At 40.1% G+C, this 103,733-nt stretch overlaps 1 protein-coding gene and 1 long non-coding RNA gene across 3 annotated transcripts; one reads left to right on the top strand and one right to left on the bottom strand.

The window, feature by feature from the left end:
- Positions 1 to 232: 232 nt before the first annotated feature.
- Positions 233 to 101,460, bottom strand: ARHGAP18 (Rho GTPase activating protein 18). Of its 2 annotated transcripts, none has more exons than XM_080390433.1 (15): positions 100,896 to 101,460; positions 39,798 to 39,997; positions 37,239 to 37,474; positions 34,415 to 34,487; positions 28,753 to 28,922; positions 26,409 to 26,574; positions 23,530 to 23,621; positions 20,888 to 20,965; positions 17,933 to 18,092; positions 15,317 to 15,399; positions 13,149 to 13,355; positions 12,189 to 12,335; positions 6,454 to 6,578; positions 5,195 to 5,256; positions 233 to 2,584 (listed from the first exon to the last, which is right to left on the bottom strand). In XM_080390433.1, the coding sequence occupies exons 1-15, from the start codon at positions 100,937 to 100,939 to the stop codon at positions 2,493 to 2,495; spliced, it is 1,935 nt and encodes a 644-aa protein (XP_080246559.1). In that variant the 5' UTR covers positions 100,940 to 101,460; the 3' UTR covers positions 233 to 2,492. The 2 variants fall into 2 exon arrangements, with proteins under 2 accessions (XP_080246559.1, XP_080246558.1); XM_080390432.1 differs by lacking the exon at positions 100,896 to 101,460 and adding an exon at positions 68,869 to 69,075.
- On the top strand, positions 69,159 to 80,227 carry LOC308065024. Its single transcript, XR_013928627.1, has 2 exons — positions 69,159 to 69,407; positions 69,498 to 80,227. It is a non-coding gene; the product is annotated as an uncharacterized lncRNA (long non-coding RNA).
- Positions 101,461 to 103,733: the final 2,273 nt, after the last annotated feature.

The following is a 103,733-nucleotide window of genomic DNA, read 5'->3' as shown; positions in this document are numbered from 1 at the left end:
AGCTAAAGTGCACTGTGATTGCAGTGAAATTTTAAACTTTGAGCCAATATTTCTTTTTCCAGCAAGCATTCATGTTGCCAAGACCCTTTCTAACTTATCAATGTCTCTCTTCATGTGCAAAACTACAAACTACCTACAAAGATATAAAGTGTGAAATTAAAAAAAAATCACCACTTAGTATCAATTGTGTATGCTTTACATACAAATACAAGAATTCAAATGAGAAAAGAAGTCAGAAAAAACATTTAATTATAAAAGAGCTTTTTAAATTAAAAAAAGATAATGGCACTAAACCAGAAACAAAGTTATTTAAGAGATCATAGCCACAGGGTGGTTGTAATTTTATACTGAAACTGTACAGCTGTTACTATCATCTGCACTTCGCTCCTGATGAGAATAACATCTAGAGTTCCAGTAACAAGTAATCTTTTACAGAACTATAATGTATTATGAAAACACACATCATTTTTGTATTACATGACAAAAAAATCCTTATATTTATTCCATTACATTCATAAATATTCACCTAAGCATTGTACTGGTTTTCTACGCTACTCCTTACACTTAAAGAACAGGGAGTGTGGTTTGTTCTACTGACAAAAGTGATTTGCCTTACAGGGTTCACCCACAGCGGCACAGTGCTATACCATGTCGGGGTACCCAGCTAGATGGAGCATCAAGGGCAGTACAGTCACATTTCATCCTGCTTCTGAGAATCTTTCAGTGCTTCCTTTCCATATGAAGACAGCCTTTGACTTTAAAAAACAATAAATATGTATGCCCACAAAATTGTTCGTATGCTGTGGATAACTAATCAGTAGATGTCTAATTTTTCTATGACCTTTCAGAGTTCTGTTTCACTGCTTGTATATGAAAGGGAGAGTTCCAGTGGTTACTTTGGGAACAACACAGTCAGGGCCTGTATTCAAAGCTCAGCAGAAAGGCCCTTTATTCTTTTAATCAGCTTTGATCATGTAAAAAAAAAATGTAATTCAGTCCTTGATTGTATGTAGAATACTCCCTATGAGGTCAATATAATTCTGTGTGTGCACTGAAAGAAAGTATTTCATTCCAAGGATATAATTTCACAGTAGTTATTTCAGGTAGTCAGCAGGTGTGAGAACTTAGGAATGGCTGAGCTAGTTTACAAATAAATTGTAAAGTGGTACATAAGTTAGTGAGCCCAAAGCATCGCTGTGGGACTGGGGCTCTGCAGCTACAGCCCACAGCTCTTTGCGATGCAACAAGCCACAGCAGTCTATAATTCATTATTAGTGAATTCCACAGGGAGTTTTCAGTCCTTCCCTGCAAAGTGAAGGACTTGCAATAGTTCACCATTGCACTATTAGTTTTTGAAGTGGTGTAGACAGCATCTATCAACGTCAGGGAAATCGGAACTTGATTTCTAGCCTTGTCCAGGACAGACAAGACATACAGCTGATGGTAGATAATCTCCTAAAAGCCTATGTGAACTCCACAGTAGACCTTTACACTGATTTTGAGTGAAAGGTTTGGTGGTTTGCTACCTACAAAATTTAGGCTACAGTTTTCCTCCACAGTTATTTTAAACTTCCTAAAAGTTTTGACTGTGCTAGTAATTGGCAGGCTTTGGCATTCACAAAATGCAGTCTATCAGATGTCCAAAACCAGTGTATGTAATATGGCTGCACATCATTGCTGAAAAACCTAAAGGTCTTTCTAGTGCATGACAATTTTCCATAAAGGACACTGCCAAGAGTGCTGAGCTTTAAAAATGACTCACCTTTTCACATGGTCCTTTCTTTTTTTTTCTCTCTTTTTTTTTTTTTTTTTTTTTAATAATCTCAAGAATACAATCAACTGGAATAGGAATAAAAAATATTTAAAAGATCTAAAATAAAAGCTCCATAGAAAGCATTTTCATAGTTGTTTTTAAATAGTTTTCAGCAAACTACTAGAAAGTGAACAAAATTAGGACTTTCAAACACAAAATATATTGCATTGCAGTTTTTTCCCGTGAATTTCACACTTACTTGGGAAATTCATATAACTGGTTTTAGGTATTTTTAATACCATACCATTCAGAAGTGCTGATCAGGATTTGGTTCTCTAGTCTACTAGCACTGTAAAGACCTATATGAACATACAATTCTACACAAACAGATTGTAGAACTCTTAATATAAAGAGGTTAAACATCTGTTTGAAAAATAAATTCTTCTGAAACAAGACCTACCAGATGGGAGGTAGATTAGTGCCATTGAAATATTTAAGGTACTTACTCTCATTTCAAATACGAGTAGGAAACTGTGCTATCTCCAGAACTTTTCTGCAAGCAAAACTGAAAAATTACTGGTAATTATTGCTGGGTTTCCATCACTTTTTTTTTTTTTAACTGGATAAGGGACTATTAATATAGATAACAGTTGAACGTTGAAAGGACACACTATCCCTTTGAAACATTCACTCTTACAAAGTAAGTCCACAGGTTGTTCTGGTGCCATTATTTGTGAGTTTAGCTCTGCTTAGATTTTATAACCCACTCAGCATTTGGGTTGAGCTGGTATAGGTCCTTCATGTAGGTATCATCATCAAGGCAGCGTTCTCCTAGAAACACAAGAGAGATGTGGTTACATCAGTACCAAAAAAAGAAAGGAAACAACTTTCAAAGTTCTTGTCACTGTCTTATTCTATTTAGGTTTTTCTTCAAGCCCTCTCTGTAGTATTAAACAAAGGACGATGCAGCTAAAATGCTCTTAGCCTTCCTATCTGTCCTGGGGAGGAAGGGGGACAGAGGAAGAGGTAAGGAGAGTAGGGGCTCTGCCACACACATCTGTGGCACATTCTAGATCACACTTTTCACACAGACCATGTACATGGGAGCTCCCCTCTGTGAAGGTTTAGGAAAAAAGGAGCAATGCCCTGGTCCTCTCGTGGTTCAACATAAACACTAGGTTTGCACAGAAGCCCACTAAAATTTCAGATGATTTTCCCCTTCTTAAACGGAAAGCTTGAGTAAGGTTTGTCCTTGCTAAGGTGTTCTCCCTATCCTGCTCCTCTTGGTCAGCAGTTCTGCATAGCACTTGTAATGATTGCTGTCCTAGGAAGGAAAAGCAGTACAGCGTTCTCGGTGCATTACAAGCAATTCATTTATGTCTAGTAGCTATGATGAAAATAGCATATGCTGATGCATCAAGATCTGCATCTCCTGCCACTTCCCTATAGGGAAAGCACTATCTCATGCATTTGCAGCTATACATCACAGCCCCTCTCATACTCCACTGTGCATGTGGCTGGGGTAGATGGCCCATGTGCCAGCCAGACATTTCCAGCACATGTGCTCCTGAAGCAGGAGGCAAGCAAAGGTGTGACACTGCAGCTGGGTTTGTCTGCCAGCCCTTTGGACTCCTTGCAGGGCAGGCAAGAAGGCAAGAAACCCTGCTCGACCAGGCTTGGTCTCCATCTGCTCCCTCTCCATTTGCTCTCCTTGACAGGTGGCAGCCTGTCTTCCCTCTAGGATTTTTATCCCGACCTACATGACCTGTACTGCCCACGCTGCTGAATTAGGCCCTCTCCCTCACACAGTGCAGCATGTTCAGGCAGAGAGAGCACAGGGACAGTGGTTTGCCATGTCCCTATCCAGTCCCATGCACAAAGCAATGGCAGAAGTCCTGTTCAGTATCCTGAAGCCCTACGACGTACTGAGTACTCAAAAAATATCTGAAGGCTTCAGCACCTCCATCTGCAGGGGACAGGATTGCAGCACTGTGCATGGTACACTCATATGCTTACGCTTATAATTGTACCATGAGCCTGTCGAGGCTTCTCACTTTGGGGCTCCCTCTACATGGGTCAGTCACTTTGGGCAGGGAGAGAGAAATGGCAGAGATCATGACAGCTTGTTTACTTAAACCTGTACAGCAGGTTAAAGTCAGGAAGTTTCTCTTAACTCAACTGAGAGAATAAGGACCAGCATTTGTAAGGGCTGATTAAAGTTGCAATTGTCTGGAAAGATCCTATTTCATAACAAAACAAATCTGCAACTATCCATGTATTTTCACTGACAGACATACAATTTCTGTCACGTCTAAAGTAATAGTAGGTTGTTCCAGTTTCATTGGAATTCTGTTACAAAAACTTTTTTCTACAATGATTACACCTCTGTACAATAAATCAGACACTCCTTCAAAAAAATCTTACAGCTGGGATCACAACCTGCTTTAACAGCAAATGTATGTACATACTGGATATGCAAGAGAGCATACACTATATTGATCTGCCATCCAGCTATCTTAGTAACTTCTTTTTTGCCATCAGACTTAGTAAAAACACTAGAACATATCTGGTTTAGGGAGCTTAGGGAAGTGTTATTTTTAGCTTACTTTACATCTTTTGGTTTAGACACACACAAAAAAATTGATTTAAAATAGTGATTAGATAAAACAAAAATGCTAGAAGTAGCTATTTACACACAGGATTTAAACATGCAGAGTACAGAAGTACTGGGTATTCATGAAATTTTATAACTTGAAATAAAGTTTAACAGGTAACAGTTAAAAAGAAAAAAGTAAATGTAAGCCCAATCCAATACTGCTTTTTAGTTCTTTTTTTTTCCCCCTGAGCCTATGAAAAATACTGTGATTAGAACTGACTCCCAATGTGAAAATACTTTTGCATTCATTGAAGAAAATTTCAGACCCGTGTTCAAAATTATCCTTTGGCAATAACCTTGCTGATCTGCTATTTTCTTCAATCAAGAGGGTGTGGAAGATAAAGAGCAGGAAAAACTAACTACTGGAAAATTTCATCGCTAGGTCATCTTTCTGGCTGAGTATTTTTTTCCCCAAAGGAACCTGCAAGCAATGCTCAAATGCTGAGCATGAAGGGCTATGAGTTCACTTATTATGCTTTGATACGAACTGATGAGCAAGATGAACTCCCAAACACCTTCCTATCCAACCTTTCTGTGCTTCTTCACTGTACATATCTATCAGGAACATCTGTTACAGCTGCCATCTTCTTCTGGGAGAAATAGTAAGATACTACTAATATGATGATCACACCGACAGCTCTGCTTCCTTCTCCCCAAGGTTAACTGTCTGCCTTAGTGTCAGGGAGAACTAGGGACATGAATAAAACTGCAACCACAGTGAAGCCCACGGACAACATGCCAAGGAATCCTATTCTAGCAAAATGTTGTTCAGAAGCCATTCTTACCAATATTTCCTCCTATTTCATAAAGAAAGACCTCTTCTTTCTTGAGTGTTTGGACATTTCCACTGTCAGGAACAAAACACAATGAATAACTATATTGTGAAAGAGCTTGTACATTGGCCACTTAGATGTGTCTGGGAGAAATTATGCTAATGAAGATCAGCAGTGTACCTGTCATAAATCCTTTGTGTTTATACTCATTTACTGATACAGTAAGTAAACAAGAACACCCTTGCATGCTAGTGCAAATGATAAGTCCTGCAAGTGAGCAATACACTATAGAAAAGGTAAAATAAGATAGATGTGAGGAAACTGTGGGGTTTAGAAAAGAATTGCATTGTTATTAGCAAGTAGCTTGATATTTACCCTCTGATTTCTCTTTCACTGCTGCTGCAGAAACAAGTATTTCCCCCAAATACTTCCTACTTCTGGAAAAACCTTATGGTTGGGTGGGAGAAAACACATTCTCTCTGGTTTTAATTTTGCTGCAACTAATAGTAGTAAAAAAGACAGTGGAAGAATGAAGTCCCTGTATTACAAGGGGATTATATTATTCTCACTGTTTAATTGTAATAATATATGCTCCAGCACAGCCAGAAAATAACTTTCTGTTAAAAGTATAAACCTCTAAAAAGAGCATTTAGGAAAAAGCATTTCTTAATCTCAACTACCATATTATTGCTTTTGTATGAATAGTTGTATATGCAAATGTGTTAAGTATTGGGGGTTTGCTAAGTCTGTTCTGATTGATTTCTTACTTTGCTCATATATGTAAAAAAATAGATGTAAAAGCTTGATTAAAACTTCTCCCTTTGTAAATGGATTTGGATGACTCAGATGTAGCTTTTCTTTTAAATCACTGTACATGCATGACATTTGCACATACTTATATCCCAATACCTATACTGTTGCTATATTTATATATATTATATATATTATATATTTACAAAATATTTTCTCTTTTCCTTATTTCTTTGCTTTCTAGACTTATTTTCTTGGAGTTCCCTTCTGTCTTGTCCACAGAAATTTACAAAACTGTTCCCAACCCATCAGATTAAACAGCAGTTGATTTTTTACTAACAGCACTCATGTTCCTGAAGGCTTTGTGAGCTTTAATGACATTAGAAGCATTATGTTAATTCCTCAAGCATGTATTCTAATGGCCAAATTTGGCCAAAAAGTTCATGAACTCAAAGTATGTAAAAACTTTTTTTATAAGCCACTTTTCCCAAAATGATAGCAAAACAAAAATGTGATTGTACCTTTTCTGGCTGAGAAACCTGGCTACTACATCACCAGCTTTCAGTTCTTCTGTCAGCTGTATTGCCATGGAAACTTTCGAAAGATGAGGCGCTTGCACCCGTATCACTCCCTGAGGAACATCAGCCTGCAAAGCAATAACACTGCTGGAACAAAGCGGCTAGCAGCTGTCTTTGATAAGCTTCTCAAAATACAGTATGGAATAAGTAACTTAGTACAGTGCTCTGTACTTTACTGTACACTTTGCTGCAGAAATATGTAACTACACAGTAATTCATTAAATTACATCAGACCTTCAAATCTCTTTTTAGTAACAGGGAGAACTTTGGAACTAAAGAACAGTATTGTTTAATTATTTTTCAAAGATGTTAAAAATAACAATAAAAATTACTGCTATATTAAGAACACACTTCGGTATGATAAGAAGCATATGAGATTGATACAGAAGACTTGCTAGAGGCATGAAAGCCAGGCAACCCCCCTGCACCACCACCCCACTAAAACTTCCAGAAGAAACCTTTCCAGTTTCATTTAATCTGAATTCCATGCCAAAAAAAGAAATCACAAAGTATTCATGGGTCAGTCTACTTTAAGTGATTCCTCTTTTCAAATACAATTTCCTTTTAAAACATATTCTCTACTGCAGTTTTTTCTCCCTATTTTTTATTCTCCAGAACATATTCAGCAAGTCAACCTGCAGGTCTGATTACATAATGGATTTGTATTTTATTTCAACCCCAAAATCCTTGATGCTGAATATCAATCATATTAGTTACAGAGAAGGAGGACTCCAAAGGACAGTTTTTCTGTTCAACTTGCAGCACATGAGATTTGAAGTTATAAAAGGCATCATTTATTTGTGAATAAGGTCCTAATTTCTGTTCCTGGAAATCTTGAAGTAATTTTTCTATTCGTATTACATTACCATTTACCCAAATGTACTCATTTTGACAGGAGAAGAAATGTGTCTCAATAGTCAAGGTTGATTAAGACAGTTCATTCTCTTCCCCCCCTCTATTTACTCCAACTGTAAGGCTGAACATTTCTTCTTCCATAATCAATGAAAAAATCTGGGCATCTGTGAATCTAGAATAGGTTCTCTGAAACCATCAGAGTTAAACGAATATAGAACAAGTACAAATGTGAGCAGAATCAGAAGCACAGCTTCCTGGGAAAGCTAAAGGCTCATTATTATACAAGTGATGAGCTATGGTATTAAAAAAACTAAACAATCTTTCTATATTCAATCTTATTATTTACTGATTTAAAAATACTCAACACAATTATTTTATGTCTAAAGCATTAAGAATCACCAAATTGAGAATTTGCTTTGTAGTAATCATGGAATCAAAGATTCCTAAGATTGCAATGGATTTCAAAGAGCAACTCCCTATATTTACCCCTGAATTTGTCAAATCTCTTCTTTAAGGCTTCCACCTATGGAAACAGTGGCTGTAGCCATCTGCTAGGAAGTTAACTCTTGCTTAAAAAGCTTTTGCCTCTTTTCAAACTGTTGGGATCCTCACAAAAGGAAAGGAAACTTTTAAGGATGAGAGGGTTATTTACAGATGTCCCTAACTGGTCTTCCATCAAATTCAGCACAGTACATTTAAATTGGTTTTCATTTTTTTAATACAATTACGTATGATTGTCTCAGATGATTTTAATGGAGTTTTTCCAGCCTTCAGCTGGATAACAGGTTTGGGATTTTTTTCTATACAGCAGACACATGAAAAATTATTTACAAACCTGCCTGCTTTGAGTATATGAAAGAAAGAACAAGAAACGGCCACAGACCTGTAACATTACAGTCACAGATCAAACAGAATAATTACTTTGTTTATTCAGACAGAATCATTATCAGCTCAGCTAATTAATGCATTTTGCCACTTTCACCACCTGCATTTACAGAAGAACTCATGCTCATCTGCACAATCTGCTCGTGGTGCCTAACTATAGAGAGAACAGATACTGAGCATTCCCCTAGCCCATTCACCGTGTGAGTTGGTGGGAAAGAAAACATGGCCATCAAGCACCCAGGAGGAGAGTCACAGAAGGAACTGTTCTCTGCACAGCACAGTTCAAAACATCCAAGTTAGGGCTTCGTATCGTAACATATAAGCCAGATACCTGTAAGGTGATTGACAACATGCTGAAGCGCGAGTCAACTATACCATTCAGTTTGTGAGTCCCCTCTCCTACCTCACAGGCTCTCTCAGGGTGAAGATTACAACACTGAAACCTCTGGCTGAGTTAGGTACTTGCACACTTTAAAAACCTGAAGAGAGATACATCCTTAGTTGGTGGAAAATACACTGGCCTACAACATTTAGTCTGTAGAGCAGGCACAGCAGTCACCTGTGAGGTACCCTTCTTTCAAACCCTTTCTTTTCAGAGGGACTTCAATATATCTCTCACAAAAGAACCACAGCTGCTTGGCTATGGGGTCTGGGGTGGGTCTCTTAGAGACTCTCTGTTCCATTTTGCATGACACACTTAAATATACATCAGGCTAAATGTAGAGAGGAACGAGGTGACTATGCAGTATTTTCACTAATGACTCAGATGATGGAATACAATAAATACTTACTAAACGTGAGAATACCAAGCAGGAAAGAAGCATAAGCATTATGAAGAACAAAACTGGAATTCAAAAGGATCTTGCCACATAGGAGACCTAGTCTGAAAGAAACGTGATGCACTTTTTCTCTTTGAACTGCAAAGTGTTGCACCTAGTCTGGGACAAAAAAACTATAAAACTATATAAAGAGAAATGATTTAGCAGATAGCAATTTTTTTAGTAAATAATCTGGCACTGCAGTGGATAATAAATTCAGCCAGTCAGTAATGTTAGAGTGTGAAAATCCAAACAGGTTATGCAAACAGAACAGCTACGGGATACAATGGTTATTCTAACCTGTACTAGATAAGGCCAGTAGCATTGTGTTGTGCTGCTAACATAACTGCTCCTTTTTTTGGAACGCTTGCAACATACAGAGAAATAAAACGACAGATGGAATAAACCTGACTAATGCTAGTAAGTAAATTTCCTGAGGGCATCTTTCTTTGCCTGGCTAGAGCATTATGCACCCCAACTGCAACATAAAGACTTGATCCCTAATGCTGACCCGGGGCCACAGGTATGTGTAGATATCCTGAAAAGCAATTAATACTCACGAGCCCTCTAGTATTAACCATTCTCAATTAACCCTCATGAGCCCTCTAATATTAACCATTCTCAGCACTGTACAGAGATCTTGCCCCAAGTTTGCAGTCAATGCTATTTAGCCTGTCTTAAAAGGGGAAATGTGATTGCTAGAGAGACCTCATCAGAGTGAAGACGAAATTTTATCCAGATGAGCTGACTGCCAATAAGAACGCAGATATTGCGATAGTTCTGGAGGCTATGGAAACGACTCAAGCTCTGTCCAGCTATGTTTAATCGCGTGTTGTGCCACAGCATGTGGTAGACTAGAGCAATTTTTACTTAGTTTTTATTCAGCTGCTTGCAAGATAATTAGCTCTTAAAAGTTTCAAACATTTTTCACTGGAGTGGGGATTCACCACAGTCTGGGTGCCTCACTTGCCATCTAATAGTGAATGCAGTTCAGGAACTGCACAGGAAAATCACCTCAGTATCAAGTTAAGGCAGTATAAATTGAAAATTTGGGGCGCGGGGGGGGAACACAAGAAATTTTCCTTAGAGAATGAGACAATTTTTTACTTGGAAAAATGTATCAAATTGGCATTCACAATGAAGCCTTATGAATTTGTGAATATGATTTTAAGACTAATATGTTCTTCAGGCACCTAAATTACTGAATGCTTCAAATAAGCATGAAGGATTTGTGAAAAACTCTAGCATTTAATTTTGAAGAAAATCCCCACAGAATTCTAAGGCTTAAAGAAAATTATTGAATAGAAACTTTACATTTACATTTGAGTAAGAATGTATTACATGAGACTTCAGCCCTAACTCCCCAGAGGATTAAAAAGGCATATTTTACTCTAAAAGACCAAGAGCACTGAATTATATAAAAAAAAATCCAATACCTGAAGTTGTAACAGCATTTGCTTATTCAGTGTATGTGCTGTTATGTCTATGTTGACCAGGGGATGGCAGCAGTATCAGCTCATCATAACTCAGCTGAATTGTATTCAAAGAATTCTTTTCTTATTACACAGTGTAAAACAAATGTCAGTGTTTAATTAGCTGTATTTTAAAATTGTATGTAAGTCCTCATTCTGTGTACAGATTCTTTCATATAGATAGATATGAAAGTAAGGCAAAGTGATGCCTTGGGAATTAATCAATTTCGGACATTAAGAGATGTGTCAAATATTCTGTACAAAATGAGGTAGGAACACTCAAGTATAAGTCTCCAGTAGATACTGGATGCAGTTGTTCAAAGGATCCAGCTATCTGCACATTTAAAAACATAAAAAAGGTACACTTGCAAGATCAAACCAGGCAGATTCAAGGGATATTGTAACATATTAATTTTCCATATTCTATTTTTTGGCTTAATAGCTTAAAAAAATGCCTTTATTAGAACATGACAACCCTCTTCTGTAACAGTTTGCCGTACACATACTCGACAAGAAAAAGACCATCCAGACCGATGCATTTTCACAAGCTGCCACAAGATGTCTCTAATTCACCAGAATCTTCAATATGACTTCAACCCCCAAGGTGGTCTTTTCATACCACCTAAACCCGATATGTAATCATCATGTTCTCAAGATACACGTATTTGGTGTTACCTGCTTATGTATTTAAAATAACTTTTGAATCATCTGTTTCAAATCAATTATAATTAAGATACTAAACTGTATAGGCTAATGAGCTTCAAAAAATAGTAATTACTAACATCAAGGTACATGAGATACATTTTTTTAGTGTTTCAATGTCAGTAGGAACAGCTCAATTAAAATATTTCTGGAGTACAGCAAAAATTAACACTATAATGCCACAAGATTCTTTCTTTTCTTCATTGTAAAGAATGTGTGAGGAGTGTTACGCTGAAACTTATGCCTTGGCATCATTGACAGGTCTGGCAAAAGTCAATTACCCAATGGAGAGATACTGAACTGTAGATTATACATACAGGGGTAAGTTGGGAGTGGACACTTGGCCAATAGTTGCATAAGAAGCAGTTTACTAGTTTTTTACATTTGTTTCATCATTTGGGTTTTCTTGGGGTGGGCAGGTTGTGCATGTTCTGGCATGCTCCACTTTACAAGGAATATTTAAAGATTCACTGAAGCAAAGAATTCAGTGGTTTGGGAAATCCTGTAGGAGGAAGGATTAAAAGCAGGCTTTGTTTTCAAACACTACTAAATATCAAATAGTGAAATCTATATATTTTTTAGTTAAATGCATGGTCTGCTGTGACTTCCATTGGGCAATAATGCGTTTGAAGGCATTGTCACAACACTTGTGCCGTCTACAGATACAGACGTAATGTACTTTTGTTTCAGATGCCCAAATTGAAACAACCTGCGGGATATCATTTTTCAGAGAAAAACTATTTTGAAAAATCTGGGAAGACAAAAAAACAGCCCAGCCCTCTACATGTGTCATGCTGGTAACCCATAAACTATGAAACCCACATTATTTTGCTATCTATTGAAATTCTCAGTTAAATAAATGTAGGCATCCCCTCTGCTATATCCATTTTTTTCACTATAAATTACTGTCTTATTAACAAAGTATTTCAGATGTATGTTTCCTTACATCATTAAGGGTCTTCTCCTGTTTTTCATGCTTTTCCCGGTCATATGCCATCTTTTTCAGAAGCTTCTTCATTGCTTTGTCCTTCTTCTCCTTCTTCTGGCTTTCAGTGTTTTGTTTTCTCACTTGGTTAACAATAAACTTAGGAATCTAGATAAATATAGATAGTAAGTATGAATGTCTACATAATTACCTTATGTAACCAACTCATCAAAACTTTCTAAATCGACAGATTGCCAGGTAGAACTTGAAAAAATAGTATTTATTTCCAGTAATAAACAAAGATTCAAATAATATAAAGCTGTGAAACAGTTTACAAACTACTCCATGTATGATGTTACATTCCATTCGGTAGGCTCTCAGGGGAAGAGAGGTCAAATTATGCAGTGTTTTTACTTTCCTCAGCCAAAAAAATTCACTCAACACTTGGTCTGTACAATGGTGATAATCACTTTTCCTCACATGCAGCAAAGGTCAAAACTGTTTAAAGTTGCTGATGCACAACAAAGCCCAAACTTCTTCAGTTGATCTGAGTTAGAGCTTTCCCTGAGAGCATGACACAACCTCATGTTTTATAAAAACACATTTCATATGTTTGTATGTTTGAATGAAGTTTGGCCCAAAAGGGAAATGGATTAAACCGCTGCATTTCCTGCTAATATCTCTAAGCAGAAAAGAATGAATTCCTCAGAACAACATATACTGATAGGCCAAATACAAGAGTTATTTTTGAGTTTACATATGGTACATACAATATTAAAATTCTGAACATCAGAGCTTAACCATACCGTAAGATGTAATTATTCTGTTTCACTCCCGTAAGAGTTACCTACGAGCAAGAACCCAGCTGGATGGGGCTATTCTTTCTCTAAATCATGGAAATAAGTTCATATTACTTCTTTGTTCAGTTGCCTCATTTGCAAAATTTATGATTCCCCCCCAGCCCCTTAAGAATACACTTACTGTCCAGAGAAGTTTTTGGTACTGAATCATAAAGCGCATGACATTTGCTGTTCCAGCTGCCATAACAAACTCGCTTTGTTCAATAGTCTTTGAGCCAAACCCATGAAATGTGAAAAGGTTTGGGGCCATCACCATTGCAACATTCTTTAATGTCATTTTATTCTTGTCTCGATGATCAATTACTCTTTGGAGGAATTCAAGCAGTACCTGAAATAACAGCAGAACTTACAGCTCAACTCTGCACATAAAAAAGTTACAAGTGAAACGTGACGTTACGTATTTTTGGAAGAAGCTCTTCATTCCTAATAAAACCACATTAAAATCAATCAGTAATAGGAAGTGTATATATGCTTATTATTACAGGACTGTAATGTGAGTTTTGTTTCCTTTATGTAATGATATTTTTTTAATTGAAATTGAATTTAGGTAAATAATTTTGTTATTTTTGTGGATAACGCTTTCAAAAGCAATCAAGTGACTTCAAAGCACTGCACAGTAAGATTTTTTTTTTAAAACGCTCATTATGTAGGTGCCTAAGTACCTGTTTTGCTGACTGACTGGGTACCAAGCAAAAATGGATTCCAAATAAAATATAAAAATAAATGTAGTTTATTATATTACAATGTAATAAAGGAAAATAGTATGCAATATGATAAAAGGAAACAGTACTAGTCATTAAGCATAATATGATAAAAGAGCAATAGGAGCGATGAATCAAAGCATTACTGCAAAGCATTACAGTGATTAAGAAAATTATAAATCACCAATTACCACCTTAATAACAACATCCAGGCCCACACTTCAGCTGGGAAGTCCTGTTGCAGCCAGCACCAGGAATCCCTCAGTAACTGGGAAGTTCCTACGTGGCGCATCCACCCTTAGGTGAGGCTTCTGACCCAGTCCCAGAGCCTGCCTGCCTTTTTACTCAGCAAAACCAAAACCAGCTTACATGCCTAGTGTATGCAAGCTTTTAAGGTTGTGCCACGTGCAGGCATGCACTGTCTCATGATCCACAAGGTCTGCACACGCCAGGGACATTGGACAGATACCCGAGCGTGGTTGAGTTACTGTCACGACACAGCTGCACACAGTAGTTATTGTCGGATGGTCCTGCTCACATCCTGTCTGTTCAGGGGGCTCAGGACAAGTACCACCCGTGCAATTCATTAAATGTGGTTTATAGTTGTCTTTGAGCTCACTGTCCGAGTTAAACAATTCCTAATTAAATACATGATCAAAGACTTTTTCATAAGCAGTAATCAATCATTATTTAATAAACTGTCACCATAGTAGCATCCCACAGATCCTTGTGAAAAAAACTATTGGCTTTTCTTAAACTGAAAGTGAACACAATAGTACCATCTGTCATGGTTATCAAAACACGAAGCAGCTGGTTCTGCAAGGTTTAATGATTAAACCACTGCATTGTGAATGACAGGTAGCCAGTCAGAAACTGACAATCTTCAATTAATTCAGTTCCAGATACTTGTAACTCAACTCAGGAGCCCTCCTGACTGCCTCCACACAGTAAATAAACTCAAAAAGAAAGTCATATTTAAACAATAAAACCTAATAGGATCTTTTGCCCGTAATAAAAGATGTTCTGCATCCTACGCAAATCCTGAAAATTCATTTTTGATATAATATACTATGAAAAAAGATGAATAGCTTTGCTACAAAAGGACAAGCCCAAATTGGAAGACTCCATGTAACATGCTGCAAATACCAATAGGAAGTGTAAATTTCTAGCTTATTGAGAGTAGAAACAAATAGCACAGAGAAAGTGTGGAATAAAAATGAAGAGCTAAACCCATTTCATAAAAGCAAACTTTCACCCACAGTATTCTAACACTGCTTATTTTTTGTATTGGAAGTTACAACTAAGGGGAACAGAACTTGTAAGAGAAAAGGTCATTCACTTGGAGATTATTATTGCAATCTCCTGGAACAATTTCAAGTCACATTCTTAAAAGTCATTTGGGAGAAATTAGGGTCCTAAGGTTGTTTTTTTCTGAAGTTGTGTGAAATATGAAGAAAGAAAGAGTCACTAGTTTCAGCATTAACTTTGAACTGAAAAAAAAATGTTAAAAGACAATAGCATTCATTACAGTGAGTTCACAGAAACAGACAAAATACTTGTGTAGGAAAAAAGTATTAGCAATTCTAACCTTCAGAGTGTCTCTGTTTGCTTCAGGTAGAAGGAGAACCAAAAGATTCAAAGCTTGCAGTTGCTGTTTCTTCGTTGGAAGATCTGCCAGTGAAGCACAAGAAACTCAGTATTTTAAAATTGTCATTTGTCCTCTTCAAAAAGCACGATTTCAAAGTGGAAACCTCTTGCAAAATGCTGAATGCATACACATGGCTAATTGTCATAGTATGACAAATGACTGGCAGATCCTGATATTCACTTCCAAATGTTCTTTTAGTATTCAGTTGCTGTATGACTCAGCAGTCTTCTGGCAATATTTTCTAGATGGCTTGTGATTCTTTATTTTGCAGCATTACAAGAAGAAATATTCAGCTAACGCTTCCTCCCTTTTTGAACCTGTGCCCCAACACATGAAAGGGTATATTCAAAACTGCTTTCACAGTTTCTCTGATTGCCTTAACAGTTGCATAGTCTCCCAAGTCACCCACACAGAATGAATACCACATGTTGCTGAATAAGGCAGGTCTCCAGCAATGTAAGCAGCAGCAGCTGCAATGGCAAACCAGTGGGGATAAAGCCAAGAACAGAGAAGTTTAACACATATCTATGGCAGTGAGTACCGTACCAAACATGGCAAGCTATAATATTAGAAAAGTGACACTGGCTCTGCCTTTTACCCATTGCTCAGTGGTGTGTCATTCACCCAAGGTGCAGGATGAGTGCATCCCTACACTCCTCCACCTCCTAGAACAGCTCCTACGTTCTGGCAGTGTTGAGCAGCAGAAAACCCCAACTCTCTCACGCTTGTCACTTGTGATAAATTTCCTCCTGTGACACTTTAAAGGACATGCTCTGGCAAGTCTTCTCAGCAGATTCCATCAGGCCATACATAAAACAAGTGATCAAGGAGTTACCTGCACTTCACATAGTCCTATCACACTATTTCAAAATTCAACAGGGCTGTTCTTGTGCATCCTACTGGGATCCCAACTGAACTGCTATTCCAAATACCTTTCATCCACATTAGTTCGGGAGATACCGTCAAAAAAATAAAACCCAAACACTTCAGCAATGAAACAAAAAAAAACTCTTTCTGACTTTCTACCATAATAAAAAATTAAGGATCTGAATAAATGAGTGAGAAATTACACAGCCATTTAAAATATGGAAGTAGTGGTAACAGTGTATCTACTTGCTCTAGAAAGACATACATTAAAAGTAAGGCATGTCACACCATGTCACAATGCCCAAAAAGCAATGAGAATCAACCTTTTCCCAGGAAAGTAAGGAAAAATACAGTTGTAAAACAATTAAAATGTTACTTACATCAAGGTTTCTGTCTGTTCACCTAAATAACAGCTGAATTGTAGTTGTTTAAATTACTTAAATTAAAAACTTAAATAATCTGAATTAAGTTGTTTAAATATTTAATTCTAACCACACTACTGAGTCACAGTACCGTGAAAAACACTGATTACTGTCACAAAGATGGCCCTTTTTCTCTACCACCTAATCTTATTACATGTAACCAACAAGACGGGCAGACATTTTAAACAATGGGAGGCTATGAAGTGCTATGTCTGTTTTGCGTCAAAAAATGTAGAAAGTGTTTTGCATCCTGACACCTGAGTATTTTCTGGGTAAGTAAAACCACATAAGCCTTCACACAGCTCAGGAGTGGCAAGCAGAAACCCTCCTGGCTCCAATCAGTATCCAGTAAGTGAAACAACCCTGAAGAGCTGTTTGCTGCATCATTTGAAAGCATTCCAGCCAGCTTTAACTTGCCACTCAGTACTGCAAAATTACACCACTATGTAGCAGGCCTAAGTACCAGCCTCCTACACCCACCTGCTTAATGGCCTTGAAAGGCAGCTCACAACTTGGAGACTTGACGCAGCCCACAGTTTATAAGAATATTTGTCTCTCTGCCTGTCCATGGGAGTTCCCTGAAAGTGTCCCTAAGAAACGTCCCCATTGCTCTGCCTGCAGACAAAGGGGAATAGATTCTTCTGAAAGTTCCACTCCTGTGTTGGCTGGGGAATTAGTGTATGTGGGTTCTCTGCTCCTGATTCGCTATCATCAAGCTGCTCTCTTTCGATTACAGCTGGTATGTTTGCTGCCTTGGTGACCAGTTGGTAAGGAGGCCATTTTCACAGGAACTTGCTGATCTCAAGGGACCAGGGTTGACCAGCAGTTCTGACATTCTGCTCTAACTTTTCCTGTTGTAAATGGACAAAATACCCTAAACAGTGTAAATTACTATTTGTTAGATTTCCTGCAGAACTACTATATCTTTGCTGTTGTTTTCTTTTGAAGCAAATATTGTTTATAAACTGATACCATCATACACAATTTCCTATAACCCATCTATACCACCTAATGACTATCAGAAACATCAGAAAGTGGTAGTGTACCTCCATTTCATGTGTAAATTATTAAAATAGATGTTACATGAAAAATGTTACTTGTACATTAGCAAAAATATGCCCAGTCTTTTCTCGGGAGAAGTCATAGTGTTGTTATTCAATCTGTTTCTGAGGTTCACATATTATTAGTGAAAATACTGCTACAGCAAAGAGGCACTTCTCTGCACTGGTATCAATTCTTCGCAGCTGAGAGAAAGGACACTACTCACTCTGTACATCTTGGAAAGCTTTGAGATATTCAACAGTGAGGAGTGGCTGAGGCAGTTCACGGATGAAGAGTTTTAAAAGACTTGCTGCATCATGTTGCTTTACATTTTCCCAGTTGAAAGTCCCTTCATAAAATTTTGCTTCCAGTTCTTGGCAAAGACTCTGAAAGGCAGTAGATACAGAGAGCACCAATATACTGGGCTGCTGGAAGTCATGCATTATACACACAGCAATACTTTCCGTAATTTGAAAAAGGGGGAAAAAAGGGACATCTGAAATATCACTTCAGGTGCTGATGATTTTTCCTATAAAAAGATAAACTGGGGACCAGAAGAACTGCGAGCAAACACATAGGAATAGGCAGTAGATGGCCAAATCATATAGGAAGAAATCCCATGGGCCTGCCTTAGGGCCATATGAAATACACTATAAGAACCAGATATCACACTCATTCACGTAAGGGTTACAACTTCCCTTCCCCCAAAATATTAAGATGCGGCTGATATACATAGCAACTCCAACACTGCTACCAAATGGTATGTATGTAATGCATGCATGGCCATTTTCATAAACAAATATGTTAATTATGCATGTTGACACAGAGTTTCCTATCAAAACATACACCAAGGTGAGGCTCATTCTCTTTTCAAAACACGGGGAAAAGATTTGTGTGACTGAACAGCTGGACGTCTTGCCATCTACAGGGCATTCCATGCTGCTGGGCACCTACAGCTTTGCCTAGCACTGGATGTCAAACATGCCTTCTACAGAAGGGGACTACTGCAAAACACCAGGTTGAGCAGCAGAATAAAGAGCTCTGAAGGTCTCAGTGACACCTTGTAACTCTGGGGGAGGAAAAGGGTAGAATACTGTTGGCAGCAGACATTACCATATACCTGCCCTGCTCGCATTAGCAGTGCTCAGGCTTTCAGAAGTGTAAAATGGGAACACGCTGCAAGGGCTGAGTCCTTCTTAGTCTGCCATTAAGCATTAGTCCTGCCCTTGCATCCACTTAATTTATTTCTTAGTCCGGCAGAGTGAGAAGTCGCCTCGGTATAGGGCCAGTGGCCCTGAGGTGTGTCTCACAAGTCCCTCCCTTCTTCTTGCCTCAGTTCTTCCAGACAGAAGAGGAGGACAGAGAAACTGGCTTGTTTTGTAAAGTATGTGAGAAGTAGTTATGGAAAGTGCTATGGAAAAGAATGGCCTCAATTATTTATCTGGACAAGAAGGGCACATTGGATAAAGGACACTAGATACATTTTTAAGATACTGTTCTCATTAAATTTAACTTTGCTCTAAGGGAAAATGGATCTATTTCCAAAGAAAATGTGGACACTGAGGTTGATATAAAAGCTGGATGTTCTCAACTTTCCTCCAGAGAGATCTTCTGTCTCCACTGATTATGCAGGGGGTTCAAAGGTACAAAGATCCTAACTCAGATGTTTAAAGTCAAGTGGGTGTGATTTCCTGCTCATCAACAAAAGCAAGCTTTAGAAATAAAGATGAAAATTCTCCCGGAGTGTCATCAGCTCCTCCATCCACATTCAGACCAAAACTGTGGCAAATGCAGTATTAAACATCTAGATAAGATTAATTGTTTTATCTGAGAGGCAAGGGCAGAAATGTCAACTATACCTCTTAATGTACTACCACTTAGATTTTAAAGTAAATGTATTTAACTATGGAGTATATGCAATGCCCTTTTTTAATAACTCTAAAATCTATCAAGATAGCACAGTATTTTTTCTTGAGGTTATCTGTCCCTTTCTATAAAACTACATAATGGGGAAAATATTTTCTTTTTCTGTAGGAGAAAAAAGTTTAAGAAAATTCAGAGAAAACATCAGTCCTTTAGAATGCTAAATTCTTTGGTTTTCTATACAATTTCCTATTTGAGTAAGTAAAGGAACTTAGCATCTTTGCTAACAAAACAATTGCTTAATTCAGAGAAGTAGCTCCTGTAAATAAATACATAAAAAATTAACGGAAGTCAAATAGTGAATGATTCTCTGCCTGGGAAATCATATAAAATGAATACAATCAAAGAATAAACAAATTAAAAAATAACTCCAAGATAATTCCAGTTTGCAGAACTGATGAAAAGTGGAAAATAAAGACTGGAGGAGAATGTAAAAATTTTCTTTTTTTTAAATTCTTCATTACTGGTAAATAAACAAAGCCAATTTCCATACTATTCCCTTCTTTCAGTTGTTTCTAATGAACCAGCTGCTGGACCAAGTTGTACACAACAGTCTGGCAGATGTCTTGGGACAGCTGAATCCACTTAAATGGTCCTTTCTGTTTAGAATTTAAGGCCAGTTCAGACCATCTTTTTAACACATTGACTCTTGGCACAAATCATACAGCGTATTTAGTTTCCTGCATTAAGGCAAATGCTGGGGAAGAGTCTGCATCTAATTGGCACTCACTCCGCAAAGTGTCGGTGTGCACAGACGTGCCTAACAAGATTGTGCTTAGTGAGCTGAGTAGTTATACTGCTGTTCATAAAAATAAATGTGAGAGGTTCTTCAGTGCATGCTGGCTGTCTTGCTCTATAACATAGGTTAAGTCTAGCTATTAAAATAGGCTCACAATGCCAGAGAAAAGCTTCCTCCTGGGGTAGAAAGACTGTGTATGAACTGTTCAGATGATTAAGCTGGTTCAGGGAAAAAGCAAAAGGCTGGAAACCTCGTGCCAAGAATTAATGAGATTTTGGCACAAATGAATTTGAAATGTAGCCTTGGCTCTCCTTCAAACTTAACTCCAGTCTTCTGCCCAAAACTACACTGGATGAAACCATCAGCCTTCTGGCTAATATGACTCAGTTTTCTTTGTAAAGAGACTTTGCTTTCTGTTTAAGATTTTCATAACAGCTTGGTGTTAAAATATATTCACATGACAAAATAAAATAATCAGGTACGTTTTGGGGGACGATAAGAATCTGTTCAATGTTTTACCTTTACTCTTGTTGCAACTCCTGGTATTCTCAGAAGTCCTTCTGTTTCCAGAGTTGCCTCTTCTATCTGGGCAATCAGCTGTGAAACACAAACCATGAACAAAGATGCCAATTAAAAATTACTGGTAGATAGTTCTGATATATTGGAGCCTTTATGTATGTATCTGTGTGTGTGCGTGTACGTGTATGCATGCATTTGTGTATGCACACACATAACAAGCAGACACACAAACACACAGTTTACAAATGGATTACAGTTATTGTAGATTTAGAACAAAACCTTTCATATGGCTCTACCTGTTTTATGAACATTATTAAAGAAGAGTTTGTCTATTTCATTGAAAAAGAAAACTTTTTTAGACCTCCTTCAAGTCTCCTCCAAAGACTGAAGCAGGTTTTTTCCAAAATTACTCTGGTTTCAAAAATAAATCCCAATTACTATCCTTGTTAAAATGTCTCCAAATCAAAACAGTTAAGGTAACGTTAGAAATACAGTACTAATTTTCTCAAAAATACTCTTCTTTATGACTTTACCTGGAAAGAAATAAGTATTTTTAGGGTTTAAAGAAGTTTTGTAAATACTGGCATTCTCCTAACAAACCCAACAGTCTGCAATCCTACACATGGCTAGATAAACTAGCAGAAATTCTGTAAAAGTACTTAAAACACAGATCACAAATTCTGTTTCTCTAAAAGATATGCCTAGAAGTGTTCACTGAAGGATGGATTTAAGAGTATTCAAAAGAAATCTGTAAATGTCAAAAGATGATGACATCATTTTAGCACAAATGTTTTCCACAATGTTTAACTAGGGCAGTGCCTTTGTTACATACCTTCCTGTGCCAGTTCTTGAGTAAGAAAAATTATGCAACACAGTTGTGTATTCTCCAATTACAGAAATTAAAGGAGGTTTACCTACCATTGTATTTATGTAATTGATCAATGTCGTAAAAAAGACCAGATAGAAAAAGCCACAAAGTTACAAAACAGCACTGAAGTTGTCACCCTGGTATATGTTCCTTGGTTAAAAAGAAAAAGTGCTAACTGGCCACATCCAACTCTCTGTACCCAGCTTACACCAGAGCATCAGCTGCCACTTTCATCTGTCGAACACAAAGATGCTGTGGGCATATTATGTGACTTGCCACCATCACCATGTCTAGGTGGTGGGGAGACAAAGGTCTGGTGGCACTGCTGGTGGCCAAAACTCCTTCACACACGCTCACTCACCACTAGCCTCCTGCTTAGGGCAAATCCCTTCTTCATCTCTATCAGGACTGCTTTGCATGGTGCTTCATTAGCAGGCCAGAGTTAATTACTATCAGCAGAAACTTCTGGTGGAGATACATGGATCAGTATTACACTCAGATTTTCCAGTCGGAAAACCCCTAGGCTAAATTATGTCATTATTTTTAACTGTAATCCTTCAATGTAATAAAAACTAGGTGTATTTTTTATTAAAGATTTTCTTTTTAATTAAGCAGCTTTCCTGCTAGCTTGGTTTGTTTCATTTCAGTGATATTCAAAATACATTTAAAAAGCAGTATGCACAAAAATGTTCTTTCTTGCACTTATACAAACGTGAGTTTTTATTTTCATATTCTCATTTAAAGAATAACTGTATTCAGAATGATGTCTGCACCTTGCAAAACAAATCACATCTGTAAGCTAGAGATGTTTATGTAGAATTTTCTTCCTGAAAGCTTACTGCGTTACTAGGATAACACAGTGATGAATCACTTTTTGTCATATGATTTCTTTTTTTCTAGATAGCATCTTTCCCAGAAATGTATTTTTATGATCCTGGGGAAGTAATTTTGGCAATGAATGACACAGCAATAGGTTTGAGTGTGATGCAAAACTACTCAAAGTTTTCTCTTTCTCAATAAATAACAAGCCCGTCCCCAAACCTACTGAAACAGTGATGACACGGCACTGTGCTTCTGTCAGTGTTAGGACAGGTCCACACATTGTGGTCTCTCCCTTCTTATGCAATGAGACCTGCTATGCATGGCCAGTAAATCCAGGGTCTCCATCATCTTTCCCATTATCTTCCCCATTACCATAACATGATACAGGCCAAAGCGTGCCCCCCATGTACCAAAGCAACAAATCTTCTGGAAAAGGGCTGCTGCCACCACCACAGGAATGATTCCCACCCACTAGCCACCTGCCTTGTGGTCCAAACCACTTCTGAAAGGAAAAAACCGCTTCCTAAAATGGTAGGTTCAGCCTGTGGGCTAGGGATTGAGAATTTCTACAGAATTTAAAGTATTTGCTCTGACAAAAATAAAGGGCATCCCTACTGATGATGGAAGTTACACCACGTTTATGAAATGCAATTTGGCTGCAGTGGGTTCTTGGATTAATTGGCAGTTTCCACAGGCTTACTGGTAAACTTGCCTAAAACATGGAGACCAGTTATAAAGGAATAAGGTTTGGTTTTTGTTAACTCAAAATATAATTGATACAAAGCAAAGTATCACATTTACTGAATTAATAAGTAAAGCTGCAAATAAAAGTTACAATACATTTGATTGAATAGAGCAATATACTGAAAATTGTGCTACAGGGAGCAAATAAATCCAAGACAAAATATTATTTGGTTGTCATGTGCAGGTTTACTTGTTGGTGCCTATTTACCTTTTGAAAAATCAGTGGGATCTTGGTTCCTGGCACCTTCTTCTGATCTTGTTCCAGTAAAACTGGTAGTGGGACACCAAACAAGCCAGAGTCTGAAGAATAATTCAAAAGAAACTGAGATATTATCCACATCTGTTCCAGTACATGTGATAAAGGCATAAACCCACACTTACGAAACGATAAGCCTATTCAATACATTCAGAGCTATCGACCTTTTGTTCAGTGTGTTTGAATGTCTTTGTCAATCAAATTATTACACAAAGCATTCTGCCTAAAAGGATTCATTCATCTTTTCCTTCAACCGTAAATCAGGAGTCTTCTGTTTTGACTTCAAATTGCCATCCACATATTCTGCACTACAGTGAACTGAATTGCATAAATGAACCATCTGCATGGTTCTGGTTTGCAGAATGGATGTGATGATGACCCTCGATGCAGATCTTCATCACTCAATGCAAGTTATTATAGTTAAGATGCAAATGGCATGAGTAAAATATCCAGAAACTTGGCTACTAAAATAAGACATGTAATTATCACCCGGAGTTACTCTGAACGTTTCTCTCTATGAGGGTTTTGAAAGAAGAGCTTTTCAACCCCTGTGCTTTTTCATTATATAACACCAGCAGGATAACAAGATCACCAAAGGTGTTTTGCTGTTTCTTTGGGTTTTTTTATTTTATTTTTGGGTGGGTTTTTTTTTTGTTTTTTTGTTTTTTAATAAAAGCAAAAATACAGTTAAGTCTTGGTTGAGAAAACAGCCTTTACAATAGGGGTAATGCAATGCAAATTAAAAAAAAAAAAAGGAATCGTCTCAGTTAATCTAGCCCTGCCTGATGCAAAACTAGTCTTAGTCTTCAAGTAAATGGGACTCCCATGTGTTTATGGCCCAGCTGAGTAGAAGTGAATGACCATTAAAAGAGAGATATAGTAGTAAAAACTAACCCAAAGTTTACTGATACAGAACTTCTCTCAGAAGTACTGATAATTGCTATATGTGCAGTTTTTCTGAAACAGCATACAATACATGTAGCTAAAAGCCCCTGCTTGGTATGATGCCATGCCAATCTGAGCACAGAACAGCTGTAATTACTGAAAATATGTCAGCCCTTGAGATAATGTGATACATGTCAAAGAAACCATCAGTTTCAGTGACAAATCAGGGAGTTCTTGTACCTCTATCAGCATAAAAAGTCTACCTATAAAATATGTAGGGACTCGTACATACAGTCAATATCCATACCCCATAGTTATATCGGCTTGAAGATCTTGTTAACAATAAAAGTTTCTACTGAGATGAAGTTGGAGAAACAAACTGTAGGAGGTTCAATAGAAAGGAAGGGCTGAGCACAGCACAGTGTTCCCCAGAAGAATTATGTTTTCATCAGTTTTACATACTCAAGCCAAAGGGGAACAGCCAACAGATCCACCATTGTATGAATCAATTGGCCAAAGAACACTTCAGGAGGGAAGAGGCGAGGGTCAGGCAGAGCAGCGCACTGAAGGCATTACATTGCAAAAGCCGATCTGTTTGGCAGAAAGAGTGGCTTGTCACTGCCTACTTCCTACACATTCCCATGAGTCTAGCCCATCTTTTTTAACTTTTAGAAGTTTTAATCAATTCAATGTTTTTCATGACTGCCTGTCATTCAGATAAATAATACTATGAGTGAAATTCAATGAACAATAAATTTGGTAAGAAGAATCAATTAAAATTAAGATCCAAAATACAAGAAAAGGAAGTGTCTTGTCCCCATTTATTAGTGAAAGCACATGGGCTTCTGCAAGAAGAACAAAGCATTTAAGGGATCAAGGTTTCATAAATGTTTCTGTGTATGCCTTTTGCATTCAAAAACTGATTTTCTACTACTGTAAAGCAAAGAGCATATTTTGAAGAATCTATTGTACCTTGCTGTATATTTCCCAACCCTTTCTGTTGCTTTCAGTTGTTTAAAAAGAACTGTTGCACTGTCACATTTACTGAACCTTGACAACAGGGTTTTGGCCAAAGCAGGCTTGTGATTAACTAGTAACACATTTCAAGCTCTTGTAAAGCATTTAGCAGAAGCCAGCAACACAGAAAACAAACAAAGCACTGGAAACCTCTAGCATCTGAAATTGGTTTTCACGTGTCCTGTGTTCCCAAGAAAAGCACTGTTAATATACACATGCTCCAACAGCTTGCAGAGCAAAATGGTGTTGCAGCTGTCTCGACACCGTCTGCAGCAGCCCAAATTTTCAACTTAATATTATGTCATTCAGAAAAAAACCCTGCATTATGGCCTGAGTAAATACTGGATGGGCAAGGCCTATGTGACATAGGAAAGTCTGTACCAGACAGAAGAGGAAAGGAGGCGACAAAGGTTCCCAGCATCTCCAGTCAAGGGCAATGAAAGCAAAAAAGTCAGGTAGACTCACAGAATTATTTAGGATAGAAAAGACCTTTAAGATCATTGAGTCCAACTGTAAAAGCAGCACAGTACCTACCTTCAGGAAGTCAGGAAAAGAATACCCACAAGGAACACATACACGTGCCCTCCCAGGGAATACATCAGCAGATACAAACTTCTGTGAAGCAATTCTTCCCGCACAGTGTGCTACTAAGATAGTTCCCCTTCTTCACTACTTGGTTTATCTGCTCAGTGACTGACTGGAGCTTTAATTTAGACAAAAAGCATGGTCCTGTAGCCGGACTGACTATATGCATGAATTTGCTTAAAGTGAGCCTTGAGTTAAGGCATATTATTAAACACTGCTGAGGACCTATGTTACTATATATATTAAAATATATTTTCTGCTGGAAATTCATAAAGAACTGGATGCATTTGTTTTACTGGATTAAAACAGTTCCATTTCATTCAGAATATGAAACACAGACTTACCTTTGGTTTTGATTTTTACAGCTTTTTGCTGCTTGAATTCTGTACCAAGTATGTCATAGAGAGCAGTTAATTCAATCAGTGCTAAAGAATAGACTTTCTTCATGTCCTGAGGGGCCAGGTCACCAATCTTCGTGGTACCTGTTTTGTCCTTCGGCAGCCTGAAATTCTAAAAGCAGAGATTTGCAGCAGAGTGACTAATCCAAGTCATAACAAATTACTTAGCTGGAAGGCTGTGCTTCCTTCAGGGCAGAACCTTTCATCATGAAACTTGCTGTTACTAACTCAATCACAGAAGAAACCCCCAAATAGGTTGTAAAGCAGATGATCTTAGGAGGATTTAGGCTCCTAGTGACTTCTGGAGGTCACCTAATTCAACAGCCTGCTCAAAGCAAGGCTAAATTCAAAGTCTGATCGAGTTGCCTGTTTGCTGTCAAACTCAATTTTGAAAACTCACAATAACCTCTGTGGGCACCTGTTCCAGTCCTTAATGATCTCATGGTAACTTCTTTTACTTTGCAAAACAGAATTTCCCCTGTAGTCACTTGCATCCATTGCCTCTTGTCCTTTTCCTCTGCACCTCCAAGAAGAATCTGGCTTTGTCCTGCTTGTAACTACCTCCCACGCCTCCACACCACTACTTCTGTATCCTTTTGCAATATATAGTGGTGGAAAGGGCTATTGATGAACAATCCTATGCATGTACAACTGGGACAGAAATTGCTCTGCTCTTATGAACACAAAATAACATATTTGGCTGCGATAAATAAAGAGAAGGGGGATCCTTAATTATTACTCATTTCTATTGCACTAAATGCTCAGAAGCTGCAGTCAGAGACCAATATGAAATTAAGCTAAGAGAGTGAGGGAGAGGGACTTCTCAGCTCATTGAGCTATTTGACTCCATTTCTCACCAGCAGGCTTCTAAGCAAGACTCTTGCCTGAGCCTAACAATTAGCAGAGTGCATCACTCAAAGCAGGAAGGCTGATAAGACTTTCTTCCATTTGGAAAGATATATTATACTCCAGAATAATTTTCTTATCCTGTACAATCCCAGCAACAGCACAGATGAACTGGTGGTCGTGGTACATGACTACAAAGGCACATACCAAAACATAAACATAAATTCACAAATTGTAGATAGTCAGTTTCCTGCCTTGAGGTTTCATTGACTTGCACAAACATGTATGTTTAAAAATAGCTGCCAATGATGAAGGTGGAACAAATACAGTCAGACTTAAATAGGCAGCTCTCTTCCTTTTCCTATCATTTTGCCACTCCTTTCACCACTGAAGAAGAAATCCCATAGCCATGTCTTTGAGTAATCCTTCATAAGCCTAGCTAAAAGTATAGCTAATGTTTGTATTATGCATATATGTATGTATGTGCATATATGCAGAAGTAAAGAGTATAGCTATCATTTCCTTGTTATAGGCTGCATTAGAGAAACATGACTCAAACACTTCAGAATCCATTTCTAAATATCCATTAGTGTCTGGTTTATAATGTTTAAACTACGATGCATGGAGTAATTACTATTTGAAGAACTGCACATGTTCTTATCTATATTAAGTGTTTGAAGAACTGTGAAACATTATCACTTCAGACACTATGTTTACTCAGACATGTTTGCATACAGTTTGGGGGGCGGGGGCAAGGAAAAAAGACATATTTCACACCACTTATTAGTTTACAGGTCTGCATGGTCATGAACTGTTAGGCAGAGAGAGATCCTCAGAGAGATGCCTTGAAGAATTTTCTTTTTTATTTGTTCAGATTCATTCAGAATGAGCCCTTTTTCATTAAGAGCTGGAAAGAAAAACTGAGCAGAAATTAATCCCAGATTTCTGCCATTTGACTTTAGACTTCTACAGACCATTCTGTTCTTCATTTTCATCCCTCACCTATTTGTATGGGATAACTGCGCAAAGTTTCTACAGGCGCCCATCAACCCTTTTTAAATGACAGCAGAGCTTTTTATTACAGAGGTAAAGCATGTCACCTCAGGTAACATGAAAAGGGGCTGTAAATAAATGCAGAAGGACAGTCTGTGGACAACTACCATTAAGCCACTATGCCAGCTTAATATTACCAGTCTGTAATTGCTTACACAAAGAGTGCATTTTGCCAAACAGACAGGCATAAAAGTAGTTACTTCACTGTTATTGAGAATATTATTCCCAAAAATGAGTTATCTTGAGAACGTCTATCTCCATGAAGCTGGTTCCGACAAAGTTCTTCTAAATGTAATTCACCCATTTCAGACAAATATCATCCAAACACTACCACTAGTTAAAAAAAAAAATAAACAAAAATAAAAGAGATCAATAAATGGGAAACACCTACCGGAAGAAGAGTGTCACCCCCTCCACCCTTGCACATTTTGCCTGCTGAGCTGTCTCTGAGATTAGCTGCCTGTTCTGCAAATGGTATCTCCAAATTGATGTCAGTGTCCGAAAATGGCATGTCTTCAAGCAGGCTATTCTGCTCACCTGTTACAAGACTAAGCTTTGGACCTGAAAACAGAGGAAAAAAATTAATAACCAACTGCAGCACAATTAAGCACCACTCAGTGCATGAAAATAAGTTTAAAACCAAGTAGAAAGTAATGTTGAGCAAGTGATGGACTTTCTGGTTGCAAATTCACTCATTTCTGCATATTTTTTATGTCAGTTGAAAATTTAGCTTCTTAAAAGGGTTCATCTTTTGTAGCTTTTCTTGAATAATTCTGCCAAGGCATGGGGTTTTCTGCTATTTATCTATTATGAAAAGAAAATGCAATCTACCTTAAACAAACAGCAGACTCCCAGAATTTTCCAGAGCCAAACAGCTTTGGCATCAGAAGTTTCTTGCTGTCAAATGCCTTCTAGCCTCAAAGACCCTGCAACCAAATCAGCAATTCCTTCTGCCATTAAAATTTCAAAAGCAAAAGAGAATGTTTTCTCTATGATCCAAAGCATTAACATCTGGGAATAACTGGGAGTACACAGATCATGTCTTTGTCCCAGCATTCCTGTCCTCACCTCTGTCTGAAGAGTCTAGATTTCTCAGAACTGTTTGGACATGTTTCCATGATACAGGGAAGGACGAAGTACTCAGCAATGGCCCTACTTCTCTTTCTTTGTTCCTTAAAGGAATCAAACACTAGACAAATTTAGAACATATTTTGTTTAAAAAGAAAAAAACCAACAACGACAAAAAAAAAAACAGAAGGAAAAAAAAAGGGAGGCAGTTCTGCTTTTAGAAAAAGAAGTCCTATTTCATTGTAAATCGGCCACTGCTTCTCAGACTGAAGTTAAAAATGTATCATGAAAGAAGCAAAATTAAAATCATATTGTAAATAACACTATTTAATACAAAGTAACGAAGACAATTTAGCCAGAGAAAGATTCTGATATCTCTACCATCTCTCTCATGATTTGGTACTTCTTAAAAGGATACACCCAGAACTAGGTTCCTTGTACAAGGCACTACAAATATCTTGCAAGTATTTGTGATGAAATTCAGACTTTCTTAAAACCAGGGCAAATATAAACAAATAAATCCTGCTTATTTCAGTGGGACCAAGATTTTGCCTAGAATCCTACTCACACAAGACTGCAGCCTGTTCAAAGCTAATATACCACAAATGCAGGAAAAGTGGGATGGAAACGGACATGAGTTGAGGAAGAGAACCATGAACACTGCATATGCTTTGGTATAAGAATATTGTGATAACATAATAAATTAAACTCTATACACTGCTGTGGGAAATTTTGGCCTGGCATAACTACGTTAAGCCAAGCCAGAAAAAAACTCCCCGAAAATGCAAGTACAGCAACACTTGACCTTGAAGCAGGGGAAAGGCTGCAGAAATGCTGATTAAGAGTGAAAGCATCAGGGAAGTACTGCTCTACACTGATGCTTCCAGTGGTCTGCAAAAGAGCCGAGCTGCAAGCACACAACCCAAACAACGTATGAAGCATGACACAAATGACACTTAATGACACAAAGCCAAGACTAGTCTGTGGTAGCTTTTAGAGTGAGTCCTGAAAATAACCTCAGTCTGCCAGGGCCAAACTCAGGTGACAGACAGGCAAGTGGCTGCAGCTACCACTGCCACTCCCTAGTAGGGCACAGTGCTTTAGGTAATTTATGTACAGCTGAGACACTTCCAGAGAGAAGGTGGATTTGAGTTAACACTGACTGTACTTACAACCAAGAATAAAACATTTCCAAATTTTGCCTGTTGTGTGTGTTACTCGCCACTGGCTCTTTCCAAAGTGGCTTCTGTTCACTTTCCATAGACCCTGAAAGATGCCTGGGGCATACGCTAAAGATTAAGCTGATCCTGAAACTAGAGCTGCTCCTTTCAGCAAAGAGATATATGAGACCTCAGTAACCAAACATATCCAAGGTCAAATTCATCCCTGGCTTCGATCTTTGGCCTCCCTGCGTGTGTGTATCTGTATATATAGTGTAAACTATTTAATGCATCTGAACTAAAGGAACAGTTCCCAGTTCCCCCAAGACTTTTGTCATGCTAATGTGGTGTATACATGACCTACATACTTCCTACCAGCCTGGGAGGGATCTGATGTTAACAAACGAAAAGGCAGTAGCTCCTGTTTCAGTCCTCTAGTCATATGAAGGTGCAGTGTAAAGCAGATGTCTTGGTAACGTTGTACACATTTGAAAGGTCTAGAAATGTTGCTATTGCAAGGAGTTTCTTCTTGGTTGTACAGCCTTGCTCCTGTTGTTGTACATTCATTAACTAGGAAGCAGCTGTAAGAGGAAGCAGCTTTGGTGTTCTGCCAACCTGCCAACTACATGTTCCACAAGAGAAATGCAAGATACAGAAAAATGTAAATATTGCTATAAGGATGTGGAAACCGTATTTTACATTAGTCCTGTACCTTTTCCATGGTTCACAGTGCTATTTAAAGATCACATAAAATGAGGGCAATTCTTCAGGAGTGTGGTGAGGGCTGCATTTTGGGTTTCTTTTTAATAGAACATGGAAATACTGGTAGTGTCAACCTTGCTATTTCCTAGTTTTGCTAGAGAATCTGGAGTATACCCTGATGGAGCTATGTTTATAGATCTTAATTTAGAACTGGAAAGGTAGAACAGCTATTATTTTTCTTTTGGACTGACAAAGCATTTCTCTAAAATGCTAATTCATAGCAGACTTTAAATAGAAAATAAAAAATGTGGTAATCTTTTCACTAACACTCTTGTCACTTCAGTCATAGATTCTTCATTTAGCATGCAAAATGAAAAGCAGAAACAAACTCTTTAATTAAAAATACAACTACATTTCAGTCTTTTTCCCTATCAAGAAGCAAACATTACAGCTCTTTTCCCTCATGTTACATTTTCTTTCATCCATTTGATGATGCTTATACAGAGGTTTTACCTAACATTCTTCCCTAGTAGCTAATCCTGTGTGTTCAGGACAACTGCAGTCCCACAGTAAACTGAGTTTTGCTGCTCCCTTATTTAAGTTAATGAGTATTTAGCTTTTCATCTGTTTTATTCTTTCTGTTTTATTCCTTGAGGTATCTCAACCAACTTGGGATTACTCTTTTCTTTCATAGCTGTTGAACATACTGCTAGCTTTGCAGGTCTTTAGTGAGTGTTACGGATTGCTAAAATAATAATGTCTTTTGACAGCTTAATACATGATTCTGAATTTTATTTTTGTTTCCTGTAGACACATTCTGTATCTACATGAAAAAAAGAGGCACTTAAAGACAGTAAGTGAGGGTCCTTCCCAAAAACCTCAAATATGCATCTATCAACAAAAAAATCTTAGGAACTCATTAAACTGTTCTGTTTGAGGAGGATCAGGCAGAAAGGAATAAAAACGTAATGGTTTCTTATTATCCCCTGAGTTTGCTTACAGTGTTTAGGCAAGAAACAGGGTGTGTCAGACTGGCAAGAAAGCAGGAGTGAGCACAGGTTCACACAGCCCACGTATGCTCTAAAGGCAAACCATTATCATCTTCAGTCTGGCAGAAGCACTTGGGAACGCAGCATTCAAATACCAAATTAGGAACAGTCATCACCTTTGGAGAAAGGCCAGAGTCATTCACTCTAACAGTTTTAAGACATCTCAAATTAAGCTTTGGATTTTTTTTATAATGTCTGACATGATATTAATATTTTTCAGGTAAAACTGGTACTAATTCTCTGTTAAAGAGGGTTTCCATTTTAAAATAATGTCTTTGGGTTTGGATTTCATAAATACTTACTATTTCTGAAATATCAGGCATGGTTTACTTTTTGTCTTAAATTCATTCACTGTTTGTATAACACTAATTTGCTCATCATTCTGGAGGAAAGATCACAGCACAGCACTGAAACAGGTGTGGTGCTTTTAACACCATCAAATTTGCATGGCTTGACTGCAAATTAAACTGATTTTTTCTTCCTGCTCCAATCTTGGCAGCAGAGCCCACTTTTAGCATGTTGACAAAAGCAGAAGTATATCAGGATGTAAGCAGGCTGCATTTGCCATCCACATCACAATCTGTACTGAGGAGAGCTAACATATGGGATTTGCCTTTCAGAACTTCACATTTCTGAAGGGTTCATCAGGGCCACTGGAAAAAAAAAAGAACCAGATGTGATAAAAACTAATAATTGTTTGGTCGTTTTCCAGCTCTGAATCCTACAGTGCAGTTTATTGACACAAGCACCAGGCATCTCTTCCTTCCCTTTTGCTGAACCAGCAGTCTGGCAGTCCTCCCAATTTTTTACTATTCTTATTGGAGTGGGGTTTTCTGAGAGGGAGGGAGGGAGGGAAGGATTAACAAAACTTCTGGAAACAGACAGATTTGGTGATATTCAGGGCTGGTTTATGTATCTATGTCTCCCATTTCAACTTCCATGCACGCTCTGTATTGTCTGTTGCTGTTTTCTAAGTCCAATCCTAAAGTAACAACTTTTCCAGAATACTACTAGTCAGTATTCTAGAACTGCAGCAGTATTTTATTTGGTGGCTTAATTACAGGTAAGTAACATGCAGCGGGGAATTTGATCCACCTGCTTGACTATTTAAGCAGCTATAGGAGTCAGTCTAACACCTATATGCTATCCAGTCCCCTGGAAGAAGGAAAAAAAAAAAACCCAACATACAAACAATGCAGAATAGCAATGCAGTATCTTAAAAGCTTAAATGGCTGCCAGTTAATATCCTGATCTCTGCAGTGGTAGGTATGGTGGTATAACAGACATGGTGTAACCCCTACTTTGAAGAAACCTAATATGATGCAGGGCAGCCACCCTTTTATTATTTGACCTGAAGAACAGCAGAAAGCTTTGTGAAAGTCTTTCATCACAATTCATGCTCTCAAAACAGGTCCTATCAAATCAGCTAAGGACTTCTGTGGTGCTCTGTCCTACCTGGCAGTGAGAGGGAGGGGTCTTCAGTGGGTACTACACCCCTCTGGAGTAATCACGCGCTGTTGAACACAACTCAGTCCTACATACACTATTGCTACTACATAATGCTATTTCCTTTCCATTTTCCTTAAAAAGGTAAATAACTTTTTCCTTCGATCCCTGTTTTTTTTTTAGTTTGAGCTGCAGATACATCACCAGTTCTCACTTTTTTTGGATGTTTATAGTCCATTTGTTTTTGTTCCCTTGCATGCACTGATGAGCTTATGTATAATGCTTCATTTCCTGTACTGTACAGCAGAGATAAACCAGAAGGGATAAATTAAGGATCAGGAAAGACCTAAGCATTAGCTATGCGAGGAGACTTCTCTCAGAGGACTCAATTATAAGACGATCGCTGGTAACAAACAAGGTTTCCCAGATGGCTGAAAGGACACTACCTACAGCCACACTTTAAAAATTTTAAACCACGTCAATGCAGGCCAGAACACGTTTCTCATAAGAATTTAATTTTATTTTGCTGAAAAGTTACTTGTAATAAGAACCTATGTAGTAGTTTGTGTAGTTGAAAGCCTACAAAACAAAAGGAGGAAAAAAAGCCCAGACAGTTGTTTGGCATTACCTTTTGTTCCATCTTGCGTTTCATTTTTGTTTTCACTTGTTCCCACAGTTGAGGGCTCACTTCCATCACAGACCTAAGAAAGGAAAAATAAATACGCACGCCTATAAAACCAAGCGTGTGTTTGTAGAAACTCCTGCAATTCAGGGTTATGCAGAAGCGCACCTGTGTTTTTCAGTAGAAAACCCTTTGCCAAAGTCCAAGGGGATCTGAAATCTAGGTAATTAAAAAAGAAGTAATTAAGTCCATTACCCCTTTTCCTAAAAGGCTAAGGTATAAGACTTGATTTTCCAGAGTTACAAAGACTAAGAAATCGTGGTCTTTGACCTGAAGCCATAATTTGCACTGGAAAGTATATGGAAAGGGAATGTGGAGGAGACCTTTTGACTGACTCAGTTGAAATACGTCCCTCTTGCAAAATCTTGCATGGTTGCCTCCCTTACAAAGCAATCCCATCTCTTTTGCAGGGTGGCCTGGCATTAATATCGGTGCTTACAGCTTATAGTCCTAACAGCAAAACTGGAACACCCTGAAGAGACAACAAAACAGGAAAGGATTTGAACCATCTTCTTCCTTCTACAATGCTGCACTACCCAGTCTCAAGATTTGCCCCATTCTATGAACTGGATGACACCTACTAGAGAAAAAAATATTTTACAACCTGTAGAAAATCTACACCCATATAAGTTTTTACCCATATATAATTTTTATTATCCTTTTGGCAACTCAAATCAACAATGAATGTTTAGCACTCCGGATTTTTAATTTTATTTTACTCAAGCATTGTATAACTCCATGCATACTGAGAAAAAAAATAAATCAAGTTTTAAAGATTTCTACTACCAACACAAATCCGCTTTTTATTTTTTTTTTAAATCTGAGATCTTGACAGGTGAAAGAAGATAGCATGACTGCCCAGAAAATTATTACTGTTTCACAGAGCAGTAGAAGGAGACTAGGAGGCTGTCAAGATACCGAGTCTAGCTTCTCTTCAGGAATATGGCAGGAAATTTAGTACCAACATCAACACAATTGTTGTGTTGATCCAAAACATCAAGACTATTGTTTTACCTTTCCTCCTGCTTTCCTCCAGGTGAAGGGAGGTTACAGGGATTTGGAGGCTATTATTAAACTGGAATGACTTCATACAACTGCAGATGGCTTCAGTCCTCTTTTGTTACATAAAAAGCTGTCTAATATTGGGAGAGTAACAAGGCACCGAGACAAGTTACCTAGGGAAGTGGTAGAAGCTGCTGCACTACAGGCTTTCTGTGACAGATGAGATGAATAACCACAAGCAATGATTTCTATACAATTATCTTGCTTTGCAGAAAAGAATGTGGTATAGGTTTAAGGGCCTACACTTGTATTATTTTATTTCAGTCAAGGAGACTTGTTTAAAAGAAGTCTTCTTTTCCCCCGGTTATTTCTACATTTAATAAATATTCTAAACTTCTGTTTTATACATCTTAAATGGCTACAATCATTTGTCTGTTTGCATTTCTTCTCACTGATGTCATCGATATAAAAACATCTATTTTAAGATACACAGAAGTCTACTGAACACTGTGACACGATTTTCAAACATTACAATGTGCAGCTTAAATTCAGGAACATGAGTATTTACTGCGCTTTACTGAAATAACACACTTGAAAGGGAAATTACACTGCTTCAAGCTATATGATATTTTACCTAAATTGCTCTGCTATTAGATCTGGTAATTTTTAGGTGTAGTCAATTCCAAATCAGATCCTGGAAAGCTTTTATGGAGTTAATACACCATTTGCAACCACATGCAAAGCAGAACCGTGGAAAAGGAAGTTATGCCTTCAGAATTTGAGCTTACACACTCCCTTCACTACATTTCACTCTAACAAATTTGAAAGTTGCTGAAGGAGAGGAAGCTGTTGAGGGAAGAAGGAAGTTAAACCCCCTCAAAATTCACCTTGCTTTCCATGACCATTACCATTGCACTGAATGGCAGCAGCAGCAGTGAGAACAAAGGCTGGGGCTGAGGTCAAGTAAGCTAGCCATCCACTTCCATCAAGTCAGAGTGTCTTCTTACAGCTAAAAATCTCATTGCTTTTGGTGGAGCAGACAAGACGCATACATTTCTCCACAGAAGAGGAATTCTGATCATAGTCTCCATTTCACTCCTTCCCCTTTGCTGCATATGGGACAGGAACTCTCCCATTCGCTACCCCATGAGGGAAACTGGGACCCTTCAGGACCTGCCAGAGCAACTTCCCACACACAGTTTAAAGACACACACAGGCCCTGGGAGTTAGTGAGGGGTCTATGCACCCAGAAGACAGGCATAAAGACCTAGCCAAAATAGACGAGGTTAGGTTGATGTCCCCCTTTTCCTTTTTTTTTTTTAAAAAAGAAACAAGAGCAGCAGTACGTAAGAGGGACTGCCACCTATCTGGCAGATCCCTCAGGATGGATTCAGGGCACTACCACACAAAGAAAAAAGCAGGCTTTTGATAGCTCTTTGGGTGACTGTTGTCACATGTTTTGCATTAGCGTTAAAATTAATTCAGATTAATATCTTTACCACAGAGTGGCTGTTCTATTCATCACCTTCAAGTAATATAAGGCCAATAAACATACTTCTTTTTACATACTAAAATTGCTTAATGCAATGTCAAGTCTGGACTAATGCTAATCCTGTAAATTCAGCAGAAAATTCCCTTGAAAATCAGTGAAAAGGTAGACACAGATCTTGAAAGATTCCTTTTGTGACTGTGCATCCCTCTTCTCCCCCCCAACCATACATGTCCCTCTCTCTCACAGAATCAAAGAAAACAATGGACAGGAACTTACTTTTCCCTTTGAGTCATCTTGTATCCTGAAGATATCTCTGACATCAGGAATCTGGTGCTGTTTGTTTTTTTTCCTCATGGTTTGTGTGACAGTCTCTACTCGCTTTTCTACTGCTGCCTTCTGGGTTCGGGTCAGTGTGGACAGAAACACCATGCTTTCCAGGGAGTCACCAGAGCTCTCACCAAACAGATTTGACAGACCTGCCTCCTTCAGCCATTCCTCTTCCAGTTCTCCCTCTAAGCAAGGTGAAGAGAAAAAGGCATAGATGTTGGCTTTTGCGTACTGCTAAGCACACGGGATGTTAATGCCATGGTACAGTTAATCAGTTCACAGGGAAAGTACTATGGGGATCCACAATTAAGAACTACTTACACTGTCCCAACTTGGAAAAAAGCTATTGTTTGTAAGAGCTTTGAAAGGGTTAACATACGATATCAAAGCTTTTAACATAGTTAATCCAATACAGACTGTTGGGGGCAATCTTTATAATAATCTACAGTGCTTCTATTAAATCATATACCATTTGATATTTATGTATCCAGGCATAAATGTGTATGGGGAAGCCTGAAAGCTTCTGATCCTTGCTGCTTCATTGATTTTTAGTTCAATCCTCAATCTTTTTAGCTCCCTTACGAACATGGTTCTGCCTACATTTCTTGATATATTAATCCTACAACTGTCCACCAGCTCAATTTAATGAAGGACAAACCAGGCTACAGGAGTCAACTTAATGCTGTTTTTTAATCGGTTCCTATGACATCGTTTCCAGCCTGCTGACATGACAGCCCACAAAACAATTGTTGCTTTAGTCTTACAGCTGATAAAGTATCCTTTATTGACAGATCACTGCACATGAAATTATATGATATATGAATATCATATGATATCATATAATATATATATATGAAGCTATAAAATACTGTCAGCAATGGCAAAACTTCTGCTTCTGAAATCAGTATCTCTCTAATAATACTTTCTTTAAAACACTAAGTTTTTTAAAACACACTGTGGCAGCTGAGCTTGTGCCAAATGCCAACAACCCTCTCAAATGTTCAAGCAACCTTTCCACTTATCAGGTATCTAGAAGTACTCCAAAGCTGGCATATCAACTTCACTGTTGACTGCAATTTCCCACAGCACCCAGTGCACATCCAAGTGGGCACCTGAATATTAACAGCATTCAGAAAAGGTATAAAATTTCAAGTAAAAATTTTGCTATGGCATGTGGCCAAATCCTGTGCCTCTGACAAAACTCTCACATTTTGTTATTAGGGCTGGAAAGAAGAGCTATACCCCTTCTCCAAAGAAAATGTGAGGTATACCTCATCTCTCCCCTGCCTTGCCTTTGCAGGGCTTTGTCTCAAGCAAGCTCCCGCCCAGGCAGGCCCATCAGCCAGGTGCAGTGTCCCACACATTCAGGAGTACTTATTAGGCAAGGTGTGGGGCAAAGCAGCAGCTGCTCAGTCTGATCAACTCAGCTGTGCTGACTCCCTTGGGCTTCATGCCAGAGTGAGGGGCTCAAGCTGTAGCAGTTAACTAGGGGGAAGAAGGCTATATATAAAAAGGAAATGGTGGGTTTTGGAGTGCAGAGCCTGAAGCAGCATCAGTGAGCTGAGGTAAGAGAAGAAGCTCACGTGCTGAAGAACAATGGGCTCTGCTTCTCTGGAGAAAGCCTTGAAGCTCCATCAGATGCCCTGCTCCCTGGGCACATGGCCTTGGAGCCTTACTGCCTTCTCCAGAGGCCACATTGTTACCCTCTTCAGAGGGCTTGTAAATAGCAGTGATGTTTCAAAACACCTAGGGAGGCAGAAGTACAAATCCCTTTGAAAGCTAATGGAGCACATTCTTCTCACTCATGCAGAGGCCATACCAAAATGCAAAACTCACCATTTCAATTTACTGAGACTGTGGGCCTCTCGTAAGAATGGGGAGAGACAGATACTGCACTGTTAAAAAATAATTTTTGAGAGAAGAGTAGCAGTAAGGCCATTACTCCTCTTTTGTCTGATAGGACAAGAAAAATAAGTGGCCCAACTTCTTCTAAGATCATGCCCTCAGGAGTGTCCCATAATTGATGCTTCTGAGAAACAAAAATAATACAACTGAACAGTCACAATAGTTACAAGTGTAGAAAGTTACTCACTAAACTTAACCCGGTTAATCATTGGCTTGTCTTCTAAAGCGTGAGGTTTCTATCCACAATAGCTACAATAACGAACAACATACACAAAGAGTGAAAGGGTAAGTTAGTTTAACAGTAAACTACAAATAAAGCTTCAATTGTGATCTGCAAGTATAGGCACCTTTCTAATGTTCTGCAAATGCCATTTAAAGGAAAACCAGCCTTTTACTCATCTCTGATACAATTCTTTTTCAGGGCATTGCCTGTTTCTGGTGATATGCATCAGAGGCAACAGAATTTTCAAAGTGGATGTTCAGCAGAGTGACCTTCTTTTTGATTTCAATGTGTTTGGTGGGTGCCATCTCTTGAAATAATACTTAAAGAAAGATTCCTAAATCAGCAAACTGATGATCATTCACAAGAACAGATTTCATTACCATCTGGCTCTTTCACTACAAGTGCTACTCGTTCTTCCTGATTATTTCCTCTAGTTTCATGGATGTTTTCAAGTTCTTTCCAGTAGTCATCCATAGACAGTTCATCCAAGGAGTCCTGGGATCCTGAGCGGTCAAACGATGCTCCATCAGGGGTCTTCTTGGAATGGTCATGGTTCATTGTATACTGGCCAGACCGACGGCTATAAACATAGACAAAAAAGCAAATCCTGGTTAGCATTCTTAAGATACAGGATATATTAATATCTGTGAGGGCAGCTGGTGATGAATTGTGTCAAAGTATCAAGGCAAACTGCTGTCAACAAGCAAACCGAGATATTAAAAATGGCTTTTAATATCTGGAATATATTTTTAATTTAAGATTTCTGCTGTACGTATAACCCAATGTAGAACAGCACAGGAGTCTGTATTAAAGAGGAAATAGCGAATGCAAGTTCTAGTAACTAGTTACAGCAAACCTCTTATTCAACTCACGCCAGCCAATTCCACAGACTTCACAGTACATATCTTCCTAGCATTGCCATTCATGAAGAAGTTTTCAGAAGTGCCTTTCTGCTCGAGTAAATTCTTATGGGTTGATAGTACCTTTACTTCTTTCCTTTGCTAATCAGCTTTTATTTTTTATTAATGTTTAGTCTGGTATCTATGACCTTAATTACAGTTGGGAAAGGACAAAGTAAAATTCCTGAAGTTACAGTTTGTGAAGTAAACTGGTGAGTCCAAACGTTTAACAAAGGCTACTGTTTCTATCTTGCTTCCTCTTTGACTGAAAGCTTACTACTTTTACAATTTGATGTTACTAGCTTTTGGTTCACCCCAAGTATGTACGTTGCTAAGGCTTTCAAAAGACGACTTTCACCTTAAGTATAGCTGTGACTATAAAAAAGAAAGCAACAAGCTGAAACCTCTAGGTTTTATCTTGACCTCATTAGGTCATTAGCAAAAATTACCACTGACCTAGCAAAGAATTCCTCTTAGAAAGTGCAAAGGTTATAATGATGTCATTGAAGTTACAGGTCAACCTTACAGTCGAATATACCAAATCAAAAGCCACAAACTGATTCAGAGTATCAGTGGATTACATGAGTAGCAACCTAACTTCAGAGTTGGCCTTACTTTGAGTGGGGGCAGACTGGACAAAATGATCTCCAGTGGTCCCTTCTAAACTAAGTTACTCTATTATTATGAGAGTATATCAAAATTCTTCCTTGTATTAAAAAATAGTCCTTAACACTTTAGAAAGAGCTTCAATTGTCTTTTACGTCTGAATTTGTCTCCATATTCTAAAAAAGGAGTCATGGTTTGAGGTTAAGTAGTAAATATCACTTATTCTGAGAGGAAAACATATCAAAGATCAAGCATTGTGGATTTATCACAATGTAAACGCAGTAAATTAAGTCCTACCTTCCCATTTGGCTGACTTAGAATGTTTATCTAGAAAAAGCACCTTGTCCTTACGTTTTATCTTGTGACAATTGACACTTGTTAGCTGCCCCTAAGTAAAAAAGTCATACATTTCTCGTGAAGATAAGCCCCTTCTGTGTACAAGTCACAAATCCTTTCACACCAAATGTGCTCGATTCTCCGATAAGAAATCCTAACTATATGGACTTTGCCTTTAAAGGTAAAGAGCCTTATGGAAGCACTGAGTTTCCACCTTCTCTGCCTCTCTGCTCCAGGTACTAAGTTAATAAATTACAATGAATTACCAAGCTAATATGCACCCCAGTGCCATTCCTTAATCTGCCCTTATTTGAAAGCCCAGGGGGAAACAAAAAAAACAACCACATATGAAGAAGTATTGAGCTTCTGCATCAGTGGCAGTAACAACATCCGGCTAGTAGTGCATGTTACCCAATAAATACAATTTCTCCATGTAACCACCTCAGTTCTTAAACTTCGCCTGACAGGTGTGTCTTGTGTGCACCGTGTGCTGCTTCTGAATCCAACACTAATCACTGCAGAAAGACATTCATGGAGCCGCATCAAAAGTCTCCCCAGCAGCCACCATCAGTGCTGAGTGTGGCCAAAGCAGGTCAGGCTTCCCAGCCCTTGCCCAGGCTTCCCTCCTCCGGGCCCGGCCGAGCTCAGAGCAGACTGGGTCCCTCTCACAGACACTCTACACTGAACTGCAGCGGCTGCAGCTTATCGTCCCTCCGTTTAGCCCTGCAGAGCTGCTCATCAGCTCTTCAGTGGCCTTTCACCTTTGGAACAACCTGCTCTCACTGACCCACCTCAGCTGAAATTTAACCACCACAGCACGCCACGCAAAAGATAAAAATAACAAAACTGAATACATTAAAAGCATGCACTTCGGTGGGCTCTGGCAGGCTGAGCTGGGATACGCTGCAGCAGGCTGTGGCTCTGTGCCATGCTTCCAGGGCAGCGCTCCTCCTGTCCTTCGAAAAAAAGCCAGCTCGTCACCTTCCCCAACTAGGTCCTGTTTCACAGAAGTCTGCATCCTGAAACACACAGATACTCAGCACAGAGCACTCAAGGCCATTTTCAGGGTCCTGTAAGCATTTGCTGTACATTAAAAACACTCCATTAACCTTCAGAGGCTGCACCTTACCCTTCCATCACCGGTCACAGGCCTGCCCTACTCAACCAAATATAAGCTGCTTTTCTGGTAAGGCTCTTCCCAGCCTGACCTTTCCATCTCTCATTAACAAATCTATACAGCAACTCCCAACTTTGAGCTGGCAGTAATGCCACTTCCCCTGGTGAAAGCCCTCAGAGAGAGGGCGGGACAAATGACCAGGAGAACCTTCCAAGAAATATTCACACGAAAACCTCACTGCTCTGCTGTGAATCTCTCCTTCAGAATCCACGTCGCTTCAGGCCATTCACAACTGGCCGCCCCAGCACTGGCAGCACTCGGGCTCCTCAGGAGCCAAGGCTACAGGCTGCTGCTCCTGCTCCACTCACCGATCCCTTCTCTTCCCTTGTCAGACTCGATCCAAGCCTGTATCCCCAGTTTCTCTTTGGACTACAAACCCTTTCAAAGCCATCTGCATTTGTCCACATCCACAATTCACATTTTGATGGGCTAGGCCAGAGAGAGGCTCAGGCTGGGAGAGAACAACTGCTAAAACAATTGCTGACAGAGCAGGTCAGATCTTATTTTCTCTTCACTTGGTCCAATGTTTCTTGCTTTGCATACCCCACCAGAGAAAGGCACTGGTGAAGCAGTATTTGGTGCATAATCCACACAGCAGTGCCTCCAGGCATCCTCATCTCCATCCCTCCTACGAACCCCTGTACACACAGTGCTAGTCTAGATACCACAGGGTTCGTGTACGTCAGAAAAGAAAAATAATGGTAAAAATTCACAGCACACGGAAAAACTGGTTGCCAATTAAGATTGTTATTTTTAGGTATCTGTTGACAAGGCCAAGAATATGGGATTTCTGCTGTGACTTTCCACTAAATTCCATCCTTCTCCAAACGTATGCTTAGTAAGCACTAGTTGTGCATCACACAATAAAAACACACTGGTGGGAACAAGTTAAGGCCAAGAAAAAAAGAGAGGAGAAGGGAAGAAGCAATCAATCTTAGTAATAACATTATAAGAAAACTGGAAGAGGTATATGTTTTTAAAAATAATTAATTCCACATTAACAGAAAGACATTAAAAAAAAAAAACTTAGAAAATTATTCCATCAAATGTCCCATGTTGCAAGCTTTAGAATTTTGTAGAAGACTGTTTTCCAAAAAACTATCAGTAGAAAATAAGCACAGTTCATTACCGAAAAAGCTATTACTAGGTTACTTCTCCAGCACATTCTTAAGTTCTTAGGTGTTCAGTTTTTCTATTTAAAATTTGAAAAATGCAGCTGATTTTCACAAGTATCTTCAATGAGATCTCTTTTCTTCCCCCAGCAAATGTAAGCTACTGCTAACGGTCACATAAGTAATTGTCAAACACTACTCATTTAGCATTTCAGGTTACTAAATGGCAACTTTACTCTCCAGCTGTCTTTTTCCCCCCCCCAGAAAACTAGTATTGACATTAAGGTCTTCACTAACAACACTCTCAAACTTTATTAAAATCTTACTAACACCTATTTCCAATCATAAGTAAATAGTTTACTTTTCAAATAACTTTACAGGGAGCAGTGCAATATTCTCATTTCCAAATTACACAGTCAGTTCTGATCTGTGATACTCAGACTTGTACCCTTTGTAGTCGACGAGATTTATGCCAGTTTATCTCGGCACAAAACTGAGCTCCCAGGTATGAAACCCATTCTTCAATATAGTTATTGCAGTCTCTTGCCAGAGTTAATCTTCTTGTCCCATCCACCGGAGATGCATGTATTTATTAGAAACATCAAGGATGTGATAAGAAGCACTCCAGCCCTTCCAGAGGGGAGCCGTTAAAAACAATTCTTGTAATGAACACTTCATTACATTTACAAGGAAAGAAACCAGATTTGGGTTATTTCACAAAGCACTGATGAGCTTCATGTAGTGGCAAGTACTTAAGGGAGAAGAATTGTGCATAAGTATTTTCTTCAGCCTTTCCTTTTGTGATGAACTGTGTCTCAGCCTTTAAGAAAACATGACTCTTCACACACCATACTAAAAATATGCTTTTTTCCAGGTTCTGTCAGCCCGATTTTGATTTCATTTGTAATCATTTCATACCACTGCAGTTGTCTTTGTTCCTTATTTTCTTTCCTGTGAAATCTAAATCTCCCTGCCTGATCATAATTGATACTTGTCATGTGTAAACTACAGCAGCTAGAGATTAATCTGTTAGTAAGATGCACTTTCGCTGACATGTCAGATAAACTCAGCTCGTGGAAAGCTAATTACGCCCTTACTTTCATTTTTCTCACTAAAGAATTAAGGATTGTGATGCATTTTAAAACTGAGATGTGAAAAAGCCCCCTATAGGGCTAGCCACTAATTTGATGATGATCTGAAAATCATCTTTCTACATTGGAATACAAAGATCATAATTGTATGATATCCTTATATACTATATAGATGGGTATGCATGAATTACATGTGTAAATATACCAAAAGGCAGAAATAGTAAATGCAAGGATGTTCATGGTCATAAAAACTAGGGAGTATAAATACACTGTTGAACCAAACATAATAGAATGACACTGCTGAAAGAGAAGTGGAGGTCCTGTAACAGGATTAGTGCAGGTGAGCTCACTGACTCCAGGAGAGAACAAAGTCCAGCTACTAAATACTGTACGAACAAAGCAAAAAGATACCAGTCTCTATAATCTCTTTTCTTCCTGAAAAAAAAAATGGATGAAACGCAACAGAAAGGGAGGAATGAGAAACACCTATTCTGCCTACAAATTAGGAATTTCTGTACAAGGTCCTTTTTTCCACCCACTTCTGCCAAATTTTGGAATTCAAAATTTAGGCCTGGATCTTTCCGGAATAAAACCTGTCACAACTATACGAAGTGTCACAAGTGGAACAAGGGAAGAGCCCATCTGATTAATTACTGAGTTTAACCTCAATTAGGACTCAACTCTTTGGAATGAAACCAATATGGTCCTTTTCCACAGTTGCCTAACAAAGCCTATGGGAGTCTTAAACATTGTCTTTAAACAGGTTCCAAATTGAAGGCCAATTCAAAGTTCTACAAGACTAAAAGTTTCATAAACATTTGTTTGTATCAGACAATTCCCAGTGCCGAGAACAGCGCGAAAAAAAAGCATTGCGTTAGCAAATGATATAATTATTTTTCATACTGGACTATTACACCCCCCTAAGCTGCACACTGAAAATACAGTCTCCATATGCTTGGCCTTAAAAGCTTCTTTAAGTAATCCTGGCCATTAACCATTGCTATTGGGATTCTTGTACAGGCAATGTCTTGAGCACTGCAGCCCCTTCAGATGCACACTATGGCACCCCAACAAACTAGCACTTTACTTCCAGAGTTCTACAAAATGACAAAAACATATCTGACTACAGCTACATTATAGCAGCAACTTCTGAAATGCCCATGCAAAGGGAATCATCACTCTCAAAGCTAGTGTACATTTGGCCATTTATGTTAAAGCTATTAGTAATATTATTGCAGCCATACCTCAGCCGATACCGGGGCTCACTGATTCTGAGCATCATACTAGCACATGGTTAGATGTGTTAATAACCTGATAAACAAGATACACAAGGCTGTGAGGGGGAAAAAAAAAAAAAAAAAAAAAGAAAGAGGTGAGTATTTGGACCAGAAGGTTGAAGCATGCTGTTCAAATTCATGGTGCAAGTCAGTGACAGAAACAAGAAAAATTCTCAGATCTCTGGAGTCTGTCACCACTGGACCACTGAGTGTTAAAGATCATAATCTGTCCCATAGAGAACTGTAAGGCAGATAAAAGGAAGCTGTGCTGTTTGTGATTTGTGATAGACTCCAGCACCGTGGCCATAAATAGAGTAGCACTTTCAAAACAAAATTATCTTGTTGACATAGGAGTTACAAAGTTAAGCAGCAATTTGCGTAAGTAATTTTAAGTTTGTACAAAGGCTAACTAGATTTAAACAATCAAAAAATGCCTATGGGCACCGTGGCCTATTCTGAAAACTATTTACTGAGAAATCATTCATGAGATGTTATGCTCTTAAATATAAATACAGGAATTGCCAAGTCCTTTCTAATCTAAACAACAAAAAAAATGAGAGGGAAACAATGTGGTCTCCTATCCAAGGCTGAGTAACAGAGGTGTGGGAATAAATTAAGCTCCAAAGCTCCCCTTACCCTACCTCTCCTTCCAAGAAGCCAAGCAGCACAGCAAGGTGCAAAGACTTCTTAACTGAATTAACAAAGAAAGCTCTAATCTAATGGCTACAGCAGCTGCCTGGTTTGAGCTCCCTGTTTTTGTCTGGGACACTGGCCTGGGAAGTGATCGCCAGACCTTCCCATAGCCATGGCGCCTACCAGAAGGTCATCATGAACTTTCACAGCTTCTAGGCAAAGCTGCATCCCAAAGGTCAGACATGAAGACAATGCAAGGCCTTGGTTCCAAGGGTGTGTTAAATCAACACCACCACTTATTCTAATGGTTTCAACCTAATGTTTAAGAAATTTCTTTCTGTCACCCAGTATCCAGTATTTTGCAATGCAGCTTTGAGCACTTTTCAAAGTCTTCTGTTAAAGAAATGATCAAATTATAATTGATATGCCCATCAAAGCAGGTTGTCCTAAAGTAACTGAATTTTACATAAAGCCACAGAGTAATGATACTACCTAAGTGAAGTTAAATTGTTTTTTTCTAAATGTAAATGTCTTCATCTTTGCATATGGCTTAACCCGTTAAAAAGATTCTTTCTATTTCATTGATAGCTAAAACCTCCTGTCAAACAAAAGTCAGTATCACTAGCTTTCCTGAACAACAGGTAACCTTCAAGCAATACCTACCAGGACCCAAGTCTGGACATTTGGTGTCCAGAACAAGGCAAAAATATATATATATATATATATATAAGTGCTTTTTAACTTTTAGAAGGCATTAGAAAACCTTTCGTCTGGGCTTCTATTTCTGCTTTTCATTCTAGCTCATAAATCTTGTCACACATTGCAACAACAGCATCCCTTCCTTTCTGCCTTTTCTGTCATTTATTTTTTCCATGACTGACTGCAAACTCCTGCAACTCAGTCTTTTCAAGAGAGTCATAGAAGACAAAGATAACAATAACAAAGCAATGTAATTTCCAGTATTTTTGGTGAACTGATACTTAGCACTCCCAACTTAAAGAGTTTTATTTTGCCTGCTCTGTGACCTTATGGGACATTTTGAATGGCAATTGCAATCAAACTTGCCCAAATCCCCATTAAGCTCCAAAGAAAAGCCTGAGAAATAGGAACTGAGGCAAAGCTCTACTCTCCTTCCAAAGACAGAGTACAAAGTGATTGCAGAGAGGGTATAAAACAGTACTCACTTTCTAAATGAGCATAAAAAAAGGCTGAGCAAAGAGAATCAGGTCTCTTAGGATTTTTTGTAATACCATCAGCTGCTGTTAATACCTGCTCAAAACTGCTCTGGAGATTAAAAAAAAACAAAAAAACACACACACAGAAAAAAACCTCCAACAAACAACAAACCACCCTCACCCCAAAACCAATAATCAAGAAAACCCCACAAACTTGGCATTTTAAACACCTCCATGAATAACAAATGCAAGATAGGTCAAAGTTAGGGCTGCCAGACTAGAACTCTAAAAAGTGTGTGCATATACATATACAAAGACATAAAAGCATATACATATATAAACACACACACCCCATACTGCTTCCAGCCACATCCTCATTATTATTTATGTAAGATTTTTCTACCTTAGTGAACACGACCTTCCCCCTTTCCCAACCCCAACCTGTCACTGGAGAAAACAGGAAGGAAATCCTGTCAATGACACAGGCTGTTAAATTAATATTCTAATCCACTGCACCAGAAATGGGAGATTCCAGATACGATGCCAAAACTTAATCTGCCTCAACTATATGCAGCACTTCTAAGAAGATTAAAATATTTCATGACATTTCCTTTAACAGGACCTCGTGTTCTTATACAGCCATTTAGACTACTTATTTTCTATTTCTGATTAGCTAAATTATAATTATGGTAAACTGATACACATGCACATCCTATCGAAAATTACAGTATAGATCATTGGCCCTCATGTATGAGTGATGATGTGAAATCATTTACTACAAAAAATAGTGTTAGAACTATAACATATGCTTCTGAACATTTGCAAAAAGAGCTATTTGATATGCCATCCCAGGTTGCTTCAGAATAAACGTGATTTTGTTCCACTCCACACACGGTGAGAAAGAACTCAGGATTGACAAATGCAGCCATGAAGCCTGTCTCCCACAAACTGACTGCACCAGTTGTGTTTCCTTGTTTTGGAGGGTACTGCTGCATTCTAGTGTCTGAGCTGTTCAACTCCATGCATGCTTTTAGCTTTATTATCCAACCTGTTTCTTTTAGTGAAAGGTGAGTGACACTGACTCAGATTTGGAGCTTTAAATAGAACATCACATATTATCAAACTTGCAATAAAAATTATCACAATTAGATAAACTGGGAAGTAGTATCAGAAGTCAGTTTTGGTTTTACTTCTGTATTGACAATATGAAGTAGACCATATTGTCCCAGGTCCTGCCATTCTGACCCTTTTAATTCTCATGCCATTTGAATGAAGACTCTCAAAGGCTTTGAGAATACATTCCTATTTTTGCCCATACATAGAAATTTCTACTCCAGGGAATGCAAAATCCACCAGAGGCAAAAACAAAAGGGACAAGGGAACCTGTATAGATACAATCACACAAGCGGCACCATTTTAGAAGCAGGTTTGCAATGTGCAGACTTTTGGAAGAGCTGGAAGTGCTTACAGAACTCTTAGTCCCACTGAATGAAAACAGAAGTCAGTTTCCAAACTCAGGCACCCTCTGTAATTCCTTTACATACAACCCTAATTGTGTTTAAAGCTCTAGTTTTAAAGAAAGCATATTGCACACAGCTAGGAAAATAAGGAATGGCTTCACTCGAATCTTCTTTGTCACATTTTTGGCTCTGACCCTTGGTCAGTTGATTTACCTTTCTCATTCCTTCCAAATGCCTTCTACATCACCTGGCTTCATATGGACACAGATGTTTTCCTCTGCAGTTCTGATTCTTTTCATTCTCTACAACTCATATCAATTACAAATATGTATGCAAAATATGTTCTCTGCAACAAATCTCATGCTGCTCATTGGGAAAATACTCGAACAAATTGCACACATTTTAAAAGTACACTTTTTCTGTAATCTTCTAAGACAACCACTGGAACTAATCTTCTTCCAAAAATGAGAATAAAGCCTGTGTGACATTACTTCAGGCTCCATAAATATCAAAGAGAATAAACCAGGAAGTGAAACAGATAGAGTATTTGTAATTCCTTTACTGAGAGACACAGAGAGGAAAGATTTAAATAATTCATTTTCTTTTCACAGTGGAAAAAAATCAACATGGCAACAAAATCTGATTTAAGCTATCCTGGCAAATACCAGGACCATCTATTAATGTACCGTTACAGCCATGAAATGATACTGGAGTCACTTTTGTGCCTCTAAAAGCAATTAGCTCTCTGAAAGTATTAGCTCTTACCATGTTAAAGGATCTATTAGACCTATAACCCTGTTACTTGCAAATATAAGGCCTACAGTGCAACTCAGTAATTCTGTTTATGCTTGAAGGAAACTGGCACACATTCATAGTCAATTTATTACAATATAATCCTTACATTCAGAATAAATTGTAAATGAATTTGTATGAGCATTCTCAAACAGCAGGCAAGGAAATCTGTGCAGGAGTCTAAAAATGTTTTCTAAGGAAACTCTTTTCATTGCCCAACCAATCACCACTGAAGACCCAGTAAGATAAAGAAAATAAAGGTGCTCTCACAGAAGCTGGACAAGAGGGAGAGGAGGAAGCAGAAAGGGCCAAGTAGAGAAACATGTGCTGGGCAGGCCAGCACTCAAGCACCCTGAGGGATACAGGTCTGTTCAGAAGCAAAACGTCAGAGGATGCTTTTAAGAAACATTCTTAAAGCCAAGAGGATAGGAGAGAGGGGGGCCTCAAGGACACCGCAAGGGAAGGACCATCTGGGTTTAGTTCAGCCTCAGCATGAGCAAGGAAGTATTTGCAACCGGTTTTAAAAGTGGTCACTGGGATTTCTTCTGTGCTCAGAGGAGCTAACACAAAAACACTGCATATGTCTCCACACATGATGCAAACCTGCTTTGAGGAACTCCTCTAACAGAAGCCCAGCAGAGCATGCCACAGCAGAGATGGAGGGCAATGCAGGTCTGCCCTGATCAAGCCGTTCCCTTCACACCCCTTACCCACTGACCCACGGCACAAAGAGGGCAGTTGAAAAGTCCGTTGTCACCTCAGCAAAAGAAACGAGATTAAAAAGGGCTCTGAGTCTCAACTCTTACTTTTTATCTTCAAGGGCAACTGCTAAAGTCGTGAGCCTTTGACTCTTTTCCTACCAGATTCATTCTTCTAAGCAAATCTTCCCAGGAAACACCCATTCCTGGCGTGTAACAACTGAACTGTCCGCAGCCCTCGCTGTTACCTATGCTAACAAGCACTTCCAAAGGCTTGGTGTCTTATGACCCAGCAGGAACCCCACTAAGTAAAACAAAATTACACTAATATATTCCCTCCCTCCTCTTATTTCTGGTAGTTTTTAAATGTCAGCAGACAACCAAGCATGTAGGAAGCAACTCAAAACTACAGATTCTCTCCTACCCTCTCCCCCTTCGCTACCACCTGTTTTCTGAACACTGGCAGAAAAGATATAAAAATGTGTGTTTTTTTCAACCGAGCTCCCTGCAAAGCTTTATGGGTACTTGTATGCATAGGTATGCCCCTTCACTTACAAATTAAGTATACAGATGTACAGCTACCGATCTGAATACACAGATGCGTTCGTGTGCAAGTTTGGAAGCTAGCCCACCATGGCGTTCACTACTGTGCCACCTGTCCACAAGGCCCGAGCATCAGGACTTCAATACAAAAACAATACTTCAACCGTAAGGATTTAAAAGAGGGTTTGGTTTGTTCCAGGTGAGGTGAAAAACAAAGACAGCATAATACAAACCAAACAATAGGAGGAAAAGCAGAAAAGAAACGTACTAGAAATTAATAAAAAGTAAACAAAACATGCAAATTAAATACCAATAATTTAATAGGAACAACTGTTTAAAATTAAAAACAGACCCTAAAAAAACGCCCCTCGTATGTATTTTATTATTAGTTGATCACAATTTTACACATGCAATCCTTGTTTCTCATTTCCAGGAACAGCATTACTAGTTTTTGTTCTTTACTCTTAGATCTGATTCTTTTTTGGTGTAAGAAATCTCCTTTCCATGTGGGGATACATGGGCAGCGCGTCCATCAAAACTTGACACAGTCATGGAAGGCTGTCACCATATTTTAAGGCAACAAGAGGAAATGCTCAAGACTGGTCACAAAGGGAAGACTGACATTCATTGCTTGCTCTGCAGCTGATAAAAAAAGTGTGCTGCGAGTAAAATGAGAAAAAAAATCTTTCCAGAATTATGGTAAATGGAAGAATAAAAGAGCTCTTACCAACTTTAAAGTACACTTATCAAAGAGGATGCAGGCAAGGACTCCAAGAATTCTGGAATTTAAATACTAATACTGAGTTAAAAAAAAAAAGAAGTCATTTTTCAGATTTAAAATTTATTTAGATGACAATTCTTAATAGAAATTATTTAGGAAAATTCTTTGTTTTCCTTCCTAACCAACACCCCTTCCTTTACCAGCATCTTACAAACATACCAGTTTCTAAATCAACATAGGTGCCACCTATGGTTTTTCAGCTGATAAAGTTCTCTATGATTATTATTCTAAAAAGATTCCAGTCTATTTTGAAAGACATCAATCAATTATATGAAGCCATATCAACCTGTCTTTTTAAAATCATAGCATCACTAATAGTAGCCATAACTCTTACCCTGCATTCCCAAGCAAAACTCTTCGGTGGAGGTTTAGCTGCCAGCAAAATATGAAAGTAAAAATGACATTGTACTCTTAACTTTCCCCATGTATCTAGAGGTTAATTATCTGACTTCAACTTTAGACATATTCCTCTGTGTAGACAGGGTAAAAATAGCACTTACTTGTAACATTAAGTAGCTATGATTACAGACCCCAGTAACAATCAAGGAAAATGAAATACAATGCTTCACACGTAACGCATTAAACCTGAAATAAGGCACAATCCATATGCAGACGCTGCTATAAATACAAATTCATATTTTCTTTTGCTGTACATACACACACTGTGTACAGAAGAACAAGAGCAATGTTATGCACTCCTGGGTATTACTATCTGTGATTTTTAGTTACAGGACCAAGCTGCCCATGCTAGACATTTGTACTTCCCGTTATGAGACACATCTACAAATTAATACCATATGTTTTTATACAATATCATATGCACACAGGAAAAAAAAAAACATTTGCTGCATGCAATATTAAGTCACACATGAAAACTTGATTGTAATTAATGTGAAAATATCATATTATGACAGTGACCTAACCTTACAGTTTAGGGGGAAGGGGACGGAGGAACAAAAGACAGCCTGAACAGGCCTGACCTGGGAGCACAGATCAGAGACATTTCTAGACTGTGAAGGGAACAAGGTATGAGGCAAACCAGAACAGAAGCTGCAAGGCAACCCACAAGTCCTTCACTCCCAGTTCCCAAGCCACATTGCCCGACCACTCTGTCCAATCTCTAGCCCTCATGTCACCTTGCCACACCACGCAGGACCCCACTGGCTTTCCAGCTCTGAAGCACTTCCTAATGCACCCTAAAAATTAGGGAACCAACACATACCAACACTGCTGGGGAGGCAATGAAGGGACGGGACATCTCTGGACCCGAGCCAGATCACAAATACATCCATCGAGCTCAGGCAGGGTGACACAGTTGAGCTTCTTCCTACCAGAGGTATTACAGTAAACAATTTCTTAATGTTTTCTGCACTGAAAATGCACATTTAAAAGTTTCTTTGGATACAAGAAATATTTGATTGTATAAGCAGCCAATTGTATCTCAGGGGATAAAGAATAATCCCCTCGCCAAAATAAGGCACCTGGACAAAGCCGTACATGTACAAAGAGCATACAAGTGCTGACAGAACAGCACAGAAATGGAATCATACACTTGTCAACATCAAAAGTGTTTAAAACCTAAAATGTAAATCAACAGAGCAATGGCAAGGGAAGTAGAAACTGTAACAGAAAATTTACAATACATTTTAACTTAAAGATGAAAAGGAGACTTTCAAAGAGACAAATGCCCACATACCTAAATTACACTATTTTCTCATTTTCTCAATTCTTTAACTGCAAAACCAGTGTGTATACTTCACAGCTTCTGCCACTCCTGTCGGGTGTCTTCACTGGAGGTGCTCAGGTCTCCTCCCTCTTTGAAAGTCAGGAATGTGCAATGAGGAATTTAGGGATACTTTCATTGACTGTGCCCTCTAGCCAACTGACCTCATTTTCATTTTTTTGCTGTTTCATGACACCTCACTGAGAAGTAAATCAGTTAGAATGATTTGTACCATGCCCTCTCAGAATAAATATGACTTTTTTATTATCAAGTACATATATATCAAGTGTGTGTATATACATATATATACACATATATACACACACACACATATACATATGTTGTTGTAAAAAATGAGGCAGTACACTGAAGCTGCCTCTTCCCCATGACTGCCAAAGTAATGAATGCTGTTTGGCTTCAATTCCTTCTCTGTTCACACAGGCTCCACACCAGTGCAACCCTGGAGTGCCCCAAGGGGGATGCCCCCACAGCTGACACCTCAAGGCCACTCCACCCTTTACAGTAACTCACAGGAGGCAGACACCACCTTTTGAGTGCCCTTCTCCAAGCCCTTCTCCACACCACAAAACAACCATGTGCCAGATCCTAGGATCTCTCCATCCTTACAGGCAGACCCCTCCAAGGACAGCACAAGCAGTAAGCCAGCCAGCCTGTTGTACACCCAGTGCAATTCGGGGGAAAGGGAAAGGTATCTCTGTTTACTAGGAGATACTACATGGTAGAACTCCAGCTACCAGGACTGTCAGAGGATTGTGTGGTAGCACTGAGCAGAGCCAACTAGATGCACGACTGAAGCACACCACCAGCCCAGTGCAAACATCCACTCTCTGCAGCCACAGCAGAAAATAATTCATTCAGAAATAGTGATGGGTCTACACCCACGGAAAGGGCATCAGCATCACCTCAGCACTGACCCTCTAGCCAGCAGCTAGGCTTTCTTCTGCTGGAGGTCACCAGCAGACATCGAGTAACACACTCATCCTGTGAGTAGTTAAGCCGCTTCCCACAAAAATACCCCAGTGCCACTGGTTTTTCCCTTGTATTGCTTACTCAACTTGACACATCAGAAGACTTGCATTCCCAGAACTGTAAAAGGGTCTTGGAACGGCCCTTGTCGTTAGTTTTTCTTTAATCCCATTTAATCCTAGAGTTCATTAGGAAAACACCTGCAAGGCATGCTTTAAAGGAACCAGAGTGTTCAGAGTTGCATCTGTCCAGTAGTTACCCACTTTGTGAGCCTGCCACAGCTGGGTATGCCAACCGCCTCGCCATTCCTCCAAAGTATCAAGCCAGAGAAACTGGGGCAAGCAGACCTTGGTGTATCTAGCAGAAGGAACAGGCAAGGCACCTTGCTTGCGTCTTAACAATTTCCTCAGTATTATGGAGAGCTCTCTCAGACAGATCATGAGCAGGTAAACTCTCACTTGCCTAGCAGCAACTTGGTGACAGCCACGCAAAGCAGGTGCTTCTGAGAAAGCAAAACCTGTGGCATGAGGATCCTTGGTCATGGAAAAAGACAAACTAATACCCTCTTCTGCTTGTAAGGGACAAAAGCTTCCTCCTTCAGAAACTAAATGGATATGGATGTCCTTTTAGTAGCCTAGCACAGCTGACTGTCCTGTGACCCCTCACTGCAGCAGCAGTCTCCGGCCCTTCTCAGATGGAAACCAGTTGGAAAATGACCGGATGGCACATGGACTCACAGAGCTTGAAAACCGTTAAGGTGATGGTGGCCACGCTGAGGCCAGCCACAAGGCAGCTTACATATCAATAAACGAATGCCCTTCTCTTGAAGATTACATAGCACTTTGGGAGTTATTGGAAATAATTTCACTGTTTAATGGCTTCTGTGATGGCAGCAGCTTGAAATGGGACAAAGGATTATCTCTGGCTAGCTCAGCACAAGCCACAGAATCAAAGTAATAGATAACAATAAAGATCAAAGCTTTAAAATACTTCAGTTCCTGCACTGGTTACTATAGGCTGCAAAAGCGTTGCTCCGACTTGCAACAGCATCTTATACTTTTAAGGTATGTTTCTCTGAACAGTTTTAATTTTCCACCTTAAGTCAAAAAAATATAACTTCATATTAATATTCTGACTCACATAAATTTCATCAGTCTTCAGAAGAATCTTGCTATAACTACAGGTGAGTAAAAGTTCTTAAAACCAGACAGAAAAATATTCAGTAATGATATAAAGAATATATTGGCATAAATGTATCTTTCAATTAAAAAATGAGGAATGCATCTAAAAAAAAAATAAAATGAAGGATAAGTACAAAACAAGTTCAGCAATTCCAGAGTCCTACAAAAGTACGATAATGTCAACTTAAACAGAAACAGAGATTAGTTTCTCATGTCCACAGTGTGGTGGTATAATAGAATAACTTACTTGAATATGTTGCCTTTGGAGTTTTCCATAAAAGTGACAGGTCAACCGCCTTTATAATTATTGGAACAATGGTGTGTAAAATGAGAAAACATCTGGTTACTTTTCATTTCTTGACTTCTGACTTCCCAAATATTCTTAAGAACAGGGTTTTTTTTGCAAAGATCACATAATATTGTGGTACATCTGATGGACACAGAAAACTTTTTCTATTTTAATAGGTTTTAAGCAGTCCTTCACTATTCTGAGTGTATTTCAGAGATAATAATTAATAGATGATTTTGCAAATTGTAACCAAAATAATTTTTTCTTACCTCCCAATCCTAGTTTGCAAGTTGAATACAACAAAATGAAAGGGAAATTAAACAAATCTTAAGGAAGAGGTTAATATGCATACCTAGAAAATGACATGTGTGCTCAGATGTGATAAAACCATCATTCCATAGAAAACAGAAATCAAATCCATAGAATTCCTGATCACCTATTCATATAAACCCATATATACTTAGATAATATTTGTATTATAAAATGGAAGAAAAGAAATCCACCCAGAGAGAGAACTTACAGTCTTAATTAAAGGAAATCAAAACTGTAGAAAGAAATCTATAGTGGCACAATAAAAAGGTTTTTATATAAAAAATCATTGCCTAGAGCAACACTGCTAGCAAACAACTAAAGAGTGTTCCTAGCCAGCAAACGGAATGACAGCTATAGCTGTACACAAAATTATACAAGTCAGTATACACTGTAAAAACAAATAAAAGTATTTAACAATACACCTACATAAAAAATATCTGCATGTACAGGCACTAAGATTAGCTATTGCCTTACCTATAAAGAAGGCAACCCCTCCCAACACAGCATATGCAGATGTAATCTTGATTTTTCTATTTAATAAGAACAGTATTTCCTACTAGTGATTTGTGCAGGGTAACATACTTGGAGAAATAGCCTTTATCCAATTGAAGCTCCTTTGGATCAAAGTTTAATTACATTTGTATACAAAAATACCCATGTGAGAAGTCTTGGAGAGTGAGAAAGAAATAGGTGTACAAAAACTTCCAGTAGACTAACATAACAGAGCACAGTACAAAAGGCACCAACCTTGTCTGAACCAGAGGTTATACATTTATGTCAACACCATACCACACACAGGGGGGGAAAAGAAACAGGAAACAAAAGACCAAGCCAGGCTGGAGGAAAGAAAGGTTTCTCAGCCTAGGCTCAAATCCACATGAATACAGTTACACGGCTATTCGACGGGGTCTGGCTGATGCTGGGCTGAGGTCTGAGCACACTGCAATGGAGATGTGCCCCAAGAAAGCTGCCACTCAGCACAGTCCCGTAATCTGTTTCCAGGAGGAATCACAGCATTCACAGGGGAAGAAACACCCTGCTGCTGAAAGATAGCCAAAAGCCTGACTCCAGGCTCTTACAAAATTTTACATACAAGCTTAGATCATAATACACAACTTGAAAGGTCTGAAAAGATTGTCATATTAGGTTGCTTACACTGAGTGTTTTGTCATCCCATCCCCTCCCGTCCCCTGCCCCACTTCTCACTGGCATGGTCCTGTGCAGATAGACGTACTGACTGACACTCTGGCCCCAAATGCATTTTTCACCCTAGCTAACTGCTAGCTGCCAAATCTCACCTGCTAACTAACTTAGCAAGTTCTTCAACAGTATACAACAAAAACGGAATTTATGCTTAATCTGAATGTCAGAGATTAAACATATACATATGTTTCAAATTGAGAGAAATTATAACAATCTATACTGAGGTCTGTGTTTAGTGAAATCTGTATCAAATAATTCAGCAAAAGGACAGTAAGCAAAAGTCTCCCTTACACTTCCTAATACAGGATGACAAAATTTTCTTAAACAATCACTTCAAAAGCTCAAGCAAGGCCCACAAACCAAAACACTGTGACACGTCACACAGATTTTAATACCATACATCGTCGTAGGCCATTTTCTAATTTGAAATACAAAGTACCAAATGCCAGCTTTCACAGCACGACGCTCATAAAGCTTCCCATAACCTTTCATAAGCAGATCCTACTTACTATGAGAAAAAAAAGATGTTTCAGTTTGTTCTTGTATGTACCATCCACAGTAAGAAGATCAAACAAATACAGACTTTTTCTTAGCTTTCACCTCAAAGGGGAACAAGTCCCACAGTGTAAATATCCTTGTCTGAACAGAGAAGGCAGGCAGAATTTGGGTCACCGTACAGATTCTTGGACATTTCAATTAGTACATAACATTTTCAATGTCATGTGTATAATGTCTTAGATATTTAGTGTCTTATTCTTTTTTACCCTTAAAACAGAAAATACTACTGTGATGAAAAGTTAGGTTGTATTTCCTACAGGAAATCATATGAGCTATTCTGATTATACTTCTCATTCCCGATACTGTTTTGATGTACTACCCTGGGCACTATGAAACCAAAGCAATCTCTCTGGTGCAAAGTTCAGAGCAAAGAAAGGTGTGTTTAAACAAGGCACAGATCTGCAACCTTTCAAAAGCTTATCAACTGACGACCAACCATAGTTTAGAAACTGTACTTTAATTTATCTCATTACAGTGTCTGGGAATCCAAGCTGGGCTTTTGTTTCTTTTGGCGAGGCAGGCTGCACGATGCCACGTGCAGACAACGAGGGGAAAGCAGGTTATCTGCAGCTCCGTATGAGAAGTGCAGGTGTTCCCTGCTGCGCAATGCACCTGGATGTCAAGCATGTCTTCTTGCATCACACCCTGCCTTTGTAGGCAGAGGCCATGCACACGACTGAATCACTGAACGGTATGAGTCAGGACTAAATGAGCCAGAGATTAAGCTTACACTAGCTTTATAGTGGCTGCTAAAGGACAAGCTGTACCTGAACTAACTAAAAACCTGTCAGTACAAAGTTAAGCCATCAACTACCTTTTTAAAAAATCTGAACCAATGGAGTTAAATTGTATCAGACGAGCCTCTCTCACAGGATGTGGCCGTAGCCAGCACTAGGACTCATAAAAATGAGTTGTCAAATGGCAGCCCCATAACAATCACGTTAAGCTGGCACAGATGTAGGCTGCCAGAGGGTTCTCTTAAATCCCCCTTTCCTGTGGGTTGCCCTTACTTCCTTTGTGCCAGCACTGTCACTGATGCAGTCACTTACCGACCTAGGTTAAGAAACCAATCTGTCTGAAAACACCACTTGCAAAAAATACTGCTTTCAGTTGGATTTTTGTTTTTTTAAATCCTGGTCCACCTACTTCAGTCAGCTCAGAAATGCCAATTCCAGGGCAAGAAACACATTAGGAAGGTGTAGGTGAGAGATGGAAGGAAACGCTACTTTCAGTGGTGGTCCCCACTCTTTTCAGCTTCCACCTCTCTCAGCCTAGTATGCCCATGACCTGCACCCACTGCCACTGCACATCAAAACTGCTTGTTCAGGACAAGCCTCAGGAGGTACTCTGAGGTGAAAGTTTCATGAAATGGTGTGGCATCTCTCTCCTGGCATAATACTTTCAACAGAACAAGAAGATGCTCCTCAAGTCTACCTGAAATATAGGCTTCTCAGGAGAAGATGACACAGGCAAGCCGCCAGAACAAGGTTAGTAGGACATGAAAGCCCACCCTCTGAGTGGGTTATAATGATGGGGATGACTATTTCCACAATAACACCGTTACTAGAGTTCCCTTACTTAGTTGTTGCAAAGGGAATCAGGCTGTGAGGCTCTAGAAGCTACCCTACAGAGCTGTTAGATCTATCATCCTCTTAGCAACTGCCAAGAGAGAAAGCATCTTCCACTGGCCCGTGGTAACCATAGCTCTGGTCTCCTGCTGTGACTGGCCAGTGAGTCACAGCTGTTGTGTATGGCGGCACTTACCAGGGCTCCCCTGCTGTTCAGTAGCTGAGGCTTCTGGTTACTGCTCCAAGCCTCTTGCTTTGTATCTGGGATCACACTCATAACTACAGCTATAACCACAATTATTATACGACTATGACACTACAAGAACTTTCTGCTTGTTTGTACAGCTAAAATCTAACCTTGTGCTCTCTTAAATCAAGGGCAAAGCTCCCAGTTACCTCTGGATATAGTATACTCCTGGACCTTGCTGATGTATTTTATTAAAGGCAGAGAATTTTTGATAGAGAAAATATTTCATCAGTGGCCTTCAGTCCCACCAACTATCACTCTGACAATTACATAGAAATCAGCTAAAACAAATCAACAGATTAAAAATAATAAAAAACCCTGAACAATGTACTTTACTAAGTACATATCACTAAACACTGTACATATCACTGAAACAATTTTTACACATCCTCTTAAGTATTTTCCTGGTTTACAACTATTAAAGTGAAGTCAAAATATCCAACTTCCCTAAGCCAGAGCAAAAGCTGGCTGGGTGGTTTGGGGACTGTCAGAGAGGAAGAGGTAGTTGGAGGAGTGGTAAACTGAAGATTTGTACTGATGCTAAATCAAGCAAAACATGCCAACTGTTCTGCTGCAGTTTGGCACTAAGTATGCATGATAAGATTTTTTTTTGTTCTGAAGACAACATTACTCTTTCTTTGTTGCTTTCTCATGTGTGATGCACCTTCCACCATATTTCTAAGCATACTAAAAACATTCACATTTGTTTCTCCTCAAATACTTTACCCCAAACTATTTTAAGTCTTCCAACAACACTGGGAGCCCCACAAAAGAAACATTCTAATCCATTTTTATTGTCACCTTTTGGCCTAAGAAGCCTCCCTAGGAAAGAAGGGTGTTGTAGAAAGACGACAGATAAAATCCCTGAATACTTGTGAAAGCATTTCTAGGCTAAAGGATTGGGATGCTCTAGTCACAGAACAAAGGGGAAATATTAAGCAGCTTATCCTCACAAGAAGGTATGACCAGGTAAGTAACTGCTCCTGTGCATGCTTTTATTCTGTTGTAATACAAGAAAGCTGGCACAAAACAATGACTAAAGAATACATTCATAGCTTTCAGCAGTGCAGAGGGGCCAGTTGCTTAGGAGCTCAGCCCATACACTGCTCAGGGTATCACTAAAAATATACCTCAGAAAATGATGGCTAAAATTGTACTTATGGAATAAATCAAATCCATTTATTTTTCAGACATCCTAATACTAAAAAACAAAACCACTGATTTTTTCCCCCTATTTATTTGGCTATAAACGTTTACATTCCCTGCCTGAACATGATTATTTTGAGACCACGACTCGAAGGCAGAGGCAGGTTCATTGCAAAACCAGCAGCCCTCACAAAACAGCCCATTGACACATCAGAAGTACTCAAAACTTACAACTGGGGAATTTTTCTTCCCCTGGCCAAGCAGAATTACCACTGAGGAGTCTGGAGTGAAAGTCAGTGACCCATGTGTAACAGGAATTTGCAACACCACTCCACAACAGGCACCTCGCTGTATCACTTGCTGTAATTACAGCCTCCGTTCAGCCATAGTATTCTGATACATAGGAAAAAAATGAAGGTGCACACTCAATAACTCTAGTAAAAAAGCAGTAATGATAGCGAAGGGTGCTGGCATTGCAAATGTTACCAAAATATGTGTGAGTAGCCTTTTAAAACCTTACAGGTTTCAGCTCCAGCCTTACCAGTAACAGTTACAAAAGATGAGTAAAATATGGGCAATAACAATAGATTACAGCACTTTTTAATCAAGGCCAGTATCAGCACTCTGAAAATGCCATTAGTCTTATTTGAAGACAAGTTCAACAATTCTCCTCTTCAAAGAAAAAGAACTTCGAGAAATGAAAAACATTCTTCTGATGCTACACAGAGTCAATGTTGGAGTTCAGGCTTACACAGCTCCTCTGGCATTTCATTCATCAGAAGTTCAGTTACATTCCAGTTTTGCATAAAATCTGCTTGCTTATAACAGCACATCTAGTAATACATTGCATATGCTTCGTATCATCTAGATTTGTACACACATAAGCAAAAAAAGGCAAAGCCCATAATTAAAATGTTCAAAAGGTCTTCATGCTTCACATTCCTTGTAGCTAGACAAGCATGACATCTCATTCTATGTCATTAAAATGAAAAAGAAATTCTGCATATAGGGCCCTGATTTTCCTCTTTTCTGCTATGTAGCTCCACTGATTCAGCACAGTTATCCTCATTTTATATCTGTTTAAGGGCCTGACCCAGAGTAAAATGAATACACTGTTTTCACTGACAGTAAAGGGCACTAAACCAAATCTACATCCATGACATAGAATAATCTAGATCACCTAGTAAACTGCACTTGTTGAAATAACATTGTTTTATCTTACTGACAGATGCTAAATGGATGCCTAAGTGCAAGAAACAGTGACCAAGTCTACATAACGAGGACTGCACTGAAAAAGAAGAGCTTGAGCATATCTAGGGGTCAGAAAGAACATGCAACCAAGTGTGCTCCACCAGGATGCTTAGAAAAACTAGACAGTTTGACTGCAATATCTACAACTGGCTGAGGTGGTAACAGGCAGCAATGAAGTTATTTTACCTGTATAGGTGACACTCATGAGACTGACACTGAAGTACCACACGTAAGTCAGGCTGGAGTGTGAAGGAGAAGTGAAGTAGCAGGGCAAGTGTAAAGAAGGATGCTGAAAATTCTGAAGAGGAGTGTCACAAAAAGGTTTTTAAGACTAAACAGACTCAAAGAAAATTATTTGCTCCGTCCCAAGATAAAATTGAGCAGCAGCTTGACAATAGGTAACAGGCACTAGGAAGGCTTTTTAATCAATTGGAAAGACATACAAAAACCAAAGGCAGGAGCAAGATAAATTCAAAGAAGAAATAAGGTGCAAACTGGTGGAAGGGGGAACCCCATGAAGCAGGAATCCAGAATCAAGGAAATGTTGGGATACCACATCTTGCTGTCAGTAGATCAAGTTACTGGGATGTAATACATCAGTAACTAAGCAACACATTAAGGGTCTGCAGTATACTATGTATTTGTACATGCATGAAATACAAAAGACACAAAAGCAATTCTAAATAAAGCAACTTGATGCATTGTTGCCTGTCAGCTCTATCTGAAGATGTTGGAAGGCATCAGACAATAAACGCTATTCAAATTAGCAGGCAAATACAAGGCAGGAAAGATTTTTCTAATGCATTTAAAGACTGCTCATGTAAAGCCTGCAAAATTAGCACATAAAAAGATTGCTATGAATTTGTAAAGTCAGCCGCAGTATGATAGATCTTTGCTTTACAGAGGCAAAGCAACACATAGAAGGTACTGGGCTGAGCCATCCACACTGGCATCACAGAAGATAGGTTACAGGGGTTAGAAACAACAAATGCTGTGATGGTACGGAGAATCTGGCATCTGTGCTGTACTAGCAGACTGCAAATGAAATTGCAAAAGGCTCCACCAACTTAAGTCAGTTGTGAGTAATCAGCTTTTGAATTTGTTGCTTGTACACTGTGCTCAGTGCATGTATCCCTCACAGTGCTTTAGTCCTTCATACTGGATTTCACTGGATTTCAATTCCAAGGGTGAGTCACTGCTGGGAAAAGAGGGGGAAAGGAATGAGAGCTTTTTCTCTCTGAAAGAACAGAGATGGAAACTGCCCTTGAAAAAAGGCATGAATGCATGCTTACTACTAGATTTCTTCTTGGCTATTAAGTCTTCAGATTAAACTGAGCAAATATTTGAACAATGAATAAGGCAGATTAATCTGGTAAAACAAGAATAAACTCCTCTTGTATGTGTGATTTTTAACGTCCATTATGGTCAACATTTGAAAAAAATTCATATATCTTGGGCAATTCATAGCAGAGGTCTTTGTCATTTTTCCAAGCTCAAAGGACATCTATCATGTGCTTTCTTTGTCAGGGAGATCAAACAGCGAAGGAGTGATTTAGACCACAGCTGTCTGTAGAAAACACCAAGTACTTTATGCCCCTAACTTGTCACCCATCCCCACAGTGAATACTAAATACTGAGTTAGTAAAGCCCATATTTACAAAGACATATAAAGATAAGTATTTTGGTGTATGCAGACTTACACAATAACCCACAAAAAAAGGCACTTCTCTACAATAGAACCCAACTGAGGCCCCCTGGTTTCACTGCCACCCAGATCCAAACTTCAGCTGGCATCTCCCAGTCATGTGGATTCAGTAATGAAGTGGGATGGTGGAACTTGTGGACCACAGGCCCTGGCTAGCAGGTGTCACTTGAAAGAGGAGACCTGAGGCAGCAGCAATCTTCTCTCTTACAGTAGGGGAGAGTTACAGCACTCTTTCCAGAACTGGTCAGGGGTTTACTTCCATCTCAGGGAAGCTCAACTCATTGTTCTCATTTTGCAAGTGACTACTGGCAAACAAAACACAAGATTTAAATAGTGCAGATAAGAGCAGCTGCATATAACTGCATGGCCTCTGAGGAGGAAGAGCCAAGTCCTAGGCTCTAAGAAATGCTGGAGTCCTTCTTAACAAGTCATTAGTTAAGTAATTAGCAGTACAAAGATTCACAGGCCCTTTAGGAACATCCGATGTTAAACAGGCGCTGGCTTGCAAAGCCTCAGAACTCAAACTGGTCTTCCTATGTAAGTTGAAGAAGTATACATGAAGTGGCAGCAAAAGTGCACGTGCTGGCTCCTGGTGAGCAAGCACACTGATTCACTGGAAACAGATAGAGGGAGGCTGTGACTCACATGACAAGTCCAGTGCAGCACAGGAGACAATACAGAGTAACAGCATCTCAGATATGAGAAAGGTATGGAGAGGAAAGCAAAGCCAACCTCCAGTGGCCACCACATTTCAAATCATTCATCTATTACTCAGTTTGCATTTTAGGTTTGGCTGTTAAAAATACTCTGTAGCACAAGTCTATTTCCCTCATGCACTGGTATGCATGCAGTTCATTCTGCATGCACTCTGTAAGCATTTACTTCTAGTTTTGCTATATCCTATTCCCCATCCATTGAATACTCCAGTCTTGATCTTAACCTTATAATCACATTAAAAAAAAGTTTGGTACACACACACATATATATATGCATACACACACACATTCACTTACTCTACAGGACAGAAATAGTCCTGTAAAGGACTCTGGATGGCATTTGACTGCCTGAGGGTGAGCCCACGCAGCCATATAAGAGGACTGTTGTTATCTGAAATGCCTACATGTGGCTGGCAAATGTGACACAGGACCTGCAGTCCTTTCTGCCACAGTAGATGGGAGTAGAATTCCCCAGCAAGGAACCTAAATGGCACTGGAAGCCTACGCTTAAGGGTGTGGATTTCATGCGCATGAGGTTGACATGCCTACAAGCAGTCACTGATACAGGGTCTTGGACTGAAACCTGTTTGATTCACTCGTACTTTCCACAGTCCATATAACAACAAATGGTTTAATGGGAAAAACAAGAAAAAAAATATTTAAAAGCTTGTGCATGGACATCAGAGAGAAAAGGACAGCAAAATGCAAGCAGCATGACAGCCAATACAGCACCAGTGGATTTAATGGGTTAAAACTGGGAAGTGAGAAAACTGAAGCGATATGGAAAAAGAGAGCTACTAAAACTGGATTTGATAGTGGGTAATCTGCCTTTGTGATTTCTCTAAGGAAGTTCTTGAATAAATACTTAGGTATATTACTGAAGTCACCCACAATCAATATCTACACTATATGAAAATGTTATCTTTAAACAGTTACTTTAAAGTAAAATGTAAAATAAACCTCTCTATGGCAAAGAGGACAGCTCTGATGTTACTCTGTGCATCCACACTATCAAGGCAATATTCCTAAATTGTCAAACTTGGAAGTAATCGCACCAAGGCTGTTCTAGATTTTAGCCTAGTAAACCAGTGGTAAAGCAAGCCTTTCCTAAAGGAAATATTTCACAGCCTTATTGTGCCTTTGAAGGGCCAAGAAAACCCCAGAAAAGTAGCTCAGCAATCTATTAGATCAGTAAAATTCTCAAGCCTTATAAAGCAAGACTTCTTGTATGCCTGAATGAAAAAATAAATGGTTAGGAAGTATAGCCCTTTCCTAAGATGCCACTTTGCTTGGAGCACAGTCAATGTATCACTTTTTCCAGGATGTACCAGTGCCACGCTTCCCCAACACTGCAAAGACAAAGCAATCTCTAACACGCACTATTTTGAATGGCTATGAAAAGAATAGTTCGACATAGTTTCCCTATTAATCTTTCCAAAAGGGCTGCTTCCTCACAGCTGGCACTATATTACACTGGCTTCCTAATATTCTAATGCCTGTTAAAAATCTGAGTTTTCAAATTAGCAGAGATGCTGACCTAGATACTGAAAGTTGCTCTCAGTTATTTTTTGAAAAGGCAAAATATGGTCAATATCACCCCAGTAGTAATATGCAGCATTTGGACTGCAGAACTAGTGCACTTGCACACTGTGCAGAGCATAATGAACTTATTTCCACAAAATATGTCCGAATGGTACAGGTTTGGGCATTGTTATCAAATATCTCTGCACTTGGTAGGAATGTTGATGAAGGAGGGAAGTAGTTCGAAAAATGGGGGGAAAAAATCCCACAGAATGTTACAATGTTTCACAAAAGTTTCCTTGTTTATTTTTAAAAAGACCAAAAAGTAACAACTGGCCGTTCTTCTCCCTCCCTGCCCCCATGACATTAATATTCCCAACCTTTCTCACTTCAGAAGGGGGAAAACACTAGGGATCCAGGGTAGCAAGGAACAGATAAATCAGGACCATGGAGTTGAGATCCTGGTTGATGAAAATGGGAGAGACAGGACCGAGACCCAAATTCAGGGTGGTACAGCAGAGAGGCAGAGAGGTGTCCTTTAGGATCTTAATCTTGATGATCTACGTGGCAAAATGTGCATAGCCTGGAAAGCCGTAACACTGCCAGGGGTGGAACTCAGGCAAACTAACTGTGGGAATCCCCTGTCCTGTGCAGCTTTAACATACATATTTATTGTTATAATTAAAGAAATGAGACTGCTTTTCACATTTATTTCCCCCCTGCACTCCCTTAATCCCACATCAGAACAGTTTGTGAAGGATCACCATTACTTGCATGGCAATGTCTCAGTTTACCCAGGAGGCTGTCCCCAGAAGCAGCTGAAGAGGAAGAGGGATGATGAGATCACTGCTCCTAACGCTGTAGCATTAGCATGAGACACAAGTTTCTAGGACACAGAGGGGCCCCCATAACTGTGCTCATGCATCTGGGGTCTCGGGGGGTTAAGAGCAACTGCAGCTTACAGCCATGTATCCAGGCAGCCCCACGTTAAAAGGGGGGAACCAATCTTAATAGTCTACAGGTGCACACCTCCTTATTCAGAAATTATCCCAAGGAGCAGGGAAAGTGGTTTTTATCATGCCCTTGCTCCATGGGAAGTTTGAGGAGAGGTACAAAGAGTAAAAACACTACAAATCATAACAGAGAATGTGGTGGATTTTTTGATTTCTTGCAAAAATGCACACATTTTGCATTCAGTAGTAAACAACTAGATCTGCAGTGCCCTTATATACGTAGCTAAGATGACATCAGGACTTAGAGCTGGGTTGATAAATAATGTTACTTATGGGGAAGGAAGTACCTCAACAAAAAGAAAGGAATGGCTTTGTGGTTCAAAGACGGGGTAGGCTGTATTTCTTAGTTCAGTTCTCACCTCTGCCATGGACTCTCGGTGTGACACATCAGTTATCTTTTGTCCCGCGTGACACGCTGGACTTCCTTTTACCTTCTTTTAATCAGACTATAATCTCTTTGATCAGACACACTCTTCCTGTGGACACATGGAAGCAGCGTGCCAGTTTCAATACCTTCCCAGTTTCAGCTGGCTTCTCAGCGTTAAAGTCCTGTCTTTATCAATGGGACATTTGTTGACAGTTTCAGCAAGGAAGAAGCAAGACTGAATGGGCCATAAAGACAAAACTCTCCCTTCCACACAGCAGCCTCTCTGGTCATGGCAACAGAAAAGCCAGTAGTGGTTCTGCCTGTATCAAACACATGCCGTGAGGCCTCAGCCTTCCTACAAGTGAAGCTGGCTTCTTTGCCCATTGTCAGTTTCACCTTCTAAGCAAAACACAAAGTGCTTTAAAGAGTTTATCTCGCCCTTACCTGCACCCTCCTTCCGTTTACCACATTAAAAAAAAGAAAATAATAATAATAATGCAAAGTACAAAGCAGTAAAGCACTAAGGTTGCATGAAAAACTACACGCCACATCCCGCAAACTGCCCACTCCCAAACTCTGGGGTGCAGCTCCCCGCGAAGCACCGGGCAGCACCCCGCGGGGCAGCATCTCCCCCCCCGGGCAGCACCCTTCGGGGCAGCGCTGCCCCGGGCACCCTGCAACCCCCCGGCGCTGCAGGCCCGATCGCGCACCGCGCACTAGCAGCGGGGGTTCGGCACCGGCCGGGCGGCCGCGGGACCGCTCTCAGCCGCGAACACGGTGACGCCGGCCGGCGCCCGGCAGCCCCGCGCAGCGCCTGCGGCTGCCACGACGTGCGCAGGTTGCTGGAGAGAGCGGTGACAAAACCAAAGGAAAGACCGTCGGGGAGGACGCGGAACAAAGCGCAGAAACGGGGAAACCCTGCCGGCCCCGGGGCGGAGAAAGCCCCTCGCCCCGCGCCACAGCTCCCGCCCCGGCCGGCTCCGCTCCCCCCCGCGGCGCGGCCCGCAGCGCCCGCCGCGCGGCCCCCGCCCGCACCTGCCGCCCGCACCTGCCGCCGGGGCGGCCTCCCCGCGCCGCCGCTCACCTGCCGGGGGCGCCGCCGCCGCCGCTGGGGTGGTAGGCGGTGAGCACCACGCCGCGGGAGCCGGACCGCCAGTTCATGGCGAGCGCCGCCGCATCCCTTCTGCGGACGCCGAGGCGGAGCCGGGCGGCCCGGCCCCGGCCCGGCGCGGCCCAGCCTCCCGCCGGCAGCGCGGCGGGGCAGGGCCGGGTGACGGCAGCGCTTCCTGCGGCCCGGGGCCGCGCCCCTCCCCCCGGCCCGGGCACCGCCGCCCCCGGCAGCGGCCGCTCAGCGGCGCGGCGGGACCGAGCGGCCTCCGGGAGCGGGTGCCGGCCGCCCCGCCTGGCGTTAGACGCCGCGTTAGGTGGTGCCGCTGGGGTTGTGTTAAGGCATTGCAAGGAAATCGGGCAGCTGGCGAAAAGGTGCCGCGGCTTCGGGCCCGAGTAGGTGAGCGGGGCTGCACACGCGAGTTGCGGCTCCCGTAGGGGTGGCGAGCGGGACCGCCGTGTTGCAAACGCAGCGCGGCGGCAAGAAAAACATGAAACGTGTTCAGCGATTGCTTTGTACGTTGTCCCTTTCACTGGATCGCAACATTACTCTGTGCTTGGTTTAACTTTTCATATACAAAAATGGTTTATTTTTTTAATTGCAAGCTCTCGTCACAAAAACCACGGCAGCTGATAGCGTCGGCCGAGGACACGAGGTGACTGAGCCGCCTCGGAGCTGCTGCGCCTTAAACCAGCCGCCATTAGCCCCAAGGTCACGCTCTGCCAACCAGCGGGAGCCGGAGCAGGGCGGCCTTGGCGGCGGGGACAGCAGCAAGAATAGCAGCAGGGACAGCCGCCTCAGTGCCTTGGCACCTGTCGATGAGATGGGACTCGCTGCCTTGGTATTAGTTTTGAATTGGTAGGCAGGATCTGTAACACAACACACAAACCTGTGTTTTATCCTTCCACGGCAACTATAAGATAACCTGTAAATGCATATATATATACAGGTCAGGTTTGTCATTTGTGTCTGCATTCATAGAAGGATATGATTTGAATTATAATTGCTTTGTGTCACAAGTGACCAGATCAATTTTAGTATGAGTTTAACTTGCATTTCATTTTTCCTTTTAAAACAAACAAAAATCATGCAACTGCTTTGCTTGCAGTTAAATATCTGAAATCTGAAAAGTTCAGTACCAGGCTATGTGAGGTGTTGTAGTGTGTGCTGCTATGAAGTTCACTTACTTAAACCATCGTACACCTAAACCAGAAAGCTCCATGCAGTCATGGGTGAGCCATGCATTTTTCTGTGCAGCACAGAGCTGCCAAGCAGGGGTGGCACAGAAATCTCGACATAAGGTCACTGTGAAGTTGCTCCCAGCAGAGAAGCAAACAGGAAGAACTTTCTGTCGTGTCTGAGCAAGACCAGTTTGTCCTTCAGTGTCCTTGATGCTTACAGCTGGTGAGTTCACGGGTTTACAGTTTGCAGAATTCACAGGTGATATTCAGACATAACTGAATTTTGTCTTTGGCTTAAGCGGATAATTTAATCCAGTAGGTTTCTTCTTAAAAGGGTGGCTGTCTGCAGAAGGCCAGACAGGACATTCACGGTTTCTTTAGAAAGGGTAATGTCACCATGAAATTTTGAGAAGAGCCCCAACATTACAAGCACAGGAAAACTTGGCTGACATTCAGCAGACCAACCACTACAGAAGTGCCTTTTCACTTCTTGCACCACCTAAGGTCAACTGCTGCCTTAGTTTTAAGTTCATATAAAGAATTGAGGCTAGGCGTGAGTTTTAAGAAAGCCTACCTCTTCCATGGCTTCCATAAGATGTTTTATCTGTAGGCAGCTGGCCAAAGTGGTTTGGCTAAAATATTTTTTGTGTTTGTTAGTTTTTAATCAAAACTTTTATATTAAACTTTTTAAAAAATAAATAATTTATTAAAAAGTAGGCATTATTACAAACAGATAAGCCTTGCATACAAATTAGCAGAAAGAACGGGTCTATTTTAAACTATGTGGATGTAAAAAATTTTTAATATTTACAGTGTATAGAAAAGAGGCTGGTGCTGCCCCATCTCCCCAGATGTTCTCCGTCTCCAAGGGGAATGGGTAAAAGAAAAGAAACAGCTACAGTTCTGCTTAAGCAATGGCTCAGTAGCATGGCTACAACAGCCTAACTAGCAGTATGCACCAAGAGGAATACACTGGGATAAATTATCTGCATGTACATACTCATAGGCACACACACAAAACCAAGGATGTGAAACCACTGCAAAATTTAGGACTGTGAAAAGATTTCCCTGTACTCCCCCTGCAAAGGCACAGCAAGCTCTACATCTCAGACTGTATCCACAAGGCAAAAATTGGTCTAACTTCTCACATAAACACACAAACAAGACTCTCTGTTTTCACTGTTCACTTTCGAAGTACATCAGCATGAGATGAGAAAACATGCTATTAATGTCTGTCAGGACAGCTATCTGCTAGTGCCTTTGGCTCTTTCTTTAAATGCACACGTGGTTTAATTATCAAACAGCCTATGCAGGATGCAAAGTTCTTTTCTGAGGGATCCAACCTTTTCCTTTTAAATTGAACCAAGAAAATTGAACATGTAAATACCAGGGTCCTTAGGACCTGACCATTTCTAAAATTTCAGCTAATGGGTTGTATGCCAAATACCCCATTAAGTCATAAAACTTCCTTTAAAGAATAGCTAAAAAATAACAGAAAGAAAGGTAAAAACATTTAAAGTGTTCCATGTTTAATAAGTGCTTTCCAAAGCCCTTTGCCCGAACTAAATATATATTAGGTGCTGTAAGAACGAAAAAGTAAACTACTTTTTCTTTGACAAGCATCTTAAAACACATTGTAATTAAGGCACACCATAACATGCTGCACTGCCGTTGTAAGAAGAAGAATGCAGAAACAAGATGTAGCCAATGTAGCATCACCAGGGACTGCTGCAAGAAAATGTAACTGCAAATGGAGAAGGGGAAGAACCTGCCTTGTTCACGGTGGGGGTGGGTGGGGGAGTGTGGGCATAGATTAAGAATGGTAAAACTCAGAATGACTTTGTACCAGTCAACCGGAGAGTAAGAAAGCTTTTGTAAGTATATCATGAGGAGGGTGGGAAAAGGAGCTAGAAAGAACTAAGTTCTATTATTAAATGAGAGTAGGGATTAATTTATTCATAAAAACACCAGAGATACTGATTCCCTTCTTAAATCTGCCTTTAACATGAAGCGCTTCAAATGTGGAAGTGGATTTAGGAGCTTAACTCTAGGCACACTTCTTTTCTTTACTATGTTTGACAACTTGATAGGATCAAACGCTGTCCTGTTACGACAGCGTAACACCAGCACAGTTTTCTTTGATGAAATTCTTCCTGATTTACAGTGCAGCCAGCTAGACAGTTTTGACCTACAGATGTATTATTGCTGTAAACTGACGTGAATATCACCACTGCCTTTCACCAGTGTACGTTCTGCCTAAACCGACTTACAGTCAATAATTGCTGAGTTTGCAGTTAGTGCTCATGCTCTTAACAAGGTACAGGCATGCCTATTTGGAAAGTAAGGTTGTTCGTAATCAACTAGATAAGAATGCCTCATTTGAGGCACATAGGCTTATGTGATAAAAGGTGATATCATTGAGAAAGGAGATTACAAATCAGTCTTTGTTGCTACAGAATCCAGACTCCTTCAAAGAGTTTAAACATTTAGATTAAGATGCCATGCAGTGCCTTTACACCTAACATAATCAGTCACCAGAGCCAAGCAGATCACGCAGGGTTCTCGTGCTTAATGCTGTCTTTACAAAACAATCGCTAAAAAGAGAACTTCTCAGCAGTACCATCCTTCATTGCTGCTTTACAGGGTTTGAATATGCATGTGTTCAACATATGCTTTTGACTTCTCACTGCAGAGCAATTTTTTTCCTTTTTGAAGTTTTCCCAATAAAAACATAAATCACACTGATTTTCATATTTTGTATAAATACATGATTAGATATTTTATATAGGTGATGGGTGATTTTTCACATTCCACGTTCCTGATGATGTGTCAATTATAAGCAGGTAGGTAAAAATGCAATCCTCTGAGAAGCACTGGCCTGAGGAAACAGTAACAGGTCAGCTTACAAATTTGAACTCATAGGCTGAATTCAATGGCAGTAGATGGATTTATTCCTGCTGAGGTTCAGAGATCCCTCTGGAATCAATGCTGGAGCATTTAGACAAGCAGTGCAGTGCTGCAGTGAGAGTACAACTGTACTTCAGGACTTTTGAAATACGTTTTAATGCAAGAGAGTTTAATCTTTTCCCTAGCATTATCTACTGTAAAGTTTGTGCAGATGGATTTTAAACTGAGCAGAAAATGTCTCATCAACTCACTCACCTAATTCACACTCAGATACTAAGTAGCAGCACTTCCACTGTCCAAACTGTGCTTCCAGGGTTCCAGCTAGCAGCCAGAAAACACATGAAATGGACAGGTTCATAAGATGACATCTAACCCTTATTAAGCTCCACACTTCATTATTGGGGCACTCCACTACATGAAGAACCACACAGGTGAAGTGTTCTGCAGTCATTAATAACAAACAGTAAAAATGATACAAAAAAGAATATGACAGGTTACATACTCAGGGTATGATTTCTGTTACTTAATTCTTGATGTCTACACCCATGCAAGTGATCTTATGCTCCGTTGAAAGTCTGTGAAAGAAATGCACTTTTAGAGGGTGAAATCCTCTGATCTATGTTAGACCTCCACTTTAGGCCATAAATATGAATCACACTCTAGAATCGTCTGTTTATTTCTGCTGACTAGAAGGGTTGGTCACATGCAGATGTCCACATCTATCAGAGAAGCTCCACCTTTAATGCTTTCATGTTGGCCTTCAAAATATGGAAGACACAATGTTCAGTTACAGTGTGCACCATATAGCATACAAAATGTGGAGTAGTCACTACTCTGAAATGTATAGTACTGGTATGTAGGAGGTGTTTCAGACCAGCTTACATACCCCTGAATATCAAAGATGGGGATGAAGTCACACACATGTACACAGAAAGCAGACTTCTACACAGAAAGCTGGTAACATTTTTTGCTACCCAGCACATTGTGAACATTTGATAAGGTCTAATCCTGAAATGTGTATCCTATATTCAAATTTTCATAGAATTTTTTATGGAAGAAAGATTTCCAATGCTATCAGGAGGCAGCTCAATATGCGGGGGAATTTAGCAAGCAAGACACAATTGGCACAGAGCAACCACAAGGACACAGACACAGCTAGGAGAACAGATTTCTGTTTTTTCCCGGATTTCTGAAAGTTCTCACCTTCTCCCTCACAGACCTCCACATTTGTATTTAAACAGCTGATTTGTTTCCCATAGCAAAAAGAAAAGAAGAAAAGAAGAAAAAGGAAGCACATGTCTTATGTTCCTCTTTCCTTGCAAGTTGCTCTAAAATGTATCTGGTGCACTCTGGTGGCTGCTTCCGTAATTCTTAATTCGATGACTTTGCAAAAGGTGAAACAGTAACTATCGATGCTGGTTTGGGGATTATCCATACAAAGACTAATGAGCATGTGAATTTATTCTGGTTTATCCAGTTTTATTTTTCTTGAATGCACCCCCTGGAGAAATTCAGATCTCGCCCATTGCAGCTCATCTGCTACCTTACATAAATCACAGTGGGGGCTGAGTGGTTGAGGTTCTCATCTGCTTTATGTTTTTGCTCATGGTCAGACAGCTGCTGAATTTTACCCAGAGGTATATCAGTTTCAGTAGTGGTAATTTATCCACGTTTATTTGTAGTGTGACCTTGCACAAACTCTCACATCAATTCTTGCTTCCCTTTCCCTATCCATAGACAGGGCAAATAAGATCTATTTATGAGAATTATTTACCATATGTTCAATTACATTGAAAGGTATCAAAAACGCAGCACATCACTTCCTGTTACATCACTATGTTTACTTTCTTTTGGTGTGTGACTTAATAGGGATAAAATGGCATGGATTTCTGTATCCACAAGCACAGGGAACATGATTAATCTAGTATGCTTTGCAGTGTCTCTACATGAGGTATAGGACGTTGAAGAAAACTGATTACCATAACTGATGTTTCATGCCACTTTTGGAAAGTCAGCATGAATGTTGGTGACTAAGGGATTTTCTCTGGTGACTCTGAATACCCCCTTTCTTTTCAGCTAGTTTTGATACAATTTTGGTTTTATAAACCATGACTTCACATATGCCACTAATTATGAAAAGACAGTGCATTCTCAGAACATCATATGGCCTTGGCCCTTCTTAGGTGTCACATAGATGTGGTGTACACTGAATGCATTCGCTGCATAGATAGATATACTCTTCTAGCATATGAAAATGAAATCAAGATAAAAGAAAAACTCTGGAGCATGGTTTCTCATGTTCCTGTTCAATCTTGTTTTACATTTATACCAGGCAGCTGTATAACCCATCCAAAGGAGTTTTTCTGGGTTAAACATGCTATGTGTTTTCTTTAGAGAGAGATCTTCTATCCCGACTCTTTCTGCATCTGTTTCAATTTGAATCTGCATCATCCTTGTAGACTCTTTCTGCACCTGTTTCAATTTGAATTGATCTTTCTTGAGCATGATGAGGGCCTTGATCTCTGTAGAGCAACTGGGACCTTGTACTACAACACAAATACTCTCCTGACTATATCACAAACACAGTATTGTGGAAAACACTGTCTTTTCTTATGGCTGCTTTTCACATTGGTGCTTGTAGTCCTATGACTGACGTGAATATCTGCATGTATGATACAGTTTGAGCAGATTTGCTAACCAGTTTGCACACTGAAGCACACATAGGAAGCTCATTCTGGAATTTCTTATGAGGAGTATGTAGGGGGGGGGGCATTCACTTTGTTGTTATGAGAGTGGTGTCATATGAATGCCAGAAATGCTGAGTTTGTCTCTTCTCTTGGACATTGCAACTGACACCAAACCCACTGGAGAGGCAGGAGTGGAGAAGATACTGTAAGTCACAACTCCACCTCTCTTCTTTACCTCAGGAAGTGAACCCCTATATCCAGCATTTTGGGTGTAACTAAATGGATGAACCAACCAGCTGAAGTTTGAAGTGAGATGGTGCTATCAATTGTGTACTTGAAGATAAATATATGACTTGCTGCTTTAAAAGGCAGGCTGTATCCATCGTTCAGGTTTGCCAGCTACTCACTCTCCAACCCCAGCTTTAGATCAGGTTTGAGTAGGGGCTGGGATAGTTTTCTTTGGTCTACATCTACCTAGGGAGTTGAAACCATGCTTGCTCTCATTCATGTTCACTAAGTCAGCCTGCACAGTCACTGGGAGCTCTTCTCTTCATTACCCTTCTAATTTTGCTATTGCCTGCAGGTTTGATCACAGCTGAATTGGCAGCACAGAAACATCTGGTGAAGTAAAACACAGAGCAGCCACAAAGGAGAATAGTGTCTTCTGAGTTTAGGGAGTCAGAAAAGCTCATGAAAATTGTGACAAAATTGTAAACTGAGCAAGCCAGACCTACCCAGAAATGTCGCTACGAGCTGAGAAGAAATGCTTCAGAACAAAGAAAGGAACAATTGCATGAGTCATGGGCTGCAAGAAAGAAAACCACTTCTCTGTAAGGGCTTTGAAACTGAAGATTACCCAGTAAAACTTCAACACAAAGCAAAATATTTTTAGTTCTTTCTTACTGACAAAAATATTCATTTTGCATCATTCTCTTTCATCCCAAACAACTCTTAGAAAAATGTTCCCTTTTCACGTATTTTACACAATGCAATCAAATTCAGACACCCTTAATATGAAATATTTCAAGCTGTCAGTGTTATTTTTGCTATTTTGAATTGAAACAATCTTCTGAATTCCACATGAATTTAAAAAATGGTTCATGTCAACTCAGAACCGCATTTTCCTTAAGTTTAACAAAAATCCAAAAATAGGGCACCATACTTATACCACGTCTGAAATCCTGATTCTGCTTTTGAGGTTATCCATACAAAGACTAATGAGCACGTGAATTTATTCTGGTTTATCTAGTTTGAAAAATATCATATTAACGGGACAATATCTCTTAAAACCATGTCTGTAAGTATCAGAGATAAATGAGAAAGGAGGAATAGAAGTCTCCACATTCTTGCTTCTTTTGCCTTTTTCATCAGTTTACCAGGCCCATTTCTGTTATGCCTGCATTCTGTAAGAAGTCATCAATTAACACAACAAAAATATTTTCTACATCTTTTGAATAAACTAGCTTTGACAGCAACACTTAGCACTTGTAATCTTGAATTAAATTTGAATATAAGTGTATGATATTTGGGATTGGAAGCTATTTTCCAATAGCACTATTGTAGCAAGGACTGGTCATGTTTTAAACACAGAAATTCACAAATGTAAGCTGTAAGAAAAAGAAATGATTATTTGTTTCTGATAGTACTTCTGGTGCTTTTTATTTGCTCTTCATAGCTATTCAAAAGTAACTCTCATAACAACTCATGGAAAATTAATGTGAATACTTACACAAAAATTTGTACAAGAAATAAATATTTGAGGTTTTGTTTCTTTGTGATTGAAAGCAGCCAGTGAGAAAGCTGAAAAAATACCAGTCATACAGCAAGAAAAATAAAAACTCAAAGCACTGTTATGTCTGTACTATAGTACCATGTACCTAGCAGTAACTGTAAAGTTCATGAGTATTTCTAGAGACTGTTGCATAGCCAAACACACTAGTCACAAATAATTTTTGAAAAAGCATCACGTTTGCAGCCTCTAAGGCCTGTCCTCTAATGTGACAGTCACAAATGACTACATTTAATAAATCACTTGTTCCAGCTAATTTACTCATCTCTTGACTGCAAAGAAATTGTGACTGACAGGTTTGTAGAGCAAAGTTCAGACAGAGCTACAGAAATACAAAGCAAGAATACACTACCAGTGCTGTGCATTTTGGAAGCAACTACAGATGTTACAGAAGGCTAAACTTGACATTTGCCTACATCAGGATATCATCTGTGTAGTTTCAGCAGGAAAAACATAATGTTTGCAGTTCACTTGGAAGATATTCACACAGAAAGGGTATTAAGTTCTGGCGGTTAGATTTACTTTGATTTAATATAGTATCTTATTATTTAGTAACTCATGCTATGTACAATACTGTTCACCATATGTCCAGCAAAAGAAAAAAAAAGGAGAGAAGCTGAAGTATCTTTCAAATAAGAATGTACATGGGGAAAAGCAATATAAATGTATGTAAATGTAAATATATTTATAATATATAAATATTATGAGGGCATCTATGATCAAGTCTCCAGAAATTTCAATCTATGAAATGCAGTTGTAGCTTCACTGGGAGAAATTAATACAGTGACAAACAAAATCAGAACAAGGGTGCACGGCACAAAACAGGCCAGAGAAGTGGGGTGGTTTGTGGAGGAGGATGCACATGTGTACCCAGCAAGAGGGAAGAGCACTCAGGGAATGGCTCCAAGCCATAGGGCTGCCACAAGGAAGTGGGGCTCCAAATGAGCAGTCACAACATGCAGCTGCATCGGGGTTTGGTCTTTGACAAGAAGCCATCTGATACACTCGGCTAGTGCTCTCAGTCAGGGAGGGTTACATCCTGGCACTTGAAAGTCAATAGAAATGGTGTTACTAACTTGCATCGGTGGAAGTATGCGTTTTCCACAGGGACAGAAAGCAATTCCTAGGATCAGGGAACACCACCCCTTATACATGGTCATGCATTTTTACTAAATACAAAATCAAATTGCCAGAACGCACTATAATCTGATCACTAATATTTCCATCTGAGAATGTATGTGAATCCATCCATCTCTTATCATGGGACAAATTGTCTAAATACAAAGGAATCATCAGCTTCTCTTTTCTATCTTTCCATGACCATAAAAGAAAGTGCTATATTACTTTACATACTATGAACTTGCATGTATGAAAGACAGAGGCAAAGAGCTGAGGACTGCATTTTGTGTTAATGTAAAGGTAACATTTTTGAAGGGGCACATGGTTTCCAGCCAAAGCATCGTCTCTTTCTTAGTAATTATGCATTTTAACCATCCCTGTATAGTAAGTAGGCTGCATAAACTTTTGGTTTTACCTCTTTATCCAAACTTTTCTACCATCTTTAAAACTGAAATATAAGAAATAAGCACTTTCAGTAATTTAAGGTATTTCACAAATTCTCATTAAAAAGAAACTCATCTTGTATGTGAGTGTACATGACAACAAAACTTGCTAGAAAATACTACAAAGAAGATACTTCTGATACCGTGAGCTCTGCTGCTGTTGAGAGAACTGAGCACCTACTTCATTTAACTTTGTTTTGGAACATGTTACAGAAGTACATGTAGGGATAATCATCTGTAGGAGCTTTCATCACCTGCTGGCTGATGTACAAAAGTTTAAACTACACACAAGCACCTCCGCTCCAGGAAAGTCTACAGTTTTCTCAGATTTAGAACAGAGATATTAATAAATATCATAACATTACATTTCTGTTAGCTTAGCTGGTTAGGAGTCATTAAGTAGTAGTCACATGAAAATTACATTGTTTGTGTTTTTCTCTTCTTTGTGCTACCACATATAATCTGGATTTAAAAGGACAAGCTACAAGATGAAGGACAAATCAGAGCATGGCAGAACAAACACACAGGCCACAAACATACAAGCAAGCCTCAAATATTATCTAAATATTTTTTCTCCCTCATTGCCTGTATATGCAGGCATATAATGCAGCACTTCTCTCCAAATTTTTTAATTGCCTAATTGACATTACCATAGATTGTGTTAGGTTCTGTTCTTATGGAGACAGATATTATTAATATTGATAAATAGATAAAAGGCAAATTGAGAAATTACATGTAAATGCCCACATTGTAGGACAAGAAATGATCAGATTTCCATAGCTGTGATCATCAGTGCTTGTGAAGATGGCAGCCCTACTTCATCAAATGCTGCGAAAGCTTAGGAAAGTGGGGTTATGAAATGGCAGGAAGGTAGAATACAGCTGCTTTTCTACAGTCAGAGCACATAAAGCACAATGCTGACCCCACCAGAATCAAGACTAAGCCTCTGCTGATTTTTCTGGGACTAAGATTTCAGTCCCGAGTTCCTGTCCTGCCGCAAAACACCAGCTGCAACATTCGGGCTCCTCTACACTCATCACTGAGGGGGTGCAGGAGGGATGGGTACCAGGGTGGCTCCTACCAGGACTTCACTCCCCTTGCTTTGTGCTGGCCTGGTGCAGCTGGAGCTGGATGGTCCACCAGCCTGTGTGGGCTTGTAAATTCTCCTCTGAGCAATGAATAAATAAATAAATAAATAAATAAATACATGTGTGAATTGTTTGTTCTCTGGGGTTTGGCTTCGTAAAATTTTTGTAATATCTAAATTGCTTTCTCTTTGTGGTGTGGGTTTGGGTTTTTATTTTTCCTATTGGGTATAATTATAGGACAACCAAATATTTCCTCATTTTGCTTTCTCTTTGTATGATTTGCTTAGATCACTATTTGATTTATTTCAATCCTTTGTACTATGCAGGTCTTTTACAAAATAGCAATATAGTAAAAAATTCACAACACCCTTTCTTGCAGATAAAAACCAAATAGGCGGGAGAAGGAAACAGCAATGTGGAACTCCACAAGGTTTCATGTACTATTCTTCCCCTGCAGTGCTTCCACCAAAATGATGGAACTACCAGGTGTCAGCTCCCTCTCCCCTTCACGTTCAGCAAGACTTTTACAGTTCAGGCTGAACACTTGTCAACAGTACCCAATTTTGGAGAACTTCCCAAAAGAATTAGAAGAATTATGAAAAGTAGGTTTTCTCAGTAGGGCTTTCTACACTTTAATTTTGCCAGTTGGACTCTTCCAGAATGGGTAAAGAAAAAAGACCCTAGTGTAGCTAAATTTTATCAATATAAGAGTACTTGTAATGTTTAATACCTGTTCAGGTAATTAGGCGGCTATAGCAGTATAAAGTGCTTTTCTACTGCAGCTGCAGTAGGGCTTTTACTAGTATCGTTTTTGTTTATTTAAAAATCACATTTCTCACTGACACAGGCTGGTTCTCAGGAACGCAGAAGCCCACAGATCACTCATAAAAATTAGGAAAATTAACTTTCAGCCACTGACCCTTCAGATGCCTATTACTTTTAGTTTTACCAAAGCAGCAGCACAGAGACCATGTGTCTGTATGCTGCTTTTGGGGCTCCTGGCCGTGAATAAACTGTTAAGGGGAAAAAGCTGCATGCCTGCCAAAATAATTTTGTTTTCTTTTCTTAGTCTGTTACTTTCTTCCCTTCAGTTGCTTTGAGGCATCACTAAAAATTTAGATAAAATTGCTGTAAAAAGTTATTGTTACAGTAAATACCAGATGCTCATAGGAGCAGATTTAAAGCTGAAGATTTTTCTTTCTCCTAGCCTCAGTTTGACAGTTACCTTTTTCTGGAAGCATCAGGTTCTACAACATTATTTATGCAACGTGCATTTCATTACGGTAATCACAGGAAGATATTTTCACAAGGAATCAGCACAATGTATGATGTGTGCTGTAACGTTATGCAGAAATATGTATTACAATATATAACTGTAATAGTTTTAAATGTCTCGAATGCTGCCTGAAGTACTTGTTACATGGGCAAAACTGGAATGTTGTTTTTCCCCATGAAGCAAGTACATAATTTTTTAGCTGCTAACAAGCTGTGAAATGGTATAACTTCAGGATGTTGCCATATCCCACCCACCATGAATGCCAGCCTCCAAGGGCTTCAAGTATCCTGCTTTAGTCAGTAGAATTCCCTAGTTTTAACTATTCAGTTCAGAATATTGTAACTACTTTAGTCAACCCGATTTCTCATTCTTTTGACTGCAGATAAGCACTTTAATGAAAAGCAAGGCTAATATTTTAAAATAAAGCTTCATCACAGTTGCTTTGCAAGGACCCAAATTTCAAAGCTTAAGGACCCAGTACGTGTATTTTATTTTGTATTACTCAAATTTAGGGACAGAAAGTACATAAGTGTTGGAATTATGTACCATTATTAAATTATAGGCATATAGCAAAATACAGAAGTATACTGGGAATATACTTACAAATCTAAAATGGAATTTTCTGTTTTGTACTTGGTATATGTCAGAAAGTCTTTTAAGCCATAAAAGTACACGGCAAATTCTTTTGGCATAGCATACTGTTACTGAGGTAAACAATGCACATTAATAATAAAATAAGTATTGGCCTAAATTGAACAGTCAGATCAGGTATTCTGTTGAAAGGCTGATTGCCCCCAACATCCAAACAAAACACAATGGGAGCTGCTGTTTTATGTTTAAACAATGTTCAGATTTAAACTATATTAAATACCATCTCTAATTCAGGGCTTTGTTGGGTATAACTTGCTCATACAAGTAATCCTACCAATTTTACTGCCAGCTACAGTAAACATAGGGTCAATTAAAAAAACCCAAACAAACAAACAAACACAAACAAACAAACAAAAAACCAACCACAAAAAAAACTGAAAAGGCAAAAGAAGGTGTGTCTGCAGGTGAAGACTGGGACCTCAATTAGTAAAATACAAACCTCAAAGGGGAAAAAAACAGTGGTATATCAATATCAATGGATCATTCACTGTCTCTTCCAGTACCAGAACTAAGGGGGATTAACTATAACTGCAATGAAAAAACTGATTCAAAACAAATGGAAAGTGGTGGCATTTCACATAATGTGTTACAATGGAGCGGAATCGCTTGCCACAGGATACTGGGGATGCTAAAAACTTACAGAGGTTCTCGGCAAGACCAGATGATGTGTTTGTGGAAAATAAATCCGTGGACTATTACTAAATACATAGAAAGAACATCTGGCTCAGGAATTGCCTGGCAGCATATTGTTGCAAGCTGGCAAAAGTATTGGGGATGTTGGCCCTGCTTTAAAACTCTTGTATGGGCATCTTTTAAACAGGTAGGATACCAGATAGATGGACTTTGGTCCAATCCAGTAGTTACTTTGATGTTCAAATGGGCCACAATTCAAAACAATTCTAGTTCCATGCAACAATGAAAGTAATGTAAATGTGTATGAATGACAAAAAATACAAATTATGATTTAGTATATAGGAAAGTAGCAAAACCTTTTTTTAAATTGCATTATTTTAAAAAATAACTTTCTAAAAAAAGTAACACATCCAATTAACTTTATGATTGAATTTATCGAACTTTCTGAGGATACATATTTCTGATTAGATTTAAAAGCATCACCATTTGAGGAAACCTGGATCACATTTCATGTGCTGTGGTCACAAATAACTCTAACGAACTTAGTCCTAAACCTGGATCTGTGATGCAAAGGTTGGCCTGCTCCTGCTTTGAGGAAATGAAGTAATTCTTCAGTTCTAGCCCCTGTAGTGGAAGCATTTTAAACACCGAGTAACACGGACAGCATACTTATCTGCAGAACACAGGACCCCTTCTAAATTGCAAGCCAAGTTTTTAGCTCATAGTGGATGTTCAGTGTTATCTTAATTCAGCGAATTACGTATTAGCAAAATAAACATGTATTTAAATTATAATGGTGCATTTTAGTCAGGGGAAACTGTTGTGTTTATGCCCTGATTGGAAATGTAAATATAAAAAATGTCAATGGACGAACAGAAAGACATCCTCTGTATCACTCCAAATTTCTGAGTGATATTTTTAGTTAAAGAATTACAAATGTCAAATTACATTTTGCTATAGTAAAAAGTACAAATAATACCTCTGGATTAAAGACTTTCTAAAAAAAATCTGTTCTCACTATAAAATGTCAGTATATATTATCAGCTCCTATGTCCTTCAACAAATGGCATTGACATGCATCCCCAGAGCTCAGAATCCAGCCCATACTGATGCCCAGACTGTCCCACTGACCATTTGCTTTTGGTGTTATGTTTGAGACAGTAGTGCTGAAACCTAAGAATGCATTTTAAATAAACTGTATTTACTTCAGACTAAACCAAGGTAGATGGTGCAAATAGAAGAATCCCCACTGAGAATACTCACACGAAGTAATCTGTTTAAAGATGGTATTAAATACAGCTTACACAACAGGCCTTTAATATAAGCAGAGTATTCTGTATTTTGTTTCTGTCCATATCATCGCTAAATATTTGATCACTATTCATACAATCTGCAGTGTCAAAAAAATATCTGCAATATTTAATGTTGCCCTAACTATTCATATCTGTATGCAACGTCTCATTATTGGAAGCAGCTAAAAGAAAACTGCAGAATCCAGTGATTTGCTAAGCTAAATCATAGCATGAATCTTGGCTAATACAAGAATATATCTAAATAAACTGATGGTGTGGAGGAATATGGAGGAAAATCAGGTTATCAGGAAAAGTCAACATGGATTCACCAAGGGGAAATCATGCCTGACCAACCTGATAGCCTTCTATGATGGAATGACTGACCGGGCACGCGATGGGAGAGCAGTGGTTGTTGTCTGCCTTGACTTCAGCAAGGCCTTTGACACCGTCTCCCGTAACACCCTCACAGGTAAGCTCAGGCAGTGGGGGTTAGGTGAGTGGACAGGGAGGTGGGTTGAGAACTGGCTGAGTGGCAGAGCTCAGGGGGTTGTGGTCAGCGGCACAGAGCCTTGCTGGAGGCCTGTAGCTCGTGGTGTTCCCCAGGGCTCTGTACTGGGTCCAGTCCTGTTCAACTTATTCATCAGTGACCTGGATGAAGGGACAGAGTGTACCCTCAGCAAGTTTGCTGATGATACAGCACGGGGAGGAGTGGCTGATGCAGCAGAAGGCTGTGCTGCCATTCAGCGAGACCTGGACAGGCTGGAGAGCTGGGGGTGAGGAACCTCTTGAAGTTCCATAAAGGCACGTGCAGGGTCCTGCACCTGGGGAGGGACAGCCCCACACACCAGTACAGGCTGGGGGCTGACCTGCTGGGAGGCAGCTCTGCGAAGGAGGACCTGGGAGTTCTGGTGGACCCAGCAAATTGCCCGTGAGCCAGCAGCATGTCCTGGTGGCCACGAAGGCCTGTGGGATCCTGGGGTGCATTAGGAGGACTGTGGCCAGCAGGTCGAGGGAGGTGATCCTCCCCTGCTACTCTGCCCTGCTGGGGCTGCATCTGGAGTGCTGTGTCCAGTTCTGGGCTCTCCAGTTCCAGAGAGACAGGGAACTGCTGGAGAGGGTCCAGCGGAGGGCTACAGAGATGATGAGGGAAATGGAGCATCTCCCTTATGAGGAAAGGCTGAGAGAGCCAGGCCTCCTTAGCCTGGAGAAGAGAAGACTGAGAGGGGACCTTATCAATGCATACAAATATCTTAAGGGCAAATGTCAAGAGGACGGGGCCGGGCTCTTTTCAGTGGTGCCCAGCGAGAGGACAAGGGGCAACGGGCACAAACTGCAGCACAGAAAATTCCATCTGAACGTGAGGAAAATCTGCTTTACCTTGAGGGTGACAGAGCCCTGCCACAGGCTGCCCAGAGAGGCTGTGGAGCCTCCTGCTCTGGAGACATTCAAAACCCACCTGGACGTGGCCCTGTGCAACCTGCTGCAGGTGAAGCTGCTTTGGCAGGGGGTTGGACTAAATGATCTCCAGAGGTGCCTTCCAACCCTCACCGTTCTGTGACTGTGATTCTGTGCAGAACAATGTTGGTTGGGTTTTTTGGGTACTTACTAAAGCAGATGCCAAAAATAAACAAGACTTACTATACACAATACATTTAATAGGGTTTTATTGTGATAAATATGCATATTTACTAAAACACAAATTGGAACAACTGAGCTTGTAATGGTACAAGCAACAATCTACCACAATTTTTTTTCCATTAGATTAAGGAGGAAACAGCTGTTGTCAGATGGCAGCATGATGCCAACAGTCCAACAGGAAGGATTACAGCATTCCAGTCATCCTAATCCTAGTAAATCAGCATTAACAGAGGCTTTTCTTTCATCACAAATGACTAACGTAGCTAACCTCTGACACTGGCCTGAAGTTCTGACTTACCTAAGAAAACTATATGCTGTTGTTAGTAGTGTAATAGATGAAGCAATGTTTCCTTTAGCAAAAATGTCACAAAAGATTTATAAATCTGATGTAAACTGTTAAATGGATAGCAACATGAATCCCAACACATCAAAATGCTATCTCTGCCTTAGCTTTAAAGACATCTTGAAAGAAAACACAACACCACATACTGCACTTAAACCTATTATATACAGGTCATTGTGTTTTCCTCTTTATCAAATTGAACTGGACCTTACGCTCTGCTGAGTGAGAGAGTTCAAAGCAAATTGCTAAAGATACAGAGTGCAGGGCAAGTCAGCGTGTATCAGGGAGTTCACTGCATGCAAACTGCTCTTGCTTAGGAGCAGAAATGCAGTCCTGAAAGACTGAGAAGACACTTCAAACTGACATTTACTCAAAACACTTCTGTTCTGCCCTCATTTCATGTCTGTCTTATCCCATAACACTGATGATTTTTGTTGACCCCATTTGTAGCAAGTTTATGTACAAGTGCATGCATTCATAAATCTCATTTTTAAATTAATCTTAAAAATGTCTACTTACCTCACATGACTTAAAGATATATTTTAATGTACTTTTATTATTATAATCTATACTTTTATGAGGTTTACTGCTATTATTACTATTATGATAACAGCCATTTAAAATTCTTTCAAATTTGTTTCAGTCAGTTTTTATTGACTATACTGGGTATATCACTTACCAGAAAGCTGAGAGGCACTGTGGAGAACAACAGCCAAGGACAAATTTGCTGCTGCTGCCGGTAGTTCAAAGGATTATTACACAGCCCAATCTTTAAATTTTATTAGAAATTGATCCCTTAACTGTATTAACAATCCACAGCAGGTTTTTATCCAAATTAAGTTTCCTCCTTAAGTTTGTCTAGAGGCAGATGGTAGTCTTTAAAGATTATTGGTGATATAAACCATTCTATCCCATATATATAATTACAAATCAGTATCAGGTCTCCAATTTGTAGAGAACATGTGCTTTTCTCTGGCTATGGAATCTTTTGTCTCATTACGTCCAGGTCTAATTGCATTTAGTGTCATAATAGCAAAATGTAGCATTTATCTTAAGATGTTAGTCTGTTGCTAGTGCTGGCCACCAAATGTGGGACCATATGCTCCTCTACTGTGAAGAACAGAGGACTAAAATTGTTTTAAAGGATTAAAATTTCCTACAGAAAAAAACCCATGGGAGACTAGTTCTCCTCTCACACCCACCACCCTTCAGTGTAGTGATCCCATGCCAATAAAGTGCAGGGGCAAAGGTCCCACAGCTCACCTCTGTGGCGAAGACTTGATTTAATCATCTGAGATGGACAGAAACTGGTTCTAAAAGACATTTCTTTCCTAGTTGTCAGATGCTATCACAACTGTAATTGTCTTTCTGTGCATGCACGCTCACCTGCACATCTGAACAACCCCGGCTGCAATGGCTGCACCCATCCAGAGGAGTCAATGGCGATTCTATGAGTTAGAGGCTTGAACACAGTCCCTTCCTCAAAGCAGAAAGGATAAGATTCATGAGGTACAAAATAGTGCACATTACTTTCTCTTTAGACAGTTAATTTCTTATTCACAACAATCAGAAACTGTGGAACTGTGAAAGTAAAGACTGCTGGACTTCTATTATTCCTTAACTGCTGTTAAATGTGTATCACGTAACAGTTTCAGAATAAAAATTGATCCACCAGGCCTAAGACAAAGAGAACATACAATATACTACCCTAACAGCATCAATTTGGTTTATAATTATTTGAAGTGGACTAGCCTTCTTTCCACTGAATACTATTTGTTCACTTTTGTGTCCAAACAAAAGTATTTCAGAAGTATTATTGAAGTATTATTGAAGTACTACACTCATGATGGCTGAGTGTCATCTTTCCTTGTCACCACTTGAGTAAACATAATCTTCCAGCAAGGGTCCTGAAGCAATTCCCTTTCAGGTGAGGTATCCATCATATCAGCCATTTAACTAGTTCAATGTGACACTTTTGCAAAGCGTGAACTGAACCACTACCTCACTTTCCTGCATGCCAAGACTGTCTCTTATTACAAATTTTAACTGGATCTAATGAATCCACTTAGCGCAACTTCCATAGATACTTGAGGGTTTTTTCATGTTAGGTCCACCATAATAAATTGCACATAGGATTTTCATCATTTTATTTCAAACAACATCAATAACTTCCTATAAATACATTAGTAAATGGTGGTTTTCTGATAACCAAGAAATATAAGTGGCAAAATACTTGGCAGAAATCAGAGTTCTGATTCTGCAGTTCCTGTTAGTTGTACCATTTAATGGAATTATTGTTTTCTGCTTGATTTAATAGCGAGTACAGACTGGGGGCATGTGTGGGTGGGGTGGGGAGTGATTTCTGGCATTCATAATTCTTATGGCAAAAAAATATTGTTCTAGTAATCTGAGTTCCTTCACAGAAGTTGATGCTTTACCACAAATGTTTCTTCTGCCACATCCATTTAGTTATGCTGCATTTTTAGCAACTACTATCTGTTTAAAGTTGAATGACTACCACTTCTTAGCATCAAAGTAAAATCTATCTGACCATCCAGCTTAAGAGATAAAGAAACAATATTTTAATCTAGTTGTTCTTTGATTACATGATAAAACTAAGCTTTTATTGAAATGTCTGAGTTTTTTGGAGTCCTGCTGTTATCCCATTTCTGTGTTCTTCACCTGGTGTGCAAGAGCTGATCCACAAAGAGTAGAGATATTTGTTCATTGCATCTCTGTGCAGAGATGAGTGCTAGGTGGTAATTCACAAAGCTACCATGCCTCTTAACTCATAGTAAAACACTTTATACACTTTGAACAATTGTTTAAAATTACATTTAGTCACACTTAATTCTCACTGGTCCTTACAAGCCTCATCTCCACTTAAAGGTACAGCATTCTTTTTTTTCACTGTGCGTGTTCTGTAGGGAGAGGGCTTTGTTAATAGGGGGCCTCCTTTGCTCCAAGGTGGATCTTTTAGCATGCTAATTAGGGTAGTTCACACATAGTTCCAATAATTTTCTGTTTGGTCTCATTAAACATTTGGTTCTCCATCAGCTTATCTTGTGCCCCAGCTCAACATATTTGTTATGTGTGCCTTCCCCCAAGGCCAATTTTTGTTAACTGTAAGTAGTTAACTAACATCCTCCATTTTTCAAATTCTTTCTTGTTTTTCACTATAGAAATTTACATTTTTTCCCCCTCTCTTTTTCTTCTTTAAAGTAAATAACTCTTATCACTGCCTTTACAAGTTAAGTATCTGACGCAGCACCATTCACCAAACTATTACTACAGCTCTTGGATTCAGCATTTCCATATCCATCCAGTGGGCCATGAAGAAGTCCAAATGACAAGTCTGAAGGCAATCCAGAGAGACCTCAGGGCCTTGGAGCAAGAAGTTGAGAGATCACGAGCACAAGTAGTGTTTTCTTCTGTCCTGCTAGTTGCAGGGAACGGATGGTGCATGTAATCAGAAGATGAGACAGATCAATACCTGGCTCCAGGCCTGGTGTCAACAGCTAAATTTCATTTTTCTTTGGATCATGGGTCAGTTTACATAGCACCAGGCCTGCTGGCAACAGATGGGGTTCACCTGTCTCAAAGGGGGAAAAGGCTCCTAGGTCAGGGGTTAGCTGGGCTCGTCAAGGGAGCTTTAAACTAGATTCAAAGGGGGAAGGGAATAAAATCAAGTTCGTTAGAGATGAGCTTGGTGGCAGCATGCTGGGGTTGGAGGTGAGATCTATAGTAAAACTGATGTGCACCTATGCTGACGCCTGAAGCATGGGCAACAAACAGAAGGAGCTGGAAGCCACCATGCAACAGGAAGACTATGACATAAACACCCATCACAGAAACATGTTGGGATAACTCACATGACTAGGGCGCTGCAATGGATGGCTACAAACTCTTCAGAAGGGAAGGCAAGGAAGGAGAGGTGGTGGTAGCTCTGTATGTCAGGTAGTGTTGCGACTGCCTAGAGCTGAATGATGGTGACAGCAGAGTTGAGTGCTTATGGGTAAGAATCAGGGAGAGGGCCAAGAAGGTGGATATCCTGGAGGGAATATGTTATAGACCACCCAACCAGGATGAAGAGACAGATGAAAGATTCTACAAGCAGCTGGGAGAAGTCTCAAGATCATTAGCCCTTGTTCTCATGGGGGACTTCAACCTGCCTAATGTCTGCTGGAAATACCACACAGCAGAGAGGAAACAGTCTAGGAGGTTCCTGGAGTGTGTGGAAGTAACTTCCTGACACAGCTGATCTGTGAGCCAGCCAGAGGAGATGCCCCACTGAACCTGCTGTTTATCAACAGGGAAGGACTGGTGGGTGATGTGGTGGTGGGAGGACATCTTGGGCATAACAATCATGAGATGTTAAAAGTTTTTGATTCTTGGAGAAGGAGGGGGGTCAGAAGAACTGCTGCCTTGGACTTCCAGAGGGGCAACCTTGTCCCATTTCAGAGCCTGGTTGACTAAGTCCCTTGGGAGATAGTTATAAATTGACAAGGGGTCCAGGAAGGCTGGACATTCTACAGGAAGGTAGTCTTAAAGGTGCAGGAGTAGGCCGTCTCCATGTGCCAAAAGGTGAGGTGGTGAGGGAGAGGACCAGCCTGGCTGAACAGCGAGCTTTGGCTGGAACTCAGGGGAAAAAGGAGAGTTTGCCACCTTTGGAAGAAGGGGCAGGCAACTCTGGAGAACTGTAAGGATGTCATGAGGTTATGCAGAGCGAAGACTAGAGAGGTGAAAGCCCAGCTAGGACTCAGGCTAGCCAGTGCTGTAAAAGGTAACAAAAAATACTTCTACAAATACATTAGAAACAAAAGGAGGGCCAAGGATAATCTGCATCTTTTATTGGATGTGGCGGGGAACATTGTCACAAAGGGTGAGGAAAAGAAAAGGCTGTGGCACTTAATGCCTTCTTTGTCTCAGTCTTTAATAGCAAGACCAGCTTCCCCCTGGATACTCAGCCCTCTGAGCTGGAGGACAGGGATGAGGAAGAGCAGAATGAAGTCCCCACAGTTCAGGAGGAAATGGTTAGTGACCTGCTGCTCACTTAGATATGCACAGATCTATGGGGCCAGGTGGGATCCACCCAAGAGTACTGAGATTGCTGGTGGAAGTGCTCACCAAGCTGCTCTCCATCATTTATCAATAGTCCTGGCAAACTGGAGAGGTCCCAGAAGACTGCAAGTTAGCCAATGTGATGCCCATCTACAAGAAGGTCAGGAAGGAGGAGCAAGGGAACTACAGGCCTGTCAGCCTGATCTTGGTGCCAGGGAAAGTCATGGAGTAGATCATCCTGAGTACCATCATGCGGCACATGTAGGACAGCCTGGGGATCAGGCCCAGCCAGCATGGGTTTATGAAAAGCAGGTCCTGCCTGACTAATCTGATCTCCTATGAGAAGGTGACCCACTTAGTGGGTGAAGGAAAGGCTGTGGATATTGTCTACCTAGACTTTAGTAAAGCCCTTGACACTGTCTCCCACAGCATTCTCCTGGAGAAAGTGGCTGTTCGTGGCTTGGACATATGTATTCTACACTGGGTTAAAAGATGGCCAAGCCCAAAGAGTGGTGGTGAATGGAGGTAAATCTAGCTGGAAACCGGTCACAAGTGGTGCTGCCCAGGGCTCTGTATTGGGGCCAGTTCTGTTTAATATCTGTATTGACAATCTGGATGAGGGGATCAAGTGCACCCTCAGTAAGTTTGCAGATGACACCAAGTTACAGGGGAAGTGCTGATCTGCTGGAGGGCAGGAAGGCTCTGCAGAGGGATCTGGACAGGCTGGACCGATGGGCCAAGGCCAGTTGTATGAGGTTCAACAAGGAGAAGTGCCAGGCCCTGCACTTGGGTCACAACAACCCCACGCAGCGCTACAGGCTTGGGGAAGGGTGGCTGGAAAGCTGCCTGGTAGAAAAGGACCTGGGGGTGCTGGTTGACAACTGGCTAAGTATGAGCCAGCAGTGTGCCCAGGTGGCCAAGAAGGCCAACAGCATCCTGGACTGTATCAGAAACAGCGTGGCCAGCAGGACCAGGGCAGTGATTATCTCCCTGTACTCGGCACTGATGCGGCTGCACCCTGACCACTGTTTTCAGTTTGGGGCCCCCAAAAGGGTGGCGAAGCATTGGAACAGGCTGCCCAGGGACACGGCAGAATCACCATCCCTACAGGTATTTAAAAAATGTGTAGATGTGGTCCTTAGTGACATGGTTTAGTGGTGGACTTGGCAGTGACATGGTTTAGTGGTGGACTTGGCAGTCCTGGTTTAACATTTGGACTTGATAACCACAAAGGTCTTTACCAACCTAAATGATTCTATGATTCTGTGAGATCTCCTTCATCAAGTTGCTCTGTACAGCTGCAATGCAAATTACATACAGACAGCCAGGATATGTTCCTGGCTTCTTTAATGTTTACTTGTAGGTTCTGACACTCAGATTCAATCATATGTAAGTCAGCTCCAGAAACCTGGGTTTTGGAGAAAAATTAAATAAGTAAATAAATAAAACAGACTATTGGGGTTGGTTTGCACCTGTGAAGAGGAGGGACTGTCCTTTCACTTCTGCTAGAGGAAATGCCAATTCTGCAGAAACGGAATGAAGGAAAAAAACTGCGCAAGTAATGGGAAGGAGGTCTGGCTCTCATTACCTCCTGTAAATCCCTAGGCTATGTGCTTTTGCCTCGGGAATTATGGTAAAGTTCATGACATTAGCACATGCCCTGGCCCAGAGCATGAGGAGGTCCACCACTCCACCATCTACAGACATTCCAATTTTGAAAACAGTATTAAACAAAACAGAATCAAACAAAATAAGGAAAATTATCTTTGTCCAGGCCTGACTGGCTGTAAGGAAAAAATAAACAGAATTTTAAACTCCATAAATAATACTTGCCTCGACTTCAAGCTTATTTTTGGGAGGACATGAAGTATGAGGGCTTCTGTTCTTAAAACTGCTGAATTTATTGAACGCCTGTGATTACTTCATTTTTGTCAGACATCTTTTTTTGAGCTTGCCTCCAAATGTCATTCTTGCCACTTTTTTTCTCATATTCTATGTTTAGGCCTGGGTGGACATTTCTTTTCTCACTGTTCGTTACTGCACTCACTGAGAAGAATATTTTTTACAACTGCAACTATATACCATTCTTTACAACTTCTTGCCATACCACTGCTTGACTTACATACCAGTAATTCCACAAAACAACTTAGTTTTTAATTATTCAATCTGATAACTATTCAAATTCCCACAGCTCAGTAGGACACATAATAGCTAAGAGCTGTTCTGGGTTGCTGGCTTCTAGTAAGTAAAATGTACTTGCCTGCATTATTTTCTTGAGTGGATTTTCTAGCAATTTTCACTGTATTTCAAGCTCCTGCTTTAAACCTTACTTCGAATAAGCTTACTTTATGCAGCACTGTTTCTCATTTTGATCTTTGTGCTGCAGAGAAGAAAATTATTTAAGTGATGCAACCCTTCCCTCCAAGCTGGTGGTCTATGATGGCTACACTGGCTTTTTTTTTTTTTTTTTGGTCAGATTATGAAGGTGGTTTTGAAAGTACAAAGGAGGAACGAGGCTGATAGAAATTTATACTTATTACAACATAAGAATCAAGTATCCAATGATTCTATTGACCACTTTCACAGCAAAAATATAAATGGGAGTATTAGGCTTTTCAATTACTTTTTGCAGTCAGTTTTGCTGAGAGGATACGTCAGGAAGGACTAGAGGAAATAAGCGTCTGAACAGAACCAGTGAGGGAGTGAAGGTGTATGTGTGTGCCATAGAGTTATTATTGTTGTGTTCTGTAACAGAACTAGGGATATAACTACACAGCTATTGCAGCCATCTCCTTTCCAATGCTGGAAAAGCCACCACATGGATCACACCGCTTGACAGGTAGTATCAGAAAGAGAGGACACAGTCTGAGAAGTGTCTGACAGCCAGCCTTCTACTTGGTGGCAAGGGTCACCCTCCACCTCCAAATAGTACAAGTGTCTCTCTTCCCTTCTGTTGTGTCTGGAAAAGCTGGTGAAAAGCTGAAACAGCAAGTGTCCCATGTCATGCTTCCTGGGCTCTAACAATCCTCCTGCTGTTGTGTGGTTTCTGGGAGGTATCACATGGAGCAGAATGGTGAGAAATGAAATGCTAACAAAACATTGGTGATGGCCTTCTTTAGTCAAAGAGCTAGTCAAGTTTAACTGAGTGAAAACTGCTGGATGGGCACTCTTAATTCACTTTGAGAATTTTTTTGTCATTTACCACAGATTGGTCAGAAAGTGGTTTAAGCTGTTACAAAGCAGAGATGAATAAATACCTCTTTTTGAGCCAAATATGCTCATGAAAGAGTGTGACATCTTTGCAGAGCTGATACACAGTCATTCAGTAATCCTTTTTAGTCAAAATGAGCTGAATTTACTACTTTAAATAGTGTGTTGTTACTAACAGCATTTTGCAGAGTGCATACCTTTTTTTCATCCTATGTCACTTTATAAACAGAGAGTTCAAGCTTACACATAGATGATCCCCAAGTCTAAGATCATGAGTTCTCTGTTCTACAGCCTTGCCATGGGCTTCTCAGATGTTCGGTATCCTCTGAAGAAAAAGAGTTGGCAGCTCCCTAAAGATAACTGACAAGTATGCAGCATCTTTGGTTGAAAAAATAAATACATCTATCAAAACACTGTATAAGGTATGAGAAAAAAGCCTACAAGAAAGGAGTGGGAGTGGGGGGAGGGTATGATGAGAAAGCTCTGTCTTAGAGGTTAGAAAGTGTAGGCATAAAATGAGAATTGCCAGAAGTCAAGCTGAATCCTGACAGCTGACAGGTCCTGAGACCTAGCAATACAAATTAAAATAAATGTATACTATTCTTTGACAGCATAAAGAAAAAGAGAAATGAAATTGCAATGAAGTTGCTACACCGTAAGAATGGAGTTGAGATAATGTTGGCATGGCTACCCCAAAACTTTTTGACTCAGTCTTCTGTAAGAAGAATGACAGCAAAGGCCAAACAGATACTGAAAATGTGTGTATAACATTAAATCGCATTCAAGATAAAGCTAAGTTTTTAAGGATTGGTAAAATTAAGCCAGCCAGAATAATCTCCTGCCCCAAACATTGAAACAATTCACCTATGAATTCAATACTAAGTAATTAAAAAAATCTATCAGCTCAACTGATGCCTCATTACCAGAGAATGTCAACATAACAAATAGAATTCAGAAAAACAGGCAACTTTACACTTGTTACTCTGAGTTTGACAGTGTGCAAGTCTTTTTAAGAACTTCAAAGGAAAGGATATTTTGAGACACAGAGGTAAATGGAAACCTGGGATAAAATACACAATGGTTTTACAAAGGTAAATCCAGATTTTGGTAATAAAATAGCTTGTTGCATTAAAGATGGGGGGCTGCAGCAGATCTAACCTATACGGCCTTCAGTATTGCATTTGATACTGTACCACATATGGAACATACACACACAAACACGAGACTGGGAACAGTGCAAGTTTGTAAACCGGGGAAAAACTAGCTGAAAAGATACAGCAATACATTAGACTGAAAAGCAAATCAATGAACTGGGGGAAAGGGAATCTTCCTATTAAAACTTCTCAAGGGTCCCGGTTACTAATGATCGTATTATTCAATATTTTCATTCATAACTTTGGCACAGAAAGAAAAATGTGAAATTTACTGATAGTATGAAATTAGGGATATCAATTTAAAGGAAGTCCAGGATATTATATAGGAAAAGTGGATGAATAAAAGGATTGAAAAAAATAAAAATGAGACACAATTGCATGTATTTAATAGACATAATAACCAGATTTTATGCTATAAACCAGGGGACTCATCAGTTTGAAATGACAGATATTAATTGGTGATAAGGCAACCATCAGACAGTGCAGTACAGCAGTAAAAAAGGCATATGCAGTCCTACGTATATCTAGCTATATGAGGCTAGCAGGGTTTTAATATCATCACAGACATTGATCAGACATTACTTAAAATAATAGTGTCACTTTCGATCACTCATAATGAAGAAAGATGTATTCAAATAGGGACAACCACATGGGAAAGAGCAAAATCTACTCAGCATGAGCAACTAAGAAGCAACAATAAAATTGCTGCTTGTGAGTGTGAATACTCATAAACATAGATATCTTGGGTGGGAAAATCCATTTAAGGTAACGGACAATGTCAATACAAAAGAAATGTGTAGAAACTTCCCATTGGCAAATGTAGGCTTAAAATTAGCAATTAATTTCTAAGTATCAAGAGGAGCAAGGTTCCAGCACACCCATCAAGAAGGACAAACAACCTAATATTTATGAAATGGATTAGAGATGGTAGATTTTTTTATAAGCCACAAGGTAGCACTCAGTGAGCTAAGAAGTTCTTTCCAACCTGGCATCCTCCCATGCTATGTTCCTGCATTAGGGTAGAAGAAGCAACTGAGAGTGGCTACATTAAATATAAAACAAATCTTACATTAATGATATATTAAGCTTCTAAAAGAAAATTAACTCAAGAACTTTGGAAGTTTGGAAGTCATGTCTATGTGTCCTAAGCATATTAATTGTTTTAATCTGTAATTTTAAAAATGAGATAAAATTATGTACGAGTATACCTTTGGCTTTGATGGGGGATAGAGGGGTTGGTGAGAATTGAAGACCAACCAGTGGTCCATGCAGACCATTTGTATGCTAGTGCAGGAGCATAAGGAACTGTAAAACAATACCTGTGCTGTGTAACCTCACCTGTAGCACTCAGCAGAACCTTGTATCATTTACTTGTCCATCAGAGATGGCCACACTGGTATCAAGCCCCAAGAAGAGTGGAGGCAAGGATACCCAGCTGAACTCATGAATCATGATAGTTCCCCGGGGGTGTTCTAAGAGGGGCACAAAATCTCTGAAAAAGACGTTTCACAGGGCAACACTTTGTCCAAGTATGGTAGCCAGGGATGCTGAACCAAAAGGTCCAGACTGTGTTTTTGTAACAGCAACATCAGCAGCTTCAATCTCTGCTGGACCTCTAAGCAGGAAGAAGTCATGCTCCTCTTGCTCTGCTTCCCCAACCCCTCTCTCCTCTGCTCCTTCCTCAAGCAAACCATGCACAGCCACATACTGAGGTGTTGGAGTGGCAGCAGTAGTGTTTAGTCCAAACTTCTTGGTCTCGGGCTTCTTTTAGCAAAATGTGCCAGGCCAGCTAGAAACATTCCTCAGCCAGGATTCAGTCCACTGGCCACATCTTGAACCGTGCAGACCTACATAATGAATTTTTAAGAGGCAGATCCTTAAGTCCATGCTGATACCAAAGCGTGCTCAACCTAAGTGAGACCTCCTGATGAGTTTAAATATGCTGGAATCAGAGGGGTGAAGGTAGATGTGACTGACAGTGTTAGCAAAAGGGGTTTTATTTGCTGGCCAACCTTTTAAAGATATAAAAATTTCAGATATAAAAGCAGGGATCTCATGATCACTCCAAAATATTCTTATTAATTGCTGCTTCAATTAAGAAACTTGTTGCATTTCATGTGACCGCTTTCAGAGACAGGTTATAAAAACAAATAATTAATTCGTAATAAATACTGAACTTCAAAAAAAGCACTTCAGGCTTGGTACTGCTCTTTTCCACCTGTGTAGCTTAATTGTTTTCATTTCCTAAAATGAGGAACTACCACAGCCATGCTTCAGTTCGAATTTCTGCAATACAGTTTACTGTGGAAATCTGGTAGCATCAAATGTTCACTCCCCTCGTGAATGTCTTACATTCATAAGTCTATGTCTTCGTGTTCAGTTTGCTCATGTTGCCTGTTGTTGTCCTTGGGAGCTGCTCTATCTGCCGCCATCTCCTTTGTCTGTTGTTCTCAAGGATCACTGCTCATCTCATCTTCTGTATGCTGCTCTGCTTTCACTTGGTGTGCAATCTTTATTTATGTAGGGATAATTACATAAAATAGATTTATATGAAAACATCTCGCCTTGCTCAGAATGTAATTCAGTATTTTTGCAATTATTTTCATGGCTGATCCATTCCCATTCACTAAGCTTGCTTTTGTCTGACTGAAATTAATCAGAAGTTTATGACCGAACTGAATGGGACTTAAATGGGTACAGAACCATCCTCTATCAGGGCCAATTAATCAAGGTAAGTGTAAGAGATGAAGTACTGCTACATGACATCCTCTAGCAAGTATCAGTACTGCATTTAATTTATTTACTTCTGATTTTCAGAAAGGTAATTTTTTAGAATAGTTGTATAGTGCCCAGGGTTGTAAAATTCCTGCAGCTTTGGGATCCTATGTTTTGCAAGGTGTCATATTCAAAGGTAAGGCAGATTCCTATGATGTCCACATTTCTAACTGTGAAGTCCTACAGTGATTTGAATTAATTATCTGTTTCTCAGTAAGTACTGAATTAAGGGCATAATTGTGATTCTCTAAGGATCTGATTATATTAATTGTTTGGGCTGCCCAGTGTACTATTTTACTGGCACAGTCTAATCTTGTCACAAACTGTATTCTTATGAACTTAAGTACAGTTTCCCACATTCAAATATCTTTTTCTTATGACATATCAGCATAATATTTATTTACTTAACTGTGGCAGAACCTTAAAATCCAGTGCATGGATCCTTAGCATTTCTGTGTATGTGGCACTTGGGGGAGAAAAGGGACAATGGTGATGATAAGCATTTTCCCAGCACACCAGCTGCCTAACTATTCTTAACGCAGTTGAACAGCTTATTTTTCAGTTTCCTTGCTGTTAACTGATTTTTAACTACTTCCATCCTCACGTATAGAAAAAAATATTACAGCATAGGTAGCCAAAAGCCTGCTAAAGTGGTTTAATCAGAAATAATAGTATTCTAAGAATATGTCAGACAACTTCATATGTATGCACTCTATTTTCTACTTTACTGTTTTCTGTGTTCATTGTTACTTTGCTGGTCACTTGCTAATGCAGGCACAGAGTAAGCACAAGGTAATGCTTCATAGTAGCTGTTTGGCACCCTTCCCTGATCTGTTCCGCCCGCAAATACACTGTCCCACTGATGTGTACGAGTTCCAGGGAACACCTCTTACTCATTTATGTCCTTTCAGATATTGCCACTATTTATCACTCTAGCATTACTCAGTAAAGTATCTATCCTCTTCTTCAGCTTTGGCAAACGGAAACTTATCCTAATTCATGTTCATTCAGGACTAGTAAAATTAAATTCTTCACCTTTTGCGTTTACTGTGTCCCTTTGCAGCCACATCTCCAATAGCTCTATTTCTACTATAGAAATGAATTGCTGGACTTTTAAACATCTTCCCTAATTCTATTGCCATCTTTCAGTCAGCACTAAAGTAATTGAATTCCGCCTTCAGCCAGGCCACCGGCCATGCATTTATTAATTTTTTAGATATGTTCATCACACTTTCTCAATGCCTCGATGCTCACCCAGTAAGAGAAAATCTTCCTTTAAGTTTATGAAACTTGTTAGCTTCTGCATCTTTTCTCATGATATCTACAAAACATTTGACAGTGATCAGGCTGCTGCTGGTTTAAGAACATAACTGTATCACTTTGCTGCATTCCTCCATCTGTCTGCATTATTTTAATTCCCTTTATATTATAAAGTCTTTGAGGCTGAGATTTTTTTTGACTGGTGTTTATAATGCAAATAGAGCCATGAAGCCCTGGTTCAAAAACAGCAGTAATATGCTGCTAAACAAATAACCACTGTTCAGAGGAGGACAAGGGAAGAGAGGCAGGCATAAGGAATTGGCAAAATTTTTCCCACCTTGACTTCCTTCTCTATTTGCCCAGCAAAGGAATAGCAGTATAAAACTCCACAAATTTATAAAATCAGGGCTGTGATTTTGTTAGATTTGCAGGATAGTTTAAACAGTTTTAGAAGATAAAATATCCTATTGCAAAAAAAACAGGTTAGAAACTGGTGACATTACATGCTTCTCTCATGTAATTCATGCCAAAGTATTATTATTTTAATAGTTGTTCAGAAAAGTCTACAAAATGCAGATATCCTAGGAAACAAGCCTTAAATCACATCAATAAAAAGTTAGTTTGTCCTTTTTTCCACTCATTCCAATGGCTAACTTGGGAAAATTTAACTAATGAAATCAGTTGCTAGAGCTGGCGCACCTTACGTGAAAATGCTGCACAAAAATATCACTGCTTTCACAAATTAAATCTCTGGCTTAGTGTATGCTCTCTCTTGAGACATTTTCTTCATGTTTTCTATCAAGTCTTTTGATGCACGTTAAGTGTTCATATACAGGAGAAAAATCGTGATTCAACAGAATACAAGTGGAACACCACCCGGACTGCACATTTCTTTGCTTTCTCTCCCCTCGGAGCAAAAATATATGCATTTATCTGCTAAATTCTAATTAGAATAGATAACAACGGGAAAAACGGCTTAGTAGAGTATCCTTCCAGAAGTCGTACAAAAAAAAAGAAGAAATAGGCAATTTGTCTAATCCATGCTATTCTAAGTCTGCCACACAGGCGCTGCAGGGACATCAACTTCCTAGACTATAAACTAGTAACAGGCATTTCCCACGACGCGCCTTGCGGCGCTGCAGGACGCTCGGCTGGAAGGAGCCCGTAGCCGCGGGCGCGCCGTGGGAGCGGCTGCCGGGGCAGGCAGCGGCTGCGGGAGCGGGCACGCGCCCACCCGCGGCGCCGGCCCCCGGGCTGCCACGCGCCCCCGCGCTGCCACGCGCCCCCGGGCTGCCACGCGCGCCCGTGCCACCCGCAGCGCTGCTGCCGCAGCCGCCGGAGTTCGCCCCCCGATCGCTCCCGGCGCTGGCGGCGGCGCGGCGCGTGGGCGGGCGGCGGGGACCCCGCGGCGGGGCCCGGCGGGACGGGCGCAGGGCCGCCCCGGTGTCGCGCCCGCCGGGAGAAGCAGGGCGGTCGCCGAGCTCCTGCGCCCTTACCTCAGATGCAGGTAATGCACCAGCTTCGTCACCACAGTCACCATCTCTCCGGATCACCTTCCCGCCGCTGCCTCGGGGGCGGAAGGGTCGCTCGGCGAGAAGGGCGACGCTCTCCGGGGACTCCCGCCGCAGCGGCTCTTCCCCGGCCTTCGTCCCCTCGGGGCGGCAGCGGCTTCGCCTCTCGGCCGCGCACCTGCCCGCGCCGAGCGCCGCCCTGCAGGGAGACACGGCCGGCGCCCGGCCCAGCCGCGGAGGGGCCCGCCCGGGCAGAGGGCGGGGCCGGCGCCCTCCCGCGGGGCCGCCCGACCTCGACCTCCCCCGCCCCCGCCCCCGCTCCGCAGGGGCAGCGCTCCCACCGCGCGGGGCCGGGCGGCGTGAGGGCACCCTCGTTTGGGGCGAGCGCAGGGACCGCTGCCGCGGGCGGCCGGGCCCCGCTCCGCCCGGTGCCGTCGGGGCACCCCCCGCCCGCCCATTTCCCTCCGCTCCGGCCTGCGCCGGGGCCACCGTGAGCCGTCGGGCGGCGGGCCTGCTCAGGACAGGAGCGCTGGGGCCGGGCCCTGCGGCCTCCCTGAGGGACTCGACTTTGGTGGGGGCGGCCTTCCCGCCACAAGCCGTCGGGACGAGGCGGAGACCCGGGGAGGGCGGCAGGGCCTCCGCTTGCCGCTGCGGTGGGCGCAGCCCTCCCTGAGCCGAGGCGGGGGCGGCGGGAGGAGCTGGTGCGCGCAGGGGGCGCTGGCGCTTGGGGCGGGGGGGGGGGGGGGGGGGGCAGCGGTTGCGCGGTGTGAGGGTGGAAGCCCCCAGCGGGATGAGGGCGACGGTCCCATCCCTGCGTGTGGCGCGGCCGGGACCTGCAGGTGCCTGTGTGCGCAGTGGGGCAGAGCTCAGCGAGGAGCAGGGGGCCGATTGCAGGCCTGGGCGGCTGCCTCACCGTGTGGAGCTGACGCCTTCACCCTGCTCGGCTCAGCTGAGGGCAGAGGAAGAGGTGATTTGATGATGGCATCTAAGGACCTACGCAGGAGGATTTGTCGTAGCAGAGAGCTCTTTAATGTACCAAAGGCATATGAGAAGATCCCAAGGACTGAGCAGAAGCTAGACAAATTCAGGCTGGGAACAATGAAACCCCTTTTTTGTTCTTGTATGGGCGCTGAAGCAATTTATACAAGGCACTGCTGAATCTTGCACTCTTGAAACTTCAGCTCTGCACTGGATGACTTGCTTATATAAACCACATATAAAGAACCTCTAAATCTTTTTGGGGGTCTGGAGAAAATTGTATGGTCTTTGTTACTGTGGAGATGAGCCTAGATGATCGCAGAGCAGATGATCAGAACAGTAACTCCAGGTGTTCAAATCTATGAATATTAGTTACTTTGTTTCTGGTACACTCCAGATTGAGAATACCCCTTCAGCCTTACTCTCCTCGTCTTGGGTATCCACCCTGGGCGATGAACCAGGCAAGACCCTTGACAAAGTAATATGTACTGAATGTAATTCAAAGATGATCATAATGCACACATAAAGGTGTTCCACCTGAAGAAAGGTGGCAAATAAAAGTGTTCCCTATTTTCTGACATGAAATGCTTGATTTAATTACTTCCTCTAATGAAGCGTTTAATTGTGTTGATAACATTCAAATTAACAAAACTTAAAAACAAAGAGAAATGACAGTACATTAAATATTTCCAGTTTGCCAGGAAGTATTTGGGACTGTGGATAGCTTAGAAGTCAGCAGTGCCGCAAAGATACAGTTTAAATATTTGATATAAATTAGAAGGTTGTACCTGCAAGTTACTATTCAGTCACCGTACACTCTTAAAGTAAACTGGCTACTGTAAGTTGTGTTTCAGTTTTTCTGGGAAGAACTGATTGGAAATCCCCATAGACAGTAACAATTTTAACTCAGTTTGTGTTTTGCTGTACTTTAAAATCCCATCTGTCTGCACATTTTTGACAGTATCGGACTTGTGAGAAAAGTGTGTTTGTTTTTTGTTGATGAGCCAGACAGAATACAGAGATTCTGTAAAGATACAGGACACAATGTAGATGATAGTTAAAATAGATCTTTTTTTTTGGTAGTATATAAATATTGCAACTTGGACATTTTTGGCCCATTGTACATACAGTTTTATATCCCATATCCTTGAGCTTGCTGGGTTTATTACTGTCATTACTCTATAAATTCTTTCTGTACTTATTGTATTTCTCTGCTCATGTCAATTACTGCTCCAAAATACATGCCCTTCACTTACTAACTTGTTACGCTCTGTGCTGCTCTACACCATTTACAGCTCTGCTCCATCAGTAGAGCAGAGGTGGTGTTTCACCTCTAGCAGGTTTAACACAGCTGGCTTCTTTTCTGTACTTAATGATCCCCTTTTTCATATTTCTTTTTAAAATTCATTTTTTCTCGCTAGCACTTCTTAAATAATCCTTACTTGCTAATTCTATGCTTGTATTTATTCATATAACAAACCCATTACAAAAAGATTAAAAATATGATGTAGCTGTGATCTAACAACACTGTTATAATTCAAAGTGCCTGTTCCCAAAAACACATGAATCATCTTACTAGGCTAAAAATTGATCTGACATACTCATTTTTTTCATTTTTTCCCCCTACAAGAATTTAAACTTTCCATAAAACAAAAATTCTGAAAAGTCTGTATTACAATTTCTAAAAGAACCTATCAAAATGTTTAAAATAAAATGTACACTTTAGGAGTTCTGTTTCATTATTGTTTTGCTTTATTCCATTGTTTGACTTTACTTGTTTTACATCATGTTCCAGTGTATTTCAGTAGTCAACAAGATAACATATGTGTTTTGATTATATTCTGT

Source organism: Falco punctatus (assembly GCF_963210335.1).
Source record: "Falco punctatus genome assembly, chromosome: 5".
NCBI lineage: Eukaryota > Metazoa > Chordata > Aves > Falconiformes > Falconidae > Falco > Falco punctatus.
This window is presented reverse-complemented; position numbering and strand designations above follow the sequence as displayed.

Coding starts and splice junctions, on each gene's coding strand:
- ARHGAP18 (XM_080390432.1), bottom strand. CDS start 68,945: ATGAACTGGCGGTCCGGCTCCCGCGGCGTGGTGCTCACCGCCTACCAC. Junction 23,622..26,408: donor TGTAAAAATCAAAACCAAAG/GTAAGTCTGTGT, acceptor ATTATTCTTCAG/ACTCTGGCTTGTTTGGTGTC. Junction 20,966..23,529: donor TCCCACTGATTTTTCAAAAG/GTAAATAGGCAC, acceptor TGTGTTTCACAG/CTGATTGCCCAGATAGAAGA.